The 126,985-nt window shown below is 38.1% G+C and overlaps 3 protein-coding genes across 7 annotated transcripts; 1 reads left to right on the top strand and 2 right to left on the bottom strand.

Annotated features, from left to right (window-relative positions):
• Window positions 1–1,664: 1,664 nt before the first annotated feature.
• LOC121648048 (coiled-coil domain-containing protein 106-like) lies at window positions 1,665–7,424 on the bottom strand. Of its 4 annotated transcripts, none has more exons than XM_041997966.1 (6): window positions 6,498–7,424; window positions 6,161–6,251; window positions 5,739–5,901; window positions 4,982–5,170; window positions 4,511–4,675; window positions 1,665–2,384 (listed from the first exon to the last, which is right to left on the bottom strand). In XM_041997966.1, the coding sequence occupies exons 3-6, from the start codon at window positions 5,899–5,901 to the stop codon at window positions 2,071–2,073; spliced, it is 831 nt and encodes a 276-aa protein (XP_041853900.1). In that variant the 5' UTR covers window positions 6,161–6,251; window positions 6,498–7,424; the 3' UTR covers window positions 1,665–2,070. The 4 variants fall into 4 exon arrangements, with proteins under 4 accessions (XP_041853900.1, XP_041853901.1, XP_041853902.1 ...); XM_041997967.1 differs by having other exon boundaries at window positions 6,506–7,424; XM_041997968.1 differs by having other exon boundaries at window positions 6,214–6,251; window positions 6,506–7,424.
• LOC121647545 lies at window positions 6,577–9,183 on the top strand. The gene is made up of 5 exons (XM_041997066.1): window positions 6,577–6,752; window positions 7,018–7,119; window positions 7,747–7,846; window positions 8,255–8,359; window positions 8,719–9,183. Exons 1-5 carry the CDS (start codon window positions 6,577–6,579, stop codon window positions 9,181–9,183), a joined length of 948 nt encoding a protein of 315 aa, XP_041853000.1.
• Window positions 9,184–67,149: 57,966 nt separating this feature from the next.
• On the bottom strand, window positions 67,150–110,947 carry kitlga (kit ligand a). Of its 2 annotated transcripts, XM_041997858.1 has the most exons (11): window positions 110,843–110,945; window positions 110,611–110,728; window positions 87,121–87,231; window positions 85,306–85,362; window positions 84,898–85,050; window positions 84,610–84,790; window positions 79,794–79,850; window positions 79,062–79,159; window positions 78,732–78,841; window positions 70,858–70,911; window positions 67,150–70,748 (listed from the first exon to the last, which is right to left on the bottom strand). In XM_041997858.1, the coding sequence occupies exons 2-10, from the start codon at window positions 110,623–110,625 to the stop codon at window positions 70,881–70,883; spliced, it is 813 nt and encodes a 270-aa protein (XP_041853792.1). In that variant the 5' UTR covers window positions 110,626–110,728; window positions 110,843–110,945; the 3' UTR covers window positions 67,150–70,748; window positions 70,858–70,880. The 2 variants fall into 2 exon arrangements, with proteins under 2 accessions (XP_041853792.1, XP_041853791.1); XM_041997857.1 differs by having other exon boundaries at window positions 110,611–110,947.
• Window positions 110,948–126,985: the final 16,038 nt, after the last annotated feature.

Raw genomic sequence — 126,985 nt, 5'->3', positions numbered from 1 at the left:
GATCTACTGTGTCAAATGCAGCACTAAGATCCAGTAGCACCAAGTTTCGGTTTCTGTGAATCTGATTTACACCCAATATCATTTAAAATCTTTAAAAGGGCAGTATCTGTGCTGTGTTTTGACTTCCAAAATGAAACTTCTCTAAAACATTATGGCTATGTGAGGGACTGAGGCCAAGGATGAAAAGAGCACTGGAGTTTTTTTTTTTCCTAAGAAAAAGTTTTTTTCTATTTATTTTTACAACAAAAACAACAAAATACAAATCCCAAATTAACAATTCAGGGCCCATAAAAGGTCAAATAAACAGAACCTCAACATTAGGAACTGAAAACTAAATGACCTGTCACAATGACACAATGACTTTATGCTGGCTGGTCAAACAATTTGACACTTGAAGCCAACATAAAATAAATATCTCCAACAAACTTAATTAATTCATAACAGAACTTAAGTAATTTAGACTAACTCATTAGGGAAACAGAAATCTAAATAATCATAATTCTACATTGAGAATAACAAATAAAGTAATACAAAACAATAGAAAATCTAAACCCCTCTCCCACTACCAATGGAAGAGTTCAATTAGGATGCAGCCTCCTCAAAGGAGATGGGATTTGTTGTATTAGCGGCTTGCGCCTCCCACACACAGCAACTTTGCCAGGAACTGGTAACTCAAATGGTAACACTTTACTTGAATGGGTGTGCATAAGACTGACATAACGCTGTCATAATCATGACATGACACCTTTCATGGACATGAATGAATGCTTATGACAGTTGTCATTAAGGGTCAATCGGTAAATTATGACACTTTTGATGCAGAGTTGACATTGTTTAAGATGTCTTTGTTATGACAACTTGACATTAACCAAGACTACATAACCTGTCATGAATATGACAAAGCAGACCTAGTTGTCAAGCTTAAAAAATATTTAGTTTTGTAACTTAACATGACACTAAACTATCATATATGGTTTGTTTTGACATTAGCTGTTATGACACAATTATAAACTGTCGTCACAGCTGATGTCAAAACAAAACATATATGATAGTTTCATAAATGTCTTTATTAAGATATTAAGCGTAACATTGCCAAATGAGTTTACTGTATATTCCCTCCAACAGCTATATAACCAAAACTATTCATGACTGTCAAATCAGTTTATAACAGTGTCATGACTGTTTTCTTTTAATTCAAGTAAAGTGGAGCAATCTAAAGTTTTCATTAAGATGCCATTAAGTATAACGTGACTGTCAAATCAGTTTATAACAGTGTCATGACTGTTTTCTTTTAATTCAAGTAAAGTGGAGCAATCTGAAGTTTTCATTAAGTATAATTACACTGTCAAATCATTTTATAACCGTTTTATGGATATTCTCTGTGAATTCAAGTGAAATGGAAAACTTTATGCTTCATGAAGATGTCATTAATCATAATTACAGTCAAATCAGTTTATAACATCTTACATTTCTTTGAATTTGAACTCTATTCTTCAAATTCAAGTACAGTGGGACACTTGAATGTTTCATGAAGATGTCTTTAAGTATAATTACACTGGTAATCCCATGGAGGATGGGTTTGTGCGTCACAGACACGAAAATAAAATCATTAATTCATACACTTTCCAGTTTTTCAGTTGTATGACTCTTTTCTTAGAATTGGGCGACTTTTTATTGAAACATAATTAAGGATAATTACATTGTCAAATGATGTCTAAACAATATCAAAAGACAAGATATTTTTCCTTTCTGCATTTAAACATAAACCATTGACAAAGTAGCTGCTGCTTCACTTCTCAAGCAGTGTTGTAACAGTCAATATGGAAAAACTGAATATTAACATTGATCAACATTTTGAAATTTAAGTTTACATTACTGGGAGGAGTTTTCTGCTTTTTCTCTTAGCTGTGATAGTTTTATTCCTAATGCATTTGAACACAAAAATTTAAACAGAATAATCTGTTGCATTACTTCTCCTCAAGCAGGTCGGTACAACATATGGTCTGTGTGTAGGAACAAAATAACTTAACATCGGCAACAATATTCAGAATGAATATGATCATGACATTATTAAGTGTATTTATACATGATTGGGAGGAGTTTTCCAATTTTTTTCTTTGCTGTGATTATTCCAGCCATCTCCTCTGTTATGGCCTCCCTGCACCGCTCTGCAAACACAGACATCTTCTCATTTGCTTCATCTTGTGGAAGCAGCTCCTTGAATGTGTCTGGAAATGTGATTGCTAGTTCAGCAATTGCTGCTGTTCTTGCAATTGTGTTGCGGTCAACGTTGATTTTGGCAAAGGCCCTTTTCATGGATCCATACTTGTTGAAAATGTGCAGGGCATTCTTGTAGCGGCGGATAACTCCATCCGTTGTGGTCACTGGTCACAGAAACAAATAAAAAAAGTCATCTTAATTAAGGCATGCATTGGTGTTGTTAATTTAGCACCCTATGGGTACTGTAATATAATCAGATTAGAAATGATCCCACCTATTATCCCTCTGATTTACATTGCATCCTCCTTTGTTCTATTAGATTTAGCTCCCTTTCTACCTGCCACTGTGGCTAGCAACAACCTTCCATCAACAGCATGGAAGGAGGATGACCAGCAAGTAATGTCCTTTCTTACCTGCCACAGAGGCTGTACCTAACAAAGTAGATTTTTTTCCATATCCGTTTCCGAGGCTAAATATCTAACAAAATTAGAGAAGCCTACACAATAACGTGGGAAGAATGAGAAAGCTGTTCAGCACATGGCTGTGAAGATCTGAACTAGTAAAGCACTCGGAGAGCGCAGACCTCCATGAAGCTTACTGATTGTCATCCAACATTGCATGGATCACCCCCAAAATTTTATCACTTTTTCCTTAGGGCATTCCCAACAAGTTCTGAACATTTTATCAAGATCTGACCATTACTTTTCGATGTATGTTGCTAACTAACAAACAAACAAACAAACCCCGGGTAAAACATAACCTCCTTGGCAGAGGGAATTACAGATTTTAAGAGCGAGTACTAAATTATAACATTAGTGTCCAAATAATGTTATAATTTAGTACTCACTCTTCAAATCATTATAACATCAGTGTCCAAAATAGGGGGCTGAACAGTGGTGTGGTGGTTAGCACCGCAGCCTCACAGCAAGGTCACTGGTTTAAGCCCCGGGCAGATGTGGAGGTGGTTCGCAACACCGCGCTATTGACGAGCCTAATCGCAGGGCGTTGTCAACAACCGCCACCACCGGGAGAGTGTCCTTGCTCCCTTCAAACTTCTATTTACATCCGGTGCTACCGCAAGAGCTTATTAGCTTAAATGTTTAGTTAATCAATTATAATCAAATATTTATTGAAAAAGGCTTAAACGGCATCTTTAGCCTGGTTCACCACTGAAACAAACTAACAGAACCTTAATTTGCGCAGCCTGCATATTTGTTTCTTAATAAAAAACACGACCGAATTGATCAGTGTGACGGACGGAGAGAGAATACGCAAGCAACATGGCATAAGTGACGTAATGTAAGGGCCAGACTATTTATACTTTCATGATGGTCATCCGCATAATTACCATGCAGTTTATCATTAGAAGTCGCAGCGCACGTCATCTCCTGCTGCTGTATCAGCGCGACCAGCCACCTGATCTGAGAACGTCCTGAAACTGAAACCAGAGCAGCGCAAGCAGCGCTCACAACCCGCGGCTGCAAACATAAACAAAATAGGATATATACATATATTCTCTCTCATATTTACACAGCTACAACTAAAATCCGCGTAGTTTTAGAAAAAGCCAGGGACCAGCAAAGCTCCATCATTTTATCTGTTTATTAATGTGAAGATTTCAATTATTTAAAAAGTGACACAATTTTTTACCTGTTTATGTCCTAAAAGTGACGAAAACTAGACTTAAACCTTTTTAGTTTTCGTCGACTAAAACTGGACTAAAACTTAGCCTACTGAAATTAGGATTGCGTAATGTTCATGAATAGATCCATCTCTCTCTTTTTTTAAATTGCGTTGACAGCGCATACCGCGCTGTTGAGACAACATGCAACACCGCAGAGGAAATTCCTTAACCGCGACAGCCCTACTTGCATGTTCTCCCCATGTATGTGTGGATTCTCCCCGGGCACTCCGGCTTCCTCCCACTGTCCAAAGACATGCTCTAAATTCTCCGTAGGAGTGTGAGTGTGTGTGAGTGGTTGTCTGTGTCTCCATGTTGGCCCTGCAACAGACTTGCGACCTGTACAGGGTGTACCACCTGTTAATTGACTCCGGCCCACCCACGACCCAATTTGAATTAAGCGGTACAGAAAATTAAGGATTGAATGAAACAGTGTCAAAAATATGGACATAACACAGCAACGCTTACATCCCATCTGATTACTATTATCTAAGCCCACGGTAATAGTTCTTTTTTCTTCCAAATATGAACCATAGAAGATAGTTAAGTACTGGTCAACTTTAGGGTGGAAAGCATTTGATTAGAAAGATGATCAATGCCTGAGCTTACTCCTTGAACGGCTGTGAGAAGCAAGGTGTTTCTTGGACTTCTTGGCCTTCTTCTTTTTCTTCTTCTTCTGCTCCTCTTCCTCTGAGGATGATGAGAAACTGGATTCTGAGGATGGGCACGGAGATGTCGAAGTTGAAGTAAGTTCCAGAGCAGCCTTGCTGGAACCTGTGAGAAGGTGGGTTGGGGATAGATGGACAAGTACAAAATGTCAGGAAACAAAGCTCAAAAACTTAGACTGTACAGTACTTTTTCAATGCAATTCAAAGCACTCTTGGTACTGGAGATGCTTTAAAAATATTTCCAATGAACTGGACATTCTAGGTGTAGTAATTATTATCATTAATAACTCACATTATCCTACTGTGCACCATCCTTACACTCGGGTCCTGAAAACCCTATTTCAATTTCTCCTGCACAATTTGCATAACCTCTAATACTGCATCAATAATATTAATTGTACAGCATTTGCACCTTTCCCAGTAGATCCAGGCATGTTGGAGGCTCCCTTAATTTGAGAAAGGAGGAAGTCCTTGTCATTTTTTAGATCCCTGTTGGCCTCTTCCAGGTATTTAATGCGGTCCTCAAGGTGTTTAATCTTGTGTTGATCCACCTTGGCTTGTTCTTTCAGCTTGGCCAACTCCAATGCCCCTGTTGGAGACACTGTAACAAAGGCAATTCGTTATTATTATTAATATTATTATTGAAGTCAGTAAATATTAGTGGTTTTCTGGAGTGCACTATATTGAGTTTTGTTCCTCATTCTTTTCAACTCATTAACATACTGTATATAACATACATTGCATGATATTATGCCAGCACAATACCTCTGATGCTTTCATACAAATGCACAAATAAGATAAGTAATACTATGTGCCAAAGTCACCCATAGCATTAACTAATGGGTTTTTTGCACAGTTCAACTATATCCTGAACTTACTCGGGCCATTTAGTGTGGTCAGACACACATGGAATAATCACTTCATCCAGTGATGAGTGACAGTAACAAAGGAGCTGCTTAAGTTCATGAAGCTGTGCATAAAGCCCACTGATCAAACACAGATTAGAAATCTGCTGCCAAAGTAGCAAAATACATATAACAGCCACAGCCAAAACTTCTGCTGTTAAGGAATTAACTTATTTACTGTAATGGTGGGAGGAATTAGAATTTCATATTCCCTTTAGGGGAAAGTAGTAAAAGAAATAAATTTTAAAAAATAGCAATATTCACTCAGTTTCTTTGGGGAATATTTGACTAGCTTCTTTTTCTTCAGTCGAACGGGGACCTCTTCCACATCTGTCTGGTTGTCCTTGTTTGTCTCGTCCACAACTTCTTCCTGAGCTTCCTCGGCCTTCATCGCCTCACACACCCTTTTGGTCAAACGAGTTTCCATCTGGGAACAATTGTGTGTGGCAAAGAACACATGCACAATGCAAAGGCAGCAAATGTTACATAGAGGCAACTTTGTAATGTAATGTATTTGTCTATAATTACAGAGATAAAAAATTAAATATATTGGAAAAGGCTACTGCAAACTTGCTGACTGCCTTGAAATACCCACTAGCATTAATTACTGGACACCAGTTTAACATAAAACGGTCTGACGTCAATATTATGTAGCCTACTCCTCTCAAAAATTCTGAAGAGCTTACCTCTAAGGCAAACGTTGGTGGTACTAGCTACTTTGCTTTCCTGGTACGGTTACCTTTATACGATGAAGCTTTCACGCCAGATGCAGCACTCCTGTGTGTGGATCGATAGCTCTCGTTAGCCAGGGGGACGTTGACGTTACGTGAAAGCGCGCATTCAGTTCAAATTCAAACATCACGGGTATTACAATTACCACAACAAAAAAAGAGGATGATTAAAAACATTATGAAAAAGTATAATAAAGAATAGTAAACCCACGAAAACCAGGCTTGTGTTGGTAGCAATGTAATGAGATGTATTGTCTATTAATCAAGCAATCACAAAATCGAAGTGACGTACTTCCTGACCTTCCTGCTTTTGCAAAGAGGCGCGGAACTCCGACTGCGCGAGCGGAACGGGCCAGCGGTCATTGTTTGCAATGGTACAAGTGAGAGAACTGATGAAAATAATTAGGCTGTCAGATACAAAGAAGAACAGAAGAAAAATAATTAGATGGATGCAGAAACGTGGGATACTGAGGAGGACCGTAAAGTGTGTAAAATGCAATCGTCGCATGCATCTGGTGACCTGCCATGTCAAAGATGGGCTGTGGTGGTAAGCACAAGCTAACTAACTTGCTAATTAAGTTATTATTATTTGTTATTTAAGAAAACCTTGAAAGTTGACAGCATAGCATTAAGTAGTAACGTTCTAATTTGATTGTGTCTTGTTAAAGAGAAGTCTGAAATTAGCATTAGTCTACTGTCACATTAAAAGTTGGAAATCACTAGTTATGCTCTAGCTTGCCTGTAACATACTTTTTAAAATATCTTTTAAATGAGGTAGCTTACTTCTTAGCATTTGCCTTCTTTTCCCACAGGGTTTGTAAGCATCATAGAAGTTCTCCACAGTCTGTACGCAATGGCTCGATATTCACGAAGTCTCACATCCCCTTGATAAAATGGCTTGAGTTCATGCACAGGTACAGTATTACTAAGAATGAAATAAAAGTTTTCCTTTCTAAAAAAACACATTCAACAGTATGATTTATAGATTTATTGTTGATGTAGTATCCCTTTATTGAAATTTTGCTCCATTAGCTTCCTCATTTCGCACTTGAGCTATAAATGTATGAAATAACACCTGCATTCACCAGTCACTACATCAGGTAAATCTGTGAATTAAAAATGCATTCCAATGTAACAGGTCTTCCACAAATTAGATTTTTGTTGACAATGTAAGAAAAGTAATAATTACTTTATTGAGGACACTGTGGGCGTGCTGATGTACTTGTCAGGCTTAAGAACACTTGCAATAGAGTATGGACTGTGTACAGATTTGTATTGTTGGTTTTAATATTAGTTTCATGTCAGCCCAAAAAATAAAAATAAACAAAAATCCTCTTGCACTACCATGATAGCATCTGTGTCCAACTGGAATTGCAGCAGTCTGGACCGCACTATTTGATTTCTTGCCTTTGTTGTTCTCAGATGTAAGTTGCTTTGAATAAAAGCACAGCTGAATGTAGTAGTAGTACAGTAAATCAATGAAAATGTTATCATGGTGACCATGCTATTCAGGTTCCTTAATTATTTTATTTTTTCTTCAGGTTTGCACAAGGTTTGCAGTTGAAACAACTTGCCATGATCACTGACGGGATAGCAGCAAGTTCCAGGACATTAACAAGGATGGCAAAAGTACTCAGAAAGGTTGTCATATTACATGCTAGTTTCTAACTATGATTACTGTAATCAATTTTGTAAAAGACAAAATAAATACACTAATTTGAAATTTGCTTGTTTACATATTGATTTAATTATGAAAATAATTAAATAAACCCAATTCACTAGTGAAGTTTATTTAGCACATTCCATGTGCTTTGCATAAAATATAAAATAAACATTACAGCAGAATTCGGAAGAAGTATTAAATGAAATACACGTAAAACTTTTATTAGGTCACAGTGAGAATATTTGTCTCCTTTTCTATTATGGTAAATTAATTTTCTTTAGAAAAATGGCTCAACAATTTGTGACCATTTGCCCTTTTTCAAGTGCAGTGACTAATTGTCTATGCACCTTTGAAATTGCTCAACTGTTATATTTCTACATTTGAAGGTTTGCATTGCTGCCGTCAAGCGGCTGAGGAAAAGAGGAATGAGGATCGGTGGTCGTCATCGATTTGTTGTCATCGACGAGAGCAAATTTGCCCACAAGCGAAAGGTACATTTTATATTTGTATGCATGTGTAGTATATTTAGATCAGGATTTTTATGGCAAGGTGCAGTAGTGCAATAAAGATGGTTAACTTTAATATTAGTGTATGATTTAGTGTCACGGAGAAATGCAAATGCAGTTATTTGGCAGTGCTTTATTTTCAAGCAGCATGAATCAGTATGAAGAATCAGGAAGTCAGTATTACTTACTCAATAGGCTTACATGATGATTGTGCAGCACATCCTCTTATGTCTTTTTTAAATGCAGGATAACAATTGATGCAGCAGTGCATGTGAGAATAACACAGAAAAAAATTGAATACAACCTAAACCTTAAAGTGTTTGTCTTTTCTTATTTACTTTCAGTACCATCGTGGTCGATGTGGCAACACTTGGCGTCGTGAGCGGCAGTGGGTGTTTGGGATGCTGGAGGTTGAAGGGAAATCAAGAAGACCTATCCTGAGACTTGTCAGGGATCGCACAAGGAAAACCCTCATTGGCAAAATAAGACATCATATCAGACCCAGAACATCGATCCTCACTGATGAATGGCGTGCCTATAAGGGGCAGCTTGCTAAATATGGATATGATCAATATTCTGTCTGCCATAAAAAAAACTTTGTTGATCATGAGAATGGTGCTCATACTCAACATATTGAGCGTGCATGGCAGAACTACAAGCTGGAAGTATGGCGCCATAGAGGTAACCGTACTCTTGAGTCACTGAAGCTTCATCTCAAGATGATAGAGTGGCACCACTGGTTAGGTGTACGTCATTACAATGGCGTCTTGGGCAGGCTTTTCCATGATGTAAAAAAACAAGTCAAGTGAACATCAAATCTAACTATGCACTGTCTGATGGCATCAATATTGGACTGACTCAAACATTGCCTCATGGCACTTATATTCATGTTCTCTCCTGACAAGATCCTTGTTTGAGTTGTATGAACTCTGAAATGTATGTTAATTTAGATAAAATGAACTGCTCTGGAAACCCCTGCTTGAAGAAGTAATACATTTTCTTTTGTCAAATGTTAACTTTTCCTTTGTGTTTCTTTTATGTCATATGCCTATGTTGTAAGGCATTTAAATTATTTGACTACAAGTACGCTTAATGACCTTTTTATGAAAACTTAAAATTGTTCCACTTTACTTCACAGAAAACTGTCATAAAACTGTTATAAACTGATTTGACTGTAACTATGCTTAATGACATCTTCATGAAACTAAGAGTGTTCCACTTAACTTGAATTAAGAGAAAATAGTCATAAAATGGTTATAACTGATTTGACAGTGTAATTATGCTTAATGGCATCTTTATGAAAGATAAAGAATTTTCCACTTTACTTGAATTCAAAGAAAATGGACATTAAACTGTTATAAACTGATTTTAATGTAGTTATGCTCAATGAAATCTTAATGAAAAGTTCGAATTGGTCTACTTGAATTCAACTGATTTGACACTAACTATCAATGACATCTTCATAAAACATAAAGAGTGTTCCACTTCACAGAGAAATAGCCATGAAACAGTTATAAACTAATTTGACCTTGTAATTATGCTTAATGGCGTATTAATGATACTGTCAGATTGCTCCACTTTACTTGAATTAAAAGAAAACAGTCATGACACTGTTATAAACTGATTTGACAGTCACATTATACTTAATGGCATCTTAATGAAAACTTAAAATTGTTCCAATGGAATTAAAAGAAAAAAATCCTAAAACTGTTATACACTGGTTTGACTTGGTAATTAGGCTTATGACATCTTAATGAATAGTTTTATTTATAAAGCTTGACAGCTAGGTCTATGTCATAGTCTTGGTTAATGTCAAGTTGTCATAACAAAGACATCTTAAACAATGTCAACTCTACATCAAAAGTGTCATAATTTACCGATTGACCCTTAATGACAACTGTCATAAGCATTCATTCATGTCCATGAAAGGTGTCATGTCATGATTATGACAGCGTTATGTCAGTCTTATGCACACCCATTCAAGTAAAGTGGTACCACTCAAATAAAACATATTACCTGTGAAAGTAAACCAAATTAACAAGGTGACAAGAATGAGTCAAATAAATGTGCGCACCTAATTACTTAACCACCCAGCCAAACCAGCTAATAAACTGAGATATAAAACAAATGGTAAATACTACAAATAAAGTGTCTATTGAATTAAGTGAATTAAAGAAAAAGGTTACCAGACAGGGCTCAATGTGTGTGGCTGCCTAGGCGGCTATCACAGGCTCTCTAAAAATTTATTCTTTCTTATTGAATAAGAACAAATTTTATCTAGAATTTTGCTTAAGAATGAAAGGCTGGATACAGATCTGTTATTGTTAAAATGATTAAAATCTAGATTGGTGTTCTTCAGTTGTTGCCTTAACCACTGTGAACCACATGGGGATGACATCAATGCCAGGGCTGAGTATCAACTTCTGTGTGGACAGCATCATTCTAACAAGCAAGATGCTTCCTCAGTAACTCAGAACAAAGATTAAGAAGTGCAAGGGAGGACTACAGGAAAACGTTCGTAAGTCAGCTCCAGTGTAACAACTTGAGGGATGTGTGGTCAGGAATGAAAAAGATTACCAGCTTCAAGTTAAAGGGGGATCAGACTGATGGGAGCTCTGGACAAAGCTAATGAGCTGAACATGTTCTTTAATAGGTTCAATTCACCCTTGACTCCAGCCCAACAAACCACAGCTTTCCTGTTACACCTCCACTCTCACCCTGCAGCTCAGTCATGGACCACAATACAGCCTCATCTCCCTCCACATCAGAATATTCTGAGACCCCCCTGCCTCCACCTCTACTCTGTCCGTCTCCTCCAGTCAGATGAAGAAACAACTGGAGAGACTGAAATGGAACAAGGCTGCAGGTCCAAATGGTGTCAGCCCCAGGGTCCTGAAAACCTGCTCAGAACAATTATGTTGGATTTTTCAGCACATTTTTAACACCAACCTGAGTCAGAAAAGAATTCCTGTGCTGTGGGAAGCATCTTACCTTGTTCTAGTACCTAAAAAGTACCAGTAACATCTCACATAATGAAAGTCTTTGAGAGGCTGTTATTGACTCACCTCAATGAACAGGTGAACACCTTTCAGGACCCATTACAGTTTGATCATTACAATGGGCTTGGGGTTGAAGACGCCATCATCTACCTGCTTCAGAGAGCCCACTCTCATCTGGACCAATCAGGCAGCACTTTGAGGATCATGTTTGTTACTTTCTATTGTTCAAGTGCTTTTAATACAATTCAGTTGCTCTGTTATGTGAGAAGCTCCAGGTGGATGCTTCCACCACCACCCGGATTTATGACTAGCTAATAAACAGGCCGCAGTTTTTTAAACTGAAAGGTTGTGTGTCTGAGATGGTGGTCAGCAACACAGGAGTGACACGGCCTGCAGCCGCGGTACCAGGAAGCGGACCCAAAAGCAGAACACTTAGACAGCCGGGAGAAAGGTGCGACAATGTTTATTAATGATAAGTGTTGGTAGCTTGATCCAGGTCCGGGCAACTCTTCTGTGGAAAGGGCAGAGGGTTATTGCAGGGAAAGGTGCTGGGTTGTGTCAGCATTGACAGCGGCTTACTGTTTCTGCGTGAGACTGACTGTGGAGGGGTGAACCAGGAGATGTTATCTGTGGATGGTGTTGTGAGCTTGGTTGCAGGCAGGGCGAGCAGGCAGGCAGGTAGCTTGATGTGAGGAGTAGTCCAAAATCCTGGGTGCTGAGGTTAACTGAGGGGATCAAGGTCTTAGTCTGTAGAAAAAATGACAAGGTCAATAATCCAAGAGCAAAGCACAGATAGATCGTAGGTAGAGGCCTGATTACCACGCTTCATTGAATGACAATCTGGCGAAGATTGGAGCTCCTGCATGACTCTAAATAGCCGGGAGAAGAGCTGGCTAACGAGCCCGCTGATGAGCTGCAGGTGGTGTCAATTGAGGCTCCAGCCTCCGCCCTCCGTCCCCACGGCAACCTGCTCAACCCAACCTGCAAACTCTCACACACACACACACACACAGAGCCATGACAAGGAGCATGACAAGGGACTGTACTTTCACAATTTCTCTTCACAATGTATACCTCAGAGTTATAATACAACTCTGAGTGCTTTCATCTGCAGAAATACTCTGATTTCTTTGCAGTTGTGGGGTGTATCAGGGATGGACAAGAAGCTGAGTACAGAGAACTGGTCAATCAGTTTGTGAGATGTTGCAGAAACAATCACCTCATCTTAAATCCAAAAAAACAAAATAAATGACTGTTGACTTCAGACGAAACAGGAGTAAACAAAACTGTTTACATCCTTGGAGAAGAGGTGGAGGTGGTTAAGGAATACAATTCCCTTAGAGTTCAGCTAGACAACAGACTAAACTGGAAATGCAACACAGAAGCATCTACGAGAAAGGACAGAACTGACTTTACTTCTTAATAAAGCTGAGATCAATCAATGTCAGCACCAAGATGTTGTATATCTTCTAGAAGTCTGTTGTAGAAGGTGAAATCAGCTTTGCAGCCATCTGCTGGGGCAGCAGCATCAGAGCCAGAGACCTAAAGAGACTGAACAAACTGATCCAGAAAGCTGGGCTGCTGTAGTTGATTGTCCGGGTCAGAATGCTGCACAAGCTGCTGAAGGTAATGGAAGATTCCTCACATCATCTACACAACACAACAAAGAAACAACAAAACGTGTTCAGTGAGACACTTCTTCAACTTCAATGCAAGACTGAAAGATACCGGAGATCATTTCTTCCAGCTATCATCACCCTTTGCAGCAAGGCAATATGTTATTCACCTTCTTTTTAATTAACTATTATTGTTTTCATTAAAAACAAACAGTTAGTTTGCTTTCATTTCATGTGACTGAGTTTTGGCAGCCTTGATTGAAGAATGTCATCACCATTAGTCAATGCCAAATAGGGCCCAAAAGAACATTTCAAATGTTTGCCACATCAGATACGTATGTGGCTGGGTTTTGGCAGCCACACTCACATAGCTTCAATGCCATCAGTCAATGCCAAATCATTTACAAAGTCACCTGGGAGACTAATGCTTTGTAGGAATGGAACTTCCCAGTAAATCCTGTCAACATACATCGTGCTAAATTCAAACGCCAACATCAGTTGTGCATTATTGGTGAAATAAATTTGTCAGGGTTGAGAAAGGCCTCCCTGTTGCTACACTGTGGAACAAAGTGTGAGGCGCTGTGATTCGATGGAGTATGGAGTATAATGGAGTATAAACAGACAAGCAGAACAAAAGAGAACCACCATCAAAAACTGTGTGGAACTCTTTTAAGAAAATTAGCAAAAATGAAGGCCTACTACAACGATTGTAGTCATTTGAGAATGAATGTCACACGATAGGTCCAATAACAAATCAGCGATTAATGATTAGGTTTGTCAGCATACACACAAAGTTTGATGTAATGAAGAGTAAATATCAAACATTATTTTAAAAGATGATAGCTAAAGACATGTTACCCGTCAGGTTTGAAGAAATCGAGAGTTATCAAAGTTTGATGGAAAGGAATGACTGTATAATGATTGATTACAGTATAATCATTAGATGTTTACTACATATTGTATCACTAAGCTCATTTTATGAATTTTGCTGAATTCCGATCAGGTAAAGGAGGAGGCATTTAATACCTACAGAACACATTTGTCATGTTCATAAAACTAGCATGAGGCAACTTTTTCTTTGTGGCTTGTCACATTATTTTTTCTGGAAGTATCCAAGAGAAAAACTGGCATGAAGGGACAGCAGCGATACTCAGGCTGTAGCATCTAAAGCAGAGCAGATCGGCAGCATGAGGTCCACAGTGTGCCAAGAAAGCATTCCTCACTCCATTAATGCATTAAGAATCTGGACTGCTGACGCAAGAAAGGTTGAGTCAACAGATTAATGCAATTGGCAAAAATGACAAAACCACTGTCTTCAGCCTTAGCAGAAATGTTGTTTCATGAGAATAGACTTTTCTAGTGATTTACTCTCCAGTTTCTGTCACATATTGAGGTTAAGATGATGTTATGCTAGCTCAGCAAGCTAGAGTGCTGTAGTTACTGGTCTATGTGCCCATGACTTGCAGTGTCAGTTAAGATAAATTCATTTTATGGTCTAACTCATATAGCTTTAAATATTAAAACTTTTAAGGAGCTTTTTTTCATAAAATATCTTTTGTGTAATAACTTAATATTCAAATAGTTGTTTCACAACTGTACGACTACTTCACATGTATCAGGGGACAAAAGTTGGCCACATCACTTCCTGGCTTTTTGTCTTGTTTACACATCTTTAATCTTCTTTAATGTTATTATTGCTGCAGCTGCCAGCTTTTCCATGGCAATAACACTTAAATATGTAGATAATGATTTCCAAAGTCCATATTTAGGTCCAAAGCATTAGTACCGATGCTGATTTGGCCTCCAGTTTTACTTGAATCAACTGGAACTCATTTTAGCAGTTAAACATAAAGCCACATCACTAAATAAAAATATGATAATAATATTTGGATATTCCAACAAAAATAAGTTCTTGAAGTAAAACACACAATTATCTGTTTTTTGGTACATGCCTTAGAAATGTGTTCTTGGACAAATTCCTCTGCAGTCTTGGTATTCTGTTTTTGAAAATCTGCACAACCCGCAATAGTGAAAATTTTGTTTACTTAATTCGTTTTTTTCATTAAGAATCCTCTTGGCAAAGTAAATTGGGTCAGACCATAACTCTGCTGTCATTGTGCTGTACTAGACAGGTTTTTAAAAACAAACAAAAACATCTTTTTTTTTTTTTTTTTAATTATTTTTTCCTTTTCAAAACAGCCACAGCTCTGCATGTTTGAAACCACTAATATGAAGACGCTTTTCTCCATCTCATTTACCTCAGAGGCTTAAGATTTTACTCTATGCCATGATTAGTGAATGCTGAGTATTGATATTTTTTTCACTATAAACTACAGGAACAATCTGACCTTTTCCTCCTTCATACAACATGCCTGTGACAGAGATTCATCATCATCCCAGCATCTAACCTCACACTTGATGCCTGTCATGTGAAATGACTTCAATTCATATTTCATCAAAGGTTAATGCAGTTAAGCAATGCATTCTTGGAAATGAACTATCTTCATAATTATTGGATTAAATGTTCAGTTGATGGTTTACTAAACAGCATACCTTCCTAATAAGATAAATTAAATGATTGTCTGCAGTTGTCAGTCTGTGGTCCACATCCTGCAAGATGATTTGTAAAAGATCTTGCATGCTGTGAGCTGTATTTATCTATGAATGGTGAAAGTTTTGCACTTTGACTTTAAACAGTGCTTGACATCCTTGTCCCACATTTCACCACTTGGACTTCATTACTGTGTTGTTTATGCATGAGGCCCCAGTGTCATCGCAACAAAGCCAGTGAAATTTATTGCTGCAAGTCAATGAAGTTTTCAGTATTAAATGGTGAAAAAGACACACTCTAGAAATAAGAGTTCTTAGAGGGCTTGAACTCCTTTTGTTTATGAACAGCCCTTTTCTGATAAAGTGTGCTTCTCAAAAAGGGGTTATTTGTATAACATAACTTGATTCTGCATGCTCATAATGCTACCACAATAACCAGTGTTCTCTAGATTCAACTTTATACCATTTTGACATTTTCATAGCTTTGTAAGTATGTGCATAGGTTTAGTCTGTTTGATGGTCTAAAGGTCAATTTCTGTGAACTTTTTTTTTTTTTTTTTTTTACCATATAGCAATCACAAAGAACTGCATCTAGATCCCTTGACTAAATTCTCAACTTAGACCAAGTTTAAAGATTCAGTTACAAACTTTTTACAATTTAATCCATAAGAGCCCAACGTGGCATATCTGTTACATACAGTTTCTGAGACATTTTGTTTCAATTTATCGTATAAACACAGTCTGATACTTGTCTTCTGCCCCCTAATAGATAGCAAAAAACCACATTATAATATTTTTAATATATCACATGGTAATAAATAGTAGATATCACCCCCCAAAAATGTTAAGTTTATGTTAAATTTTGTTAAAGGGCCAAGTAAAGACCACATTTAAAAAAAAAAAAAGACTTCTCTTACCATTTTTTCATGGGTCGGGCCTTAACGGGTTAAGAACACTTTTGGAAGTATTCAAAACAGTCACCAGTATACATGCAATAGGTCCTTTTGTTCATATTTTTCATTGCATATTGTTTAGAGCAGGAACATTTCATGCTACCTTTATTATTGTATAAACCTAAATATGTGTTTTTCCACTGACCATATTTTGCCTAATATTTTAATGAACCACATCACAATACAACGGGAAAAACTGACGACCAATTAAAAAAAACTAAAAAAGAAATGTGATAAAACTTGTTTGTACACCTCTTTTGTTAAAGACCAAAGAACCAGTTTCCTTTCTCCATAGCTTGTGTATACAACTGGCTTAAAGTTTTCACTAAAATTCAACAGATGTCCCATGTGGGTGGAAGTGGTTGTAAGCATATATGACCCTGCCATCTAACTTTATCTTTACATTTATATGGAATTTATACAATCATTTATATGGAAAAATGAAGGCTGCTGCATCTTTGTCACCATCCACCCATAACAAGTGGTGAGAAAAAAGTAACCTTTCACTATTTCAGTAGTCAAGTGAATTTTTTTTGTGTTATAAACAGAATAATAATATTAAGCATGATTATGTACCTTGAAAATAATGTCAGCGATGCAGTTTTTGCTAAAAACAACAGTTAAGTCCACTCTTAATATTATTGAAGTTTTGCTGTGAGGATTGCTTCTAGTTTATTCCTGGATATATAGTTCCTAGTTGTACCTTTTCTCAGAAACCCAGACATGAAAACATGTTCATCTCTAAGCTTGTTGCTCATTATGGCATAATGTTATAACATCATAAGTGCAAAATACTCCACTATGCCTCCACTGCTCATAGGTTAGGTTACATAGACCCCTAAGAGAGCTTGTTTGCAACATTTTTTTCCTTTTTAATTAGTATCACTCTTGGAGGGTTCATTTTATCATTATAGGAACTGGCTGTTGCTGGCTGCAGAACACTCCCATCTGGGCTTTCTTGGATTGCTGCCTTGCACTAATTTGTCCTGCATAGTAAATATGGCCCACAAACACTAGAAGATTTAAGACCATAAAGGATAAACATCTTTAGCATCTGTTTTGGGGTTTGTTTGGTCATAGAATCAGTTAAGGTCTGTGCTTTTTGTCACTGATGAGCTTAGAATTATGCTGCTTTAGCAGCAGGGTACAGCATGCTTGTAAACACTTGTGTCATGGATGTTAGAACATTTCCAGTTTTAATTTACGCCATTATGTTCCAGTGTACTTAACTTGCTTAAGAACACATGTTTTTTCATTACATCAAGGTGCAGACAATAGAACTCAAATGGCTGTATTTCACTGGTCTGTGGATAATGTTCCTTTAATCCTCAGAGTCCATGCTGTGAAGAAAGTATGACTCATCAGTAAGTCCAAAGGCAGCAGATGTTATAAGTTATTTGCTGAGAATGTTTTAGTTGACACGAGCCTATTTGTACATCCACTTTTTTGCTCCTTTGAATCTTTCTAGCTCAATGACTAGGAACAAACCTAGCTTCCTATTCATAAGGCTATGCTCCTGTGAACGTTAAAAGGCTTGAGATTAATTACCATGTTCCCATTAGATCTAAATTCAGATTAGGCAATATGTATTGTTTAATCTCATCAATATTTTTCTGGATCTTTACAGCTGTATTTGATAAATACGTACTAAGTCATCTCTTATTGTTGTCATTTTAATGGTTGGCCTCAGCGTTCTGTCCAGTCTGGATTTTTAACATAAGTTGAATCCAAACCTACTGAGTCTAAAACTTTGGACATGTGATTGATAAGTTACATATTCTTAAATAAATTCCTATTTTTGAAGTCATGCGTGATTTTTTAAAAATGTTTGGCAAAAGCCCAAAAACTACAATATGTGAAAATTTCCTTTATAACAGTCAGTGCTTTTTTTTTTTTTTTTTTTTTCTCAGCACGTTTAAGCATTTTACACTCAAGACATTATGGAATATTGTGCACATTGTGGGACAGTTTTTAGTCCACCAAACTGCTGTACCCCCATCCTAACACTTTTTCTGCAGAGCCAAACAAAACACAGACCTGGCAGATGCTAAATCAGTAGTTCTTCTGGGCACTCACAGTTTCAGGTCATGCATGGCAGCCAACGGGAAAGCTGATTACTAAGTGAAATCTTTCATGTAATGCCTTATGCAGTTTATTGCCAAATAAATATCATGACATTCACTTTACAGGCACAAACTTTTTGACTGACTTTATTTATACCTCCATGTGCGAGAAAGGGCCCACCACTCCTTACCTCCATTTGAATTTCACATGCACTTAAGAAACATTTTCATATAAACTGGCCATCAAACATGATAGCAGTGCATTGCAGCCAGATTTTCCCCAGTTATTTCTTTCTTTTCAATGGTTCAATGGTGACTAATTACAATAGTTAGTGTCTGTTAGCAACATAACTCAAAAAGCAATGGACAGATTTTGATTAAATTTTAAGGAAATCTCCATAATTGAATAAACTAATTAGATTTTTGGGGAAACCCAGATCACTGACACACACACACACACACACACACACACACACACACACACACACACACACACACACACACACACACACACATATTTAACTAACTAAATATGGACCATTTATCATTTCAGAAACATAAAGCCTACTAGACATGGAAAACAAAACCTTGCACACAATTACTTTCATTGTAGTGCAGATCAGATTTCAGTTACTGTTAACTGAACCGGTATAATTTGATATTACCCAAGTTATCTGTTGTTATTTTTAGCCTTGTGATGCCCAAGCAGAAAGTCAGGAGGACAGACTGAGTTGCCCTGAGCTAAATTAGCTTCTGACTATCTGCACTACTTACCTCTGTCTTAGTCTCTTATTTACTCCAGTTGTTTTATTATATCTTTATTTATTATATCTGCTATTAAGCCATTACTAAATAAAAGGACTCTAGATGCCTCTATAATGAACAACTATAGACCTGTCTCTAACCTCTCTTTTATTTCCAAGATTATTGAGAAAGTTGTATTTCACCAGCTTCATGACTTTTTAAATGAAAGTGGAAATCTTGATAAATTTCAGTCCGGCTTCCGACCTCATCACAGCACTGAAACAGCTCTGGTCAAAGTGTTAAATGACATTAGGTTGAATACTGATTCTGGTCAAGTATCAGTCCTGGTTCTATTGGATCTCAGTGCTGCGTTTGATACTGTAGATCACAGAATCCTTTTGCACAGGCTGGAAAACTGAGTTGGACTTTCTGGAGCGGTTCTTAACTGGTTCAGGTCCTATTTAGAAGGCCGGAGTTATTTTGTTACGATCGGCAGCTATGAATCGGAGCCAGTGGCCATGACCTGTGGAGTCCCCCAGGGGTCAGTCCTTGGACCTCTTCTGTTCAACTTGTATATGCTGCCTTTGGGTAAAATATTACAGAACTATAACATTAATTATCAAAGTTATGCAGATGATACACAACTTTATGTGTCTCTGTCACCAGATGACCGCAGTCCAATAGACTTAATGTGTCAGTGTCTGGAGCAAATAAACACCTGGATGAGGGAGAATTTCCTACAATTAAATGAAGACAAAACTGAGATTATTCTGTTTGGTAGCAAAGAGAAGAGGGTCAGCATTGGCAAACACCTGGAGACTTGGGCTCTTAAAATCACCAACCAAGTTCGTAACCTGGGAGTGTTGATAGACTCAGATCTGACTTTCAGCAGCCACATCAAAGCTGTTAATAAGAAGCTTTGTACCAGCTCAGAAACATCAACAGAGTTAAAAGTTTAGTCTTCCAGAAAGACCAAGAGAAACTCATCCATGCATTCATCTCCAGTAGGCTGGATTACTGTAATGGTCTTTTAACAGGACTTCCTAAAAAGAGCATTAAACATCTGCAGCTCATCCAGAACGCTGCTGCTAGAGTTTTAACCAGGACTAAGAGATCTGAACACATCACACCAGTTTTGAAATCTTTACACTGACTTCCTGTCAGTCACAGAATAGATTTTACAACCTTTCTGCTTGTTTACAAATCCCAAAATGGTTTAGGCCCAGAATACATCTGTGATATGTTCAGAGAATATAAACCTAGCAGAGCTCTTAGATCCAAAGACTCTGGTCAACTAGTCCAGACCAGAGTCCAGACTGAACATGGAGAAGCAGCACTTAGCTCTTATGCTGCAAACAAGTGGAACAAACTGCTAGTGGAGATTAAACTTTCCCCAAATGTAGACATTTTTAAATCCAGGTTAAAAACATTTCTTTTCTCATGCACCTATGCATGAAATCTGCACGGTAACTTTTTTTTAACTTATCTTGCTTTTAATCACTTTAATGTAATTCATTATTTTATTGTGATTATGTGTTGATGCCTTTTACTATTCTAAATATCTGTAATGTCTTTGTTTTATGTAAAGCACTTTGAATTGTCCTTTACATGAAATGTGCTATACAAATAAACTGCCTTGCCTTGCCTTCTTTTATTTTACTTTTCTTTTTATCTTTTTAATCATATATCTTTATTTTTCTTTCTTTTCTTTTCTTTTTCTTTTTATCTTTTTAATCATCTAGTCCACTTTAGATCTGGCGAAGGGTTCTCAGTGGACAGGGGCTGGACAGGACGTATTTACATCTACCGGAAGAAAACAAACTCCAGTTCCTGCTTTTTTTCTTTTCAGCTACAACACGGAAGACCACATAATAAGAACCATTTCTGCTCTGGTTTTAATTATAGTTTTGCAGCAGCAGCTCGACACTAGCATACTTCACTTTGGTCAGCTGAGGAGGCTAAGGGAGATAGAGTATCATACCGTCATCGTGACAGGACAAGAAACCAAGCATGTGTAGAACAACCGGAGTTAATTTAAAGCGCAACGAATGTTTACATGATCGAGGAATGTCATGGTTCCTGTGTTTGATTTTGGTCTGTTCTTTGGTTTGTTTTATATTTTGATCTTGGTTTATAGTCTGGTGTTTGTCGTGTTTAGTTTCTATTATGATTATGGTTTAGTTCTTTAGGCTTTTGTGGTGTTAGTTCTGACATGATTTTGGATTATACTTCTGGTTTTTGTCATGTTTAGTTTCTGTTTAGATCATAGCTTAGGTTTTTGGTTTTGTCATGTTAAGTTCAATTTTCCTGTTTTCCCTCATGTGCTCTGTTTCTGTTCCTGGCTCATTAGTTCACCTGGTTTGATTTCTCAGTCACTTCACCTGCTACTAATTACTCCGCCTGTGCATATTTACCCCATGGTTTTCAGTTTTCCCTTGACAGATCCTTGTGGTTCGTTGCTGTATTGTGTGGTTCCCTGTTCCTTAGGTTTTGGAAATAAACCTTTTCACCAGCACCATTCTGCCTGCACTTGGGTCCTCACCTCCGCCAACACCTAACAAGGAATTATTCAATTCAGATTTAAAATCAGAATAAACCAGCTACTTACTTGGGTTTTAAGTTTAATTCTCTCTGTTTCAGCCTTGTAAGTGATTTTTTTTTTTTTTTTTTTTTTTTAACCCTGTCCTGTCCAGCATCCTAACATACAGAACGGTGGTCTGTGTGCCATATTTTGCTTGACAGATTTGCTCTAGCAAGGGAGACATGTTATATACATGGTTGCCCTTGATATTTTTATTATTTTTATTGTAATCTTATTTTCTTTAGTCTTATATGTCAGTGCCGAACCTGACAGGGAGATAGAGGAAGAGAGAGAGAGAGAAAAAAAAAAAGGGAGAAAAGGACAGGATTAAAATGTGGAAATAACAGTTGTCTATGCTGCCCAGAACATATCACAAAAAAAAAAACAGCAACATAAACTACCACAGTACTACATGATACCGAAAGAAAGATAGAATGATGATAATATAAAAAATTACAACAGTCATCAAACGTACCTGCAGATGAACGTACCAACACACAAACATCAGCTACATCTAGTGAGAAGCGGATGGAGAGACGAGCACGTTTGTGAGCATGCACGTGTTAATATGCATGTGTGGCCATGCAACAGGGAGGAAATGTGTACCCGCAAGGGGGCCGCGATCACGCCGCACCCCGAAGCATCAGCGGGGGACGGGGGGAGCCCGAGGCCCCAAAGGCCAAGCAGATCCACAGAATACCAAGCCCGGGACAGCCAAAGCAGACAGAGCAGCGGCCCACCTGGACCAGAGCAGAGGGGTCCCCAGACTGGAACCCCCGGCGGGGCAGGGGCACCGGGCAGCCCAGGGCGATGGCGAGTAGGCCCAGCGGGCGCCAGGCGCTGTGGCGCGGGCCGCACGGAGGGCAGGCGCCCCACAGGCCCAAGGGCCACCCTTTCCCCCCAGCAAAGCCCCACCCAGGAACCCGACGGGGCCCGACCGCCCCAGGCAAAACCATCGTGGGCCACGCCAACCCAACACCAAGGCTAGGCACCCCAGGGACAAGAACATGTCCGCAGGTCCCCCCCCCCCCCCAAAAAAAAAAAAAAAAAAAAAAAAAAAAAAAAAAAAAAAACCCTCTTTACCCCAACCCTTACCCATTCGCCCCCTAGGGCCTGGTGGGCCCCAGACCCGACCCTCTCCACATACACACACCCACACAACCACATACATTCTCCCTGGGGTCTCACCAGCCCCCCGATGCGGCACCGAGGGCAGCCCCCAGGGCAGATGGCGCCCAGCAACACCCCACACAGGACTCCAGGCAGGCACTGAACCTCCACCCCCCGCAGCCCCGAGTGCATCCCGGGACACGAGGGCGTAGGAAGACCCCGGCCCCCCTGCCCCCCAGCCTGAGTTGTGTGTGCATGAGTATGGGCTATTTATAATGCAATTAAAAACTGGAAGGAGCCATGAGATGGTGATGGGTCCCACTGCTGCCAGGCAGCAGGACCCCCTCAGGACTCCCTCAGTGTGTGTGAGTGTGTGTTATGTGTGTAGTGCAGTACTGTTAAATGTGGTAGTGTCTAACATGTAAATAAAATCGGGGGGAGAGAGGTCACAAAGGGAGGGGATGGAGGAAGGGCCACCTCGGTGGCTCCTTTCCGCCCACCCATAGCCCATGTGCCCATCCCCCCCGAGGCCCTAAATGTATATTAATGTCTAGGTTGTGATTAAAATCTAGTGGGGCGGGCAGTCACAGGGGTCCACTGGGGGATCCCGCAATGGGGACCCCCCAGCCAAACCCACCGCCTCCACCCGCCCCACAGTGCCCTATGTGTAGTGTGTGTGATGTGGGGTGGCGGGGGAGGAGAGGGGCTCGGGGAGGGGCACAACTGGGAGAGAGATCCCCGTCCCAGCCGGGCCCGAGGAGGGGCACAACTGGGAGAGAGATCCCCATCCCAGGCAGCCAACTCCCCAGCTGGCTGCTGTAGGCGCCCCCGCCCCCCCAAGACCACCCGAGGGAAGAGGGGCAAAGGCCCGGCCCCGCCAAGAGCCCAGCGCACGAGCGCCCCGGACGCCCACCCACCCCCGGCAGCCCACGCCACCACACCAGGGGACCAGAGAGCCCCAGGCCGCACACACGCATCCTGGTCGGGTCCAAGGCACAGCGCCCCCATCCTCCCCGAAGGAGCCCCCGGCGGGAGGGGAGAGAGCGAGAAGGAGAGCAGACTCCATCCCCACTGCCCACCAGGACTCCCGCCGCCCCCCTTCCCCCTACCCCTCCCTTAGACCCAACGGACACATTGTAATCCCAAGGGTACCTGCCCGGCATCAGATTAGCCCGACCCCGATGGCATGCCCAGGGCGACCAAGCCCCCCCGAGGCCCAGGAAGGGCCCACCGAGCTGGAGGGAGGCAGCCCCCAGACCCCGGGGCACCCGGCCCCCACCCCAGCAACCCGGCTGTCCAGCCCCAGGCCAGCCCCCCAACCGCCCCGGACCCCCAGCCGCCCCCCGGCCCGCCCCCAGTGAGCACCAGCCCCCAGGCCCCAAGGCCCCGGAGCCAGTCAGCCACACCGTCCCCTACTCAATGGCCCCCCCGACCACCGACCCAGAGAAACGGCCAGGGCCGATAGACCCCCAAGGCCCCCCAGCCAGCCCCACCCCTGACCCCCACAGAACGACTAGACCCCAGCACCCCTTCCCACTACGTGATGTGACTAATCAGCGGGGTCCAGGAAGACTGAGAGTTAACTGATTGGTGTTTAATGGATGCCGATACAGACTCTAGACCAGGGGTAGCCAACGTTGGTCCTCGAGGGCACCAATCCGGCAGGTTTTCCAGATTTCCCTGCTCCAGCACACCTGACTCAAATTTAAGTCAGGTGTGTTGGGGCACGGAAATTTGGAAAACCTGCCGGATTGGTGCCCTCGAGGACTAACGTTGGCTACCCCTGCTCTAGACTGATGTGATCCAACAGGAGATTTCTGTACTGGTTAATATTTAGATTGTTTTTAGACTTCCAGTTCACTAGAATAGTTTTCTTTGCCATACATAAGGCTGTGAGGACCATATGTGCTTCGTTAGTGTCTATATTAATGTCACTTAGGTCACCCAGTAAACAAAGTTTTGGACATGCAGGAATGTTACATCTAACCCATGTTGATAAATCCTCACAGACCTTATTCCAGAACTTCTGGACAGGTGCACAAAGCCATAAAGCGTGTAAGTAATCATCTGCTGTGTTACCTGTGCACTGTGTGCAGATATCGGAGTGATTAAGACCCATCTTGAACATCCTTTGTCCTGTATAATGCGTTCTATGGAGGACTTTGTATTGTATGAGTTGTAAATTTGGGCTGTCTGTCATATTAAAGGCATTAAGACATATTTGTGACCAAAATGGTTGACTAGGATTGATGGATAAATCTATCTCCCATTTTGAAGTAGGTAGGGAATTTGAGTCATCTATTTTTAACATTAATCTGTATATTTTTGAAAGTAATTTGGGGGTACAGAGGTCCATAAAATCTGCTACTATTGGAGGAAGTTCCAGATCTGTTCGGTGAAGGGGGAATTTTGTGTGTATTACGGTTTTGAGCTGTTGATATTCTAAGAATCTGTTGCTGTTAATCCCATATTGTGATGAGAGTGTATTAAAAGATAACATGTTTCTATTATGGATAATATGTTCAAAGTATTTAATTCCTTGGTTAATCCATTGGTTAAAGTTTAGCATATTTTTGTTTAGTAGAATATCAGGATTGTTCCAGATGGGTGTGAGTTTACATGGTATTATTGAGGAGTTGGTTTTATTGAGAAATTCCCACCAGGCTGTCAGAGAAGTGCTGATGTTGACACTTTTAAAGCACTTTTGCTTTTTTATACTTAAGCTGAAAAAAGGAAGATCAGAAATTTCCAAATTGTCACAAAATGTTTGTTCTATGTCTATCCACAGGTCATCTAGTGGACTAGGTTTGAGCCATTTTAGGATATATTGCAATCTATTAGCTAGGAAGTAATGTTGAAAGTTAGGCAAGTCTAATCCTCCTCTATCTTTCGGCTTCTGTAAAGTTTTTAAACTGATCCGGGGTGGTTTATTTTTCCAGAGAAATCGGGAGATGTGTGATTCTAGCGATTTAAACCAGGTAGAGGGGGGTTTCATAGGAATCATAGAAAACAAATAGTTGATTTTGGGTAGAACCATCATTTTTATGGTGGCGACTCTCCCCATGAGTGAAATGGGTAGAGATTTCCAGCGAGCAAGATCATCTTCTATAGTCTTAAGAAGGTGAGTGTGATTAAGTTTTGTTAGTTCTGAGAGCCTGGAGGGAATATTTACACCCAGGTATCTAATGTTACCTGATTTTAAGGTGATGCTGGGTAGATTTTGAAAGCTACAGTTGATGGGTAGAACTGTACTCTTAGACCAGTTAACGGAGTAGTCCGACAGTGATGAGAATTTAATAATTAGTGAGATTGTTTCAGATGGAGAGGTTTGTGAGTTCTGGAGGAATAGTAAAACGTCATCAGCATAAAGACTTATTTTATGAAATATATTTTTGGACTGAATGCCTTTAATAGCTTTATTTTGTCTAATTGCAGCAGCTAGCGGTTCAATAAATATAGCAAAAAGTGAGGGAGATAGTGGACAACCTTGTCTGGTACCCCTTTGTATATTAAAACTTGGAGAGGGTCTGGTCGTTTGTTCTAACACTCGCATTAGGAGAACTGTATAAGATTTTAAATCCAGTTAATGAAAGATGGGCCAAAAGCCGAATCTGTTTAGAGTAGCTAGTAAATATTTCCAGTTAACACGATCAAAAGCTTCTCTGCATCTAAAGAAACAAACAAAACCTTTATTCCTACACCTGTCTGCCTCCTGCCTTTTCATTCTGTATTTTGGTCCACTTCCTCCTCAAATCATGACTGTGTACAGTATGTATATATGTATGTGTATGTACAATGTGTATGTGAACTAATGCAAAATCTGCAATATACCTCTTTAGAACTAATATCAAACATTTAACGCATTGCACCAGTTAAAAACATACAAATAAAATAATGTGGGGGAGTGACACCTAAAACCCTTGGAAAAGTCATCCAGGAGGAAATTCTGTAATACCAGCTGCTCAGAAAATACCACAAAACCTCCACTCAATAAAAAAAGACAATAATTAAGAAATCACTTAAATAAAAAAGACAATAAATATAAAGTCACGAAAATTAATTTAAAAATTTACATTTCATTATCAGTCTCCCATAGAGAGCAAAGTGATGCTAGACAGGCACAAAACAGTGACAGGCGAAAGAAGTGATGGTTTTCAATTCCAAACTGTGTTTTCTCAATGTCCCCCTCAAACAAGTATCCAATAACCAATATCAATCTCTGTGATCCACTGCAGTTCAGGTGGAATAAAAATTCTGGCTTTGGTAATGCAGAAAAAAGGGTGAAAACTGTGATTGTCTTGTGGGTGAAAACACAAATAAAAACATCAAAACAAACATAAATAGCCAAGAGACTGGTGCTGCTGCGTGTCTCTTCATCGAGAAAAATGCTGATATTTTGAGACATATAACACACTGTGGTCTGTCTTCATTACCCCCCATTGACCATTCCCATTACTAAACCATTACTTGGTCAAGCCTAGGGCAAGACAAACCTTGTCATATTTTCTTGTCTTTGTTTTTGGTAGTTAAAACCTGTGTTGTTGATTCATCAATGTTTGTCCCACTGGTACCATGTTTTGCTAGCAGTGCAAAAACTAAATTTTATTTAGCTTTGCAGCGACCCCTCCCCCCCTCTATAACTCCCACCACCTCACTGGTTTAGGCAAAGAAAAAGTCGGTTTTGTTAGGTTTGTGACCTGACTGCAAAACTGCATGCTTATATATATATAGGCATTATTAAATACAGATTTTTTGCAATAATTTTCCCTGATGCGAGGAACTAAGTGGAACTAAATTGCAGGTCAGTTTTCCTGTCAGACCTACTAAAGCTACACACCACCTGTGGTTTGTGGATTTTAATTGTAAATTCATAGACATGTAGAAAGCTGATAATGCAGCACAGAGCAACAGAAAAAATCTTCAAGAAACTGAGGAGATTTAAAGGTAAGCAATTTTTGTCTTGTGATTAACCCTAATAAATTAAGATTTTTGGCCAGGAAATGTTCCCATTGATTAAAGTGAGAGTAAAAAATGTACAGCCATCAATCAAGCATTCACTTGAATTAATAGGTGCTGGAGGTTTATGCTAGAGTATGTATGTACATTTCTCAAGTCAGTCCTGGCTTGCCAGAGTTGATTTTACACTATAAATGAATCACTATCTGTTTTCATTTTATGTTTTGAATAGAAAGTACATCAGACAGAAGAACGCATTATTTCAAGCAAACCAGTAACAGCGTGGTGTACGTATTGGGAAGCTAAAGTGTTGCATAATACTTTGTTTTCTCCATTATACAATTAAAAATAAAAAATAAAAAAAAAAGATATATATCCTAATTCACTCAAGTGTAAAGTCAACAGTGAACGTGATACAGGGCCAGATGGTCTAGATGTTGTGAGGAGAGACAAGAAAAGACAGGAAGTGGAAACTGAGGGAAAGACAGCGGCCTAGGTAGAAGAGGAGATGGTACCAGGTGAGAGAGTGGATTTTGAGGGAGAACAAACAGAGCAGGAGGAAGAGATGGACTCCAATGTTGTGGGCTACCAGTGATGCAGAAAGTGAGATGAAGGGCAGAAGATACAAGTGTGTCCGCAAGCAACGGACCATCAGTTGTTATACTAAAAAAAGAAAAAAAATACTGGGTATCTTTTCAAAGCATTGCAACCAACTTTTTTTTTTTTTTTAAATGAACTTATTATTATTTAGACTTATCTCTCCATATAGTAATTGAAATAGTGTTTTATTCTGGCTATGTGTGTTAATTTTCAGTTTTTTTTTTTTTTTTATTTTGTTTCTAAAAAAACATTTCCTTCAGATATAAGTAAGACCAGGGAGGGTTTCAAGGCATCGTGGTTTGAAATTTCACCCCTGGCTTGAATAACTCAAAACAGGACTCTGCATATTGTTATGCTTACGACATTTTATTCCTCCTACAACCACAGACCCTGTATTTGATGGCACCAGCTAGATATAATAACAGGAAAAAGGCTACTTATAGCTTTTCCATTCATTCCAAATCTGAGCAGCACAAACATTGCAGTGATTGTATGGAGAGACCATCACAGAGCTGTAACCAGTAATGCAACACTGGCAAATGCCCCTGAACAAGAAGATAACAGACAAGTTAAAGAAAACTGGTACTACATAAAAAACAATTTAAGAAGTGCTACTACTGGGCAACATTGCTCAGAGAGGACACAATTAGTTTCTGATGTCTTTATAGCAAACTCTAGAAAAAATTGCTGGGGGGGGGGGGGTAGGTTACCAATGGTACACTCTGCTTACCTCAGGGACCCCAGGGCCCTCCGGTCACAACCATTACTGTTCACAGGTACCACTGGCTGATGTTATCAGTCAGAACACGTTCCACCACTCCAGTACATCATCATGATTTCAGAGAGACTCTGAACTTCCTCTATCGTCTGAGTGAAAAAGGTGCTGCCTTGCCTTCTTCACTGGCTGTCTATTTGCAGGGGGGGGAGTCCAGGATAGATCCGTGGTGATGTGCACAGATAACTTGAAACTGCACCCCTTTCCTCCTGAGTGCCATTAATCCTCAATTAAGAAAGGTTTTGTAAACAGAAGTAACAAAGCAGAGCTGAGAAGGTGTGTATGGAGGTTACCTAAAACTATCCTCCATAAGCTAACGCTAGCACTGAAGCCTTCGCACTAAGGCTAAAGCTAGCACGAATCTTCAACACTTGTGGAAAGCTGGTGGAATTTTTAAACAAACAAAAAACAAAATGGGATACAAATGCAGAAAAATGGTATTTCTAGCAACTCTTAAAAGAATTACTAAGAAAAGTTTGTTGAACAAATATGTTAATCAAATGGTTTGTATTTAAATAAACTAGACATTTATTTACAGTTTAATGGTCATTTATCACTGCATGATTTTAATTGATCAAATTTCCATCTGTGTTCATCTTTTCCATCCATCCATCCATCCATCCATCCATTCCATCCATCCATTCAAATTTATTTCTATATCACTTTATAACAACAACTCAAGCTGACCATGGTGCTTAACATAATCAAATACAAAAACAACAGTAAAAAAAAAAAAAAAAAAAAGGTAAACTGTATATTAGAAAGGGGAAAAAGCACAAAACAGATAATTTTTTTTTCTTATTTGTTATATTTTGCTGTTAAGATCTATAATATATATATATATATATATATATATATGAATATGCCTGACTTGCGCTTTTAATTAGTTTTTTTGTAGAAGCCCGATTATGGTTCTATGAATTATTATCTAGGTCGTCCTGTTGTATGTGCAGTTTCATGTTTTCTTTTTTGTCTTTTAGAAATCATATCATATTTCATAAGGGATTTAACTGTTAAACTGCGAGCAGATTTGGTTCAGTTACTGAATACAAATTAAACCAAGAGTGAGATCAATTAAACCAAATATCTGAATATCTATGTTAATATCTGAATAGACCATTTTGGAAAAAGTTGGGGTCCCAGTGTATTAAAGGGTGATTAGGTGAGAGGTGATTAGTCGTACAGAGGAATTGGATGTGGACCATTATTAAATAAATGATAATGTAATTATTTTTCATAATGACGAAAATTTATGAAGATTATAGGTAATTACCAAACTTCAAAGATTTTATTGATTTTGTTGTGTTGTGTGTTATAATCCATAATATAATTATTATTGTGCTTTACTTTAAAGCTTTACTTTTTAAACTGGTAAAAGTAGCATTTTTGAGCATTTTTTATATATTTTGTTTTGAGGGGTTGAGGTTGAGGTTTGCCTAGGGCCCCACATTACCTTCGATTGTCACTAGGTGTCGTTTGTATTATTGTTGTCTCATAATTATAGTCTCTCTAAGAAAGCAGCTGGCCACAGCCTGGCCCCCCTCTAATGTTGGTCTAGAACCACCACTGGACAACAGCATCTATTTAGTTGTTCTTTAAATATTTTATATTTTTAAGTGAAAAAAGAAAAGAGGGAGTATCTGTTGAAATGCATTTTCATTAATATGTTGACATAAGCACTGTTACACTGTCTCTTATGTCACATATGACTGGCAGAAGAAAAAGTAGTTTCTAATAACTGGGTATAATTTTAGACAAAATTCTGATATTATAGTTACTTTCCACTGTGCTCCAGTTTGTGATAACTACATATTTACCACAAATTACTAAAATATTAATATTCTAACATGAAAATCTGTTCTAAAACTAAAAAAAGCTGGTATCAGAAAGTAATGATATTTCAGTATCCATCTGCAGATCAGTAGTTTTAAGCAACAGCTGGTTGAGGCGGTGAGGAAATACAAAACTCTATACAACACACAGGGCATATAGTACAGCGAATCAAATCAAATTTTATTATAGAGCACTTTTCATGCACAAAGCAATACAAAGTGGCTGTACATAATAAAAACACATTATGCATGTTAAAAAACAAAATTTTAAAGCCTTTACACACCAAAGAATATAACAAAAAAAAAAAAACACACACTCACAAAAAAAAAACATTCCTCATAATAGCTCACACACAATCGCACACAAACACACACATACAAATAAAAGCACATGTACACTCCCCCCACCTGCCCATACCCTATTCTGTATGAACATGAACTCCCATCCACTAGTTACTGCCTCTGAACTGAATGTAAGTAAAAAAATAATAATAATAAAATGAAAACATCTGGCTTGACGCTGCTGTGAGGAAACGATATCTTGGGGATCCAGTCACACTGAAGTCCAGCCCACCCATGACCACAGAGGTTGTCACCACAGGAACCACCCAGGTCAGGGCAGTGCCAGGGGTCCACATCACAGCCATAGGGCTGCAGTGTAGGACCCCCAGCCACCCAGTCAAGGGCAGTCACCATGGCAAACATTCCTGCAGACAGAGCCGGCAGAGCTACTGGTGTGGAGGATCCCCAAGAGGAAAAACGCTGGAGTTAAAAAGGTAATAACAGGATTAAATAAACTTGTAAAACAATAAGAAATGGTTAAGCGTGACAAGAATAAAAACAGAGATAAAAGGGGAGTTAAGGAAAAGATAAAATAAAATAAGGGCATCTATAAAAACTATGTGCACGGGTAAAATAAACAAAAATAAATCTAAAGCCACATAAGTAGGTGGTATTTAAAATAATAGAAAAATATATGATTAAATAAGCGAAATTCTACACAAAATTCAGCTATAAGCTAAGCTAAAAAAGAAAGGTCTTGAGCATGATTTTAAAAAACATAACAGCCTCTGCAACCCCGAGGTTCTCTGGCAGGGCTCGTGGGTGGTGGAATGAAGCTTTGCCATAAGCTTTGGTTCTGACTTTGTGAACACTAAGAGGCTGGTACCAGAGGATCTCAGGGTCTGCGAGGGTTCATAACCTAAAAGCAGGTCTGTAAAATAAGAAAGGTCCAAGACCATTAAAAACATTTATAAACAATTAAAAGAACCTTAAAATCAGTTCTGAAACACACGGGCAGCAATGCAGTGATTTAAAAACTGGTGTAAGTGTGTTCCCGCCGGTCTGGTCCCTCATCCGAACACCTGCTGCTGAGTTCTGGTTATGCATACAGACATCACTGCATTCACAACCCCGCCCTGGAGATGGACAAAGTTTCATATTGTGAGCTAATTGTACATTGCGCATCAAAACACGAACACCTTCCCACATTAATCCCCGCCCCATCACGGATTAAGCTTTTTGTTGTGAAGTAGGAAATAACCAGGCCAATGAACTTTGTTCTTTGTTCACCTCGAGAACAGAGAAAGTTCTCTGCTCTTGCAGAGTATGTATCAGCTTTACCCCTCTTTGCCTCTAGTACTGGCATTGCTGGCGTATGAATTTTCTCAATGTTTGGCAGTGGTCAGAGAGTGCAGACTGCTGCCATGTTTTTGTCATTTTCCTTATGTAAGTATGTAACTACCACCGACCAAGTATGACGAGGAGGGAATGATAATGGATTCACTGTAAGGTGATTTCATTGCTGTTAGCAGAAAAGCACAATATAAATCTAATCTATCTCTATCATTATTATTAAATTATTATTATTATTATTATTATTGTTCTTGTTGTTGTTATTACATGGATTCTGTCTTTAACATAAGCAATCTAAGCAATACTAATAACCGCTTTCACAGGAATGTTAGCCTGAAGTCTTTTTCTGTAATCTCTTCAAGCTGGAGTTTAAAGCATATGTTCTGCCGCCATCTTCAGTTCTCTCCATAGATGGTCCACATGCACTGATAGCAAGGGCTCAGTGTGGTCAGACAGCCAAGCCATAGCAAACTGTTGTGATTCAGAACTTTTTCTTTTTTTCCGTAAACACTTACCTAGGACTTTCTTCTTGTGGGAACACTCAATTCTTTCGACATGGTTATAAATGCCTCGCCACAATTTTATTGCAGAGATACAAAAAGTTCCTCAACTTTATGGCTTTGTAATTACACAGTGTATGTTTTAACTATGTCCAATCAATTATTTTCCCACAGTGGATTCCAGTCAAGCTCCAGACTCATCTCAAAGGTTGTTAAAGTGCACAGGATGCATATGAAGGATGCATATGACAATAATTCCACTTATCAGTTTAGATGAGGTCTAAAATAAGGCTGGCATTTTTTCTTTCTTTTTTTAATGTACAAAAAGTGAAATTACAGTATATACATTGTATGTTATATACAGAGCAATTGTGTAGTGTCCAAATGTAAAAGAAAAAAACAAAAAACAAAAATAAAGTTAAATGGAATGTTATAAATTCTGACGGCAAACTAAATAAACTGTTAGTTGCATGTCAGAATGAAAGAAATGTCAGTTCATATAACAAATATATCAATATAAAATATAGTGTAATAATATAATAATTAAAAATAAATCAATCAATAAATAAAAAAAATAATAATAATAACGGCACAAACAGATAAGGGAAATAAATAAATTAATAAACAAAAAATAAAAATACTACAACTGCCACTATTTCTACCACTAATAATAACAATAATATTTAAAAGCAACCATAATAAGACTGGCATGTTTGACTTTCTGGTCCTTATGTTGCCTATCCACATATATAAGAGCTTCAACTGGGGTCTTGGACCAAAATCATTGACTTTTAGGTAGTTGAGTACAAGCCTTGTGCTCACCTGTCATGACCTTAAGAATGTTTATAGACCATTTAGTCCACCATAGTTCGAAACTTTAGTGACTGAATCGGGTATCTGTTAGAATAATTTACATCACTGCAATAAACTTAGGTTTCTACATACAGTCATTTCAATATTTCCTGGCAATTAGAGGAAAAAGTGCACCTGTGTGATATAAAAATGGTTTCTCAAACGGCTCTGCAGTGGTATTGCATAATATCAGAACCGCTGACAGGGTAAGAGTTTTGTTTGTTAAACAATTAGATTTTTTACTGAAATATTTATCTAGTATCCTTTGTGTTCAATTAGACACACACACACACACAAAAAAAAAAAAAAAAAAAAAAAGCACTTTCTTACTCTGGGGATTCTGGTTGGACCGTCATAATGAATAATAAATGTTGAGACAATTTGAGGAATTTGTTGGGAGGAACCATGTCAGGAGGGCAAGTCTGAAAAAAAAAACAACCTATTAATCAATCACTGCTTTCAATTAAGTTACCCATTCCAGTATCTACAAATTCAACTTTGGACACAGTCCATTATTTTTGCAAATGCTAGTTACAAATGTTAGTGATATTGCTGCTATTAAGCTGTAGTTTCATAGTGTTTTTTTTTTTTTTTTTGTTATTTTTTTTTGTGTCATTAATCTAATGTTTTATAGCAAGTGTGCCCAAGTCTGGCCTTCAAGATCTACTATCCTGCAACTTTTAGATGCAACCTTTCTCTAACACACCTGAATCCAATGAATGTCTCATTACCAGGCCTCTGCATAGATGAATAACATGTGGATGAGGGGATTCAGACATTGGATTCAGATGTGTTGCAGAAGGGTTGCACCTAAAGGTAGTAGGATAGGAGATCTCGAGGACCGGACTTGGGCACCCCTGTTTCATAGTAATTTGTGTATGGGCTGTAATTTTGTGTCCTTCTCACTTTAGGCCGTTACCTTTGACCAAACTATTTTCAGTAAACCTGATCAGTAATGATCAGCAGGGCTAACATGAACAAAACTTAAGTGATGTGATGATTTGGTTATCGCTGACTTGACTGGTACACAAGTAAAACTGAAGGTGTCAAAGAAGCAGTTTCCTTAAAACCAGTGTGAGGAAAACAATCATCCCTCTTAGGTTTTTGTCATTCTCAAAGCAAACATTTAGCTTGAGTTGTTATGGTTTTGGTATGGCTGCTAAAAGATACATATTAAAAATATATTAAAATATAACAGGAGGAAGGAGAAAGACTGCACTTCCTGCTGAGCAGCTGTAGCTCAGGTGGATAAGCAGTTGTTTGCCAACCTGAATCTTGGTGGATAGAGTCCAGGCTTCACCTGACTGCATGCTGATGTGTCCTTGAGCAAGACACTGATCCCCGCGTTGTCTCCCGATGTGCCTAGGGGTGTGTGAATGTGTTTATTAGGAAAAACAGACGTGCTGTATGAGTGTGTGTGTGAATGTGACATGTAGTGTAAAAGCACCAAGTGGTCAACATGACTAGAAAAGCGCTATATAAGTGCAATCCATTTACCATTAAATGACTTTTTTGCTTAAAATGTAGGATAAAAAATGACTTAAGAGTTGCCTGCAGTCAGTTAAACAAAACAACAAAAGAAAAACAAAAGAAAAAAAGGGGGTGGGGGATCATGTTGAGCATGCCTGCTGGGGAAATAAAATATATTCTCAGCCTCAGTTAACCACTGAGTCCATGATAAACGGACAAGGTTCATAATTTGTCCCATGCTGCTAAGCTGTTGAGGTCAAGATATTCAAACCATGTCAAACGCATCTTACACCAGCAACTTCTTTGACCCCATGTTTGTGAAGTTCTGCAAATAATCCACCCCAATTTGCCCGTTTTGATTATTGTTGCCATTGAGCATTACTCCAATACTCCAGAGGATCATTGTATTGCTTTTTGGCCAACATTAGAAAAGCATTCAAATATTTTTATTAGAGAGCAGAGATTCCTGGCATGGCAACTCTGACATGAACACAATTTTCCCAAAACTCCTCTATGATTGTAGAATCATTAATAGTCAAGTTTACCCATGTTAGGAAGCTTGAGAACCCCATGTTTTGTTCTTTTTGGTTGTTTGCTATATTACATCATTACATTCTGGAGAAGATGCATTTGGATGCAGACATATCCTGATGTGATGGTAAAAGCTGACCCCTTCGGGTGCACATCGCATGTTAGTGATTTTTATGCTCTATTTAAATTATATAGATATAAACTATAGCCGCAACAGTCCCTGAACTCAGCATATTTTGCCCTTTGCTTTTGCATTACGCCTTTCAATTTTTATGAAAAAAAAAAATCTTTAAATAAAACAGTATTCCCACTCCCAGAGGTGGTTATTCCGTCATTAATATGTAGAGGAAAAACATAATTTCCCTGTTGCTCATTATGAACTTTGTCAAACAAACTTTTGCCATTTTCAGATACATAATAGAGGGAAAAATTGTGTATTCATTACAATCTGTGTGATGGCGGCTTAGGCAGCCACACACATTGAGCCTGGTCTGGTAACCTTTATTCTTTATTTCAGTTAATTCAATAGACACTTCATCTGTCACACTTAACATTTGTTTTATATTTCACCTTTTTTATTAGCAAGTTTGGCAGGATGGTTGACTAACTATGTGCAAACTTATTTTGTTACCTTGTTAATTTGGTATGCTTTCAGTTAATATGTTTTCCTTTTGAGTTACCAGTTCCTGGGAAGCTGCTGTGTGTGTGTGTGTGTGTGTGTGTGTGTGTGTGTGTGTGTGTGTGTGTGTGTGTGTGTGTGTGTGTGTGTGTGAGTGAGTGGGAGAGGCCCAAGCCAGCTAAGGAAGAGTCCCAGCTGCCGTGGATTCTCCTTGATGGAGGTGAGGCCTAATGGACCCTTCCAATTGTTTGCTTTTATTTATGTAAAAAAAAAAGTTGTTTCCCTAATTGGTTAGTGTTAAAATTAGTATTAATTAGTTAAGTTTTCTTAAGTTTGTAGGGATAGTTATCTTATGTTTTCTCTCTTGTGTCAAAATGGTCTCATCAGCCAGTAGTGTAGTTTCCTTGGGTGTCAGTTTGTTAGGTCAGTTAGTTTTCAGTTCCTTATATTGACGTTCTGTTTGTTTGACCTCTTTGGATAATTTGGAACATTTTATTTTTGTTGTCTTTTTGTAAATTAAATAGAAAAGGACTTTCTAAAAAAAATAATCCTCCTGTGCTTTCTTCATCCTGGTCCTTGGTCCCTCACAATCTGTATTTTTAATATATACCTATACAATGCAAATGAGACTTTACATAAAAGCATGTCTGCAGAATTTAATGCGCTGTTATTCCAGTTTGACAAGAATCATGGCCTCTAAAGCACAAAAGATTTTTCAGTGGAAAGAATGAAAATTTTATAAAAGTCCTATAAGAAAGTAAATTAATAATTAGTGATGTAAAAGATCTTAATTGTTCCACGTCAGTGTGGAAAATTTGAGTAAGCTGTTAAAAGAAAATGTGAAGAGTATCAAAGGTAAGCATACAAGTAGACAAGCATATGTGTAAATTTATATGCAATGCTTACCCCCAAAATTCCATCACCAAACAAAAAGTCACACACTAATAATTTTGTTGGAGCACCTTTAGGTTTTATTACGGCATACATTCACTGTGGCATTGTTTTAATAAGCTTCTGCAAGTCACAAGATTTATTTCCATCCAGAGTTGCATTCATTTTCCACCAAGTTCTTGTATTGATGATGGGAGAGTCCGATCACTGCCCAAAGCCTTCGCCAGAACATCCCAAATATTCTCAGTGGGGTTCAGCTCTGGACTGTTGTGGCCAAATGATGTGTGAAAATGATGTCTCATGCTCCCTGAACCACTATTTCACAGTTGGAGTGCAATGAATTCTGGTATTGTCAGTTGGAATATGTAATGGCAGTCAGTGAAGAAAAAAAATCATTGATGGAATAACCGCTCACATCAGTATATTCAGGCATCAGCTGAACTCATTCTTTGGCACATAATGTTGCTGAACCTTGACCTGACCAACTGCAGCAACCCCAGATCATAGCACAGTCCCTCACAGGCTTGTACAGTAAGAAACAGGGTGAATCTGAACTTATCAGACCACTTGACCTTCTTCCATGGTTCCAGGGTCCAATGTTTATGCTCCATAGCAAACTGAAGTTCTTTTGTTTCCTCCTCCTATTTCTCCTAATCCCTTGAGTGCCCTTCACAATGTGTGCACATGAGAACTTTCGCTTTTAAACACAGCCCTGAGTTCTACTGTTGTTTTTCTTCTATTTGATTTCACCAACATTTAAGTGATCGCCGATCACCATCATTCAGGATTTTCTTTCTCGAAGACAATGGTTCTTAACTACCTCCAGTTTTTAGTAATGATGTAGACAAATCTCTACCTAGTTTTAGTAGTTTCTCTATCCCCTTCTTAAACCCTTTAATGTGTGACCCAGAAAAAATAAGGAGAAAAGTATTTTTCTTAATCTGAAGTCTGTATTTGGCTCTTTGTCAAATTGTAAAAAAAATTTAAATAAACTTTATATATAAACAAGTAATTACTGTTTATTATGGCAAAATTGTTGTAGTGCATTACTGTCCTTGTATCTATGAGGGGGCAGAGAAGACAAATATTAGAGTATCATTGTGTAAAGGGGGTTTGAGCCAGTTTTTACCATAAATGATGCAAAAGGTCTTGGAAACTGTGAGTATCAAATGTGTACTTACACCTGGCATTATAGGATTAAACCAATTAACATTTTTTCCATGGCCAATGGATGTGTCTTTCCACATGGTTGTTTAAGAAATGAGAAGCTGCTCATTGTATCAATTTGGGTTAAATAACTTGTTGCCAACTGAAAGATAATTGCCCATGTAGTAATTATGCAAAAGAAAGTTCGTACTGATTTTCTTTCAGGGGGCAACTTTTTTTTTTTTCCTTTTGTTTGCTTTTGGCCAAGATAACACTTGCCAGGCAGTGTTAGCTTGTTTATATAAACACACAAAAACTCTGACTCAGTGGGTGGTGGATTTGATGGCAGGATCATTAACTGATTGCACAATTATGGGATTTGGCATAATGGCAGGAAGTTAAAAAACAAAATAAACAAAAAATAGAAAAAATAAAAAAAGGATTGCTTGTTCCGACTTTTAGCTGTTGTTGTTTACCATATTTTAAAAAATTACGCGTACATGTCTTAAATGACAGCGCAACTCATCACACTTGAAAGGTAAAGCACACACTGCTTCAGCTCTCAGGGGTCGACGTTCAAGTTTATTCTCCTGAGAACAGATGCATGTCAGTTTCAAAATAAATAATTAAAAGACAAGTGTGGCGGCTGTTTGTCTTCCATTTTGGAACAGCAAAGTCTTGGAGATTACATTTTTGCATCTGTTATTTTAGTTTAAATAGACTTGAGAATCCAGTATTGTAATCTTAAACAAACTTTAACTAGCAGAAACTGTCCAGGTCAGGACAGTGTTTCAGTTTTAGGCACAAGGCTTTAAAAATTTTTTGAAAACATAGAAAATAACTTCACACCCACCAAACAGCCACTTGGATTAACAGTCTTAATGAGAAAAACTAAAGCGCACAGCAGTACTGCAGTCGACACCACAAGACCATGGGCCATGAAAACATTACTCTCTCCCTCTCGCTCTCCTTTGCAACTTTCCTTGCAGGGCCTTCAGCGTGTTAAATAATGTTATTAAAACTAATAATAGCACTTACAGAATTGATCTGTATTAGTAAATGAAAATGCATGTCTCAGTGAGACTGCTGTGTAAATAAAAGTTAAAAATAAATGATATAACACACCTTTATGACCACATCTGACAGAATTTCTTTACACCCTGCTCTAATTTCCATTATTGCCCATCAAAGTAGCTTCACAAGGAATTGAAGCTCAAGATAAGTTCCAAAACTATAAAGTAAATATCTTCTAAAATAATCCAATAACATCAAACTACTGAATCTAAAATGTTGGTAAAATACTGCTTAGGCTTATATCTTACATTAACATCCTGAAAATATGTCCTCCCTGTTTCTTCCTTTCCCTCATCTGTTTACCTCTATCCTGAATGTCCTGTTCTTTTTCCCCCGTCCTCCACTTTTCCCCTCCTCACTGCCTTCCACTCTGTCCTCCTTTTTCTTCCTCCTTTTCCTCCCTCTCCTCCTTTGTCCTCCTCTGTCCCCTGTCACTGACGTTATGCTACATACTGGTTTGAGCTTGTTAACAACCATAAGCTAGACTATTTGTTTAATTTTAAAACCAAATGCTGTTGTGGCGAACAGAAAATTACATATGTTCTTTAAAATACTATAACTCTTTGACTGTTTACACTATTGATGTAACTCCAACAAATTCTGAAAGCTGAGATGTGCAGCTTTTCGCTGATATATGGTACATTACAGTACCATAATGTGCTGCTGACATGCGGCCGGTTAACTGGTGTCTTGGTTAAACAACCCCAAAAAAGCTTATTTTAAGCAAAGCAGGAGAAATGTCACTTTTCATGTTACAAACTCATGTTTGTGGTGTGATAAATGACTTTCCTGGCTTCTACACATTGTAGTGGTTTCCTCATCTTCTGAGACTGTGGTGGAGCTGAAACACGGAGCTGCCAGCTGTTGGAAAACAGCAAGTGGACCAAACCACTTTGAGGAGGGGTCATAACTTTACAACAACTGAAAAATACATTGTTTTACATTTATAACTTGCGCTGCTTGTGTTGTGCTATATTGAACATTAATATATTATCAATAAAATAATATTATTGTGTTTACACGAAAGAATGAAAGAATATTTTATTTAAGTGTCATACACTGAGGTGCCCAGCCCATATAGGTTTATATGACAGTACTGGCGTTCAAAACAAGAAGATGACCAGCATACAGAGTATAAATTCATCCCAATAACAATCACACAAATGGTAAATGGTCCGTATTTATATAGAGCTTTTCTGTACCTGGATACCCAAAGCGCTTTACATTATACAGCACATTCACACCATTCACACACTGATGGCGGAAGCTGGCCATGCAAGGCGCTCGACCATGACCCATCAGGAGCAACTAGGAGTTCGGTGTCTTGCCCAAGGACACCTCGACATGAACACGACTCGGCACAGAGGATCGAACCGGCAACCCTCGGGTTACAAGACGACCGCTCTACCATGCTGAGCCACGCCGCCCCAAAAAAGGTCCTTTAGTTCAGGACACAGTTCAGGATCCTTTGTCTAAGTTTCCATGCTTTTTTCCAAGAATCTCGCCAAAAATATACATTTAATTTTCAAATAACCAACTCAACATATCCCCATCAGTCATCTAGAACAAACTGGGCATTATACATTGAGTTTTCTTAAACAGAACAGGTCTGACATTATGATATAAAGGACAATAGAACATTCATCTGAGCTGGACACACAGAGAGCTCTGTGCTCCATTGTGTTCCATTGACGTCTCTTTATAAGAGTCAAACAGAGTCTCCTGAGTTATTTTTACCTTGTAAATTATTTATAAATAGATAGTTTATTTGCCGAAGAGAATATTTCCAGAACCTCCTTTGACCGGGGATACTTGTGAGCTTTATGCCAATTAAAAATTTTCCAATTAATTTTCCAAGCAACTTTCTGGAAGAGGGGGTCTCGTTTTGTTCTTGCTGCATGAACTGCATCATGTTTTTAGAAGACTAATTTCAGATAGAAAAAAAAGAACAGAAACTGGAACACTGTCAAATAAGAACAGATGAAATATGCAAGTCACATAATACAGTATATGCCGTACCTCAGAGGTCACATAGCAGCATTTCACATAAATTAGAATACACCTGGAAGGGTTTTTAACTTGTGCAATTTCATGCATTCACTCAAGATTAACGAGAAAACAAAATTCACTGGCTGAACTTCCTCTTGGAAGAAAGTCTTGGCAACAGTCCACTTTTTACAATTTCAAATCCAAGAAACAGTGTTACTAGGACTGACACAAGTCTGCATCAAGATCGTACCATTCTTGTGAATTCTGCAGCAATCTTCAGAAATACTGTTGTAATACTTTGAACTTTGGCCTTTTTTAAAATTCATGTTCATACCATATAATACTTCACACAAAAAACAAAGATTTGCTTCAGATCACTGAATGTTTCTTGAAGTTTTTTTTTTCCATTCTCATAAAATATATGAAATTGCTTCATTGTTATTGCACTGGTGCAGTCATAAGAATCTGCTAACACAAAATGTGGAAAACTGAAATGCTGAGAATACTTTCCCAATGCTCTTTATCTATAAAGCTCTCTTGGCAAAGCAGTCTGACTATCATTCTGCTTGCCATGATGCTGAGGACAAGTAAAACAAACAAACAAACAACAACAAACAAACAAACAAACAAACAAACAAACAACAAACAAACAAACAAACAAACTATTTTACCTAACTGTTGAGATACTTTTTACTAGAATATTTGCATCTGCCTCTTTTGGAACATTACATTTTCCCACATAAAAATTTGATTAATTGCATAAAGTCAAGGTCTCAGTCACAGTAAAATATTTCAAAATGATGCTGCTAGCAAGTAAATATACATATATAATTTAGACAAAGTTGGTGGGAAACCTAGGCTTATTTGGCCTTATTTGAAATGTGGTACATAAGCTAAACAAATCACTTCTTGAAGCAACAAACATGTTAGTGGTGTTTCTGGCTGAATAATGATCTGGCATTTTCTTCTTGCAGAGATTAAGCCAAAGACTCACACTCGTGATAAAAATAAGAGAACACACCCCGCGAACTAAGAATTAACTTGAAAAACATTTTCAAACTATATATAAGAGCGCAGCAGCTGATTGATTGTATTGTTTTCCTTCAAGTTCTAGCCTCAGTTAGGCCCTGGACACACACAACGATTTTTGGGCTGTTTTTTGTCTTGATTTTGCCTCTTCCTGACCTGTGGACGGCAAACGCTGATCACCGTGAGATTATATTGTTGTCTGAGGTGTGTTACGAGCCGATTTTGTCCCGATAATCTGGTCTGAAATGGGTTATAGCTGACAATTGGGAGTATTGAACATATTCAATATTTCAGAACCGATTTCTGAGGAACGCTGACGACTCGTGCATTTTGACTCTGTGGATGGTGAAGTGGCACAAAATGTAGCCAATCAGAGAGGGAGCTGGCTGGGGAACAAGGAAGTAAATAAAGTCTGTGTTCACGTCATCTCTAGTCTGTTATTTTTTTCAGTTCTGGCTTTTTCTGTTAACAATAGTCCCAAGACCACCATCATTCTCTCATCCTGTATATCCTCTTCCATGTGGTGTGTTGTGTTTTCCGATTGTTGTTTCTTCTTCTTCGTTTTTGCCAGTTGTTGCTATGGTTCTTCTACATTTCGACGTTTGTCCGGCTCAGAGGACTAGATTGTAGATGAGTTGCTGGACAGCATCGTTATGTGTGTGTTGTTCTGTGATTACATTTTTGGAGCACACCACACACAATACGATCAAAACTGATTTTTTTATCTTCAAAAAGATTAAACAATCGTTATGTGTGTACCAGGCCTTAACTACTACATCATTAATAGTAATATAGTTAATACTGCTACTGCTGACAAACACATGCAACTTAATTTAATATTCATTCTGAGTTAATGGAAATAAGCTGTTTGTGTATTTTCTATGAAGGAAACTTTTTAAAGTTCGCTTTAACTCTGCATCACCTTTGCAACCCAGCTATGTTGCTGAGGAACAGACTGTGAGACTAGTGGCCACTCCAAAACCAAATTCAGTTCCTGGTCCTAATCAAAGCTGTACATAGTCCTATTAAGCAAACTCTGTAGCAGCAAGTTACGTATTTGTTTTTACTTTTAGGATGAAAATATTTCAGTGAACTTGAATTGTTTCCTCAACAAAAGATAACCTAATATTGCCTGAACATACTGTCTAGCTCTTGATGTTAGCATTTCCAAGTCAGTCTGCCATTTGATGTTTTTATCTGTGATATTCATTTCATATTTTCTGTGCCACATCAGAGAAAGAACAGGTGTCTTTCATGTCATGATGCTAAAAGAGTGAGATAGCTCGTGTTTCAATTTTTTTGTAAGCTAGTTTTCATTATTATCATGTTTCTCTTTTCAAATTAGTCAAAAGAGAGGCTGAATAGGGTAGCGGCGTGTTATTCAAGTGTAGATAAGATGGCAACACCCATCCAACTTCTTTTGTGAATGCATTTTCAAATAAAGAGTCTCAAGAGAGACATTTGATTTTGGCAATATTGTGTAATTTTTCAAATTGGAATGATGTACAGCAGGTGTAACTTTTGAGATTTTGTCTGTGATTTTTTTCTCCCTAAAACATTTAAAAAGACCAAGCTGTCATACACGTGCAAAGCACAATATGTTGTGAGAATCAGTTCACAGCATACTTTACAACAGGAAGTGCTGATGTGGTTCATTTATTCATGTCTGATTATAATTACAGTTCTCCAGATGGTCTGATAAACCTGCAGCAGTTTTCGTGTGGGGGTGAGGTGCTGACCAATGTTCCCTTTGGAGCAGAAATGCGGCTGCATAGAACGGGATCCTCTCCGGAAATAAAAGGCTTGAAGTTAAGTGATTCATCCTCAAGTAAAGCTGAAGAGGTCTGAATGCAGCATCAGGAGCCACTGAGTCACCTGTGTGGAGGAGTGACCTTGGATCAGATGATGAGGGCTAGAGTTGTTGGGCACTCTCGCTCTGCACTAAGGTGATGCCAAACAAGAGTTCTCAAGGCCCTCTTGTCTGTCCAATTCATCTGTACATGTTCCCACTCCTTCCCTCTGAAAGCCTCCTCCCACACAAGTGATCCATCTCCCTTTATCGCTGTCTGTGAAGTTATCCTGTCACCTACAAATTCACTTTGTTTCATCTTATGACGTTTTTAAGCTGATTTTTTTTTTACTTTCTTTTTTTTTTTTTTTTTAGCTGTTTTTAGTTTATTTAGTTTTCCCACTTGCTTATTAGAAAGTTGCTAATGTTAAATGCTGAATTATATTAGAAATAATATAATATTAGATTAAGGCAACACTGTTTAAATGGAAATAATGTTCATTAATCCAAGGAGACATATTTTAATTAAAAAAGAATATTATAAAATAATAAAAGTAAGCATACAATTAATAAGGAAATAGAAATTGTAAATTATAAACACAAAAAAATATACAATTAATTTAAAAAACTTTTATTTTATTCTAAAGATAAACATACAGATAAAATATTAATTTAAAATATTTATAATATTTGAATAAAAAATAAATAAATGCATAAATAATATGCACATGAATACAACTAAATACTTTTGAATAAATATTGAACATTGTAAATTGCAAATTGCACATAAAGTTTTGTAGCAAACTATTCTCTCCTGCTGTGGTGGTAGAAAAGTACATGATCAGGGCTGAAATTAATATTCATGATTAGGTTTAGACATTTATAAATACATGTTTTATCAAATTTGAACAATAGTTTTCAATAGTGACATTTTAAATAAAACAAGATTATTTGCTACAACTTCACTTAAAATTAACAGGACGGAATGAAATGTGTGAAATATTTATCCTTTAATATTTCAGTCCACATCTGTAAAACAAAACTGGTCCAAACACCTCTTCTTAGCTTTTACTGCAGATTATAAATGTATAGCTTTGGCTCAGGTGTCCCAATGGTGACATGAGTATGGGACATGACAGTGTACTCTATCAGGTGACAAAGTCTGTCAGTACACCTTGTTCTTATAATTCTTTGAGAACAAAAATGAAACACTTACACAACATCCTGAAACAACTTCTTATAAAACATGAATTATAACAACTATGTTGATCCACAGCACAGAACATTGCATTTTACAATAAACCTTCAGAATATCAACATACCTAATTTTCTATACTTTTTTTCCCTTTGTCCAGAAATCAAATACATATAATGGAATAATGTTGAAACATCTATGTTCTTGATAAGGTCAAATGCCATGCATTTGCTGCATGATTACATTGTTAGCTGTGATGTCTTGCGTCATGACAGCAGTTTTGATTTGGCCAGTTTTACAAAAAAGTAGGGATACCAAAGACCACATGATCAAGAGTCAATCTAAATGTTTTTCAACAACACTTTTTTTACTTCCCTGTCATTTGAAAATGGTTAGATTAAAGTACATGATCAGGGCTGAAATTAATTGTTCATGTTTTATCAGTTGTGGCTCAACATTAATGTAATGTTAGATTGATGCTCCCCTACACAAAATAACAGCCTATGATATGTTGTTATTTACAATATTCAGCCTTGAATTGTGAAATTGTTTTTCCATGTTTTGAACATGTAGACCCGCAAACTTTAAGCATTTTCTTGTGAGAGTGGGCTGCCTAAAACCTTGTCCTTCAAAAGAGGAAGTGGTAAATCTCATCACATCTTGTTCTACAGCAGGGGTGCCCAAGTTCGGTCCTCGAGATCTACCACCCGGACAATTTTTAGATGCAGCAGCCTTCTCCAAACACACCCCAGGACACACTGGAGGGACTACATCTCTCGGCTGGCCTGGGAATGCCTCGGGATCCCCCTGGATGAGCTAGTGAACATGGCTGGGAGTGGGAAGTCTTGGGCTTCCCTGCTTAGGCAGCTACCCTTGTGACTTGACCATGGATAAGCAGTAGAAATTGGATGGATGGATGGATGGATGGATGGATGGAAGGAAGGATGGATGGATGGAAGGATGGATGGTAACTCCTTAAACTGCTGGTTGTCTAGGTGACGTCCAGAAAACAACGTGGACTTTACAGATAAGTGAAAAAACTTTCTGGGGAAAAACCTGGGTCTTATTAGGAGAGACGGCATTCATCCCACTTTGGATGGAGCATATTTAGGAATATAGATGATTTGTATTACGTCATTTTAAACCAATGGACGCTCAGGGTTGAGACCAGGAGAAAGAGTTGCAGTCTTACGTGCTTCTCTGCAGTCTCCAACCTGCTGCCACCCCCCCCAACACACACACACACACACACCACCACCACCACTACCACTGCACACACAAACACACACAGAATGAATAGACCAAAAAGCACATGTGGAATAAATCATGAAAAACTCATAAACAGATAAAACAATAAATTTAACAGAAGAAAAAATAAATAAAACCATTAAATGTGGTTTGCTGAGTATCAGATCTTTCATCTAAGTCTCTGTCCATGACCTAATGATGATGGTGATGATTATATATGATCATTATATTGATTTATTTATTGATTTTATTTTGTCTTACAGAAACCTGGCTGCAGCAGGAGGATCATGTGTAGTATTAATAAATCTACTTCCAGCTAAGTGTTTAAATCAGTCCAAGACCTAAGATTAGTTGTATTCCTTTGATACATGACTCTCAGTCTAGCTCACCCAAATGAAAAATCAGTTAAGCCACTGCTGCTAGCATTTGTCTATGGTCCACATGGGACCTTACTCACGGTTTCTGACTGTTTTTCAGACCGTCTTATCAAGACTAGTGCTGAATACTGATAAAGTCATTGTACTAGGTGACTTAAATAAATTGGCTTTTCACCAAATGTTTACAGACTTAGTCATACTCAAAATCATAGTCTTGAAGTTGTTTGTGACATTTGGCCAGAGGTGGGTAGAGTAACCAAAAATTATACTCAAGTTAAAGTACTGTTGCTTTAGAAAAATATGACTCAATTACAAGTAAAAAAGTAGTCATCCAAATAATTACTCTAGTAAAAGTAAAAAAGTACTTTATGAAAAAACATCAAACTTGATATTATTTTAACTTAAATAGTAATAAATGAAATTATAATTTAAAAAAAAAAAAAACATACAGCACATCAAATAAAATAATCTTTTTTTGTATGTTGTGTTCTGTCTGGCTGTCATGGTCTTTCATAAAAGGATAAATGAGCACAGTGTTGACTAAATGTCTTGCTGAATAACATTCTGTCTCTGTTACTCCTGCTTGCCAATTTACCAACAATGTAATTTCAAAAATTTGAGTCCATTTTCACCACCACGTTTCTCTGCATCTCAGCTGTTCTGCTCCGCCACACTTGCTCATGTTGATCATTTAAAAAAAAAATATTATCACCAATCCCAATATTAGGGACACTACCAAGCACAAAGGATTTTGTTTGTCCACAGATGCCGAGTGTCAGGCAGAACAATCAGCCACACCAAAGTGAGGCACTGTGATTATTTATGTATTTATTTATTTTGACAAGCAGGCCAGTCAGGCCATTTTTGGGCACAGGCCACTGGGATTCCTGGCTGGCCTTCTTTATAGTTTGTCAGCCCCCAACATCCACACACACACACACACACACACACACACACACGACCCCTCTCACCCCCCTCCAAAAAATATTGATAAATAAATAAAAAAATACACTCCACTCCGCTTAATGGTGTTCAGAAGAACGAGACATTTACTGAACAGTTTCCATTAATTGTAACTTTGCCCTGATCATGTTAAACTGGGAACAACGTGGTTTTACTTGTCTGTTATTAGAAAAGTACAAGCTATTGCCAATTTAGGAAATTAAGAATATTACTGGGTCTGCAAGTACTAGATCAAAATTATTAAAAATACTGAGCTTTTTTTAAATTAAATTTTAAAAAAGTTGAAAACTAATATTTTCTGTACTCATTCCGCAGAATTATTTAAAAAAGTATGAAGATTTTTCCAACGCACTAGTGCAGGGATAACTAACCGTGGACCTCTTTAGCCATTGTCCTGTAGATTTTACATGTTTACCTGCTGCAATACACTTTAATCCAAATAATTATTAATGGTCATTAATAGGCTTGTGCAGAAGTTGACAACAAGCTGTCACATGGATCAGGTGTGTTGTAGCAGGGAAATGTCTTAAACTGCTGGACAGTTATTGATCATGCACTAAAGTGCAGCCATACTGGCCCTCCTCTCTACATTCAGGAAAGAAAAATTCTATTAATTTCTCACATTTTAAATTTCTTAGTGGGTCCAGATAGATTTTGGTTCACATTAATAACTCATAGATAAGTTATGTTAGAAGGAATTCACTAATCTGAATAAATGTCCTGTCCATCTACAGGTTGTCTGAAGTAAAGTTAAGATATTGTCCAGTGTCATGGTTTCTGGGGGTTGGTGTGTGTTATGTTCTTGTTCTTGGGTTTTCTTGGCTGAGACGCTCCTCACCCTGCTCGGTTCCTGTTCCCGAGGGGGTCTCGGTCGAGACGCTCCTTACCTGCTACTGGTACCTGACCCGAAGATCCAGTCTGCCCATCCGCCGCCAGAGATCCATGTCTGCCCGTCCTCCAGAGCTCTGGTCCAAGCCCTGCTCAGCTCCGGTGATCCGGTCTGCCTGTCCTCCAGAGCTCTGTGCCAGGCCTGCTCAGCCTCCGGTGATCCAGTCTGCCTGTCCTCCAGAGCGCCGGTCCAGCCTGCCCGTCCGCCTGAACACCTGCTGTCTGCTCGGCCTCTGGCCGTCCGCCGGAGTTCCTGCCCTGGTCCGTCCGGCCCCCCGGCCGGCCTCCTGAACGGATCCTGATGTCTGCTAGGCCTCCGGGCCGTCCGCCAGAGGTTCCTGCCCCGGTCCGTCCGGCCCCCCGGTCGGCCTCCTGACCTGATCCTGCGTCTGGTTCAGCCTCCAGGTGGCCCCCTGAACTTTGTTGAGGGGCCTGTCCTTGTTTTGGTCTGGTCCCTCCTCAGGACCCCCTCCGCCCGCCCTGGCTGGACTGCTTGGGGTTTTTCTTTTTTCTGGACTTGGTTGGGCCGTCTGGTATCCGGCCCTTGAGGGGGGGTTCTGTCATGGTTTCTGGGTGTTGGTGTGGGTTATGTTCATGTTCTTGGTTTTCTGGTTATATTTAGTAAGTTTTCCCTGATGTTCTGTGGTTTTCTGTTCCTGCCTCGTTAGTTCACCTGGTCTGATTAGTCATCCACTTCACCTGTGTCTTGTTATTCCCTCTGTGTATAAGTACTCCTGGTTTTCTGTTATTCCTGGTCAGATCCTTACATGTGGTTCATTCCCCTGTCGTGTGTGGTTCCCTGTCTTCGTTTTGAGAAAATAAACCTTGTCACCAGCACAGTTCTGCCTCCTGCCTTGACTGCCTGCATTTGGGTCCTCACCACCTCCGCCGCCCACCATTCATGACAGAAGGATCTGACCCGAACCGGACCCAGCAGGCAGAATGAGCTGGCCATATAAAGACCTCTCAGAGCGCGACCATCTGGAGGACTGTTTATTCCTGGCAAGGACTCCTACCTCAGGAGTCTGGCGGGGCCTTATCCACCCCTTGTACGGGGGTGGCAACCGCTACCAGGTTGATAAATTTGTGGACTGAGTACCTCACCTTTCCTGGAGCAGCTGACCTAGGGTTAGAGTCCACTGTTCAAAGGGCGAGGGCTGAACTCCGTCCGCCGGCTCCACGCCTCACGTCTCGGAGGTCAACACCAGCTCCTCGGTCCACGTCTCGAGTGACGCCATCAGCTCCACGGTCACGGGTGTCGTCACGGGCTCCCAGGCCCACGCCTCCAGTTTTGCCTCCAGCTCCAGTGCCTAAGCACCCCACGTCTGCTCCGAGGTCCTGCCCTGCTCCGCAGCGTCCGACGCCTGCTCCGAGGTCCTGCCCTGCTCCGCAGCGTCCGACGCCTGCTCCGAGGTCCTGAGACGAGGTGTCTCATCCACAGCAGCTTTAGAGATGTCTGTAGAACCTGATTTATGTTTGGATTGTTTCAGTCCAAACCAAAATAATGGCTTCATCTAAACCTTCAACTTGTATTTAGACCCCATTCCAATCAGACTATTTAAGGAAATTTTTACTATTAATACGTCTGTACTGGATTTTATCAATATATCTCTATTGACACGATATTTAGCTTAATCTGTTAAGACTACTGTAATCAAACCTTTACTTAAAAAAGTGACTCTTAATCCAGGAGTGTTAGCTACCCATACAACTTTATCCAACCTCCGTTTTATGTCTAAAATTTTTGAGAGAATAGTTTCAACTCAACTATGTGCCTGTTTCAACAGAAATAATGATCTTCTCAAGGCCTCAGATAAGTGACTCCTGTCTGTACTTATCTTGTTAGATCTCGGTGCTGCATTCACAACCATTGTTCACAACATTCTGTTACAGAGAGGGCTTGTCTCAGTTTTGCGACTTTGGCGCTTAGAGAGTTACAACATCTAATATGAACTGAATTATGAACTAGTTCAAAATTTAAATGGTGATCTATGTAGGTGAAATATTAATTTTGAACTGAATGAACTGAACTAGTTCATGAAAAGCATGAACATGCATGGGTCGATCCTGCTTGTATAATGGTTCAGGCTGCTGATAGTGTAGTGGTGTGGGGGGAAATATTCTTGGCACACTTCAGGCCCTCTCAGGTACAACTAATAATGGTCAGCCACCACATCCTACCTAAGTATAGTTGCTGACCATGTCCATCCCTTTATGACCACAGTGTACCATCTTCTGATGGCTACTTCCAGCAGGATAATGCGCCTTGTCACAAAGCTCAAATCCTTTCCATCTGCTTTCTGGGACATGACATTGACTTCATTGTACTCCAATGTCCTCCACTGTTGTTGAAACTATGCTATGCATTTAGGCAGCTCTGAAGGCAAAAGGGGGCCCAATCTGGTACTAGCAAGGTTTACCTGTTAAAGTGGATGCAAATGTATATTTAAACGTATGCCCCTCATATATTTAGACAAAAGCAACATCTTTAGTATCACCAATAGAATTCATTTGTACAAATGTCTCCACATGTAAACATTAAATTATTAACTATTTCACTTTCCAACACTATAGGCACAAATACACAAAACCCCACTGATTTATTTTTCAGCATTTTCTTTTTTAAAGCATTATAGTCATAGTAGACATAACTAATAATATTAACCCTTGATGTTTTTCCCTCAAACTCTCCTTTTCAGTGAAGGCTCATCCTTGAGTTTGTTTTCTCCCATTTTTCCTTCTTTAAGTCTATTTGTATTTAATGGCACTACTTTGGTTGTTCCTTTCCCAATTTCTTATTGTTGGCCTGTACTTTGACTGATTTTCCCTTATCTTTTCTTATTGTTCTAATAGTGTCGATATCAGATCATTAAAAAAACTGAATTAATCATGATCATATCAGACAATAAATAGAGTTTTTGCATGTTTGGCACTTTGTCATGCCACTATGTGGAAATAAATAACACAAGTCTCCCTCAAAATATTTTAAAGCCACAGTTGCTCAACAGAAGAAGTTGCTGACATAATGTGACTTGTTTTGACCACTTTCAGTTGAAATATACCTCGGATTGCAGAACGATGTCACAAGACAAATGACTTTACCAGATGGCATGTTTGCTGTTTCATGCTTCTTGGCCCATTCCACTTGCTATTAGACTATGAGAGTGAAGATATTTGATTAAATCTAGGTAAATTGTTCATTTTTCTTACTGATATTCATGCTCTCACTTAAAGCTGAGGAAGCCTGGTTTTTGATTTGTTGTTAGTGTATTGTTTGTGGAGAAAAAGATTGTTTTGCTATTAAGAAAAAAAAAAAAGTGAATTTGCAAGTGCCAAAAAAGATATAAAAGTTCCTTTAAAAAGAAAATCCCTCTTGGATTAAACTGATGGTTATAATAAAAATATGTATTGTTGACCACATGCTTGAAATAAAGAAAATTGTCTGAGTGGTTCAGGAAATATTCAGCTTTAACATAATAACATACAACTTTGGAACACCAAAGGTTAATGGAAGCAGTCCAACAGTTGAAGACGCAGCTGTGTGTGCAAAAATGTAACATAAAAGAATCACACCACACCAACTGTAACTAGGTGGGCTTGTATTGATGATAAGTTGCACACTGGTTATAAATCAGGGGTCTAAACTCCAGTCCTCAAGGACCAGCTGTCCTGCAGGTTTGTTTCCCTGCTCCAACACACCTGATTCAAATCAAATGGATCCAACAAGTTGTTGTCGACTTCTTCACAATGACCAATTAATTCTAGTCAGGTGTGTTGGAGCAGGAAAACAACAAAAACCTGCAGGATAGTGGGCCCTTAAGGACTAGAGTTTGACACCTGTCTTGTAAATCATCTGAAGTCTGCAACCTGCATGCCGTCCATCAAGCCAAGTTCATCTGCAATGACTGGCCAGGCAGTGCAGATGCTCTGTTTACGTAAGCAGATGCAAACCCTCCATGCTGTCAGTGATGGCAGGGTGAGCAGGCGAGCGCAGACCTTCATGTTGTCTCTTACTGTCTCTCACACCCCCCTCCTCCCACTCTAACCTTCTATCTCTACCTGTCTCCTCCTCCTCTGTGGCATCAGTGCTTCAGAGGGGGGCCTTCTCAATTTCCCTCCTGCCCAGAAAAATCAATATTGGGAGGCGGCTTGAAAGACCTTTCACAGGAGTATTACAGCACAGCCCGGCACTCCGATAAGCCTCCTGTTACATCCTCCCGGGACGGGGCTGGCCAGGCCCACGCTCCCCACCTGGGGGGGAAGGCATTCTGCTCTGGCCGCAGGGAAGAACACCATAAAGGGCAAGACGTGGATCACAAGTCTATTGGTGTAGGCTATTAGTAACCTTAGAGCCCCTAACTTGTGACTAGGTTCCTGTGGTGATTCCCACACACACTCACAGAGTGGGAGGGGATAAACACAATAAAGACAGTTTATGATGATAAAGAGCTTTGTCATGCATTCAAGAGAGTGGATAATGTGTTTTTTCTGTTTTTTTTTATGTTAATGTATGCCCAGACAGCAGAATGAGCACAGCAGGGTACTCCCAACCTTTGCTTGATGACCATAACAACTCTGTACTACACTCACACACATTGCTTTTTCTGGTTCAACAACACACCTGGACTCAATTGAAGAAACACACACCCACATACCATCCTAGCCACTATGATTCATGATGCAAATGTGGGAAAAATGTGCAAAAACAGATCAGCCAAATACTCTGTTTGACACAAGTTGACACATGAAGCTTAAGTTGTTGAAAGATGAATTACAAAATGTTACAATCATATGACTGCAGTCATTCAGGTCAGATCAATTTATGACTCATTCTCTTTTCTGACACATACCCAAAAGTATTTGCTATTTGATTTTAAAGCATCTTAACATTATGTAAATGTCCTTGTTTTGTAGTAAGAAACTAAAAAGAAAAAAAAAAAAGAAAAAACAAAACAAAAAGCTGGTGACGATAGGGGATCGGCACGCAAGATTCTGTGCCCATAGTTTTCCCAAAGAGAAGCATAGAAATGTGGTAGTGGCTGGAATAAATCACTTCTTTTAATACCATGTTGCTTTCAGTGTCAGTTACAAATAATGTTTTCCTAAAAGTGAAACTCTAAACTTAACCTGTAAGTTCATTTTAGTGACATGTCTGCACATGCAGGGGTTGCACACAGTGATAAACTTTTAGAGGCAGAAATCCTAAATTTTGTGCTCTAAAGATAAATTTAGTCTCTTAAACATACTTTTTGCTCTAGCAAAATATATCTTAAGTATATTAAAGCAAACTTGAGTTAGCAACTTCTTAAATTCGTTAAAATATTAGTTTCCAGCCGTTAGGTTCTCATGAAATGATTTAAAAATTGCCAAAATGAAGATGAGCAGATTTTAAAACTAAAGGTACTTGAGTGTGTGCGCTGCGGAGAAAACTATCCAAAAATGTCAAAACTGATAACAAACTTAAATTCAGAGGGTGTATAACAAAAAGGCAAAGAAGATTAAGATTCAGTCATGCTAAAAAGAAACCTGATAATATATAATCAGTGGAAGGCAGTGATAAACACAACTGTGGTGTCAAGTTAATTTAAAGCTCAGGAGTCTGTGATCATGCTGGAGCAATCAACTCACTTTTGCTTTTCAATGTGCCGTAACAAAATAATTTGGTAACCTTTAGCACTGCTGTCAACTTCAATCAAAAGTGAATATTTAAATTTTGAGCACAAAATATTTACTGTATACAAGCGTAAAATTGGAATAAGATGGGATAGTGTTGCATTTATGTTAATATATTTGTCATTTTTTTTATCATTTCATTTGGAGAAAAGTGGTCAAACCAGCTGTAGCTGCTTTACATTTTCTTCCTCAATTAGAATTTGATGATTTTTGTGTATTTTTGGGTTATTAAAGTGTTTAATAGTAAAGCAATAATTATCAGACTATATATGTGAAGTTATGCTGAAGAAAAGCCCCTAACAAACAAACATCAGCGTGGTAATTTTTTAAATTTATTTAATTTTTTTGTTATGTAGCATTTAAAGGTAAAATATTAGGTATTTGATGGCCAATAAAAGCGCAGATCCTAAGGGTCAAACCAGGCGTGAAATAAGGAAGGAGAATTACCAAACTATCTGGAAACAGGTATAACATGACATGACAAAAGACAAAAATGAAAATTAGATCGTAATAATAATTATAATAACATTATTATTATTTCTTATTATGCCAAAAAAGTAAGATATTTCTTTCCTTTCTATGAAAAGCAATCCCTTTTATCCATTTTTATTTTAATTTTAATTATTCATATATATATATATATATATATATATATATATATATATTCACACAGTTTTATTTTAATATATTATTATAAACAAACAATACTTTCCAGATCTAAATGCTGCTTATCTAACTAAAATTCTGAATTTTGAAGCTCTTCTTGGTCATTGCTCAAGAAGAAATAATAGCTCTAAAACATTTCTTTTGTACAGAAGTGGTCTTGAAAAGTTATTTAATCAAAATACATCAGTGGATTTCTCCTGTCTGCAAGCAGTCCTGTACCAGGTCTTTGTGCTGCATATCGGTTGTCATTCAAATAATCCACATAATCCACAGTCTCCAGCAAACATTTAAAAGCGGAATTTAAACCTTTCTGATTGAAATATTAATTTCAAATCAGTTTATTCTTAGATTAGCTCCACTCATTACACTTGAAACTGGTATAGTTTAATCAAGAATAAGACCAAACTAGGACTTATTTCAGCAAAGTCTCAGCAAGTGACTTTTAGTCAAGTCAGCTCTCTGAAACCAGTCCATATTATCCTGAATTGTCATTTCCTAGAGTCTGTAAAATGGCAGGTTCAGGTACAGCTTTAAGTTATCTGACCTAACCAACTACATGGTAATGGTAAATGGTCCGTATTATATAGCGCTTTACTGTACCTGGGATGATACCCAAAGCGCTTTACATTATACATCACATTCACCCATTCACACACACATTCACACACTGATGGCGGAAGCTGCCATGCAAGGCGCTCAACCACGACCCATCAGGAGCAATTAGGGGTTCGGTGTCTTGCCCAAGGACACCTCGACATGAACCCGACTTGGCCGAGGATCGAACTGGCAACCCTTGGGTTACGAGACGACCGCTCTACCTTGCTGAGCCATGCCGCCCCTACATCCAGTTAAGATATTAACCATATACATCTGATTCTTGATACATGCAAACAAACTGCAGAAAATGTCTAATATAAAATAAATTCTTATATTAGAGTCCGATATAAACATCTAATGTCAGATAACTGAAATATCCATCCATCCATTATCTATACCACGTAGTCCAATTCACTCAGTGGAGTTGAGGGGAGTTGGAGGCTATCCCAGCAAGTAGCTGGTGAGAGGTAGGGTACGCCCTGGTTTATTACAGATAACTGATACACTAAAGCAAAAATCCAGTTATCCACAGCACATTGAAAACAATACAGCTGTCAAAACAGTAAATAAATAAATATATGAATGAATGAATGAATGAATGAATGAATGAATGAATGAATGAATGAATGAATGATGGTCAGAAGGCTTATCGTTTATGTGTCCATCTCATTTCTTCACCTGTTTTAAGCCAGGTTAAGTTACCATGGTAATATACCGTGGTGAAACATATTGAAAATGAAATGTTAAATATTTTTCCTCCTTATCACATCGCATAAATGATGCACATATATTTTTGATAGCAGTAAGTTAACAGTGGAGTACATTAATGCTACTTATATTGCTACTATTTTAATTGTTTTTTTAATTAAACTAACATAACCCTTTATTCATGAATCACCAAGAATCATACATCAATTTTTCAATAAGGCAAAATATTAGAGCCCTTGCTGAGCATTGTGATGTTGTATCTTTGTGTACAATCTACATGCCTATAATGTTGGCAGTGAATGATTTCAAGCTGTTGCTACCACTCTCCAGTTACATGCATTGTTATTTCTGGAAAAGACCCACAGTTAAGTCCCTGTCCAAAGTGACTGCACTTGAACTGCTGTTTGTCTGACAGAGTTGTTTGCTCTCAATTATTTTCCAGAACTGTTATCTGAACCAGAACTGATGGAGAAACATTGTATCACATTTGTCTTCGCCTGAGACAAAGCACAACTGAAAACACATTTTTCAAAAATAAAAAACAAACCCCTTTTTGAACATGATTCCAAGTTGCATTCATGGATGCATAAGGGACTGATCCATCAAGTGCACTCGCACCAAGAGCCAACACACTGTGGTCCAAGTTCAACTGGCGTACAGTCACAAAAACAAAACAAAACAAAACAAAACAAAACAAAACAAAAAAAAAAACAAAAAAAAAGAAAGAAAGAAAGAAAAAAAAGGTCTGGTTGCTAAATGCTCTACTTTGGTTTCATTGGTTTGTGCAGCTGGGAGTCGTCTGAGGGGAAGGATGGGAAAGCGGAAGCTCCTGGCTGTGAGGTATAAACCAGGGAGGTTATGAAAGCTGGTGTCAGCAGAGAGTCCTCAAGGCAATGTTTTTGAAAGTGGGAGAACTTCTTCCACAGAAGCTATCAGGGGAATTAGTTCATTTCCTGTACAGAAGTGCCCCTCAGTAAGATATATGCCCGTAAAGTCCCCAGATCCTTGGGGTCCTATCAGCTATGCTAGCAACCCCTTTACCAAAGCCTTTAAGGTTTAAATGTTTTTGGAATGTTAATCATCAAAGGAGGGAATTTCCGTTTCAGTATCATGATCAAGTTTTGGCTTGTTTTTATTTTGTTTTTATTTTGTTTAGGACTGTCTGGAATTTAAATACCTGTAACTACACCTGTTTCATTTTTCAGGAAGTCTTTTTTTTTTTTTTTTTTTTTTTTTTGGCCTTGCTTCCTTGTTCTCAATGCCAACAGTAATCAAATCTGTAATCAGTTTCCTCATACAGCAGTGTAGGGAAAACACCTTAAAATGATTGGAGAGGAAAGACTGCCAAAGTGTAACACAAGAAGAGGAATTCAAGATGGAAAATGTGTTAAGACAATTACATTGTGCCTCATTGTTCTTAAATACAAGCCAAAACAAGTTTGCTGCAGTTTATGAGAAAATGAAAAAAAGAAGCAAACAGGTTTCCCTGTGAAGGATTTGTAGCAAATATAAGTTGAGTACCAGAAGTAAAGAAGACATCTAATAAATGTATGCAGTGAACAACATTTAAGTATACCATGACCTGAATCTAAACATTTACAATAATTCAATGAAACTATTAATATTAGAAAAGTACTAATTATTTGTCATAAAGATGGAAAGCAATAACAACATTTAGCAATAATGTCAGTTACTTGGTATGAGTCCACATGTTTTACTTTCCTGTATAGGCTAATTACAATGAAATGATATTATTCGACAGCAAGGTCTATTGCAAGTTTAAAAGCTACAAAGTCTATCAAACCAAAACCAGACCCCCCCCCATCAAAAAAGTTGTCGTTCTCATCTTTTTTGCTGAGGGTGTCAGCATCATTGGAAGTTTTAGGACACTGGTGTTCAGTCAAGTTTTCAAGTATGGTGTATCCTGACCGGCCACTTAAAATGCTTTAAGTACAAATCATCCACAAGTTAGAACGGTATCCAAATATTTAAAATGTCAGCTTTATTTTTTTTTTTATATAAGCCAGCTTTGTCAGTGCTAAATTACAAGGATATAACATGGCTGTTTAAACAATAATGTAATCAAATCTTGTTTTTCCCCCGTAAGTACTAGAAAATATGGAGGAAAAATACTGAAAAAATCCTGTTTAGCTAAAGAAGGAATGCTTGGCCTTGAAACTAAATTTCACTTAAACATCCAGAGGCTCATACTCTCACCACAGTATGAAAAATAGAACTTGTATTGCAAAGGAATTCCACATATTCAGCAGGAATACAGGTGTAGTTTTACAGGCTTTTGTACTTTAAAACCTGAAACCTGCCATGAAAAAATTGTGCTTTTGCTTAAACATACCCACCTGCCTGGCTATCCACTGTGAAGTCTCTCTAAACATCCTTTTACATGTAGATTAAAACTTTTTCTTTGAAACCTACTAACAATATTTAATAAAATATTGACATAATCAAATTTATAACACGATATTAAAAAAAGCCAAAGAAGCACTACTGAACTTTGGCAGATTTTTCTCAGTTACACGCCCCCTACTAATTCAGCATCCATCTTGCATCCGGTCTCTTCTCTGAGCTCTCTCCAGTCAGTAAAAGTCAGTCTGATGTTGACTGTTGTCTTATCTCTTGCTCTGCCCCTTTCTCTCTTTATTTTTCTCTGATAATGTGTGTAGGAGGACATCATTTATGGTGCATGTGGCTCATGTGTTGCTGTTCCCACCATTGCCATCTTGGCAGCATTATGCGTGTCATCTTTCCTGGAAAATCCAAAAATGGTCAAAGGAGTGGCACTAAGAGGGGGACTGTGAAGGTGGAGGTGGATGATTGACAGCCATCAAACTCCGAGCTGCCTGTAGCTAAGAGCTAACTGAGCTAACCCAGAGCTAATGGTAGCTAACCAGCTAATGGAGGTAGGTGGGCTAAAGCTAAGATTCACTGTTAGTCGGCTAAAAACCGTAGTTGTGCTGCACTCTCCTTTCTTTCTGCGGATATTGGATACCTGTCAATCAAAAGGATATGCCCCTAATTATGCCAAATTTCAAGATTAAATAACATCCAAATGGATGAGTTATAAAAAAAATAATAAAAAATCACCCCCCGACCACAGTTGTCATGAAGGTAAACTGCACCTATTATTTCCTAAAATGTTTTTTTGTACCAGGCTTTAAACATGTTTATTTCTGCTGTGATGTTTGTCTTTTTAACATGGGCGTCTATGGGGACTGACTCTGTTTTGGAGTCAGCCCCTAGTGGATGAGGGATGCACTGCAATTTTTTTCACTTCCGCATAGGCTTCACATTTTACTGGCAGAGGTTGCTGCTTGACTCAACCACAAACAAAATTTCAGGCTCCTTTCAGTCATCTTGTGATCTGATTATCAGTAGAAAACCTGGGATAAACTAGCTTGTTTTCATGTAAAAATGAGCTTTATGATCTCATTGTGGGCATGGTTGCTCTTGTCCTCTGCATAGTAACAATAATAATGTATTATAGGTATATTAGTGCTCAAAATAGTATCACATTTGAGGCTGAAAATGTTGGGATGGCAACAAATGTATAATCTGTTGGTATAGATTCTTGGTCACCCTAATCCTCGGTGTTTCAGTAGAAGGTACACTACCGTTCAAAAGTTTGGGGTCACTTTGCCATGGGATTCAATAGGGAAGTGACCCCAAACTTTTGAACGGTAGTGTAACTGAACGGCTCTTTCTTCAGGTCCTGTTGCCTTATATAAAGGCATTTTGGTGTGTGAAAGTGGTTTTGTGTAGTAGAGAGTTCATGTAGCTTTCACATAACTGGGATGCATTAATATTAAAATGTGTGGCTTTTACTATAAAAGTTAAGAGCTTAACATCACCATTCACTATCGCCAGCTGCTGCATGCTCAGGAAGGAAGATTGAACCAAAGAGAAGATTTGATGCAATATGCTAGGCAGTTATTTTTTAAGAATTGGTTTATATTTTCACAGTTATTATAAACTAATTTGGATCATATAATGGATAGTTTGTTTTCGATTATAAATAGACTACAATGAATTGGACTGAATTGGACTTGATAACAAAAACACAGTGATAGATTGCAGATGAATGTCATCATGAGAACTTGGATGCTTGCTCCACATATCTGTCCTCATTTAAGCTGCTCTCTGCATGGAGAAAGCAAGATGAGATTAGACATTGAATATTTGTATGTATAAATTTGTGAATGACACTAACATTTTGCACACTAGCTGATTATGTCATCCTCCAGGCTGAGGTTATATTTGGTCTTTCTGTTTGTTAGCAACATAACTCAAAACATAACTCAAAAAGTGATGGATGGATTTTGTTAAAAAATTTCATTCATTCAGAAATAGAATAAGGAACAAGTGATTATATTTTGGGGTGCTCCGGATCACTGCCTAGTTTCAGGAATTTTTTCAAAGAATTTTTTTATTATTGGGATGTAGGAATAATTTTGCCATTACAGCTTCTGATTCAACAAATAATGCCCAGAATCATTGGCAAAAAATAAAATAAAATATTATAAATAAATAAAAAAGACATCATGGTAAATGTTAAATCCACTAATAGCTGACCCAGATTGCCGTTATTAGAGAAATGCAAATTTCTTCAATAATAGTTGTAGCCTTTTGCTTCATCTTGGCGTCTAATGGGATGTTTCCAGGGTCAAATTTTCTAAATATGACGTGGCATCTATCCTGATGATGGAAATAGATATTGATATTAGCATGAAGTATACATCAGAGTGTCTGCACTCTCTGAGTGCTTCTGGTAAATAATTAATAAGATCTGGTTTAATTGGAGCCTCCAACTTCTCCTTGAGTTTTGGGTGCTGGACTTTATATCATTTAGGTCTTGTACACACAGCTTTTTTGGGATTGTAATTGAACGTTTTTAACGTCTTCCTGGGTAAGGATTTTGAGTGACTCCAGATGTAATGTTAAAGCATAATTAACCATGGGATCTAAGTTTTTGATGTTAGATTGTGTGCTACTATTTTCCTTGGTTTAACATCACAAATATGCACCCTTTGTTTCCATGGCAACAATAATCTTAAACAAAATGCCTCCGATGCTAACACTGCTGTTTGCACATAGAAGTACAGTTACAAACTGACTATATTAAAGAACAGAGGCTGACAGAATGCAATATAAATACCAATGCTATATAAAATAGTCCAACAACAGAAGCTTATTCCATTTTTTTGGACCACACTCTGTTTAGTGTGAGAACTTAGAGAAAGTTTCAATAAAAGACAGAAAACAAATGAAAGTAAGATTTATTTGTTATTATTTGTTATTATTATTTTTATTATTATTCTTATTTTTTTTTTGGTGGAGGAGAGGAAAACCTTGTAAAAAACACCCATGTTTGTGTGTACCTAGCCTTAGTGTCCCCGCTGTTTGTACTTGTTCTTCATCCTCCAAGAATCTCCTTTCACTTTCCCCGATTCTCTAGAAATGTGATAATAAATCTTCTTTGTGCTGTTAACTGTTTCCACATGTTGGGTTGTTGCTTTGTAAAATCCTCTGTAGTTGATCATATAGCACTAAAAGCTTTGCCATTTGTTATATTAGGCATATAAACAGTGTTTTTGTTACCCATCTACAGCTTTTCTAACTTCAACAATGACAGCTGTGCTGCACCGTCAGCCATTTTACCAGGTTCCTTAAAATGACCCAGCATGATGGAAGAGAACAGAGTGACATAGGAAACAGTTCAGCAACATATCCTCCACATATCTGTGACCAGTTGAGATCATTTGACTTGTTCATGTTATGTCTCATGCAGCTGTTTAAATCATGCCGCAGTATGTGTTTTCACAGAGACATTATAGTACAAATGCTGTAATGTGTCAACGAGCAATGGAGATGTCATGGCCTTCCTGTTTCCTGATAGCAAAGCCAAAATCAGCATGGTGTACTATATTCCCTTGGTATTCACAAAACAGCTGATAATGCAATTTAATGGAAAATCCAAAACATTTCGAAAACTGAGCCGGAGACATTCTGTCTGTATATTTATCTGATGAAAAGTGACAGTCTTTTAAAACTGTCAGAATAAAATTACTGAAAGCCACAATGCTGTTTTTAACAAACTCATAAATAGAAGTTTAAAACTAGGCTGATAAAAAAAAAAAAAAAAAAAAAAAAAAAAAAATCTGTCAAAATAGTTTACCTTCATTATATATATATAAAAAAATGCTAACATTAAATAAAGCAGCTATATTTGATAAATATTTGCATTTAAACTTTTAATTTTTGCCTTTACATTAAGGTGCAAATGTTTGTGATCTCTAATAAATATACATCTGATTATTGATTCAACTTTAAAATATTTAGGACACCCCCCTCACCTTTTTGTAAAGAAGGTATGAGATGGAGGTTTGTTTGCCTTGAGCTGCATGACTCTATAAGTTTGTTCAAAACCCGATAATCCATCTTGTCTCAGCATGATCTGACATTTTCCTGAGAGCTGCTTGTGATCTCAGGAATGTTCAGCTTTCTCAGTCTTCAAGTGCCCCCGTAAATGTTCAGTGGCACTGAGGTCAGATGACTGCAGAGAAAAGTCCATGACAATCAGCACTCCTTAGTCTGTGTTTAGCCTCATTATCTTTCTACAGTATAGATCCTTCTCTCCATGAAGATGTAAACCAGATGTTGTAGCATGACTTCTTCTTGGTCAGGGTGGAATCAATTTGGTGCAAGAGGATACTTCCCTCTCAACCCTTTGCATATGGATGATAAGTCAAGACCCTATGGCATCACTTTTTAACACACTATGTACCCCATTAGCAACTGTATGCATCTCACCAAAACTGAGTTTAAAAGTCCGGTCTAACTGATAAAACAAAAAGGCTTTGTTCCATGGAGCTTTAGAGAGTTGCATTCCTCAACTTCAGTGATTTGGGTACAAGCAGGTACACAGATTTTTTATACAACACACTGCCAAAATATGTCTTGATACAAACCACATTTGATTTGAGCAAAGAAGTAGACCCCTTTTCTTTCCATTAGTCACATAATAAAAGAAACAGTCAAGAACATTCTTTAAAGAGACAACCCATTAAAGCAGGGATCCCCTACTCTGGTCCTCAAGGCCCACTGTCCTGCTGACTTTCAATGTTTCCCTGCTGCAGAACACCTGACTCAATACCAGACGTGTGCAGAGCTTTTCAGAGATCCATTTAATTTGAAACAGCTGTGCTGCAGCTTCTGAAAATCTGATACAAATGGCATTATAAGGTTAAAAACAAAACAAATAAATCAGTATAGTGTGTATGTGTCTCATATTCTTGTTATGTAACACCAAGCCATGTTGTATTTAAGTATTTATATTTTAACTGATCAATTTCTGACCCCATTAATTGGAAAAAAATACACTCCTACCAATATATTTAATCCTGTAATTAGGCTTTTGCAAATTGATGTGGTGGTTAGCGCAGCAAATAGAGTTTCTGGTTTGAACCTCAGAAATGCAAAAGTTCTCTCAAGGTACTAAAAAAATATTAATAAATACTCGTTAGGTTAATTGGTCATTTTCCCTTGGTTTGTTTGTTTGTCTCTCTGTGGGCATGTGATCTGTCCAGGATGTACCTTGCTTCTCACCTGGTTGCTGCACCAGCCCCCCTGTGACTCTGTTTTTGATGCATTAATTGAGGATGGATGTTTTTTTCAGTTTGTAAAACAAAGTGACTATGTATGTTTACATGTGCAAAATTTCTTCACTCGGGTTACTCCTATCAGACCTGTTTACTTGGACCCTCAATAAAGTCGTTCTGATTATGATGTGCATTTGCATGCACCACGTCTTACCGTGTCTTCCAGTAGCTGCTATGAAACGTGTGGGATTATGTTACATTGACATACAGCAGTCGTAACAGGTATGTGCAGTAAGGATATTTTCTACCCAAACTTTGGAATATGTGTTTTCATACACACTGTTTAGAACAAAATTGGTATAACCCACCTATCTTGATCAGAATTAATTTAGATTTGACTGAGTGTGATCAGATCATTGCTTGTTTCAGTGACATCCACCACCCCACATATGCCCTCATACCTGCTTGTTTGTTGGTTAATTAATCTAAATGTGGCATTTAAATACTACTCACCAAAAAGTTTGGGATAATCAGCTTTTTGTATGATGTCAGAATGAACCCATGTGTTCTACAACTTTTATAGGTGAACTGAACACTCTAAGCTTCAAAATCGCAAAATTGCGACAAGCATTAGGCCATGTCGCAAGAAAGAGCTTAAACCCGTTACCATATTCCACCACTAGATAACAGACGTGTGAATTGGGCAGAAGAATTAATTGTTATTGATGCATAAAAATTTATAATTACTTTAAAAATTGTATACATTTACTTGGTTTTTGAACTGCGGTGGTTGGTATTATACTTGCACAATGTACTCTGGGAGATAATAAGAAACCTTTAGTCCGTCAGTGGTGAATTTGCATTGTTGGAACAGTACAGGTGCAGTAAGCAGAAGCATGCAGGTGATATCAAACAAGAACACAGACACACACAAATAATAAAATAATAATATGTACAGTATATGGTCTGACAAGATGAGTATGTACAGTATATAAACATGTATATAAATATGCAAAAACAGTTTACATGTGGTACCTGCCTGTGGTATCTCTGCTTTGCAGAGCGAGGATGGATCAGTCTGCCACTGAAGCTGCTCTCCAGAGCAGACAGGGCGTCCTGCAGGGGGTGGGACTCATGGTCCAGCATGGATGTCAGTTTTGCCAGGACCCTTTTGTCACCTACCTCCTGAGTCCAGAGAACAGCTGTAGACAGACTCATGAGTTTGTCCAGCTTCTTCCTCTTCCTCTGTGTGATGCTGCTGCTCCAGCAGACCACACAGTAAAAGATGGCTGATGCCACCACAGAGTCATAGAAGGTCTTCAGGAGTGCCCCCTTCACTCCAAAAGACCACAATCTCCTCAGAAGACACAGCCTGCTCTGACCCCTCCTGTACAGTGCTTCTATGTTGTGAGTCCAGTCCAGTAAGAATCCACTCTCTCAATGTCTGCTCCCTGGAGGTTTACCACTGAGAGGACAGCAGATGGGAGTCTGTGAAAATGGGTTATCTGCTCTTAAGACAAAAAGACCAGGGCGTAAAGGCAAATGTGATTTGTTTGTGGCTAGATTTTCTTTTTACCTCGAACCATGGATCTAAGGACACAATGCATCAGCTGGCAGCTGTATGTATGTCTCTTATTTGAAAACTGGAGGAACTACACATCAGTGAACTGGGTATTCAGCCGTGCAGGTGTGATGAATTCCACATGGGTTCATTCAGAAAGTGTAGGATTTTGTTTATATGTTAAATTCATGAAGCAGCTATTTGCTCTGTATAAACTGTAGCGTATCATGCTTTGAACTTGTTGACAATCAACAAGTAATATCACAGGTTTTATGGATGAGGCAGAACCAGTGAAAACATGTGAGCTGTTTTACTCCTGGGTATGTATCTATAATTCTTTGTATATACTGAATGTTCAAAATGTTGCATAAAAACAATAAACATGCTCAGGGTCACGCTAAACCGTGAGATATTGGCACAATTGTGAAGCGGTCACAGACAGAAGTCCCTAAGGTGCGATTGCTTTTATGAAACGTGGTCATAAAAGAGCTACAAAACTTTCATTCTATGGTTGTAGTCATCTGGAAGAACTGAAACCTCGCAAGCCAAGAGAAATGATTTACCCATTTTTAAGAGAGAATTTTTTTCTTTATTATCTTATCAGCAGGATACATCACACATTATTGTTGGCTGATTTTTCTCAACTTATCCATTGCGCTCAGTGTGATTAAAGGGATAAAATATGTCAAATTAACATTTTTCTACTTAAAAAAGACTCATAAAGGACATTGATATTATCCAAATTTGGAATATTTTGACTGAATAACTTTTTAATTCTAGATTTATTAAGGTATTCAGTATGGTTATCTGAAGATGCAGACGAACACCTTTTTTCCCGGTAGCTTGTTGGTAATCTCCACTTAGCATGCCCCGACTCTGATCCCTTCCTGACAAGCTTACTTACAACACAAAAACAAAAAAAACAAACAAAAAAAAAAACAGTGGTTTAAAATTATTAAAAAGCAACAAGCAAATCAATAAATAAAATTTGGATACATGTACTTTATTCATAGCTCATATATGTTTGTTTACATTTATACAAAAATACAGAATACAGTAGAGTTGTCACCCAGAATATCAGGTTATAATTATATTTGCTTTTTGGCACCCAGACTTATTTCCTGCCTAGAGCCATTTGATTCATCCACTTTGGTGGGATGGACTGGATCACTCATGCCCAAAAGCACTGTTTAAGATGCAGCTTTACTCTCTCTCTTTCTCTCTCTCTTTCTTTCTCAGACTACACAACACCCAGACAAACAGTATTTAAGGGCAGTCATTCTCTTAGCTAATGCATGAACTCGTTTGATTTCTGGCCGTCCGTGCATCAGACATATTGACTGCTTCTGGCTCTCGAATAGACAGGAAAATGGGAGACCATGTTATTTATTTGTTTGTTCACAGCTTAGACCTGTTACAGCTCATTATATTCATAGACCATGTATAAAAAGCAACTTTTTATTTTACATAATATGCCTTGTTTATTAGTTTGTGGCTAGACCAACCCATGTCTCTGTCAGAATAATGGATACTGCATGTAATGGTCTTGATGTAGAGAAGCATTACCTAATGGTGATGAAGAAGAAAGCATCAGGTCTAAACTGTCATAGATAGTATAATCCAGTATTGTTCAAAAATGCATCTTCAAATAGATATAATTGGCTAAAGCTTTGAAATCACTGTACTAATTGCTGATATTCCTTCTTTAAAGTACTGTGGACACAATTGTGGTATATTTTACTAAGACAGATTCAGCTCTAAACTGCCATAGATAATATGGCACAGATGTCACCGTTCATAAGTTTTTATTAAAAATGCATTGCTTTGAATGAATAACGTTATCTTGAGGTTGAACGTAATAAACAATACTTTACCACACCAAAAGAAAAAGAAGTTCCAGCTATTGACGCTGAAAGGGACTGTTGATCTGAACTATATGAACACCAATGTGGTATACATTTTCTTTTTTTCCTTTTTTTTTCCCAAATACAAATTAATCTTTGCAAAGTATACTCTTGTCTCCTATGAGAAAAATACACATAGTCCCAAAAACACAGGAAACAAGCAGCTACCAGCTGATGTGGTTCCTAAGGGTTACAAAGGCTAAAATGTAATGTGAACATTAATGTTAGAATCACTGCGATTTCTTCTGCCAATATAGCGTTCACATACCAAAGTACTGTTTTACCATCCCCCACCCAAAAACAAAATGTATGTACCAAACTGTAACTGGTCCAACGGTCAAACCAACTAAATTCTTGTTAAACAGTGGGAGAGGTTGCTGGGGGAGGGGTGTCTGCTACTTTCTGCTACTACAAGGAAACATACAGGCTTTTGACATTTACACACGAGTCAATCACACTAATTGAACAAGGCACAAAACCAAGAATGGACATGGTACAATGTAAGACCACATTTATGATAGAAAGACTCAAACTAAATACAGAAACAGATTTTTCTGTCCTGCTGCTTCGATCATTGTCACCTAGTTGCCTGATGGAAAAGGTCACAGCCAGCGTGTCCTGTTCACACTCCTACTTCTTTACTTATTTTTATTTAATAGTACTGATCGTTTTAAATTTTAGGATTTATTATTGGCTTTCTTTGTTACCGTTTGGGCAAGGCTTTGTGGGAAGTTTATTTTTTCAAATATATATATATATATATATATATATTGAACCCTGCTGACTTCCTCCCCATTATGGCGATAAGATCTGTTATGACTATGTCAGGGAGCACCTCCACTTTTAATCAGATTTTAGAGTGCATTAACTTAGGAAGTGCAGGGATTGGCTCTATTTATCTCAAATTAATGTGGGCTTGAGAGATTTTGACAAATGCAAAACATGTGGATTTCAAAAACCTCTTTGCCAACTGTTGTATAGTGTTAAAAAAGTCACACCACTGTGCAGCAGTTCAGTATGCCAGATGACATTGCACTTGCTTTGACAACGTAAGGGCGCAACTTTAAGGCAAAATTGATATTCCCATGTTGTGAGCTTTGTGGATGATGAAGGTAACTAAAGTGCATTGTCTGAGAATCCCCCCACCCCTTTGCAGTTTTATCTGCATCTGAATCCTGAAGAATGCACTGTGTCAGGTGGTCTACGCTGGATTTTATTATGCAAGCACAACAGTAATACTGGACAAAGGCAAAGTCTGCAGGAACAAATTAAAGCCTATGAGTGTACAGCATGTGTTGAAGGGGCTAGATTACATTTGATCATAAAACAAAAACACATCTTTATAAGAAAATTTGTTTTTTAGGTTATTTGCTAATCCTGTCATATCATATCTGTTCATGTTTTTTTCTTTCTTTTTTCTTTTATTTTTTTTCTTTTATTTATATATTTTTTTTACAAACCATGTCTCCTTTTAGGGATTTTTATCTTTATACAGTAATGGCCATCAAAAGTCTCCCCCTTAACAGATTGTGCCTTGCAAAACATGAAGGTGAAATAAGTAAAAAAAAAAAAAAAAAAGAAAAAAAATATAATAAAGGCATTGATGAGCTAACATTTACTACAGGAGGCCCATTGTTTGTAGACTGTGTGCCTGATGATTTGAATAATTTGTCTTAAAATCGAGAGACAATATGGATCCACAGAAGTTATCCCTGATGCTTGTTAGCAGAATGTCATCATAGTATTAAAAATGTCTAAATGTAAGTTAGTCAAAGCAGCATATTTTGGATATATATGTTTATTTTTCTCCATATATTTTATTCACACATTCTAAATTGCCCAAGTCATATATGCCAACAACCTACAATAAAATCTAATTTGTTTAGGAGGAATGTGTTTTCTGGTTTACAACATGTTAGTACACAGACAGCTTGTTAAATGTGACCCATTAGTAAAGGTGCTTTTTAAAAATGATTACTTGAAACATTTCAGCTGTATGAACAGCAGCAGCTGAGTGCCACCACCAATAAATAAATATGTCATACACCCCCCTTACCCCATGGGCACATGCTTAAACCAGACAATGCAACTACACTCTGGAACTACTATGCTTTAACACTATTATTCTTTGGGAAACCCCGGAGTTAAGAGGAAATCGGGGAATCGGGGATGATGTTGACATGAGGGTCACCAGAGGTAGTAATCCATGCCTCAGTTCAGACAGGATGTTACCGGCATCAGTCACTCTCTGCTTTGTTCTTTGAAGATTAAGTCCCAAAAATGCAGGCAGATTGGAGGAAGATGCTGATAAATAAGCACAGTCAAAGAAGAAGTAGGTTCTTTTGGGTGATATGTAGGAGCCAAAGAATCCAGGGTTTCGGGAGGCTGGCTATGGTGGAAGGTTCAAGGGGTTATCAGCTAACATCTCTCAGTCATCCTCAGAAGCACGGGGTAATGCAGTCTTATAAGAAAGGCAAGCATCCAAAAAGTATCAGGTGTGATTTAATTGAAGGACTCTATGGCCATTGTTTACTTTGCCATTTGGGATCTGGAAAGCAGTCAAAAAAAACAAACAAAAAAAAAAAACAGGCCTTTCCCCCTTTTGCAATCTTGTGGTGGGATTTAGCTTCATGTTTCTTTTTCACCTTTGGACACATCAGAAGAAACGAGTAGAGTCCTGTGGTAGAAAAGTGAGAGAGGAGATTTTAAAGATGAATACACTGAAATCAATGCATTCGACTGCTTTTATGTAAAAAAAAAAAATAAATAAATAAATAAAATCTCACCAAGTACATCAACCGGTAGAACTTTACACTGTCTCGATGACGTTCAGCGTGTTTCTGTAAATGGGGAAAGAAAGAAAGAAAGAAAGAAAGAAAGAAAGAAAGAAAGAAAGAAAGAAAGAAAGAAAGAAAGAAAGAAAGAAAGAAAAGCATTAGACACTGTCCTGCAAGAAAACATTGTCACCAGCAAAAATAGCTTCCACATGACAGTAGTCAACACAGCCTCCACACAAGATGATTTCAGGTTCTGGTTATTAGGCTCCTAAGAAGTCTGCTGATGTCAAGCCTCTTGATTTTGAAACAATTTTAGCATGCAGCCCTACTGGTTTTCTGGAAAGCTTCAATGTTACAGAAGCACATTGCTACTGTATGCTATGAGGAAGCATAAAGACATTTATATTTCTGCACTGTTGACACAACTCTGGTCCTTTGATGCTCATCATGGGAATCCAGTGTGACAGTTTGAGCAAAACAGTCATGCACATGATAGATTTATGTGCTGCATGTAATTGGACAACTTTTATTATACTTATAATATTAGATTATACTTATTTGAGTACTTTTAATGCAACACACCTTTAACTGACCTGAGGAAATCTGCAAAAAAAAAAAAAAAAAAAAAAAGTTCTCTGCAAAATTTGGATACATTCATCATGCAACTCTATTTGCAATGTGATGCATTCATGCACATTTCATTAAGTCTGCGCCGCCCTCTTATTATATCACAGTATTTCCTCCTCATGACTGTGTTCATGGCAGAATTATGGCAGAAATAACAGCTGGAGATTCAGATGACATTGTTTTCCCTTTTCACTGAGCCAGTTTGGTTTTCAAACAGCGCTGGCAGCTCACAGTGAGAGGGTGAGAAATGGCTGATCTGAGATCAGATCATCAGAGAGCTGTGCTGATACCGAAATGACAGTTCATGTTGGTTGTGTATAATCTTACACTACCAGTCAAACGTTTGGCATTGTATTTTTAAAGACAAGGAAAAATCACAAAGAGATACCTCACAACATCTACAATGAAACATTTGCTCTTGATGCTTTATTTCTGTTGTGTAAAGAAATGTTGCATGCATGACTTCTATGGCATTCTGATGTAATTATGCATAATATATTTTAATTTTATAAACTGCTGAAATTGTTTCTGAAAATAATTAAAAAAAAGTTAAACATAATGAACATAGGTAATGTTTCTAGTTATTGATTATACTATATTATATTATATTATATTAATTATATTATATTATAATATATTATATTAATTATATTAATTATATTATATTGTAAAAAATAAATGCAAGCAATTCAGTCACTTTGTCCACATTTTATTATGTTAGTCTTACAACAAAATAGAATGCATTAATTTTATTCCCCAAAATTCTACACACTACCCTATAATGACAATGTGAAAACTTTTTTTTTTTGCAAATTTATTAAAAAAAAAAACAACAACAACAACAACAACAAAAACATGTACATAAGTTCTCACGGCCTTTGCTCAATACTTTGTTGATGTACCTTTGGTAGCAATTACTGCCTCAAGTCTTTTTTAATGTGATGCCACAAGCTTGGCACGCCTATCTTTGGACAGGTTGGATGGGAAGTGTTGGTGCATAGCCACTTTCAGATCTCTCCAGAGATGTTCAATTGGATCTAAGTCTGGGCTCTGGCTGGGCCACTCAGGCATTCACAGAGTCGTCCTGAAGCCATTCCTTTGACACCATGGCTTTGTGCTTTGGCTTGTTGTCCAGCTGAAAGATGAACCGTTGCCCCAGTCTGAGGTCAAGATTGCTCTGGAGCAGATTTTCATCCAGGATTTGTATATTGATGCATTCATCTTTCCCTGACTAGTCTCCCAGTTCTTACTGCTCAAAAACATCCCCAGAGCATGATGCTGCCTCCACCATGCTTCACTATAGGGATGATATTCGCCTGGTGATGAGTGGTAACTGGTTTCCCCCAAACATGATGCCTGGCATTCACACCAAAGAGTTCAATCTTTGTCTCATCAGACCAGAGAATTTTGATTCTCATGGTCTGAGAGTCCTTCAGGTCCCTTTTGGCAAACTCCAGGTGGGCTGACATGTGCCTTTTACTAAGGAGTGGCTTGGCCACTCAGCCATATGGACCTGATAGTTGGATTGCTGCAGACATGGTGTCCTTCTGGAAGACTTTCCTCTCTCCACAGAGGAATGCTGGAGCTCTGACAGAGTGACTGTTGGGTTATTGATCACCTCTCTGACTAAGGCCCTTCTCTCCTGATTGCCCAGTTTAGCTGGCCAGCCAGCTCCTGGTCCACTACCAGAGTCCTGGTAGCTTTCCTTCAGATTTATGCCTCATGACAATCCTTTTGACTTCATGCATTATTTTCTGACATGCACTGCCAACTGTGGGACTTATGTAAAGAGGTCAGTGCCTTTCCAAATCACGCCCAATCAGCTGAGCTTACCACAGGTGGACTCCAAGTAAGCTGTAGAAAGATCTCAAGGATGATTAGTGTAAACAAGTTGCACCATACCTCTGTGAACATTATGTGTATATAATTTGCAAACATTTAAAAAAATATAATTTTTACATTGTCATTATGGGGTATTGTGTGTAGAATTGTGGGGAATAAAATGTATTTATTTAATTTTGGAATAAGGCTGTAACATAACGAAAAAAGGAAAAAGTGAAGCACAGTGAACACATTCTGGATGCACTGTATCAACCACTAACACTGTTTTTAGGGTCTACTTTTAAAATTTCTACCTCATCTAGATATATTGCTAAATGGTTTTAACTCTGTTTAACTAGTTTCATCTTCCTGCTAAACAGATTTTGGAGCCGAACTTCTAATGAAAAAAAGTTAAATGAAAAATACTTATTCATCCCAGAGGGAAATTACAATGTTGTACTAGGGGTTTCTTTTTTTCTTTAAAAAACAACAACATTTATTACATAAAACAAGGTAGTGCTTTGTTCCAGAGGGTGATGGCTGCTGGCAGGAATGATCTCTGGTGTCTTTCTGTCTTGCATTGTACTTGACGATGCCTCACACTAAACACACCCTGTTGTTTCTTCACTGTGCTGCCAAGAACCAGCCTTCTTCATCAGTTTGTTCAGTCTCTTTAAGTCTCTGGCTTTGATGCTGCTGCTCCAACAGAAGGCTGCAAAGCTGATTGTACTTTCCACAACAGACTTATGCAACATCTTGGTGCTGACACTGAATGATCTTATCTTCCTTAAGAAGTAGAGTCTGCTCTGTCCTTCCTTGTAGATGCAGCTGTGTTGCATTTCATTGCATTGTTGCAGTCTAGTCTGCTGTCAAGCTATATTCCAAAATACTTGTATTCCACCTTCACCTCTTCTCCAAGGATTCAATTCAGCTTTATTTGTATAGCGCCACTTCATGTCATCTCAGGGCACTTTACAGACAAATCAATCTGAGTCGATACGTAATAAATAACAGCCTAGTTAAGGAAAGTATGTAAACAGTGTTTTGTTTACCTGTGTTCCTCCTGAAGTCAACAATCATCTATTTGATTTATTTGTGTTCAAGATGAGGTGATTGTTTCTGCACCATCTCACAAACTGACTGACCAGTTCTCTGTACTGAGCTTCTTGTCCCTCCCTGATACACCTCACAACTGCACAGTAATCAGAGTATTTCTGCAGATGACAGGACTCAAAGTTGTATTGGAAGTCTGAAGTGTACAGTGTGAAAAAATGGTGAGATTACAGTCCCTTGTCTTGCTCCAGTGCTGCTGACAGACACACAACCTTTCAGTTTAACAAACTGTGGTCTGTTTGTTAGCTAGTCATAAATGCTGCTAGTGGTGGAGGCATCCACCTGGAATTTATGGAGTTTCACACATAACAGAGCATCTGAACTGCAGTAAAAGCACTTGAGAAACCACAGAACATGATCCTCAAAGTGCTGCCTGATTGGTCCAGATGAGAGTGGGCTTTCTGAAGCGGGTAGATGATGGTGTCTTCAAGCCCAAACCCATTATAATAATCAAACTGTAATGGGCCCTGAAAGGTGTTTATCTGCTCATTGAGGTGAGTCAATAACAGCCTCTCCAGGACTTTCATGATGTGAGATGTTAGGGCAACTGGTCCATCTTGCAATGAATGCATTAGCATGTAGCCTAGCAAGGCATGATGTTTCCCACAGCACAGGAACTGTTTTCTGACTCAAGCTGGTGTTGAAAATGTGCTGAAAAATCCAACATAATTGTTCTGAGGAGATTTTCAGAACCCTGGAGCTGACACCGTCTGGACCTGCAGCCTTGTTCAAGTTCAGTTTTTTCTTCACCTGACTGCAGAAAGCAGACAGGCTAGAGGTGTAGGCAGAGAGGTCTCAGTATATTATGATGTGGAGGGAGATGAGGCTGTGTTAAGATCCATGACTGAGCTGCAGGGTGAGGGTGGAGGTGTGACAGGAAAGTTGTGAGATTGTGGAGGGTGTGTGGTCTGTTGGGCTGGAGTCAGGGGGTGAACTAAACCTATTAAGGAACATGTTCTGCTCATTAGCTCTGTCCAGACCTCTGTCAGTCTGATCCCCCTTTAACCTGAAGCTGGTGATCTCTTTCATTGCTGACCACACATCCCTCACTTTGTTCCACTGGAGCTGACTTACTAACTTTTTCCTGTAGTCCTCCTTGCACTTCTTAATCTTAAGGAGAAGATAAACGGGAGCAGCCTACTACCCCTACTACTGCCTAAATTAGCCTAAAGCTAATTTTTTTCATTCGGTTTTGTTAAACAGTGCTGCTCGTTACCATGGGCAACATAACAGTAGTTTCTGCTAAAATACACCAGCCTCGTTGGTACAGAAGTGTATGTTTTTCATGGTTTCAGTCGCTTGCATAGTCCTCAATAACGGCAGCTTCAGTCGCAGTAATGCCAGACTAAAAAGCCGGTGGGAAGGCTTTATAAGCTGGCTTTTACTGTGACAATAAAACGGTGCTGTGTCAAAGCCAGTTTCCCCATGGAGATCCGTTCCCCCTGTAAGAACCCTTCTAAACACGGAGGAAGAATATCTGATAGAGAATTTCCATCGACCAGATGTTTTCCCCCTGACCAAATAAATTCCAGAGGGAACTTCTTCATCTGTGTGAACACTCCATGTTGATGTCAAGGCTTTTTGAGATACAGCGGCTACTGAACAAAAATGAAATTCTCTTTAAAATGACCTTGTAAACACCTAATTCTGAATAAAAATGGACATTCCGAATTAAATCCAAAGTAAGTGGCTAGTTTATTGTAATTTTAAATCCAAATTTAATAATTCCTCGATCATGTATACGTTCATTCCGCTTTAAATTAATTCTGGTCATTCTGTGCATGCTCGTTCCCTTGTTCTGTTGTGATGACGGTATGGTACTATATCACTGCTTCAAAACTATTATCAAAATCAAATTGAAAATGGTTTTTATTATGTGGTCTTCCATGTTGTAGCTGAAAAGAAAAGAAGCAGGAACTGGAGTTTGTGGAGTTTGTTTACTTCCAATAGACGTAAATACGTCATGTAGACACAAAAACATCATGTTGTCCCCTGTCCAATCAGAACCGCAATTACTATTTCCATTAAAACACAATTAATTCCGACTAATTAATTTTGAATTAAAAAATTTAATGTGACCGCGGCCACAGTCTGAAGACAAGAGAGGATATATATATATATATATATATATAATTACAATCCAATTGCTAATTTTTCTCTACAGTTATGTACATGACCTACTTTCATTTAGGACATGACTGTAAATTATTTATAACATTTTGCCACTCCAGAATTATTTAGCTGAAAAAGCTATCCTTGGCATACTCAAAGTAAACTAAGAGCTGTGTGAAAACCAAATGGAGTAAAAGCTTGTTTTTAAATTTCTTTTAAAAGCAAATGCATCTATGTTTTCTCTTTTTTGTTTTAAACTGTCAGAATTAACCCATTAAGACCAAGCCCATGAAAAATGGTAAGAAAAGTCCACTTTTTTTTAAATATGAGGTCTTTATTTGGCCTTTTAACAAAGTGTAACAAAAAACTAACATTTTTTTGGGAGGGATATCTACCATTTATTATACATTAAAAATATTATAATATGGTTTTCTGCTTCTGGGTATCTATTAGGGGACAGACGACAAGTATCAGATTGTGTTCAACAGGATTTTGAGTAAAATTTATACCATAAATTGAAGCAAAATGTCTCAGAAACTGTATGTGATAAATATGTCACGTCAGGCTTGTATAGGTTAATATAATGTTACTGGGGCTGAGTTACAAATATTTCCTCACAGTAAAAATGTATTATTATTATTTTTTTTTTCCTAATCCAAATGTGAAAAAAAACCCCTCAAATTACAGTTTAATACTGTTTATTTTATTTATTTATTTATTTTATTTGTATATAAAGGGTTTCTGTGGAAACTGAAGAAACAATTTTCTTGGGATAAAACTTTCACTGCATTGGATTGTCAAGACTGTTTTTATCAAGAAAATATCGAATGATGGATGATCAGTAAACTTTAAAAGTGAGTTGCCTCCATTTTATGATTTCTGTTTTTGGCATCGATTGTACTTTTCTGTGTTTCACTGCAACACAGCACTCCTATACCAAACAAAAAAACAGCTGACACTTGACTTGATAACTTTTCCCTGCCCACCTAATCATTGTTTTATATATTGTTTATTCTTTAATTAAGACAGGAAAGTTAAACTCAAGGAGCCACTGTCCTGGAGGTTTTAGATGTTTTCCTGCTCCAACACACCTGATTTAAATCAAATGGATCCAGCAGCTTGTTAAGTTCTGGACAAAGACTCATTAATTTCCATTAGGTGTGTTAAAGCAGGGAAAAATGTAAAACCTGCAAGACAGCGGCACTAAAGGAGTGGAGTTTGACACCCCTGAATTAAGATAAGTGGGTTACTCACAGTTTACTTGACTCAGGTTCAAGCATATGTGAACCAAAACTCTCAAAACCTTATCATCATAATAATCTTCTGTGTATATAATTTTAAATGTTCTTTTCTTTGTAAGCTTGTGTTATTTGTTTGTACATCTCATTATTTGGTCAATTAGCATATGAGCAGTAGCATACTGTACACTGCGCTAATTATTTGTACGCGTTTGAACCAGGCTTTTCATTTTATAAGGCACCAATGAGGAGGTTTGCCTAAGGCTCCACGTGGGTGTGGATGTTTACGGGCATTGTTTCTCTTATTGCCCATGCCCTGTGAACATGTTATTGGCCATGAAGAAAGTTTTGCTTATGGCTTCTATTAAAGGGATACAATAGACATTTACTATCACACTTCCAAATGGGTTGACTCACACTGGGCAGAAAAGAGAAAAAAATAATGTCAAAACTGAACCAACTGTGGTAGCGAGATCCAGACTTATGATCCCTTTTATGGTTCAAGCTCCAGAAACTACCGTCATGTAACTGCATATGTTTTCCACCTTCTGCACTAAATTCCCTCTTCTCAAAACCCACACCTCCAGTGTTTTTACACTGCATATTCGCCATTCCACAGCACACCTGCTTCTTATCAAGTTGTAATACTTAATGGTCTCTGCTCCTACCTTGACCCTTCTTTTCTCTGCTGATTTTAGTTCTCTGACTTTACAAAGGAAAGGGTCAAGACCTTACAATAACAACAAAGGAAAGAAAATAAATTATCTCTTTTACCAGGATGAAACCTTATGAACAAGACAAAGGGAAGGCGACCATCTCACTCAATTAAAAAAAGGAGACTGGAGACTCAAGCCTGGTGTTAGCTGGGGTAGGCTCCAGCCTCGCCACTGTGACCCTGGGTGGATAAAGGATGCAACTTATGTTTTTCTTTGCTGAGAAAAACAAACCAAAAAAAGGGTAAAACCAGCTCACTTTTCTGATGTTTCAGCTTCTATTGGAGGTGCTGTCCCTTGTGTTCCTGTGAAGAGTACTCTTTCTCCAGGATTCCGCTGAGGATCCTCCTCACGCCTTCGTGATCTGACCTGTGTCACATTGAGAATTTGCTTTTAATTCAGAAGCTTGCATCAACACAAGTTTAGCTCAACAGTCTTGACAGCATCTGCAGAGAGTTGAAAGGCTGCCGCCGGCTGTAATAAATTCCATGAAAAAAAGCGCTATCTTTTGGCAATACAATAAAACCACAGACAAACAGTTATATTACTTGAGCCACAGGAAGTTATATGTAGTCAAAGGTCTGATTACCTTCCACACCAGCAGGAAAATGAGGGCAAGGAGTGGAATAAACAGTAAGGAGAGAAGGCTTTGCTCCACCACCTTAGGAAGGAGTATTGGTTGTTTATCTGGAATGAAAAGAAAACTATTTAAATTCCTTATGAAAAAATACTTTCCTTTAAAACATCATAAATCTTTAAAACATTGCCATTTGTGTTTCCCAAAAGGAAAAAAAAAACAAAAAAACTTGTGGTTAGTGCCTGTTTTCATCAACTCAATAACTACCACCAGCATTTTATCTACTGCAAACCAAAATGTTTCTCACCGTGTAGAAATTAAAAGTTTAAAAGTTAAAAACCCCATTTAGAGTCACTTGGTGAATGTGTAAATGCTCAGTCTTCAAAAGAAAAGCATAAACTAACTGACAGAAGTCAGAAAAAAACTGATAAAAGATGTTTGTGTCAACTTTTACTGTAATCTTTATACATCCAGTTTCCAGTGTGTTCATTTATCATGAAAGACGCAGACTCTTTGACTCCTAAAAGGCAGTAGGAAAGATGGTGCACATGAGATGTGCCGTGGAATTTATCCTGCAGAGAACTGGCGATGCAAATGAAAGAGCTCAGGAGAAATGGGCTTGCTTAACCTGAAATATGTCAAAATACTGAGGCTGCAAGAGTAATAATGCAACCATCCTGCTACGCTGGTTTTGCATCTCAATGTGACATTTTTTTTCTTGAAGTAATGAGAAGTGAAGCTTACATGGTGCTTGGCAGTTCGTTGAACACTCTTGGTCTTTAGTGCTGGGAGTGGGGGACCCTGAGGGAAGAAACACGCAATTACAAAAACATCAGAAAGTAAGTTCACTGTTTGGATTAGATAGGGACTAAATGAAAGGAGGGGTGAAAAAGGGAAGAAAGACTGGAGCGTTATGTCTGATGATGAAAACGTTTCATTGTCAGGTGCTAAAAAGTCACCTCAACGCCACTTTTTCTACCCTCCCAGCAAACACACACACACACACACATATAGATACAAAAGACCTGATCCAACTTCTTTGGCAAAAAGGAAAGCGCTTGGGAAGATTGGAAGATTGGTCTGTAATCAACACGTATTCAATCAGGTTTCAGCCCTTTTCTTCCTTTTCAAATGCACTACCTTGGGACATCTTCCCTCAGTCCTGTGACTCAGCTGTGTCTCAAAGGGCCATCTGAGCACTAAGGCTGTTTAGAGTTTTTATCTTGCAAAGTTCTTGTGAAGGAATAATGTTTCTGGATTAAAAAGCTTATCCAAACGGCCACAGGAGATCTGTCCTAAATAGAGCCTGCTCACAATAGTCCAAAGAGGGTAGTGTTAGTTTTACGAGCAGAAGTGAGCTTGAAGCTCGATTGTTGCTGGTTGGAATTTGTAGACCAGTTTTAGAAAATTTGAGCAGAGAAGTGTGTCCTTCACTGTCAAAAGTTACTAGTGTTTCATATAATAAATCACTTTCAAAGTCTAAAGAACAAATGCATCCAAATCAACAAAACCCACATTTTCTCACTTATCAACGGCACTGCTGGGCAATGCCGATAGCTTTTCTGAAGCTTTGAGATATTCACATCTGAAGTTTGACATCTGTAGTCCAGTAAACCTACCTTCCAAAGGACAGGTGTGGTGCAGAATCTACCATGAGTATAGGTTAAAAAAAAGTGAGTTGTTGCTGTAGGTTTCATAGCCTCCACATTAGCTGTTATGGCATTTTATTCAGGTGTAAGTCCGGACTTTGAAGTAGCCATTACACCACGTTGTTTTTCTTTCTTTTTCATGCATTCTGTTGTAGTTTTGCTGCTGTTTGGGCTCATTGTTCTGGTGAATTATCTAGTTTTAGCCTAACTTTAAATGTTGAAAGGATGGCCTCATAGATATCATAGACTCTAGAATACTTTGGTATATATAGAAGGTCATAGACAACTCAATGACTGCAAGCTGTTGAGGTCTTGTAGCTGCAAAATGAGCAAAAATCATGATCCCTCCACCACCGTGCTTTACAGTCTTTACAGCTCTTTGTAGAGAGAAGGAGCTTCTCCATAACCGCTTAAACCAGCCAAACTTGTAAATACTTTTTCTGACTGAACTTTCATGAACTTTAACATTTAACATATTAACTGGGGCTTGTAGAGACTGAAAGGTAGCTCCTGTTTCTTTTTTTTTTCTTTATTCACAATTTGAATAATTTTTGTCACTTTGATGTACCAAATTGTCTGGTAATGGCCTCATGAGCCTTACCAGATTTACAGGTAGCAAAATGCTTCTAAGAGAGCATTGCTATAGCTTTTAATTAAAAAGGAACAAGGAAGGGTCTATCTAGTTTTCACACATAGTGCTTCTGCATTTTGGCTAGATTTATTAGATAAGTAATGATAAACTATAATTTGTTATGTGTTATTGTTCATGTGACGCTGTAAGTCACCCAGTTTTAAGACCTAATAAGAAACATGATTTTTTAAAATTATGTCCTGATACATAAAACCTCAGAACTGAGGGTGTACTCTCTTTTCATGACAGCATCCATCAGGAGAAATCTGATTTCTCTGGATTTAGTTTAGTTTATTTGGAAGGGATAGTAAATGTTGATGAATATTACAATCAAAATATATTATAAAAACACCCCAAAATGTAGCCAAGGCTAATTTCCATCCATTGTCCATGGAAGAAGTTAAAATCAAGGTTTAAAAATACAACAGGTAGAAAAAATACTATACATACCTATATGCACACATATCTACAGGGTACCACATCCAAACAGTGTTAATACAGTCTTGGTTCATTTCTTTTTTAAAACACTTGTTTATGTGAAACTGGTGACTGATGCATGCCGACATTAAAGTGAAAATGGAAAAATATTCACTGAGCAATGTCTTTTAAGTCTTTAAAAAAGAAATCTCACAAATCACTTGCAGACATGTTGAGTGTCAGGTTGGAAGCCATGCCAGCAGTCTTATCTTTTTTCTTGACAGAATCATGTGACTGATGGATTGTGAACCAGTCTTAACTGTGAAACTGAAACATGCTGTGTTAACCGGCTACAGATATTAATGTTCTCACCTGTGAGAATATGATTTGTCCTCAAAACAATGCAGTCATGTCTAATTTCCACTAAATGATGCTACATCTTATCACAATTATATACATCTTCTAAGTAAGCGCACATCCAAATAACAATGTTAAGGTATTTGAGAGAAATTGTTGACTTTTTTACATAAGTGGAATCAGAATTCAGTGTGACATTAAAATATCCAAAAAACATCAGCTTCGTCCAGAGAGAGCTGGCCAGATTGTCAGATCTCTTGCCAATCTCATCATTTTATTGTAGTGTGCTTTGGCTTAAAGTATCACACACCAGATGGGATGAAAATGAGTGTGTAGCGTGCAGTTCGCTGTGGGTGTGTTTCACCTGTTTTCCAAAGAAAATAATGTCTGCGATGTCAGTCCAAGCAGTTTATATCTTAGCTTTTCTCATTAAGATGCAGAAGTCACAGCTGTGTCTCGTTTCTTTTCCAACTATATGTGTTTTTTTTTCTTTCTTTTCTTTTTTCTTTGTTTTGGGGGGGGGGGGGACTAAACCCATAATATGAAAGATTTGATTTACTTGCTGACTTAAATCTTTGGTTTGCCATTTTTCTGATGAGCCAATTAAGTGGATCAAACACTGACATACAACATAGGTTTCATTGTTAAGTTGGACTAAATAAAAGTTTAATGATATACTAAGTTAAGATTGTTTTGATTACCATTGTCATCTAGTTGCACTGTGGTGGGTGATAAATGATCTTTCTACTGGGTAGGACCACATCCGTCTCTACAATCAGTCACTGAAGGAATATAGGGATTTCTGGGATCCATGAAACTCATAAAGGAGAATTGTTAAAACCAAATGTTAAAACTTTTGTACTAAAATGGAAAGCTGCTGTGATCTGCACAAATAACAGATTGAGACTGACAATTCAGCTTCAAGAACATTCAGCACTGTTTCAAGAGCCAAAGACCTTTTCATTTTTTGATTAAATTTGAACTTTTCTCACACCTCTTAAACAGCAGCAGCTGCTCAGAAATATCAACTAATCTTTGGTTGCCATACTGGTCTACTTTACTGAAGACGGAAAACAGTAATAGTAGTTATTATACCACCTAACAACTACCTAGTTATTATCATGTAGCATAATTCTGATACATTGTGCTACGTGAAACACAAGTTGCCAATTGTTTTGTTGCCTTAGGTTGGATAAAACATTGTTTTTGGCTGTTACAGTGTTTTTATGTTCACAGTTTCACATGAAAATACTGCATCAAGAAGCACCTGCAAGGTGGGTGTGAACAGTTTTGGTCATAGAAATAATTTAATGCTGAGATTTTTAAAGTAAACTTAATATGATCTTTACCATGCAGCAAATTCTTAATGTTGGGTAAATCTAGAAAAACTCTTTAATCACCATAACTCCATAACTAATTAAAAAAAAGGAACAACTTTCTCCTCTAGGTACTATCTCCCTCAAGACAAGGGCATGTTTAGGAAGAGTCTTCTGATTGGTTGGGGTGGACAAAGAAGTGTAAAGTGTGAACTCACTTGAAATATTTTTGTAAATTATGCTGTTTTGAATATTACACCTCAAATGTTTAACGTTGGTGGGTACATGGCAAGCAGCCACAAGAAAGATTACAGCTTTAACTAAGCAATTCTGTCCGAAGTGAACCCAACAAGCATCCACTGACTCTTGTTAATCCAAAATAATAGCTTGTAAGTTTGTAAAACACCACTGCTTGCATTAATCCACATGCAGAGTCAATATCAACTACAGTACAAGGTGGTTATGTTACCTCCAGCAAACATAAACTGGATGCTTTAAGTTGTTGACATGCTCGGTCTTAGTGGTGCCACACATCATCACTCTTTACAAAATCATTATTTTTTTCTTTTGTTACAGCACTCTTTTGCACTTTAAGTAGACAAACTAAGTTTTGCTATTTCTGGCAACCAGAGAGGACACATGTCTGGGATGAAGCCATCAACAAGATGGTTAGCTATCTAGTTGCAAGTCCATGGCCAATACATCCTGGTAGCTCTACATCACACATCAAAACTTGTAAATGTGACCTATGACTCATCAAAATTTCCACAAAAACAGATATTCATTACAATTAAGCTCCAAAACATACAATTAATAAACAACAATCAGCCATACCATCATGACCACCTGCTTTATACTGAGTAGTTCATGCAGCCAGAAGCATGTTACCAGGACATTAGTAATAGATTGTTTGGACCCTGTGGGGTGTGGGCCTGAGGATTTTACTTGCTTCAACAGATGCTATCAGATCCCAATAGGTTAGTGTGAAGGGAGTTTGCAGATGAGCACCTCAGACTCTTGTTGAACCCTCCCTTAGTTACATCCATATAAATCAATATAAATGCCAAGATTCAGGTTTTACCAACAGAACATTGTTTTGAAACAAGATGAACCATGGTACCCAATTTAGCCGACAGTGGTCACAATACTATGACTCATTGGTGTAAAATCTAGAAATGAAAACTATTCACCTTCTGAATATTCTTCTGTTGTTAGTGTGTATGGTGTGGTGGGACAGGGAGGAGGATCACAGTCATCTGAATATTCTTTATTCTGTGCAGCTGTAAAGAAATCTTCAACGAAGTCAAAGTATTGCTCTGTTTGCCACCTCTCTTTCCTATAGTGGCACTGGAACTCGAGCATGATGGGGTCCTGAAAAAACAAAAACACAGATCACATAAAAAAATTATTCTATCTTCGTGTGGTCAGGTTGAAAGAAAAGTTCACAAAGTTCATGGAGTAAAGAATTATCAACTTACCGGGTTACCCATTCTGTGCCGCAGCTCTTTAAGCATGTCAATGACTATACGAATGTCGTTTCTATTGGACGAAATGTTTCCGAACTTATTGGCTAAACCATCTAAACTCTGCTCCAAGTAGTACACATTTAACTTAACCCAACACATCCCACCCTAAAAAACAAGCAAACAAAAAAAAGACAAAGTTATAGGTGATAACTGAAGTTCTACACATGACAGAGTATCATTTGCACTGTACAATAAATATATAGCTGAGAAAAAGTTCACCTCTGTGAAAATTTTTTTTCTATTACATTAAAAAAAACTTCACATGCAAGTATGATCACACAGATTGGAGAGAAAAAAATAAACAAACAAAAAAAAACTATTTCCCACATCTATCCACAAGTAAACTGTGCAATATCTTACCTCTTGTTTTGGAATGTACTCTACAGGAATTTTGTAATCTTTTGGAATATTTTGTCTCTGCAAAAAGAAACAAGTAAAAAAAAACATTAAACAGAGATAACATTCACATTAAAAAGTGTCAAGACTTAAAATACTACAATCAGGAATAAAAAGAACTACAAACATTAATTTTCGGTCTTTGTTAGCAAGTCTAGCAAGTCTAATAAAAGATCACAATATAACATAGAATACACAGGAGTACTTTTATGTTCATATTGTGCAAATAAAGAGAAATAAAACTGATTGTGGACTATAGTTAAGCTAGGATTTTATTCTTCTTCTCTATGAAAGTATAGTGTTCAAAGTACAACCCAATTTCACTCTAAATATTGGGATACTGCAACGCATACTGGATACTGTAACGCATTAAAGAAATACTTTTCCTTTAAAAATAAATTTTGAGGATTTTATAAATTGTAAGGTTTATACAGGATTATTTTTAAACTGAAAGGTATATTATCTGTATTATTCATATATTCATGTTGATTGGGAGGTTGTTGTTACAAAACAAAATAACATTTGTTAAAGAGATTTGAGTAATTTTATGTTTAAAACTGAAATTATTTTATAACATATATGACATATTTTACACCTGTTTGTAGTTTAGGTTTTTTAAACCATTTTGTAAAAGAGTTTACATTTCCAAAATAACCCAAATTTATTATTATTATATTTTATGTAACACATAAAATTTCTTGTTCTATTGATTTCACACTATATTGTGATAAGGTAAGAGAATCAGTACTAGCACACATTTCCCGTTATTTTTCTTGAAATATCTTTTAATTTAATAAAATTCTCTAAAATTTAGAAAAAAATTGATAGTTTTTTTTTTTATTTTATTTTATTTTTACATTTTTAGGTGTCTATTTATACATTGTATATATATATGCATATACTGTCATGATTTAAGGCCAAATGCCAATTCCTTCCCTTGTAGAGTTACACAACCACCACTCCTTGATACAAAAAAGAAAAGGAGTACCACCTCTGAAAAATGAAAGGATAGGGCAAAGAACAGGAAATGGATTAGGCCTAGCTTAATTAGACATGCAAAAGACCAGAATTTGTAGTCCAAATCCATGTCTGCTCCGTTAGTAAAATTAAAGATTTTAAAGTAGTTTCTTGAATCTCTAAACACAGTGACATACATGAAGAGATATTTGGGATTTTTCCATTATTAAAAGACACCACACACATTTTTTTTTTCATTTTTTTAAACTTACAAAATCAAAATTTAACTGTGGACTGCTATTACAGTTTATAAGTAATGATTTTGTAAAACGACATCCTGAAACGCAGCTGAATGAAACCGAAGGTGAACTTGGGGAAAAGTGGAAAATGTCCGTGTGGTCAGATAAATCAGTAATCCAGTGTGTAAGTTTGGCCAAACTTTCATCTGCCACTGTATATATATGAGTTTTGGCAACAAGCCGATATTTTCTTTCTGATTTGAGCTGGATAGTCCCAAACCACATTTTGTGCATATGTATGGTTTTGCAGTGAATGTGTGCATGCTAGACTGGGTTGCTTACAGTCCACATATTCCAGTCACTTATTTAAAACCATTAGAAGTGATAGCTGTAACAAAAATGTAAAATAATGAAGATCATATTGTTTTTATATAAAATCATTCTAGCAAGCAGCTTTTCTTAAAAAAAAGTTGCTTGGTCGAGTGGTACTCCAGCATGACGAACACTCACCAAGGCTACAGCTGAAATTTAGCTCAAAGCATTTACGGTATTTGATTGATAACAATTTCAAAGGCGTTCTTACCAAAATAGAGAGTTTAGAGATGTCATCTGTCACTGGGTTGAAGTCAAGTGTATCTGAATGTACCCCGAGCGTGATGAACAGCAGGAAATGGACACAGACGTGTATCCAACTCTGCAGGTTAAAAATAATAATAATAAAAAAAAACATCAGTTGCATATTTGACCTAAAAAGTCTCTGTGACCAGCATCCCAGTTGCATTACATGTGATAATACCTACTAAAATCTTGAGCTGAGACTAGAATCAATAGTGTTGCCACATCAAACAGATACAGCTTCAACAGCAACAAACAATACCCACATTTACAGTTTGTCATTGGGTCTACAAAGCAGCAAATGAAATAATCTGATTTTGGTCATGCTTTTGATAAATTGTTTTGAGTCTTCAATATATGCAAGGTTCTAATTTGACCTGATGGAACCAATCAGGAGGTACAAGAAAGAGGCATTGGAAAGTGGTCTTGGTAATATATACTACACTGCATCACATAAAAGGACCAGTAAGCACAAGGCCAAATGAATATATTTTTATTTTTAGCACATGAAATAAAAAGTTGAAAACAAAAATCCTATTTTATAAATGTAATCATTCAATCAATTATTACTGTTTGGAATGATTATTAGTCGTCAGCTGGTCAACATTATTCCTGAAGCAAACAGAGGTCCCTTTCATTCAGATAACAGAAGCTGCTTGGTGCAGCCACATGAACAGCCTTCATTCTACTTTAATTGGTCAGACCAGCATTTTTCAGACTGCTAGAAACGTGTCTAAACATGCAGCTGGCAATCTGCCGACTGTTAAGGCAGTGAAGAAAAGCGAGATTGGTAAAACTGTCAGATTGGTTGCTGTGACATGGAAGTGACTCATTTAAGATGTGGACAGTTAAGTAACACTTTGATCCTTTTTCCAGCTTTTAATGTGGGCCATAAATCACAAAGATAGCAATATTTATCTATGTCTGTATGAACTGAATCTGTTAACATGACACTTATATTACATATTGCTGGTTAGCCAGGTTCAGCCCATGTCTGGAATTGTATAGAAAATTATGTTTCTGCTAGAGGGCAATACACTAACTTCCTAAATGATAATGTGTGGAGAATGCCAGCAACAAAAGACTGCTGGTAGCAAAGATAAATATAAACACTCCACCATTTCAAAACTATATTTTTAGAACTTGGCTCTGCTGTGAGAAAGGAAAGGCACTCAATTTGTTTGTAAGACCTCAAGGACAGACACAATGCCCTTTTCAAGAGGACAATTAATGTAAACATACCTTCCCACGGTTGCTTTGTAGGCTCATAAGCTGACTGTTGTCATTCGTTCGACTGACCTCCTTACTGATCTCTGTGCCAATCTGACCATATTATGCAATTCTCCTCTTAATATAGATCAGGGCCAGTCAGAGCTCTGTCCAAATCCATTCAGCAACCTTGCATGTAAACCTGTTCTTTTGTAAATAAATCTTTCAAAGTGAGTGCGATAAAGAGATCATAATTAGCTGAGCCATATAATCTCCAGGCCCTTTAACTGGTACAACCAGATTTAGTTCCATGGTTTATTTAAACAAGGCTATGCTTGCTCTGCTACTGTTACTCGCTATTCTTTTCTCAGCACACACATTCATAAATTTTCCCTGAAAGCTTGTTGATTTAGATTTTTGAAATCTTTAATGCTGATGCTGCCACCCATGCTCCATCTCTTGCTATATGTTGGTAGAACTGAACCACAACAGAAAGAGAAAGGAACATGATCCATCAACTGCAGAAAAAGAAGAAGGAAAAGCGGTATCTAAAGGGCAGATGGGATGTAATTAAATTTTGCAGCAGCCTCAACTCATCTTGAAATAGCAAAGAGGAATGAGGAGAAAGCTTTATTTTTATTTAGGAGGGGGTGACATGCCTCTGGCATCTTAGAATTAATCAGCTTCGTCTGAACCTTTGTGCGCATAAACCATGAATGAAATCCACGATGCCAAGACACAGCTATAGTATATAATGTAATATGCAAATTGTTGTGTAAAGCAAAGCTTGATGTTTTGATACACAGCATCTTTAACTAATCTAGTACTTTTAACTACTGTAAGAACATGCACACACAACACAAAAGCAACAATTAACTTTAACATAACAATGCCTAACACAAAGGGGTTTCCACATTAAACTGTTGTGAGTTGTTTTATTATTATTCATGCTTCAGGTGTCCTTTTTATGTTAATATAAATAGCATGGGGGTGGATGCATGGAAGCTTTACAGACATCAGGACATCAGCTAACTGGATCAGGCTTTTATGTCTTCATTTAACAAGTCAACAAGTCCTCCTTTTAGTCTGTAGAAAAAAAAAGAGATTTGGATATTTTAAAAGTTGCAGCTTTCACTATTTCTTCTTCTTAAATGCACACATGGAATGAGAATTTAACTCGACTTTATGGGGCTGTAAGGGATGATTTCACGAATGGAAAGTCATTGGTGGAGGCCAATACTCGAGTGTAAAACAAACCTCAGGCTGCACATGAATTAAAACTTAAAAAAAAAGAGAACAAAAACATCCAAATTAAGATGGTGAAAGTATTCATTTAAAAATAAACCTTAGTTTTATTTGGACACAATCCCACACAGAAAGTTTTATTTTTTAATCTTGAAGCATTGCTGAAACCAGAAATCATGGTCTGAGGGTGTGTGCACTGCCACTCCCAAATCAGATTCACTTACACAGTGTTTAAAAATTTGACATTTCACATTTGTTCCCTGGTCACCATTTACTTTCAGTAAAAAAAAAAAAAAATGGCCAAATGACTTTGGACCACCTAACAAACACCAAAGGCATGTCTGTCTGCCTGTTTGTTAAGTGTGCGTAATGAATCCAATAAAAGGTTAAAATGGCTTTCACATCTGCCATCATAATGAAAGCAGAGCAGCTGTGATTTGTTAGCAGAGATTCACCACCATTCTCGGCTGTTACACTTCTAACCTTAATGGTCATCCCTGTGGCTTTTTGTGAGAGCAAATAAAGCCAAGTGAAAACAGCAGTATGCACAGCAGGATGTTATATGTGTGATGAGTGATGACAGCACATGAAAAGAGAAGGCTGAAAAGTAATATTATGGGAGCTGCGAGTTCTGTCTACAAGCCAGAGATTCAAATCTCACTGGACCTCCTGGTGCTGACAGGTTATGAACCGGGCTGTCGGAAACATATTTTTTTCTAAAAAATTGGTGGGTAGATGGACTCTGGGGAACAGAGCAGCTGATTTAATTTTGATGGTGGTCCAGGCCTGCTATTTCTGTAGCATTAATGCAGATCCACACTCTCCAAGTGGCATCTACATTTTTAATCATGTGACAATCTTGAAGCTCTTGAAAGGAAATATTTTGAAAATTTCTTTTACGGATGTCCAAAAAGGACATATAAAGGGAAAAACAAACTTGAATTTGACTATGTCAGTCAAATCTGATGATGGCTAAGTATGACAGAAAACACCCAAACAAAAAACAAATTCTCTTATGGCAGTATTCCCAGGGCTGCTTTACCACCAAAGTAGAGTCAATCATTTCTTTCTCCAAGGCTGATCTGATCTGTCCTCTGGTATTTACGGAAATTAATTCAGATGTTGACAGACCGCTTGATTGAAAAAAGCTGCATTTACGTTCCTTGTAGTCTACACAGGATGACTATGGTTTTTGCTCTGGAGAATTCCAAACAGATCCACCGCCAAGAATTTCACACTTCACACAGACTTTTCCTGACTCAGCACCTTCTTGAAAACCTGACCTGCCTAGACTGTTGTTGTTGGACTTTGTAAACAGGCCCCTGCCATGCAAAACAACATCTTATGCTCCAATACCTCCATGGTTTTCAGCAGGGGTTTCACTCTTGACACTAGCTCTGGACCACATTTAAAGTACCAGAAGAAGAGTAGGACCAGTTTGACATCAAAGCAAATTCTACTGGCAGCAAAAATGAAGTGAAAAACTTGACATTTGATTGTGAAGTAGGTTCAAGGCAGAAGGAACTGATACAAAGATGTCACAGCATCAGTACAAAGGAGAACTTATACTATGAAGGAACAATTAATGAGGGCTGGGTTCAGAAAATCCATTTGAATCGATTCAAATTAAATAAATTTAATTTCGATTCATAAAACTTCAAGATCAATTTTTTAATACATCCTCTTTTCTGATAACGTGACCCTACCCTAGCATGACTTACCAAGGCTTGGCGAGATCTTAGCATAAATACACACAACTGGTTTCCTGTGTTGCCTCCATCCAAAATCAGCTTCTCTGGCAGAGATCATGTCAAAATCAGACGTTTGATTCACCAGTGTGGATTACATTCATCTGTAAAGTATTTTGCAGCGTATTACTGCTTATATAAGAAGCTAACACTAAGATCGCGGGCTCTCACATTAGCAGCCAATGCTAAGACCGTGGGCACCGCTGCGTTCCACAGCAAGAAGTGATGTCACCTTGCACGTATGTACTTTATAAAAAGAAATCTGCCATGGTCATTTAAAGCCACATTTCCTCTGGAAAAAAGTAAACAGTCTGATGCTATTTATCTGGTTTACATGACAGCATGTCATAGCTGCACTCTGTGTCCATGGCAGTGAGCACACACACGTAGGTTTCCATCAGAGGACAGAGTGCACGCATCGGAAACACGTCAACCAACTAAAGATCAGACAAAAACATGAGTTTTCTAAATTTTCTCAGGCAGGTGAAGATGGAAGCTGAGGAGCAGCTGGAGTATTTCTCCTGCAATGTTACGTCATGGTCGTCACGGAAACACACACAGCTAAACAAGCTGAATCTACATCATTGAAAGAATTTCTGAGTCATCTTACAGCTTTAAATGGATCCAGTATTCTTTTTAGGTTTAAGCTGTCGAATCAAATCAATTCAGGAAATTAGTGACGATACCCAGCCCTAGTAAGGGCTAAAACTTTAGATGTGTTTGAACTCACTATACAGCCCCCTATGTAGTAAACTATTTGGTAAATCATTAAAACCATAATTGTAAATTTTTATTGACTAACTCAAGCAACACACACTCATCACAGGGCACATGCAGCTAAAAAGTTAGTGGGAGATTTTTACACAGGTAGCAGAGTAGTATTTACTACACATACAAACATACAAACATGTAAACAATGTTATTTTCAACTACATTATTGAACTTTATTTTTCTATTGCCAGAAAATCAAGAAACATTAGTATACTATGACGTTGTGTTATCAAAAATGGTTTAGCAGACCTCAAGTGATGAGACTTTTTGCAGTAAAGCAATGTGTTTTGTCCCAGACAGATTCAGACAGAATTTGGAAGTTAAGATGTTTTTCATATTCTCGTTTATGGCCAAAAAACATTTCCCGGTAAGCATTCTAGTCAATTTGTAATTGAACACATAGAAAATTGTTGGCATAAACATTTGTTGATTAACAAAGTTGTTTAAATCCCTTTAGTCCATTCACACATGCTAACCGCTAGCTTGCCAATGGTATTTTTCATAGACATTAGCCTTAAGCTAACCTATTGGTTTTTACACATTTTATGGTGTAATCTTACGTGATTTCACTGAGACAACTAATGTATTTCTAGTGAGATACTGATGTATTTTCTGAATGTTTGCTTAGTTTTACAGTTTTCCTAAGTGAAAGTTTCAAAATGAATTCAACCTCAGATCTGCCGAGCTGTTGCAGCAGGCTAGATCACTCCAAACACGCAAGTGGCAGCAAAATATATACATTACTTATAATCAGTTATGTTTTGTTAAAAAACTTGCAGAATCGTCCACGTCCGCATCACGATGCATCGTAGAAACAATTAAATTCAACAACCCTAGTTCTTACCCTGTAATTTTTCTTATGAAACGTCATTATAATTTTCATAAAATCATTAAAAACACAATATGGAACTTTGGAATATTCTCTCAGTAACACACACCCAACAGCAGCTATATCAACATCCATCCTGCATCCTTCCTATATTCTCAAAAAAGAAAATAAAATGCTCAGAAAAGTACATAATATCTTACTGTGCCATCAAATGAATCAGAAATGCAGACATTTAAGGTCAGGAAGTTACAGAGTGCATCTTCAAGGTAATCAAATGTAGAAGCAATGCAGCCAGAAGCTAGCGCCTATATAGCCTATGCAGCATGTTAAAGCTAACATTTGCACCTTATCCCTTACTAGCTGTGAACACCAAAGCACAATATTATTGTGTCTAAACCATGCCTTCACTAGTCTCTTTCTCTTCTTGACTTGATTTTTAGAAACCATTAAATAGAAATCTGTCTTTCATGAAACTTAAGTTATTTGTCCACACAGTAAACATGTTAAAGCTAAGTTGTAAAGCTTGCTAGCTAGAACAATGGGGCCACCGTAGCTTTACAAACAGTTTTGACTTGTTTGATTGATTTTTGCTTTTTGTGGCTGATATTAATTCATATTTATTTGTGTGTGGTTGAACGTTTATAACAGAAGTCTGTTTGCACATAAAACTTAATTAAATTTTACAGTTAAGTCCTATGCAAGCACTATCTGCAATTAAAGAGATCAATTACAACACTTTCTCATCAAAAACAAGCAAAGATATGCAGTCCATCATACATATCCTGCCTAGATATGTAAATGAAACCATAAATACCCTTTGCATAATTAAAAGACACTGTGGCATTTACAGTATAGATCTAAAACAACTTTGGACCTCTCGGGCCAGTGTTCTGCAGAAGTCCCCCTGCTGCAACACACCTAACTCAAATTAATGGCTCATTAAGAGGTTGGTGCAGAAATTGACACTAAGGCTTTCATTTGGATCTGGTGTGTTGCAGCAGATAAACATCTAAATCCTGCAGGTCACTAGGCCAAGAAGTCCTGAGTTGGTGATCCCTGGTCTAGAATTTAACAGCTGGATACCCATGGATACTTGGATCCTGGATACTTCAAAAATAGTTTTGCTGTTGTTTTTTCAATCATCAGGTTGTCATTAAAGGTTGTCTTGTCAGTTACAACATCAAAAAGAAAAACAACAACAACAGCAAAAAAAAAAACAAAAAACATTTCCTCCTTATAAAAGTGCCATTTTATGTGAAGGAGCTTAAGAAATTATTTTTATTATTTTGACCACTTAGTACAAAACATATAATGTCTCCATGCGGTAAGACTCTGATAACAACTCCATATGTTAGAGCTGCTCAAAGGGGAACAATGCTTATAATGGGCTGCTGCCAGGTAATGCATGTGTACTCAGCTAACATTCTGTGGAAAACACAACATTTATAAGAAAATATGCATTGCCAGAATGCATGGGATTAAAAACATTAGAATATCCTAAATCCCTAGTGTGGTGCTCAGTGGTCACAGATGTGCAAAAACATTTACATTTTGTAAATGTTACAAATTTGGGTCTTTGACAGCTCCATCATGACAGTGAACAATAGGTTCAAACCATGGTTATATATTTTTAAAGCTGCCCGTATATATTCTTACCTGCACTACCTACACAGACAATAAATTTATGCGAGATCCAGCAACTTAAAATAATAAAGACTGTATAGCTTCCAACTTGAAATCTTATGCAAGGAGTTTGAAATGGGTGACTTTGATAAATGTTATGGCTACTTTGAGAGGATTTTAACTTCTGTAAAGTGTCTTATTTCAACAAAGTAGATGAGAAAACATCTTGGTTTAAATAATAGGCTTGAAAAAACAAAACAAAACAAAAATGTATAAATAAACAATAGATTTAGCTAGCTTCCAAAAATGTTCATGACCTAACATCAATAAAAAGAGAACAGCTTCAGAGGGAAAATCATTTGTTTGACATTTTTTCCAACACGCTTTTATTGGTCTTATGAAATTAAAGCTCCAGCTGCCCTGGCCAAGTGAAACGTTAACTGATGCAGATAATGGTCCCCAATGAAACAACTTTTATTCTTAGAGCAGCAGAACCAGCTCATACTAGACTACAACAGCAGTCAGAAATACCCCCCAGGAGCACCCTTTTCCATTGTCAGGTGCATTACAGCTCTTATAGCTTGCTGTGCGCCTGCTCTCTCTCATCGTTTTGATGCAGAGGATGATTACCTTTGTCTCATTTTCCAGCACCACTTTGAACCCCAGGTGTAATTTAACTGAAGAGACTCTCCAGACCGCCGGTCCTGTGGCCCACTTATCCACATAATCTCGTAAAAGCAGAACACAGGACCTTGCATGACATTAGCCTACCATAGCAACATGCAGTCTGCTTTGTCAGAGATGGAAATTTTATCCTAATCTTCTGCCTTCATAACCAATTTGAATTTTGCCACAGTTTCCAGGTTTCATAATAAGGATTAAAACAGCACACAGGACAAAGGTTGTGCAGAGAAAATACCAGGCTTCTGTTGTTGTACGTATGCTGAGGCTTTTTGCACCTCTGATTAAATTTTGGTGGTAACTTTTCTGTTTCTCTTCAATAACGCATAATTAAGAAAAGCCAGCTGGTCTCAACTTACCAGGAAGGACCTTACTCACATTTATATGTCAATGTTTAACATCTCAGTGAATAAACTGCACATGGGAGGGGTGTTTAGAGTCATAAAGCAAAGAGTAAAGTGACAGCTTTACTTATCAAAACATAATTTTGCTATGTAGTTGAACTTGCTCCAATGAACCATTAGCAGAAACAAGATCTGAATTAGCACCATTATCTAGATTAAATAATTAAATGCACCAGTAAAATTAAAGCTAAAAACCAATTTACACTAGATTTCCAAGCAACTAGAACTCACTTAGTGTAGTAATCAAATTAGCAGCTAAGAATATTCACTTTACTGCTGGTGCTGTCGGCAGACATGCACTTACAGCTTCTGTGCTAACCCAATAAACAGGTAGGTAATGGAGAGAAGCCAGACAATGACACAGAGACATGTAGAGGGCAACCTAAGGTTCACTTGTCTGAAAAGTCCCTGATGACTGCTGCACACATATCACAGAGTAGGCCTACCGTGTTGTAGCTGGATGTACCTGAAGATACTTTCGGGTTGGTTTTTCCTTGTGCCTCATGTTTCCCTAGCTGTTTTACACCAGACAAATTACTTGGTTATGGTTAGGTATTAAAACCAAGTTGACTAAGGTTAGAAGAAAACATCAAGGCTTGCATTACATTGTACCCTGTAGGAAAACATTGCATCAAAATATTCTTTCCCTGGATAATTGGCTACTGAGCTCATCCACTTTGGCTAAAAGCACAACACAAGTCATGCTAGATAATGCAGAACATATATAGATTTTGTCCTTGTCACCATGACTACATCACTCTTTTCATGACTACTTACAATTTTGAATGAGATTGGGCTCTAAATTTTGTTTTGTTTGGCTAATAATATACATTAAATTAAGGTGAACGAGTAAAGTGAGGAAGAAAAAAAAAAGATAATTCAAGATAGACCTAACTTATTGACTTGTGTCCATGGGCATGAGTGAATCACACTATGGATTAAAGAACTACCAAGTAAGTTTTTGGCTAATGTACTTAGTTTTAGTGATGTGTGATGTTGCTATAGTGATAATATATATATATATATATATATATATATATATATATATATATATATATATATAATTAGTAATGTATTATATCATATAATGGGTTTACATTAATTTGATTAAAATTGGACAAAAATTAACAAAATTGAATTGGATTGTATATTTAAAGCAGCCTCGAGATGACTTTGTCGTGAACTGAATAAAGCTGAATTGAATTAAATTGAATACATGTGATTTTAAAGACTAACCCTTCAGTCAGGGTATAGAAAGACTATCCCAATGTTAGAATTCAGAGTCTGTGCATACAAAGGAGAGCAAGAGGAAGATAATTTAGTGTGTAAACATACTGACATGTGAACTCAGCTTCACCTTACACAAATTATTTTTCAGAACAACAATTTGCTTGAGATAATAAATATTTAGCAAGGGGAAAATTCACTTCTAATCAATTTCACAACCACTTACCAGTAAGAGTCAAACTAAGTATCTTATTTTCTAAGACATATGCAGTGTATTTAGTATAGTCTATTCATACACACATAGAGAAATACAGCATTTATAGTAAATTTTCCACACTAAAAGGAGTGTAAACCGAACACCCAAAGGAAGCTACTTAAAGCTTATAATAGGGCTCTGTGAGTGCTGCTTAAGACTGCAATGATGGGGGAAGGTATCCCTATTGATTTTGGCTGGCTCAACAAAATGGTATGCATGTCTTTGGAGGTGGGGAGAGGGTCGAGATAGTGAACGTTTTTATCTAAAATTTACTTCACAGATGTCTATCCTTTGTGTTGGTAAAGCTCCCCTCAGCACATCAAATATAACACTGGGAATTTCCTTTTCAAACTCCTGTGCTACTAGTAAAGGAGGGTAGGGAAAAGAGTTATCAGGAGGGAATGGATGGACAGTCATGGTGAGATCGCCATGCTGCATTCAAATTAAAGTTTTGAGGGGCATGCTGGACAGAGACCCTACACCCTTCCTCTACAAGTATCTTGGTATCAAGCAGACTATATAAGGAGCTTCTCAGTGTTATATCTTTATGGTCCGACAAGTAGACGTGTCACAACTAAATACTATTGTTTTAATAAAGCATTAATTTAACATTGAGTAAATGCACATTGAGACGTGAAAAAGAAAATGGGGAACTATGCAGCTGCAAATACAAAGTGACAGCCCTAGTACTAAGCACTGTTTGATACCACTGCCATTTTTCACTAAACCAATCAATGAATTGTCACAACAGACTAAAGAAATTTAGAGCATACAAATGCATTTAGTAATGACAATGTAGAAACTGTAAAGCCATTAAAAGGAACTGATTAGACATTTGTTACAGATTGCTGAAACTTTGTAAAAGGTCCTCTAAAATATAACTTGTAGCTCAGACACTTGTTTTAACACACACTTATGGAGAAACTGTATATTATGTGTATCTGGCTGATACCTGACATGTATAAAAAAGGGTATTATCTGACTACATTCAATTCGGCAAACAGAATTCATGCAATCCTTCTGGCAAAAGGCTATGGAAAACATTACTGAATCCCATTCAGAAAGACAAATGCAGGACAAAAACATTAATTTCAGATGTGATCTCACACTGAAAGATTACCTCCACTGGCAACTTTGACCCCCCCGGAGTAAAACAGCATAATTTATTACCAACAGCTGAACAGAGAGAGGCAAAGATCATGTGGGCTGAGGTCAATTAATCAAGATGGCAACAACATGCAAAGTATCACACACAGTTTTGCTAAGAACATGTCAGATATTGCTCATTTAAACTATTTGCTGTATCGTGTTTTGAACTAAGAATTTGTTGTAGGAAATAAACAGGAGGATAAAAAAAAAAAACTTTTCTTGAGTTTAATGAGATGAGATCTCACCATGGGCCTTGGTTGAAATTACAGAATGCCTGCTGTGTTAAACAAATGGTTCCAAAGCTCAGTATGCAACATGTGTCCTTTGAACTAAATATTGTCCAAGTGGTCTGCAGTGGATTAGAGGTTTTAATTGGGAAAAACAAAAATGGCAGTGCAAGTAAGGAAACACTGGAAACACACAGGAAAAAACAAAGACTTGCTCCTAAGCTGCAAAACTGCAAAAATATCTTTAAGGGATTGGGGACTTGTGGATAGTCGTCCCCATGATTCCATGCATTGCTTTAACCACAGCAATCAGTGACTAAACAAGTACAGAGAAGATTTTTAATCTTCCCCCTAAAACAACCCAGGTTAGGATGTAGTACTTTTCAGAGTAACCAATACTTTTGGGGTGGGCCTTGCAGTGTTAAACACTCTGCTCTGTGTGGGAGCTGCAGGGTTGACTACAAAACACAGCCACATTGGAAAGGAAGGCGTGCACTTCAGCTGCATTCACTTAAATTCTGGCAATGTTGCACCTTCCTGCAGTGCTGTGGCAAAGTGTGAGTATTTTTTATTTCTACTTATGAAACGGTAATCAACATTTTATTTCTCTGATTCACTGTTTTGTTCTCACGATTGCCGCTTTCTCCATGGTTCACACACAGCAGTGCCTCTTCTCTACAGAGTTGGTGTTTCAAAGAATTAACTACTCTTGATGTAAAAATCAAATGAACATTTTACAAGTGATGGTGACATGAGTGAGAGCAAGGTGGAAATACAATGCTGGGAATATCTGACAGGTTGGAAAAGGCTTCTTAACCCTTTTGCATGTCAAAAGATTCTGTTTTTAAGGACCCATTTAGTTGCTGGGAAAATGATCCCTATGACTTAAAACCCTGTTATTAAAATCCAATTTTAGTAACAAGTCAGTTGTCTTGGTCAAAATCTTGTTGAGCTCCTCTTTATGAAGAAAGTCTTCAGGTATTTGTGGTCAGAGATGATTGAGAAGGTTTAATCTGATAATTGTTGGAGATTTGTCGTAAGGCATGCTTGTAGAATTTGGGACATAATTACATCAAGTTACGGGGCAGAAAGACGTCTTTCTCTCTCTCTCTCTCTAAAAGTTGCCATTTTTATGTATTCAAGAATGATCATCTGCAGACTTGGATGTACAGGTACAACTTCTGAGTAACACCAGCAACAAATTACCCCCCAAAATTGATGCTTTACCTGAAAATGTTGTGTAACCGAATAAATTAAATCTAGATCAGATCAAGTTCACTTGATAAATCTTTTTTTGGACCTGGCCGGAGGTCCAAACAACTTGATTACCAATATGTTGATACAATGAACTCATTGGATTAAGGAAATTATATAAAATAGGAAATGCTGTGGTACTAAAACTATGTACTTTTTGTTTAAAATGAATGCAGTGTGACTTATATATTGACATTATGTATGCTTTCATAAAAATAGCTTATTTAACTAAATGAAAAAATGGAAAACTTTGGATCTATTTGTATTTGTATTTATATTTGTATGTAATGAGACCAAATCTCTAATGGGCTCAAGTGGAATTTATAAAGCTAACAGTGAGCATTAAAACCTAATACTCACTGTTAGGTTTTAACAGTCAAAACAAGCACTTCCACAACTAAGAAACAATGAGAACAGAGAGGAAAAGTAACTTAGATGCTACTACTAACCAGTGAGGGTCTGTTGGCTTTCTGAGACCTTGTTACGCTACTCTTCTTGAAAAGAATTCCTCCACATAATTGTTGTTGGATATGATGGAGCAGCAGCTTAATCATATTACTTTGTCAGAGATTTGCCCAACATGTGATTAGAGAATTATGGGCTTAGTTATTTCAATGTAGAGGGCGGACAATCTTATTTTCTTACCTCTTTCAAAGCTGCCATTTTTCATGTATTTAATAATTGGCTGCTACAGAGCTACATACACATCTACAACCCCTGTGTGAACTCAGCCAAATAAACTGCTGCTTTGTTAGAGTACACAAGTACATGTAAACTATTGATGCTTTGACTGCAATCACATAGTCCTGTTGGTGTCCAGTAAGAAATCTGATCTCACTACTGAGAGCTAATCTGAAAGAGAGGATGAAGGAAAAACAATGTTTTTGATGACAGTATTCTCTGTCTTGTTTTCTTTGAAAAGAAACATGATGTTTCATAATCCTCTTACAGTCCCTTTATTTAGCCGCATTACTTACTATGTCAATAAACAAGGGATGGGGCAGATCTGGTTAATATGCACTAACTGTAGAAGGGGAATTTGTCTTGGCCAACAAGGAACAGAGCAGAGTTGTGCAACTGTGCTTGTTATCAGATTCCCTTCACAAATGTCCTGTCAAGTTTTCACCTTCACAAGGTCTCACCCCACAGCTCAGCTGAAATCCTCCTGTTGTCTTCCCCCTGTCCCTTTAAGACTTTATTTTCAAATATGATACGCTGCAATAAACTGGCAACTTGAAAAGGAAGGGTGTGTTTCCTAACTGATCTGTGCACAGAAGGAAATACTGAACTTTGAGGAAAAAGAAAGTTTTGATCTTGTGATTCATCCTTAGATAAGCATGACCGGTTGGTAATGGCCATCACCAGCTCATTGTGGACCAATTATTCAAATCAAATTCATCTATTATGCTGTCTACTTTGATCACACAGGGAGCAAAAACAGTGCTGCTGATCAGCAACACATGCTTGATGTGGTTAGTTGTGCTGGAGGTACTTTCTTTCAGCCATGACTGACGCAGTGCAAAGGAAAAAATGAGGAAAGAATAAAATAAAATCTATCTTATTTAGACTGTAGGAATCAGCTAGAAGCTCTGACATTGTGAAGTGCATATACTAGAATATTTTTGTCTGACTGACCCTGCTGCACGGTATGACAGTAAGTCAGCATTTCTAGCTTAAAACAGAAAAACACCCTTCTTCATGTAATGTTTCATCCCCTTAAAATCAACTTTACTGTTGAAATTCCACCTTGTACAAATCAACAGATGAGTAAAAAGATTTCTTGTTACCACTGGTAACCCTGTAGGTCACTTTAGTGGGACTGTTTATTATAAAATAAAATAGTGCTGAAGTAAAGAGACAACCTGGAGCTACAGTAAGTAACATTGTTCATCTTGTCTTTGGTAAAACTGTGTTTCAGTTTTAGAATTCTTACAAAAATATATCTTGTGGTTTCTTATTGAAATTTTTTCATAAGACAGAAGCTTTTTTATCTCAGTCTGACATAACAATAAGTACAAGAGACTTCTTGTATTACGAAATTCTCCAAAGCGTCTCAAACCAGAGTTGATCATCGTGGCCTCACAGTCAAAGAACTGTCACAGACAGTATTTGGGATATTTTTTAGGTGATTTTTTTTAAATAGCCTGAGGTTCAGAGAATAAAGGAAATAATATTGAATTCTTAAAACTAGAAAACAATTGCATGTGACAGCTCCAAAAAACCACAAAGAGAAGCTTTAGCATGCCATACAGCATGTCAGGGTCAAAACAGTGTGGACAGATAACTTTAAAGTTTCTTGAACAGCAAATATAACTTACACAGGTTCTTACTTCAGTTTTAACTGTCCTTTGTGTTTTCTTTCCTTGCCTCAGAGGCAAACTGATCACGTTGAAACTACAATTTTCAAGTTAACAAATGTACGGAAAAGGCAGACTCATCTAAACACCCTCCAGCGACTGCTCTGAGTCAGATGTACACTGGGATTGCTCAGTGGTGAATATGTACATATAATGAGTCTACGCTTGTAAAAATATCCAGAGGTCTTTCATGGTTTAAAGACCCTGAGCTTCTGTTAATCATATAAGCTGAGACAACTTGTCAATCTCAAAGAGTCGAGGCCTTTAAAGACGACTGAGCAAACACAAAACAACCACAGTATCAGCAGCGTGCTTGGATGTTTCTTTGTGAGAAAAGTTGGAATAAATCACAGATTCCCTCCCATATTATCCTCACTTGATAATATGTCTTCAGTTAGTCTGTTACAAGTTAGCTACCACTGCAAAGGGACCTGAGAGATCATATTAAGTGATTTCCCCCCTTTTATACAACAGATGAAAAGCCATCTAAAGGAAAAAAACAAACAAAAAAACAAACTGATTGAAGTAGATGTAATAAAGCCTCTAAGAGGACGTTAGCATCAGTTTGTCCAAAGCCAACTTTTAATTTTACATTACATCCAGACTTTAAAAATCTATTCCAAAAAAAATCTAGGAGGAGAATGGACATCTCAACATTTCTAGGGTTCTGAGGGTTAAATTCTCAGCTCCCTGCAGATACTTAGACAGATGTTGTGGTTACTCTGGGAAACCTTGTATCCCCCAAAGTCAACAATTCAAAGACCAACTAAAACAAACTTGTTTGACTTTGCTCGACTGACATGTATTCTACCATTTATCCGGGAATTTAAAACAACAAATCAAAAGTTCCACAGGATTTTAGGCGTGAAAGAGTTTGCCGACCAAAGTCGAGCAAGAAATCCTCACACTGAAATGTCCTTTAATGTTTTGTTAACACACAGAAATGATCACACAACACAAAAATGTGAAAGGAGTTCATTTTTTAAATAGCGCCATGGGTCCAGATCTAGTTCACACTGATATTTATGTCTCTTGCCCAAAGCAGAAAAATCAATAAAACTTTTGGAAACTGGAGAATATTCAAATACACACTCGGTGCACCTGCCGAAAGGTTCGGCCTTTCTAGTCAACAGGATTTATAAGAAATGCACTAGAAAATAAAATAGAAAAAGTGTATATTGATAATGCAAGCGCAATGAATTGGACCCAAGAGGATTATCAAAGAATAATTTCATAAAACATGAAGTTTTAAAAACTGTGGCCGGGTGTTTTCTAAGGACCTGCATTGAAACAAGTCAACATTTAAGCTCAGAATTACAGTCTGTGTTCGCTGTAGGGCGGTAACAATCATCATTCATTAATCACAAGGAACCACTTACTAGTTTAATCTATAAAATGTCAGAAAATAGCTCAAAGAGCCCTTAGTTCCCACTGTGACATTTTAGACCAACAAATCCCAAAGATATCTAATTTGCAACACAAGACTAAGTGAAACCAGGAAATTATGCTTGACAATCTGGAAACAGCAGATTTCAGATTCTCTTCTGATTTTTTTCTTTTTTTCTCATTGATAAACATTCTTTGTTAGTCATGCTTTTAAATCAATTGTATATTCAGAATAATGTGGACATAAACACCCCCTTTTCCATCCCTCCACTTATTCAGTGCTTGCTACATACAGTTATAAACTATTTGAATGATACTCCCTTGTGAGAAATTGGCTAAAACATCAATGCAAGTCCACAACCTCAGCATAAAACAGAAAGTATGTTTCAGACACATTTTTGGACTTTAGCGGATAGAAAATGAACAGTTGTCACATTAAGTGCTGCTAATTGCCTTTGAAAAAAAATTGCTGTGGCTTCTGGTTCCAACTTTCTGCCAGTCTACAAAACAAAACCATTAGCTTGGCTCTGCTTCTGTACCACATCCATGTGACACTGATTTCCCCACTAATGTTTGAATTCACATGATCCCAGTAATTCTGCCTTTTGTGCAGACACAAGCCCTAACCCAGGTATCATCAATCTTAGAAGTGATCCAACTGTTCACTCCAAGCTTGAAAGTTTGTTTGTTTGAAAAGGAATTCCTTACTGACAGACGTCAGTTTGCAGTAGTTAATGGATCCAAGTTCCTGCTGTGAGTTTTCTACCTCCTGGCTGGCTTTATTAGCTTAAAAGGTCTTGTACTCTCTTATACTAAGACAACGATGCTTCAGGTCATCTGACACACTTTGGAGATGACTTCAAATGGAGATCTTCTTGGTTTTATATTCCAAACAAAACATAAACCAATGCAGCCAAGCACCAGGATTTCCAAGCAAGCATCCCTGCCGCTTTCTCCATTTGTGCAAAATACTTAAAAGTGTAAGGTTAGACTCGGCATGTATACAGGCCTTTCATTGGGTCCACCACATCAAAGAGATAAGATATGAAATGCACTGAAATATGCCCTGGATTCTGTGACATAATAAAATCCTATAACTCAAACCATGCTTATAGTGCTACTTTTATGGATTCTATGTACTTTGCAATTAGGGTTTTGACAAAAATGAAGAAAAAAACAGAAAATACCTACCAAAGGCAAATTATGGCAGTTTGTGCAAAACAATTAAGGTAAACATGCCTAATGGCTGTATTTTGAAGTATGAGACAAGGAACCTCCTTTCAGATGAAACTGAGGGAAAACATTCAGTATACATTTAGTATACTCACCTTTTTTACCCAATTATTTTTTATCTTATACACTCAGAAACAAGCAAAGGCAGCTCAATATTGCTGTTAGACATAATTAAAACTAGTGAAATTAAGTTTTTTTTTTTTTTTTTCTGTCCGTATGATTTATTTTTCCATGTTATCATATATATATATATATATATATATATATATATATATAGAGAGAGAGAGAGAGAGAGAGAGCAAAAACAGATGTCAATGCTATGTGTGGGAATTTTTGCTTTGATTTTTCACAGTACCACCTACAGTCTTAGAGAAGTTAGACAGCCTGTGTGCTTCACAAAATATTGGAGAAATCAACTCTGCCTACTTGCAGAGCAGGGCTTTACAGCTAATGTACATGGGTTGTAAGGAACTGATAAAATAAGAGGCTAGGGAAAACTATGAGATATTGGCAGTTAGCATCTAGAGCTGCTAGTGCAATGAATGTAAACACACAATCATACAAAACAACATTTATGTCTGAGCTGAGATTTCAAAAAGGAACTTCCTTGCTGTGAGACAACAGTGCTAAATACCACTGTGCTAGCCGGACCAGTTAAATGTCTGCCATCCTGGCAAACAACCACAGTTGCTATTAAGAGTAGCTAGTAGGCGACTGCTAGCATGCGTAGCTTGGCCAGCTAACAGTTGCTCGCTAGGTTAACAGACTCTCAAGTGACCCGTTTCTACTATTGTTGAAGGACATAGAAATTTTTAAAAAATATGTTGTGGTACCTCCGCTTGAAGGCAACCCTGTATAATTTAATATTTTTTTCTTGAGAACCACTTACTGTTTCATGGAACTAACAACACTGTGGCCAAGTCAGGGTAAACCGGTTAGCTAGTAGCCAAAGATTAGGGTGTGACCAGATTAGCATACAGAGTCCCATTCAGGGAATGAACAAGAAAAAAAGTCCATTTGAAATTTTTTCTTGGCAAAAACTTTTACAAAATCTGAGGTTTTGTGGAACACGTGTAACATTTTATGGGATTAATTATTTCTGGGGTGTGAATTTAAACTGGATGCATTGTAAAATAATAGAGTAACATTTTAGAGGTTGGTGCATTAACCAATTGGCGCAAGTCTTTGAGTAAGACAGTTTATTGTATTTTAGAGAAAAAGTGCTGCTTGTATAGAACAAGAAGCACTGCAGAACAGAAGCATCCATTCCATCACTGTGTTCAAAAACTCACATTTGGCAGACAGGGAAAAGCCTGGATAGACAGTGAATGATGTAAAAGGAAAAAAAGTCCCTTAGAATTTTTTTCTTGGCAAAAACTTCCTGAAGTTTTGAGGAACACATGGTAAAAAACCCTTCTGCTTGTTTACAAATCCCAGAATGGTTTAGGCCCAGAATACATCTGTGATATGTTCAGAGAATATAAACCTAGCAGAGCTCTTAGATCCAAAGACTCTGGTCAACTAGTCCAGACCAGAGTCCAGACTAAACATGGAGAAGCAGCATTTAGCTGTTATGCTGCAAACAAATGGAACAAACTGCCAGTGGAGATTAAACTTTCCCCAAATGTAGACATTTTTAAATCCAGGTTAAAAACATTTCTTTTCTCATGCGCCTATGCATGAAATCTGCACGGAAACATTTTAACTTATCTTGCTTTTAATCATATTAATGTAATTTATTATTTTATTGTGATTATGTGTTAATGCCTTTTATTATTCTAAATATCTGTAATGTCTTTGTTTTATGTAAAGCACTTTGAATGAAATGTGCTATACAAATAAACTGCCTTGCCTTGCCTTACCTTGCCTTGCCTAACATTTTACACTTTACCTGCTGCTTTTATCCACTAACCATTTTATTGTACTTTTTAAATTCTAGTTTGGTCTAAACATTGCTTTTCGTACATTTGTTTTTGCACATCTTTATTTAAATTTTCATACTTCTATATCCTATTCTTTTTATATTATTTATATTATTATTTATTCTTATTATCTGGTATATAGATTTGTATGTTTGTTTTGCTGCTTTGTTAATTTGAGTCATTTGCTACGTTTACAGGGAAAATTATTTCATCTATCCGTCTGATTGGAGATTCCAGCTGACATGTTTACCTGACGCACTTTTTTTCTGACTGGACGCCTGATCAGATTAAAAGTGCACCACATAAACACAGCTACTGTTTGCGGGAGAAATATTGTCTGGGTGCAGTACAACTACTTGAACATGAACTTCTAAACCTCATCCCAGCACTGACAGAAATCACAGAATTTTGTGCTACATTCTACAATAACATCTGAGTTTCAGAGTGCATTACAGAGAAACATGTAACACAATGCTTATGAAGTCTACTTAATTTAATGCTACAACCATTAAGAACCATCTTCAGAGGAATATGTGGAGCTACAAAGGTGATTTTGTAATTAGGTAGTTAAGCTGATACACAGTAATGTGGCAGGGACGAATCTGATCATCTCAAAGCAAATAACTTGAAGATTTTCAGCCAGACGAGCTGTGATTAATACACGAGTCATGAGGACTATTTGATATTCAGCTCTGACAAATGAACATTCTTACCTAACATGACTGCTTGTGTGTCTGTTGACAACAAGAGAATATTAGTAACAGCCAGTGTGCTGGGGTCATTTACTAGCTCCACACTTGGCTCCAGTAAAGTGTCATAAATCACTTCCAGGAGCTAATGTTCACAGAAATGATTAGGTGAGGGAATGCAGTGTAGACTGAAAAATACTTAGATGTGGATGTCATGGGATCCACTTAAAGGAACTAAATATTTGATTCCACAGCACCAACTCCACTCTGGGTTAAGAGAACTTAACACAGCCCAGCAAGCTGGCTCTGATTTAATGTTTTGCATTCTGTTTCCTGCTCTCAGGATAACCTCATGAACAACTTAACAAATTCATTCAAATGTGATTACTGGAGAGTGTAACTCCAACACATTATCACCCACTCTGCCATAACGCCTACCTTCTGTATGCTTCCTGGAACATGTGACATTACAAATTGAATGAGGCAGAGCTCTGTGCCTATTCCTTTTCTTTATTCTTTGCCTTCCATTTTGGACCCTGAAGGCTGTCAAAAAATAAAAATAAGTAAATAAAAGAATATTTCCTGTAGCTAAATAACAAACGATCCAGTTTTCGTGGGGGATTCTGCGTGCAGGTCCTCAGCAGGCCAGAGGCCACAACAATAAAGAAGAAGTAAACTGAGCCTGTGGATTATGTGAGCAGTGGGCCTGTGGATTTACAGCCTCTCTTGGAGCCCAGCTCTTCTACTTTGACCATGTGCACATCTAAATCATCCCGTTGTCAAAGCTCTCCAAACGCCTCTTCAACACCTTGTGTCACCACACTTGGATGGGAAGACACCTCAGCGTGGTACAGAAACCAGGGCAATGAGAAGAAGGGGAAAAGAGATCTTGAATGTGACTCAACCTGTTTGAAACATTATCTGTGATAAGGGCTGCTGAATTAACTATATATATATATATATATATATATATATATATATATGTATATATATATATGTATATATATATATCCTTTTATGTTTTTTTTCCCCAATTTGAAAGGACACAGTGGGGCCCAACACGTGATGCTATCTACAACCTCCCACAGCCTAAAGCTCTGTGACTGGCTTCAGAAAACTAGCGCTCCCTACTGGTGCCAAATGTTCTGTGAAGGTGTGAAGGTCTAGACATGCACTTTCACACACCTCATGCACCACAGTTTTCCCAAAAAAGAATTGCCTTAGCTGTCAGAAAATGCTAAACTCTGTTTCTTTAAATTACACTAGGAACTTGAAAAAAATTGATGAATCTACCATAATATATGTTCTCTATGGAAAAGGGAGCAGTGCAATAAAAGGGATTGCTTGAGATTAAACAAATTCTTTACAATGCATTGAAAACAAAAATAAATAGATATATAAAATGAAATAAGTATAAAGTATTTCACTTTATCTAAGTATTGATGAAACATAAAGAATTTAATTCCTGCTAATTAATTGTGCAACAGAGGACAGCAAAGCAATCTGTGTCGATGTCAGAATGTGGATAAATGATGAAAGATGCTCCTTAATGCTGCCAGGCACATAAAGTAGCGCGACTTACTGTATAACCTGATTAAAAGCATAAAGGAAACCCTGCTTGGAAATATGATTAATAGCTGCAGATATGCCCACCCAGCCTCGAGTTCTCACTTCAAAGACCTAACTCCCTGTTCCATGCAAACACACACGTACACACCCTGCTGTGCTCACATTAACATGCTTTATGTCCTTTTTCATTTTTAATCAGATTTAGAGATTAAAACGAAAATCATGAAATGCATGTTAGTTTCATTTAAACAGCTTGGGAAAGAAATGCAGATTAAAGTTAAGTTTAGTTTATACAACTTAAAATATAATAATAATAATAATAGCTGTTATGGATACTAAAAATACTCGGTTTTATTTTAATGTGTCCATGTGGAAGTTTTTTACCCATTAAGACTTATGTATTATACGTATGTATTATACTTTGTCCTTAAGCCTTGATGTGTCTAAAGGGAAACAATAAACGTAACTGACAGCGAATGTGGCCGGGGAGAGGGAAGTCTGGGCTTCCCTGCTTAGGCAGCTGCACCCGCGACCCGACTCCAGATAAGCGGCAGAAAATGGATGGATGGATTAACTGACAGCTACTATCGCTCCCTTCATCACAACATATGACGATTGCGGTATTATGAATAGGTGAAAATGAAATTAATTGCCTTGATAATCAAGATCTGGTGTGAAATATGGGTTATGTGTAGAACAGGGCTTAACAGTAGTCTGTAGTTTGCACATATTTAAGGTCAGCTAGAGAGCGCAGATTACGGGGTCACGGCTTGTAGACCTTTAGCCTAAACTGGCCCCAAAGATCTCGTCAAACCTACGGAGCAAGGCTGACGAATAACCGAAGAGCTGGGTAAACCAAGGAACAGACGGCAGATGAAAAGGTTGATCAGTTCTTTGAGTAGCTTCAGCTTGCACCTGTCCTCACTTTATAGCCACGGAGGTGGCGAAGACTAATTATAAGGAAAAGAAACTACTTTGCTTGTTCTCTCTTACTCCAATTAAACTGGCAACCGAGTTATATGCAGTTTGTCTTGGTCAAATACGAATTATATATTCCACAAGGAGTGACTTTAACGTTCATGACTGCAAATATAGTCATTTCAAACACACACACACACACACACAAAAAAAAAAAAAAGAAAAAAAAAAAAAAAAACAAGTGACAGTTACGCAAGGCGCAAACAGTTCAGGCTCTGAAGTGACGGACTGGCGCAGTTACACTTATCAATCGGGAGCGCAGTTCCTCAAACGACGTATGAGGACGTACACAGTGGAAAATATGCGGCAACTTCTCAGATTGGGTTTTTTTTTTTTTTTTTTCAGCAAACGTTGCATTATGGAGGACAAGCAGGTTTGACACATCGCCCCCAGCAATTACTTCCTTTAAAAGGAAGTGCCACCGAGTGGGTTTGATCCCGCTTGCACTTAAATCCAGTTAAGTCTCTGCAAACCACTTCGCTTCTCTACATTAAAGTATGAACAGTTTAAGACTTTATAATAATATTTTTAAAAAGAAAATTAGAAACATGCCAAAAATGGAACGATTTTCCGTTTGCTCGAGCGCAGCGGAACGTGTCCCACTGCCCGCGTCACGCCACCACTCAAGTCGTGTATTCCTTTCAGGAAAAACAAAAATAAACAAACCAACAAAACTAAACAACCACAAAGCCAACACTTACTTTTGACTTCTTCATATGGAATGACAGGAGTAAATCCAGTGTGCGCGAAAGCCTATTTTATTTTACTTCTACGGGGAGGAAAGGGGTTGTCATCATCCTGTGTGCACATATCCAATGCCTAAGTCCGCAGTATCCAAGCACAGGAGAAAAAAGCCCCAAGAAGAAGTATTAGAGGACCAACAACAACAGTAGCAGCGGTGAAAAACGTAGTGGAACACTCAGTCTTTGCAACCTGTAGGCTCGTGGCGTGTGGCATTCAGCCCATCTATCTACGGCTACAACATAGATCCAGACAGTGAGGGCTCGTAGCGGAGGAGCGGGACGGCGCGCAGAGGGAGGGAGTTAAGCCTTTATAATGATGCGTAAAAAGCAGTCAAAGAGCCGCCCTCTGACGAGCGGTGTGTGAAGATCTTCACTCCAAAAACCCACTCATGCCAACATAAACACATCACAGAGAAACAAGTTACGGGCTTTACGCAGCCGCGCGCCCAACAATGAGTTTATGATCCAAATGGTGCTTTTACATGGCTGACGTGCAACTGCGTGTCACTTGCAGTATATAGATAATTCATTCAGAGGGTAATGAATGAAACAAAAAAGTTTTGGAAAGCAAAGAAGCCACATTTGCATGAGCACATGGAATGAATGACTCAGTATAAATGAGACCAAGTGGGTGTCGCACGATTTGTGGAATCACGGATATTTGCACGTTGACGTTTAAAAGTTGAAAATAAGAAAGACAGAAAAATAACACTTTTTTGGTTCCCCAAAAAACAACCAAACTCGTGACCTTACCAAATTTTTCGATGAAATACAATGCCATTTTCTTTTTCTTTTTCTTTTTTTTTCACTCGTTTTTTTTTTAGTGGAGAGTAAAAGAAAAACCATGGGAAGATTTTTGACGTTTCCCTCCATTACAGACTACCTAAAATGAAATGATCAGCTTTTGATAAGAAATGTATTACTCATTAGTAATACAGATTTAAGATAATCAAGCTATGGAAAATGATAAATTCATTATTATCAAACACTAAAGCTAATTATGACAATAATATCCAATGATGCCCCCTCCCGTTTTTTTCAGATAGGTACTTTTTTTAAGACAAGGGAGTCTCCTTTGGTCTATTATACCAACTGTTAATGAAAAACCTGTTAGTGATCTAAGAAGGTATTTTTGAACTCCAGGAAAGATTTGTGTGAGCGTGTGCAGCCTAATGAAGTGAATGACTCAGTATCTGAATGTGTCAAGGAATTTCTGAAATCACTGGTGTTTCACATCAATTTTGGGCAGAAGTCAAAGCTTTAAAAACACCCATCAAGTCATGTGATTCAAGTAATTTTGAACAGCATATATCAGTTCTTGTTTGAAAAAAGGGAGTTTTGATTAGATTTGCATTGACAAAAGTGGTTTTTTGAAATCTGCTTAGCATACATCTGTATGTCATAAGCCCTATTGACCATGTTTGTGCTTACATTAGCTTTCATTTTTGTAAAGAACATGGATGAAAGTGGGCCTCGCTTTCACTATGTAAAGTTGAAGGGGAGCACAGGCCAAAAAATGAGGGTTCAATGTTTAAAACATATTTTAAATATATAAAGTCTTTTTAAAAATGGCAGACACAAAAGCACAGACCATTAATGAAACATGCATGCAAAGAAATGACATTTATCAATGAAATGGAGTGCTTTAAAATATTACATTACAAGTACTAAAGATGCATGATGCTTATGTTGCATGCCTTAAAAGGGTTGGAGACAGTTCAGCAGCAATGTAGTCTGTAACATTCCATTATCATATAATGAATGCAGGGAATGTCAAAGGTTCCATGTGTGATAACTGTATAACTCCCCACATCTTCTTATTTTCTCTGCTATGACATCCTCGTCGTGATACGGATGTTTGTCCCATCTGTTGTATTATTTTCAAATGTGTTTCTAAAATAAAAAAATAAAATAGCAGCCAAAAATCTATGGTCTACCGTGACTTTCTGCCCCAAAAACTGACAGCTGGAGATATTGTTATAGAGGAGCTAAAGTTATGGGAGGGATGTTTTGAATGAATTTGTCTCTTTCAAGGAGGCAGAAGAGCCCGAGGACAGTGTAATTATAGGATTTCAAACACAAATGTGCGGCAGAGGAGTATTCCCTGCCTAAAGGGGAAATGAAATACTTATGTGGTATGTAGCTACTATGAATCTGGAACATGTAAGAGTTTAGTGCTCCTGCCTGTCAGGGGCACATTAGAGTAGGAGGAGGTTTGTGTGTGGTGAGTGCAAAAGACATGCACCTATTTAAATTCTGTGCTTTCGAAAGCTTTGTGTGGATGCTGAATTTAATAAGGCTTTGGCTTGATTGCAAAGACATAATAAGATTAACAACAAGAAATGTTTATTGAATGACCACTGCCTCAATTGAGAAACAAAGCTTTCTTAGCGTTCACAGAGAGTGGCTGTCTGGGAGGTATAATTGCATAATGTGCTTGTTCTGCAAATCTGTCTGTGAAATACTACGGCTGCACGGATTGATGGATGACCTCCAGATTTGTAAGAAGCTGGATTTCCTGTACTTACATTGGGAGTCTCCTGTGGAATGTCTGGAAAACTAGAAATTGTTTCAGTTCATTTTTGGCCACCAGGGGCCAGAAAAAAACAGATGCAATAACACACAGTCCTGATGTATCATCGTCTTGTGTCTAAATCTTCCCTTTTTGTGCTCCTTGAGTTTGTAAGGGCTGTATTTTATATTAGTGCATCAAACTGACCAAAATGTCACCACATTTCATTTGTTTGAAATAAAAGAAAAATAACCAAATAAGACAAGTGATATTGGTAAAATATATAGACTTAAGAATGTATTTATTGAGAACAATTATCCAATATTGAGAGTAAAAAAATATGTGAACCTTTATCCCAAAAAACATAGAATTAATATTTATCTGCAATCTATTATTTGCAATTTATGTAAAGTGTACTTTAATCTCACCTTTAATAAAAAAAAACAGATTCAAAGTAGTAGTTCTGCTTCCCTTAATGTTAAGATATACATTTTGAAATTGTGATTATTGAAAACTGACTGAAACAGTAATATTCAAACAATAATAATAATTTTGCAGTTTTTTGCATTTACTTGAGGTGAAGAGAATGAAATTCCTTTAATCAATAACTTCTCTTATTACAAATCTCATGATGGATCACATGAGCAATCACCTGAACATGGGCTTGACCAAACCCACTAACAGTGTATCCATAAGAAGATGGTACAGTGTGGTCATAAAGGGATAGACATGGTCTGCAACAATACTCAGGTAGGTTTTGGTGTTTAAATCATGCCATGATGGTACTAAGGGGCCTAACGCGTGACAAGAAAATATCCCATCATTCCATTTTACTAACGCCAACAACATTAATGCTTTCATGTTGTTTCCACCAAATTCTGACCCTACCATCTGAATTTTGCATCTGGAGACTCATTGGACCAGGCAATATTTTTCCATCTTTTGCTGTCCAGTTTTAGTGAGTCTGTGCAAATTGTAGCTCTGGTTTTTACTGTTCTTTGCTGACAAAATATTAACTGAGCAGCAGTTGTCTGGACCAAAATATTCTATCTTTTTCAGACATTCTCTGTGAAATCTATAGAGATGGTTGTGCTGAAAATCCCAGTAGATCAGCACTTTCTGAAATACTCAGACCAGTCAGTCTGACTCCAACAACCATGCCACAGTCAAAGTCACTTTGTTTCTCAATCTGCTGCTTACTTTGAACTTCAACAAGTCATCTTGACCACCTCTACATGACTAAATGCATTGAATTGCTGCCATGTGATTGGCTGAATAGCTATTTGTGTTAACAAGCAATTGAAAATATGTACTTAATGAAGTGGGCAATGGCTGTATATGTACAGTTACTGGAGGGAAAGTGAAAATCCATTTTTATGCAAAAGTTCACTAATTTGTGATAGATCCTGTGTATTTTCTTTGAGAATGAATTTGCTTGAAATCATTTCCTCATTGTCTGTGAATCGGCTAAAAGTGTCTCAGTACAATAGCATCATTAGTCATGAGTGTGTTTACTTAGTTCTTTCATTTTAAAAGAATGTTTTTATTATATTACTTGATAAAGTTAAGAGACAGAGAGACAATACTGAGAAACAGAGAAGCTGCTTTTCTGTTATTTTAAGAATGTTTCAGTATACATGGCTTTAGATATCTTACAGATTGTAAACACATCTCTGCTTTCAGGTGCCTTCCCATAGATCCTAAAAACAGCCGTCATCAAGCCACTACTGAAAAAGAAAAACCTAGAGTCGTCACTCAAGAGCAGCTATAGGCTGATATCAAACCTCCCCTTTCTTAGTAAGATTATAGAAAAAGCTGTCTTTCAGCAGCTACACAACTTCCTGACACTCAATTAGTTTTGATGTCTACCAGTTAGGTTTTCAGCCACACCACAGCAATGAGACTGTTAAGGTTAGTTAAGGTCCTTAGTAACATCTGCCTGAGCACAGATAGTGGAAACGTTTCAGTCCTGGTACTGCTAGATCTCAGTGATGCATTTAACATGGTCGACCATAACATCTTACTGGACCAGCTGAAAAACTGGGTAGGTTTTTCTGGCACTGCAATTAATTGGTCTGAGTCCTATTTAAAATACAAAGAGTACTTTGTGTCCATACGTAACTATAAATCTGAGCAAACCAAAATAACCTGTGGCGTTTCCCAAGGCTCAATCCTGGGGTCACTGCTGTTCAACATCTACATGCTGCCAGTCATTCATATTATGAAAAACAACAAAATATGTATATACCCACAGTTATGCAGATGACACACAAATCTAGATAACCATCTCACCAGGAGACTACAGTTCGATCCAAACTCTGATCAACTGCATTGATCAAATTAAAGATTGGATGTGCCAGAACTCTTTCAGTTAAATGAAGACAAAACTGAAATAATAGTTTTTGGAGCCAAAGAAGAAAGATTAAAAGTCAGCACTAAGCTTCAAACAGCAAAGCTCAAAACTAACAGCTAAGCCGGAAATCTGGGAGTAGTCATTGAGTCAGACCTGAATTTTAACAGTTATATTAAGACAGTTGTGAAGTCAGCCCATTGTCACTTAAAAAAACATATTGAGGATTGAAGGGCTGATGACTCAGTAGGACTTAGAAAAACTTGTCCATGTATTTATCTTTAGTAGACTGGACTACTGTAATGCTTTTTTCACAGGTCTCAGAAGTTAGTTCAGAAGTTAGTCCAGAACGCTGCTGCTCGAGTCCTCACTAAAACCAAGAAAGTGGATCATATAACTCCAGTCCTCACATCTTCACACTGGCTTCCTGTCTGTCAAAGAATTTACTTCAAAACTCTGCTGTTAGTTTACAAAGACCTGGATGGTTTAGGACCAAAATACATTCAGGATTTTCTGGTTTCTTATGAACCATCCAGATCCTTCAGGTCATCAGGGTCAAATCTACTTTTTGTTCCCAGAGTCAGAACTAAATGTGGAGAGGCAGCATTCAGCTTTAATGCTCCTCAAATGTGAAACAAACTTCCAGACAACTGAAGGTCTGCTGAAACTCTCAGCAGTTTAAAATCGGGGTTAAAAAATGTTCTACTTTATCAGAACAACTGTTAATTCCTCCCACTGGAACTTTATTTTGTGCTTTTTATCTATTTTATTTGAGGCCTTTTTTAAAATTTTTATTTAATTTCTTTTAAAGTCTGTTTTTAATGCACTTGTTATTGCTTTGTTTGTGCTCAAAACTAGATTAGAAATAAAACCTGAGATTTCAGAAAGAAACTTTGTGTATGGACCGGGGCAGGACGATAGACCACATCAATAAGGATTACTTCATGTGATCCTGGCTGAGAGAGACTTAAAGTCAGATGTTCAAAGGAGGTGAAGCTAAAACAAAGTCTTGGGCTAATGGATAGAACTGACTCATAATTGCTGCCACTCCACCACCTCAGCCCATAGTTTGAGGAATGTGAAATTTTGAGTAACCGGATGGTGTTCATTCATTGATAGTTCCAAAGTCCTTTTGTTGAAATCATGGTTTTAGTCAGACAGAACAAATCAAAATTATGATCACAGATTAAATTGTTAACCAAAACAGATTTGGATTTAAGAGATCTGAAATTTAATAAGGCACATTTAACAGTCTTACAGTTTGGATTCAATACCCTGGTTGTTCTAATTGTAATAAGGTTGGGTTAGAACATTCAATAGAGTATCCACCATTCAGTTCAGATGACAACAAAGAAACAGAATTATTGCTTAGTCGTGGCCAGGAGGGGCAGCTAGTGCCAGATAAAAGTGATGATATGGTCATTCCAAAAGAAGAGCACTGATGGGCGTGGGTCTCAGGTGTAAACAGTTACGCATTCTGTACTTTGTATTGAATATTTGAAGCAAGTATGCGCCTACCAAGACTGTTAGGATGCAGACCACTGGTCTGATAAAAGAAGGGCTGGTTCCAAAATAGGTCAAAATTGTCAATAAAAGCACAACTCTTGGAACAGGAAGCTTTCTGAAGTCAGGAGTGTAGGGAAAGGAGGCGACTAAATCTTGAACTTTGGCCAATAATTTGAATGAGACCCTATAATGAAGATAGACTTGTTACCCATGTTTTAGGAGGCAAAGCAGGTTGATGAAATCCTTTTTCAGTAGCTCCAATTTGCCACGGATTATGTTGTTGGTCCCAACCAAGTGGCAGCCTCCGGCGATAAAATGTGAAGCCTATGCGGAAGTGCAAAAAATTAGCTTTAGCCCACCTATCTTTGTTAGCTGGTTAGCTCATGTTAGATCCGACTTGGCTCAGTTAGCTCTTAGCTACAAGCAGCTTGGAGTTTAATGGGTGTCAATCATCATCTCAGCTCCACCAATTTGCTCATTTTTGGATTTGCACCAGGCGTGGGGGGGTAGATGACGAAACAGCAGACAGCCATGAGGAGAGTACGTGAGTGAGTGCGTTGTGTCATCAAACCCTACTCACAGAGGAGAAACCGGATCAGCCTTGCAAGAAGAGGCATCTTATTTTTCTGAATGCCAACCTGCAATGAGGACATTAATGCTGCTTTCTTGAGTTTGGTTCTTGTTTTGTTTTGTGGTTTTTTTGCTGTTTTTTGTTCATTTGTGCAATATAAGATTTTTGTTGAAATAGATAACAAAAATAAGTGGTTTTGTATCAGAATAAATGCACAAAAGGAAGCAAATATAAGGCTTCTCTTAAAAATACTGAACACAAAAGGATTTTCAAAACGCAATTCATTATTTTTTTAGAAGTTAAGGTAAATTATGGGGCTAAAAAAAATGCTAAATTAAGGGCATTACGGGGTCCAAAAGAGCCAGCTCTTCTTTGGAAACCGAGCCAAAAGAGTTGGCTCTCTAAAAAGAGCCTAACATCCCACCACTAGCACATTATAGTATGTATCTGTTGTGAGCATACTATTATTCATTACTGATACATAGGGGGGAAAATAATAACCACTTCTTGTATAAAAAAGGTTTTATTAGATTTTTTTTTTTTTCTTTTTCTTGTAGTCTCCATTACGGACACCATGCCGCCCCATCATTGTATTACTATTGTCCTCAATTTTTTCAGGCTTTGCAGCAAACGAGAGGTAAACTTTCTCCCTGTCCTGCAGTTTCTCCTGTCTTCTCTAGGTATTCCAGCAGCTCCTCATAAGAGTCCTGTTTACCTGTTTTAAAGCACAAACAAATGTTTGTGGTAACCACAACATGTAATTTTAGTACACAACAGCTTTAATTAACAACGGCTTCCATGATATTCACATTTATTTCCTGGTCTGTTTTACCGAGAAAAAGAGGACGACGACGAGAACGGGACACCGGTATAAGGTGAAGTGCACACAGCAAGCATTAGTGTTTCTCTCCATTTCCAGGGACTTTAACTCTATTAAAAAAAAAAACATAAAAGAATCTTAGTTTGTGTTCACCCCACATTATATAACATAAGAGCTGGCATGCATGGCCAAAAGTTAGGGAAAGTTTCTTTATTTACAGGACAACACAAGTCACGTGACACGTTTGCTTGGCAATCGTTAGCAACTGTTAGCAGGTTAGCATTCAGTGGCACTCTTGGTTTCCACCGTGGATCGTGGATGAACGTAGCTGTGGTAGATTTCACAGCCTCAGTTGAGTGGTTCGCCAGGTGATCTCCACGAACAGAATTTAGTCATTCAAAATAATTTTTTTTTTTTGAGAGGGGGGGTCACGAGTTGCTGCTACATTTCAGCTCCGTGTTATGGTCACTGAAAAGTTTTTCAGCCTTTTTAAGTAATTTACTAGCTGGTGAACGGTTCTTTTGTAGTCTGCTGCAGCATCTCCTTCTGCACATGTCTGAAAGCAGCTTTTTGTCCGAGCCTTTCCCCGACCGCTGACGCAACTTTTGTGTAGCGATTCTTAGATCTGGCCCAGCAAAGAGTTGGAGCCAGCTTCGAACCAGTTTTGACAGCCAGGAGATGGTGCCTGGGCAGTCGAAAGTCAAATAACTGGTGCTTAGGCAGGCTCTAGCTCCGATCCAGCACTGGAACCAACTCAGTCGAAATATCTCCTGAGGTGGCTGAGGTTTCACTCAAATGTCTTCACCCTGCCATGTCGGGCTCTTTGTCTCTGTCCCTACTTCTTCTTTTTCTTCAGTGTTGCTTGCAAGTGTAGCTAGAGAAACACTGCTTTGTGTTAATTCTGCCCTAATCCAGAAACTTTTCTATGCTTAGAAGTGAGCCCTTATTTCCTTGCCTTGAAGCAGCTCAAGTACCTGTTATTACTAATATTTCGGCCAACATTGGCTTATTGGAAGTTGCATCACCTTGGTCTTCCATCCTGCCTTGGTCACTGGTCCTTGCGAATCGACAACAATAGGGCATTTATGATTCATCATAGGCCTCCTAGTATGACACATCACTGCTCAGCATTGTTGCTGTCCAATGATTCAACATTTCAACACTACAATAAACCATGAGATCTGACTGTATTGTAAAATTCTAAACAGCCGCATTTCAATGGGACTTACTGCTTTTGTACTGAAGTTCAACTTATGGACTGATCAAACCACAGAATCTGCAACAAATGAATTCTTGCCTTTTTAAAAAATGGTTATGAACAGAGATCTTTCTTCTATGTGCTCACTAAAGCCAGGAATGAGATCTCACAGCAGATCAAGACTATACCCTCACAAAAACTTTTTAAAACAACATTTGCTCACTATATGACTGGTGAAATTGCAGCCTCTGAGGCTGCTTCGATACCTCGCTTAAAATATCAATCTGTATATATGACAGATTGTATTTTTATATGTTGTGATGATTTTGTGTTGTATGTTCTGCAGGGCAGGAACTTGCTTGGAGTGCCTCCTCGTCTGCTTAGGACCTGCACTGCTGAGCTGGGGGAACCACTCCAGCATGTCTTCAACCACAGTCTACAGCTGGGGAAAGTGCCTACCCTGTGGATAACATCCTGTATTGTTCCAGTTCCAAAGAAAAACCGCCCTGGTGAGCTGAATGATTACAGACCGGTGGCACTTACGTCCCAGCTGATGAAGACGATGGAGTGGCTCATACTCGATCTCCTCAAGCCCCAAGTGCAACAGGCCCAGGACCCCCTACAGTTTGCCTATCGCACAGGTGTGGGTTTGGAGGATGCTATTCTCTACCTCCTACACCGTGTCCAAGTACATCTGGATAAGGGGAGGGGCACAGTGAGGATCCTCTCTTGGATTTTTCAAGTGCCTTCAACACAATCCAGCCCCTGATGCTTCTGGACAAACTGAGGGAGATGCAGGTGGACCCCTGCTTGGTGTCCTGGATTGGTAACTACCTCACAGAGAGACCGCAGTACGTCAGGCTAAAGGACACCACATCCGACACTGTTATTAGCAGCACAGGAGCACCCCAGGGGATGGTGCTGGCCCCCCTCCTCTTCACACTCTACACCTCAGACTTCTGTTACAACTCAGAGCTGTGTCACATCCAGAAGTTTGCAGATGACACAGCCATTGTGGGGTGTATCAGGGATGATGGAGAGGACAAGTACAGGAATCTGGTCAGTGACTTTGTCACCTGGAGTCAGATGAACCATCTCCAGCTTAACACCTCAAAGACTAAGGAGCTGGTTATTGACTTCAGGAAGTCCAGCCCACAACCACGTCCAGTGACCATCAGGGACGACAAGGTGGAGATTGTAGACAACTACAGGTACCTCGGGTTGTGGCTGGATAACAAGCTGGACTGGACATGCTGTACAGATCACCTGTACAAGAAGGGCCAAAGCTGTTTGTACTTCCTGCGAAGACTGGAATCTTTTAACATCTGCAGGAAACTCCTGTGGATGTTCTATCAGTCTGTGGTGGCTAGTACGCTTTTTTATGCTGTTGTCTGCTGGAGGGGGGGTAACATGACAAAAAGGTGTGCTAACAGGCTAGAAAAACTCATCAGGCGGGCAGGCTCTGTGGTTGGCATGAAGCTGGACTCCCTGGTGACAGTGGCAGCGAGGAGAACACTAAAAAAACTACTGGCTATTGTGAATGATGCCAGTCACCCTCTGCACACTGTCATCAGTGCACAGAGAAGCCTGACCAGTAACAGGCTGCTCCTCCCCAAGAGTAGGACCAACCGGCTCAGAGACTCCTTTGTCCCCCGAGCCATCAAACTGAATGAATGAAAAATACTTTATTAATCCCAAAGGGAAATTCAATCAACTCTACATTAGGCAGGAGGGGAGAAGGAGGGGGGAGAGGGAGGTGTGCAGTCCAGCTGATACAACACATGCACAATAACCCATACAAACAGTTGCTATAACTTATACATGCAATAGTGAACTGGGAATCTGTACCACCTCTACTGTGTGCAATGCTTGTTTATATTGTTTTATTTAACTTATCTTATTGTAATTTATTGCATTCTATTTGTGCTTTTCTTGCACCTTGTTGCCTCTATTTTGCTTTGTACCTGTATATATTGTGTCTTGTGCTTGTCCTGCTTTACTGTTGGGGTTGTATTGCTGCTGGTACCCAAATTTCCCTGAGGACTCTCCAAAGGGATTAATAAAGTATTTCTATTCTATTCTATTCTATTCTATTCTATTCTATTCTATTCTATTCCATTCTATTATATTATATATATCTCATCAATGTATTGTCATGTCAGAAGCAAATTATGTGCATTGTCTACAAAATATTACAAAGAAATTTAATGAAAGAGGCTCAAAAATGGTTTTGCTTCAGGTATCTGCTGTGAAATTGGTGTTTCCATGATTTTGTGTTAACAATGTGATGACATTAGCAGTTGCTACTCTAAACTAAGGGCTCATTTATGCTCAATGCATGCACACACTGATGGCTCTACTTTTATTTTATGCATTTTATGTTCAGTCAGGTAGGGTCTGATCCTCCTGATGCTGTAGAGAGCAAATCGGAAAGACCGGGTGACCAAGGCAACATGGTCCTTAAAGGTCAGCTGGTTGTCTACAATGACACCAAGATTCCTGGTAGAAGACTTAGGCACAAGTGTGATAGAGTCAAGCTGCATGCATGCAGATTTAGCTGAAGGTGGCGATCCTTCATCCATGCTATCACATTGAGACGGTTGTGTCATCAGGTGGGAAGGAAAGGAAAAGAGTATCGTCTGCATAGCAGTGGTAGGAGAAATCATGAGAATTAATGACTACACAGAGTGAGCACGTGTATAGTGAAAAGAGAAAAGGGCAAAGCACAAGAGCCCTGAGGCACCCCTGTTGTCAGTCCATGTGATCTGGACTCTCCCCCTCTCCAAGATACTCTGAAGGATCTTCCTGTGAGGTAGGACATAAACCATGAGAGGACAGATCCTGAGATGCCAAGTTCCGAGAGTGTGGAGAGGAGGATTTGATGGTTCGCCGTGTCAAAGGCAGCAGACAGGTCCAGCAGTATAAGGATTGAGGATTGACCAGTGGATCTGGCAAGCCGTAGGGAATGAGTAACTGACAGGAGAGCAGTTTCAGTAGAGTGGCCTTACCTATAGCCAGACGGATATGGATCTAACACAATGTTGTCTTGGAGGAACTGTAAGACCTGGCTGAAGACGGCACGCTCTAGTAGTTTAGACATAAACGGAAGCCGTGAGACTGGCCGGTAGTTTTAAACCTAGGCTGGATTGAGTGTGGGTTTCTTCAGCAGCGGGTAACCTGAGCTTGCTTGAAGGCAGAGGGAAAGACACCGGATTTAAGAGAGGAGTTGATAATATGGGTTACTGCAGATTTGATTGTAGGTAAAATGCTCTGCAGGATATCGGTAGGGACGGATCAAGAGGACAGGTCGTGGGTTTTGAGTTTAGAGACTTTGTCCTCATTTAGAGAGCAGAAGGAGCAGAGTGATGCACCGGTAGCTGGTTTGGGTAGGCTGAGTTCAGGCTCATTATATTGGTTACTGATGGTAGCAACCTTTTCAGTGAAGTAGGAAGTAAACGTTTCTGCAGTCAACACACTGGGTGGTTGAGCAGGTGGTGGAGACAGAAGAGAGTTAAACACCATGAACAGTTGTCATGTGTTGGGAGCATTGCAGATCTTGTCCTGATTAAAGGCTATCTTGGCAGCCATTGGGCTGGATGTGAAAAATGCAAGTTTCTGCCAGTATTCAGACAAGTCAATGTTCTCTTTTGATTTGCGCCACTTTCTTTCTGCTGCCCTGAGCCCGGCTCTGTTTTTCTTAGAATCTTGGTGAGCCATGGACTGGGAGGGTTTTGTCTAGCTGGTTTTGACACCAGAGGACAGAGTTTGTCCAGAGAGGAGGCAAGAAAGAAGAAGATTGTTTCTATAGCATCATTAACAGACAGTAAGGAGAAGTCTGAATGAAAAGGGAGAGTAGAGTAAATCTCGTCAGACAGATACGCAGGTCTGAGCGATCTCAAGTTTCTGCAGTAGGATGCCATTTTTGGAGCCTCTTGAGTGTCATGAGGAAGGATAACAGAGAATTTAACCAGGAAGTGGTCTGAGAGGTGCAGTGGGGTGACTGAGAGGTTGGCTGTGGAAAAGTTTCTGGTCAGTGCCAAGTCAAGAGTATTGTCAGCTTTGTGTGTTGGAGGAGTTTGTACTAGTTTGAGACTGAAAGCGTATATGAGAGTCAGAAAGTCAGTTGCCTGTGGTTTGCCAATGTTAATGTTCATGTCTCCCATGACAATTAGTGGTGTGCCATCATCAGGAATGTCAGAGAGAATCATGTCCATTTCAGAGACAAACCCATCTATATGCCAATCGGGGGGCGGTAAATGACCAGAATGTATGCAGTGATGGGTGTAGAGATCTTTACTGCGTGATACTCAAGTGATGAGCAGTAAGCCATAGGAGGGAGAGAAGTAAAGTTCCACTTTTTAGAAATAAGAACTCCCGTTCCACCTCCTCGTCTAGCAGAGCAAAGTGTTTGGGTAAATTCTGTATTGACAGAAATGGCAGCTGGAGTATGTGTGTTCTGGATGGATCCAGATCTCAGTCAGGGCTAGGACCTTAATGTCTGGGAGATTTATCAGTGAACTGATAAATTCTGTTTTGTTCACGGCGGACTGATAGTTCCAGAGACCGAAGGTAACAGAGGATGTGGCTCATGTGCATACCATTGGGAAGGACAGGTTTTGCGTATAGAGGTGTCTATGGGTTACACGTCTTGGTCTGTACCCATGTCTGACAGGAATAGGTTTGAAGCACATTGTGATTGATTTGGTTGTAAGGAGGATATAGCTTGCGCCTTTGCTCGGTGGACTCGCGTAGGTAAACTTGCAGGTCTTAACCTGATGTGGCCTGACGCTTCAGCGCACCAAGTTTGGTAAAGTATCGGTTGATCTCATTTTACTTGATTGCAACCGGCTGAAACCGCCTCTTTCTGCTTTGCCCTGAGCAGTACACAGTGGGTTTGACCTGTGTCACAGCCTCAGCTGGTTGTAGAGAGAATGTGCTAAAGACAGAGCCCCACACTAGCAATGTAAACAATAACCCGAAACCAAGACAGAAACTCAAGTTGTTAGGGTTCTGTTATCGTTCCTGGGTTTTTGTGTGTTCTTGTTTTTTTAGACCCTGATTATGGTTTGGGTTTCTGGGTTTTTGTCATGTCCAATTCTGTTTTCCTGTTTTCCCTCATGTGCTCTGGTTTCTGTTCCTAGCTCGTTACTCCACCTGGTTTGATTCCTCATTCACGTCACCTGTGCCTAATTACTCCCTCTGTCTATAAATCAGTTTTGCCTTGTCAGATCCTTGTGTGTGTGGTTATTGCACCTGTACTGTGTGTTTCCTACTCCTGAGTTCAAGTTAATAAACTCATGTACCTGCACCGACCTGTCTCCTGCTTTGAATGCCTGAATGTGGATCCGCACCTCCGACAACACACGTGTAACACAAGCAGTAACTCACCTAACTGACTGTACCAACCCCGATTGAAATCAGTGCTTATTCTCTTTCTGAGAATGTGCACGATCATGTAATCCTCCACTGCTGCCATGTTTGCTGTTATAAATTGCTACTGAAACTGATATTGGAACTCAGAAGTGAACTCTGCCCTGCCCTATAGGGAATGTATTGTCTAACAACCATGCAAATATAACACACATCTGGGGCTATGTGGGCAGTGGAGTTTGACGTTTTAAACGCATGTACCTATGTAAAGCATAAATGAGCCCTAAGAGAAGGTGGATGGTTCTAAGTCTCCAAACCTCAAGTTAGAGATTGTTTTTTTTTTTAAATCCCATCCTTCACATTTTCTTAGTCTGCTTATTTGTTTACATTAAACATTTCTTACCATTGTTTACAGTCAGAAAATGTTGTTACTCTCTACAAAATGTATATACACTACCGTTCAAAAGTTTGGGGTCACTTTGCCATGGGATTCAATAGGGAAGTGACCCCAACTTTTGAACGGTAGTGTACATTGGTGGTGGTGGTTCCTATTACATGAAACGGTGCAACCAAGCACAAAACATTTAATCTGTAAAAAAAATGTCTTCCTAAAAATACAGCTTGAATAGCAAAACAATTGCATGTAACAAATGTTTATATTTTAACATTTCTGATGAGACCAGGCTGGTCAGTTCTGGGTCATATGTATTTCATACATGGTCTTCTGCAATACATCTGCTTCCCCCTAATGTCCCTTTGTCTTCTACTATTTTCTTCTTTGGCATAGACTAGTGCATTCAATTTTTTGAGGATAAACACATATATCTGCATCTTAATCAGGGTTTAAATTATTCATAACTGTGTGTAAAGAAATAATTCCAGATACATTTAGACCTCCCTAAATACATAGGAATTATTTTTAAAAGCTGTTGAATTTGTCTTTTTTTTCATATACATAGCTGAAACTAGTCTGTAATGTTCTTGGAAAGGAGAGGGGTGAGGTGGTGTGGGGATAAGATAAACAGCAGATGAATCAGTTCAAATAACTGCTGAGTTTGAGAAACATCACTACTCCGTGAAACAGAACACTGATGGCATTAACACATACTGCAAAAAAGGAAATCCAAATAAGTCGCTGTATCTCATTTCAGGATGCTTGAATATTTTGTTATAAAAGATAAATCATCTTGCTTGAAACCAAATGTGCTTGCTTGCTTTTGTTTCAAGGGCAATAGTCTTGATTTGACAAAGTAAGGGCTTTAAATTATTTCTGTTTAGAATGGTCGAGTTCACATACCAAGCACCTTGAAACAAGCCAAGGAAGTGAGGGCATTTGGTGTTTAACTATTTAGAATAAATAAATAAATAAATCATACAAAAAAAGAAGAATTTTGATGGGGTTATTAAACTTCCATTTGCAAAGTAAGACCCCACATTTGAATAGTGAGAATTTATTTGTCTGTAAGACGAAGCTTGTTTCCAAGGTTTCCCTTCTAACTTCAGTTAGTGAATATAGATTTGATTCAGCAGGGGTTACTGTGTAACTTAGGCATGTTAAATTCCTGTCCTCCCAGTATACAATGCGACAGACCAGTGAGTTAATGGTACAGTCCTTGTTAAGAAATTGCTGTGTGGACTTTTGAGCTTCCATTCTCTTCACTGTGTCTGGAAGGTCAACAGACTAAAACTGCATGAAACATGAACAACAACCAAAAATCCATTAAATATAAAGGTAAGGGGACGAAATACAAAGCCATAAATTATTGTAAGTCCTACCTTTTAATCATATTTAATTCATAGCACTGATTTGCAACATTTATTTATTGCCAATAAGTGACCATTTTGAAGTATTTTGTCAGGTTGGTTTAGTAAAACAGCTTGATTAAAACCTCTTGGACTACAGTGCCATACAGTGCAGTTCAAATATATGAAAGGAAATCAGAACAGGCACTCAAAGCCACATGTGTTAAAATGGTTGTCATGTGCAAATTTATTATTGCATGCTA

The sequence above is a fragment of the Melanotaenia boesemani genome, chromosome 10 (genome assembly GCF_017639745.1).
Source record: "Melanotaenia boesemani isolate fMelBoe1 chromosome 10, fMelBoe1.pri, whole genome shotgun sequence".
Taxonomy (NCBI): domain Eukaryota; kingdom Metazoa; phylum Chordata; class Actinopteri; order Atheriniformes; family Melanotaeniidae; genus Melanotaenia; species Melanotaenia boesemani.
The sequence above is the reverse complement of the archived record's forward strand: the minus strand, read 5'-3'. Positions and strand labels throughout refer to the sequence as shown.

What these genes read in the sequence shown, in the direction of transcription:
- LOC121648048 (XM_041997965.1), bottom strand. Translation starts at nt 5,901, where the DNA reads ATGGAAACTCGTTTGACCAAAAGGGTGTGTGAGGCGATGAAGGCCGAG. An exon ending in ATATTCCCCAAAGAAACTGA is followed by an intron (nt 5,171 to 5,738) that starts GTGAATATTGCT and finishes CCTTTGTTACAG; the next exon opens with TGTCTCCAACAGGGGCATTG. An exon ending in TTCTCACAGCCGTTCAAGGA is followed by an intron (nt 2,385 to 4,510) that starts GTAAGCTCAGGC and finishes TTCTGTGACCAG; the next exon opens with TGACCACAACGGATGGAGTT.
- LOC121647545 (XM_041997066.1), top strand. Translation starts at nt 6,577, where the DNA reads ATGGTACAAGTGAGAGAACTGATGAAAATAATTAGGCTGTCAGATACA. An exon ending in GTCAAAGATGGGCTGTGGTG is followed by an intron (nt 6,753 to 7,017) that starts GTAAGCACAAGC and finishes CTTTTCCCACAG; the next exon opens with GGTTTGTAAGCATCATAGAA. An exon ending in TGGCTTGAGTTCATGCACAG is followed by an intron (nt 7,120 to 7,746) that starts GTACAGTATTAC and finishes TTTTTTCTTCAG; the next exon opens with GTTTGCACAAGGTTTGCAGT.
- kitlga (XM_041997857.1), bottom strand. An exon ending in AGTACATTCCAAAACAAGAG is followed by an intron (nt 85,051 to 85,305) that starts GTAAGATATTGC and finishes CTTGTTTTTTAG; the next exon opens with GGTGGGATGTGTTGGGTTAA. An exon ending in AACAGAAGAATATTCAGAAG is followed by an intron (nt 79,851 to 84,609) that starts GTGAATAGTTTT and finishes TTCTTCCCTCAG; the next exon opens with GGTCCCCCACTCCCAGCACT.